Source organism: Anomaloglossus baeobatrachus, chromosome 2 (assembly GCF_048569485.1).
Source record: "Anomaloglossus baeobatrachus isolate aAnoBae1 chromosome 2, aAnoBae1.hap1, whole genome shotgun sequence".
NCBI lineage: Eukaryota > Metazoa > Chordata > Amphibia > Anura > Aromobatidae > Anomaloglossus > Anomaloglossus baeobatrachus.
This window is the reverse complement of record NC_134354.1, coordinates 654,733,278-654,877,456: the sequence shown is the minus strand read 5'-3', so window position 1 is coordinate 654,877,456 and position 144,179 is coordinate 654,733,278. Positions and strand designations below refer to the sequence as shown.

The following is a 144,179-nucleotide window of genomic DNA, read 5'->3' as shown; positions in this document are numbered from 1 at the left end:
ACCAAGGCGGCAGGCATGGGACCATGGGGGACAGGGATCAACAAGGGCGCATGGTAGAAGGCGAAATGTTGAGGAAGGTGCAGGAGAATATGAAGAAATGGAGGACGAACTGTCCATGGACATGGAAGACTCAGCGGATGAGGGAGACCTTGGTCAAATTTCAGTTGAAAGAGGTTGGGGGGAGATGTCACAGGAAGAAAGAACGGTTAGCACCTCTATGCCACAAACACAGCGTGGACTTAATCCGCATGGCTGCGCAAGACACATGAGTGCCTTCTTGCTGCAATACCTCCAACATGACCCTCGTATTGTCAAAATTAGAAGTGATGATGACTACTGGCTTGCCACACAATTAGATCCCCGGTACAAGTCCAAATTTTGTGACATAATTCCTTCCATAGAAAGGGACGCACGTATGCAGGAGTATCAGCAGAAGCTGTTACTCGATCTTTGCTCGGCTTTTCCACCAAACAACCGTGCAGGTGCAGGGAGTGAATCTCCCAGTTGTAACTTGACAAACAAGGGACGGTCTCGTCATCTTCAACAGTCTACCCGTACCAGTAGCACCGTAACTGGTGCTGGTAACAGCAATTTTATTGAATCTTTTCATAATTTTTTAGACCCTCCTTTGCAAGGCCACCAGAGACCACAAGTCTGACACATAGTCAACGGCTGGAGAGGATGATACAGGAGTATCTCCAAATGAACATCGATGCCATGACTTTGCAAATGGAGCCTTGCTCATTTTGGGCTTCAAATCTTGAAAAATGGCCAGAGCTCTTCACTTACGCCTTGGAGATTTTGTCGTGTCCAGCTGCCAGCGTTGTCTCTGAACGTGTCTTCAGTGCTGCTGGGTGTGTGCTGACAGATAAGCGCACACGTCTGTCCAGTGACAATGTGGACAGACTAACGTTCATCAAAATGAACAAGTCATGGATCCACAAGGAATTTACTACCCCTGTGTCATCCTGGGGAGAGTAAATGCTTGTGGATTTGGAATGTGCTTGATGCAAATCAAAACATCCTGTTTGCAACTAGGGCACAAGTGCTGACACTGAAGAGGTGGGTGTGTGTTTGGCCCAATTTTTTTTAAAAAAGGGAGACTCCGCTTGGAGTTACCCTTGCTTGCTGTGTTTTTTAAAAGGAGCCAAGATGAACAAGTCATGGTTCAGCCAATTCTTTGCTACCTACTCCAGATTCATCCTGGGAACGGTTAAGTATGGCCTATTTTTGAATGTGCTTGATGCAAATCTAGCTGTGAAGTGTACAACTGGGGCACAAGTGCTGCCACTGAATGGGTGGGTGTGTGTGGGGCCCAATTTTTTGAAAAAAAAGGGAGACTCCGCTTGGAGTAACCCTTGCTTGCTGTGTTTTTTAAAAGGAGCCAAGATGAACAAGTCATGGTTCAGCAAAGACTTTGCTACCTTACCCGGGGTCATCCTGGGAACGGTTAAGTATGGCGTATTTTTGATTGTGCTTGATGCAAATCTAGCTGTGAAGTGTACAACTGGGGCACAAGTGCTGCCACTGAAGGGGTGGGTGTGTGTGTGGCCCAATTTTTGGAAAAAAAGGAGAACTCCGCTTGGAGTCACCTTGCTGTGTTTTACATGATTTTAGAAGGGTGTGCCATGCCTATATCTGTGTCTCCTCCTCTTTTTCCTTGTCCTGCTCTTTTGTTTTCGCATGAGTTTATGTCCTTGTCACTTTCCCATGTGTTTGTGTTGTGTTGTGAGTTGTTTGTCACCTTTTGGACACCTTTGAGGGTGTTTTCTAGGTGTTTTTATGTGTTTGTGATTGCCTGCCATTGTTTCCTATGCGGTTCGAGTGGTTCGTCGAACGTTCGCCGAACCGAACTCGAACGGGACCTCCGTTCGACGAACCGAACTCGAGCCAAACCACGGCCGGTTCGCTCATCTCTAACCCTGACATAGTAAGATCCCCAACTGTGACCCCTACACAGCCCCCCAAGCAGTATAATGGGCTTACATATAGTATAATGGTCCCTACTATCCCTCCAAACAGTGATCACCAGTAACATTATACACAGGAGCTGTATATATACATACCTCCCAACTATTGAAAAAAGCAAAGAGGGGACAAACTCGGCAGATTTTGACCATGCCCTAAGTCACACCAATTTTGCAGTAAGGGTCATTCAGCAGATGTCCTGGACTGTTCATTCATAGTCATAGCACCTAGAATTTTATTATATTTATATGCGTCCCTATTAGAGTTGAGCGCGGTTCGAGGTTCTCCAGTTTGCGGCTCGAGTGATTTTGGGGGCTGTTCTAGATCGAACTAGAACTCGAGCTTTTTGCTAAAGCTCGATAGTTCTAGATACGTTCGAGAATGGTTCTAGCAGCAAAAAGACAAGCTAATTACTAGCTGGTTTTCCGCTGTAATAGTGTAAGTCACTCTGTGACTCACACTATTATGAAATTTCAGCGTATAGTGTGCGGGAACAGCGCATTCAGATCACTGCTGTTTGGATAATGGCCATTTTTTTTTTTTTTCCTTGTCTTCCTTCCCTAAGCGCGCGCGTGTAGTGGGGCGGGCCAGCATGTCAGCCAATCCCAGACACACACACAGCTAAGTGGACTTTTAGCCAGAGAAGCAATGGCATGTGTGATAGGATGTCCATGTCACATGTCCCTGCATTATAAAAACGGACATTTTCCTCCAGCACGCTATTATCTGCCTTCTGCGTCTTGGTGTCAGTCACCGCTGGCGTAGCTCCTGTCTCCGATACTGCTGTGTACGCTCTATACACAGCGCTATACAGAATAGGGATAGAAGTTTCTATTAGTCCTTTTAAGGGCTAATACCGGCAGGGTCAGAGCCATAGGTGACAGTCAGGTCCGTGAAAACAGATTTTAACAGCTACACAAGATGACAGCGTCTGTGTAGCTAAGGTCAGGGATTTCCTCGCTGCATTTCCCCAATAGGAGGGATAGAAAGGGAGGCTTTATTTCCTCTACCCAGACCCACAAACCTGCCACTGTACCCTCTTGCCCTTTGCACACTCAAACTCATTGTTACTAAGCTATTATACTAGCAAACACTGAGGAAACTTAGTGGCATCCTAAAAGTGGCTGTTGGACTTCCATTAGTGTCCCACTGGTGCAAAGCTATTTGCAGCACCACTGCATTGCACACTCAAACTCATTGTTACTAAGCTATTATACTAGCAAACACTGAGTAAACTTAGTGGCATCCTAAAAGTGGCTGTTGTACTTCCATTAGTGTCCCACTGGTGCAAAGCTATTTGCAGCACTACTGCATTGCACACTCAAACTCATTGTTACTAAGCCATTATACTAGCAAACACTGAGGAAACTTAGTGGCATCCTAAAAGTGGCTGTTGGACTTCATTATTGTCCCACTAGTGCAAATCTATGTACAGCACCTCTGCATTGCACACTCAAACTCATTGTTACTAAGCCATTATACTAGCAAACACTGAGGAAACTTAGTGGCATCCTAAAAGTGGCTGTTGGACTTCATTATTGTCCCACTGGTGCAAATCTATGTGCAGCACCACTGCATTGCACACTCAAACTCACTGTTACTAAGCCATTATACTAGCAAACACTGAGGAAACTTAGTGGCATCCTAAAAGTGGCTGTTGGACTTCATTATTGTCCCACTGGTGCAAAGCTTTTTGCAGCACCACTGCATTGCACACTCAAACTCATTGTTACTAAGCCATTATACTAGCAAACACTGAGGAAACTTAGTGGCATCCTAAAAGTGGCTGTTTAACTTCATTATTGTCCCACTAGTGCAAAGATATTTGCAGCACTACTGCATAGCACACTCAAACTCATTGTTACTAAGCCATTATACTAGCAAACACTGAGGAAACTTAGTGGCATCCTAAAAGTGGCTGTTGGACTTCATTATTGTCCCACTGGTGCAAATCTATGTGCAGCACCACTGCATTGCACACTCAAACTCATTGTTACTAAGCCATTATACTAGCAAACACTGAGGAAACTTAGTGGCATCCTAAAAGTGGCTGTTGGACTTCATTATTGTCCCACTAGTGCAAAGCTTTTTGCAGCACCACTGCATTGCACACTCAAACTCATTGTTACTAAGCCATTATACTAGCAAACACTGAGGAAACTTAGTGGCATCCTAAAAGTGGCTGTTGGACTTCCATTAGTGTCCCACTGGTGCAAATCTATGTGCAGCACCTCTGCATTGCACACTCAAACTCATTGTTACTAAGCCATTATACTAGCAAACACTGAGGAAACTTAGTGGCATCCTAAAAGTGGCTGTTGGACTTCATTATTGTCCCACTGGTGCAAATCTATGTGCAGCACCACTGCATTGCACACTCAAACTCATTGTTACTAAGCCATTATACTAGCAAACACTGAGGAAACTTAGTGGCATCCTAAAAGTGGCTGTTGAACTTCATTATTGTCCCACTAGTGCAAAGATATTTGCAGCACTACTGCATTGCCCACTCAAACTCATTGTTACTAAGCCATTATACTAACAAACACTGAGGATCTTAGTGGCATCCTAAAAGTGGCTGTTGGACTTCATTATTGTCCCACTAGTGCAAAGCTATTTGCAGCACCCCTGCATTGCACACTCAAACTCATTGTTACTAAGCCATTATACTAGCAAACACTGAGGAAACTTAGTGGCATCCTAAAAGTGGCTGTTGGACTTCCATTAGTGTCCCACTGGTGCAAATCTATGTGCAGCACCTCTGCATTGCACACTCAAACTCATTGTTACTAAGCCATTATACTAGCAAACACTGAGGAAACTTAGTGGCATCCTAAAAGTGGCTGTTAGACCTCATTATTGTCCCACTAGTGCAAAGCTATTTGCAGCACCACTGCATTGCACACTCAAACTCATTGTTACTAAGCTATTATACTAGCAAACACTGAGGAAACTTAGTGGCATCCTAAAAGTGGCTGTTGGACTTCATTATTGTCCAACTGGTGCAAAGCTATTTGCAGCACTACTGCATTGCACACTCAAACTCATTGTTACTAAGCCATTATACTAGCAAACACTGAGTAAACTTAGTGGCATCCTAAAAGTGGCTGTTGGACTTCATTATTGTCCCACTAGTGCAAAGCTATTTGCAGCACCACTGCATTGCACACTCAAACTCATTGTTACTAAGCTATTATACTAGCAAACACTGAGGAAACTTAGTGGCATCCTAAAAGTGGCTGTTGGACTTCATTATTGTCCCACTAGTGCAAAGCTATTTGCAGCACCACTGCATTGCACACTCAAACTCATTGTTACTAAGCTATTCTACTAGCAAACACTGAGGAAACTTGGTGGCATCCTAAAAGTGGCTGTTGGACTTCATTATTGTCCCACTGGTGCAAATCTATTTGCAGCACTACTGCATTGCACACTCAAACTCATTGTTACTAAGCCATTATCCTAGCAAACACTGAGGAAACTTAGTGGCATCCTAAAAGTGGCTGTTGGACATCATTATTGTCCCACTAGTGCAAATCTATGTGCAGCACCTCTGCATTGCACACTCAAACTCATTGTTACTAAGCCATTATACTAGCAAACACTGAGGAAACTTAGTGGCATCCTAAAAGTGGCTGTTGGACTTCATTATTGTCCCACTGGTGCAAATCTATGTGCAGCACCTCTGCATTGCACACTCAAACTCATTGTTACTAAGCCAATTTACTAGCAAACACTGAAGAAACTTAGTGGCATCCTAAAAGTGGCTGTTGGACTTCATTATTGTCCCACTAGTGCAAAGCTATTTGCAGCACCACTGCATTGCACACTCAAACTCATTGTTACTAAGCCATTATACTAGCAAACACTGAGGAAACTTAGTGGCATCCTAAAAGTGGCTGTTGAACTTCACTATTGTCCCACTAGTGCAAAGATATTTGCAGCACTACTGCATTGCGCACTCAAACTCATTGTTACTAAGCCATTATACTAGCAAACACTGAAGAAACTTAGTGGCATCCTAAAAGTGGCTGTTGGACTTCATTATTGTCCCACTAGTGCAAAGCTATTTGCAGCACCACTGCATTGCACACTCAAACTCATTGTTACTAAGCCATTATACTAGCAAACACTGAGGAAACTTAGTGGCATCCTAAAAGTGGCTGTTGGACTTCCATTAGTGTCCCACTGGTGCAAATCTATGTGCAGCACCTCTGCATTGCACACTCAAACTCATTGTTACTAAGCCATTATACTAGCAAACACTGAGGAAACTTAGTGGCATCCTAAAAGTGGCTGTTGGACTTCATTATTGTCCCACTAGTGCAAATCTATGTGCAGCACCTCTGCATTGCACACTCAAACTCATAGTTACTAAGCCATTATACTAGCAAACTATGCTGCCAGTTTAAGGGCCGTAGTTGCATTGTCAGGGATAATTATTGTTGTTTATTCTGCTGTTAATAAAGCTAGACCACCGCTGAAATCTACACCACCTCTCAATTTTTTCTACCACATTTTAAGTGCACAATCTTGTCGCAATCAAAATGAGTGGCAAAATGACAGATGCTGGTGAAAAGGGGAAGAGGCGTGTTGGAAAAGGAAAAAAAGGGTTTGTCCGTGGGGAAGGTGGCAAAGCTCCATTAACATCTGCTGAAGATAGACCATCTTCCAGCAAAAGTAAGATGTCTACTACTTACCGTGGACAATCCGATGTGCTCCGTTTTTTACGGACACGAACAACTGGAACAAAGGTAGATGATGTCCAAAAAAGGAAAATGCTTGAATGGATCTCAAGTGGTCCAACAAGTGCCCTCTCCGCCACCTCAACTACCGCATCCAAAAAACACCAGTCCTCTGAGTTGTCAGCCCAATCACACTTGCTTTCTCCCAGCTCTGAAGTCTCCATCCGCCCTGCACAGTATGGTGGAACTGAGATGGCTGAGTCTGCAGAGCTGTTCAGTCACACTATAGCCTGGGAATCAGAGGTCTGCTCCCAAGCTACAGTGAGTACAGACCAGGAAATGGTCTGCAGTGATGCCCAGAACCTTTGTGACTCTGATTCAGGCCGTGAGGACCAAGTTTCTGAGCATAATGTTGATCCTTTTTCACAAACTGTAACACCTGTTGTTATAGACAATGAGGAACATACTGATGACGATGAGACGCAGATACCAGACTGGGATGACAACTTAAATATTTGGTCAGGGCAAGAAGAGGCTCGGTCTGAGGGTGAGGGGAGTGCAAACAATTGATGAGGAAGTTCTAGATCCCACCTACTGTCAACCCACAGTCAGGCACTCGAGGAGGTCAACAGAGGCGGTGGAGGAGGATGCAACCGACAACGAAATTACCTTGCGCCTTCCTGGACAGAGTCGGAGCACTGGTAGCACGTCTACCACTGCATCCTCAGCCACCACTCTGCCTCTGAGCACTAGTCGGGGTGGATCAGCAGGTCGCATGCCCTCTAAGCCTTGCCTAGCCTGGTCCTTTTTTGACACAGCAAAAGATCGCCCAAATTATGTGATCTGTAAAATTTGTCGTGGTTCTGTTAGTAGAGGGCAAAACCTCAGCAGTTTCACAACTTCTTCCATGAATCGTCACATGATTAAATATCATATGTCCCAGTGGGAAGCTCACTGTGCTGCAATGCGGCCTAGCGGAGAGAACCATCCACCGCCTGCCCCTTCCAGTGCATCCGCGCGCTCTTTATCTTCTAGGACTGTGGGGACAGCTGTCACACCTGGTTTTCCACGCATAACTTCCACCACTGTAACCGCAACAGGCAGTTTGCTTGGTAGGTCGTCAGTTGGTTTGGAAGGGGAAACAAGTGCGTGTGTACAGCTCTCTCAGACATCGATAGCACCAACGTTGGATGAAGGCAACATCATGTCTACGCCTGCACTTTCCTCACAAACCTGCATTTTTCCAGGGACACCCTACTCAACACCGTCTACACACAGCAGCCAGATCTCTGTCCCTCAGATGTGGACAAATAAAAGGCCATTTCCTGCGACCCATAACAAAGCTAAGAGGTTGACTTTATCCCTCTGTAAGCTCTTGGCTACCGAAATGCTGCCTTTCCGCCTGGTGGACTCACAGGATTTTAGAGACCTTATGTCTGTCGCTGTGCCCCAGTACCAGATGCCCAGTCGCCACTACTTCTCTAAGAAAGGTGTGCCCGCGCTACACCAGCATGTCGCACACAACATCACCGCTTCCTTGAGAAACTCTGTGTGTGAACGGGTGCATTTCACCCCCGATACTTGGACCAGTAAGCATGGACAGGGACGTTACATGTCGCTGACTGGGCACTGGGTAACTATGGTGATAGATGGTGAAGGGTCTGCTGCACAAGTCTTGCCGTCCCCACGACTTGTGTGTCAATCCTCTGTCTGTCCAAGTTCCGCCACTGCTTCTGCCTCCTCCACCTCATCTGGGTCCTCCACCTCCGCCCCAAGCCTGCCTGGTCAGGCCAACAGCGTTCTTACTGCGCAGAAGGAATCACGTACCCCTCATTACTATGCTGGCAGCAGAGGGCAACGGCATCAGGCGGTCTTTAGCTTGAAATGTCTTGGAAATAAGAGTCACACAGCGGCTGAGTTGTGGGCAGCTCTGGAGACTGAGTTTAATAAATGGTTGTCTCCACTCAACCTGCAGCCTGGTAAGGCCGTGTGCGACAATGCTGCAAACCTGGGTGCGGCCCTTCACCTGGGCAAGGTGACACACGTGCCTTGTATGGCTCACGTGTTGAACCTTGTTGTCCAGCAATTTTTAACACACTATCCCGGCCTAGATGGCCTTCTGAACAGGGCACGAAAACTGTCTGCTCACTTCCGCTGTTCAACCACCGCTGCTGAGCGACTTGCATCGCTCCAGAAGTCTTTCGGCCTGCCGGTTCATCGCCTGAAATGCGATGTGCCGACACACTGGAATTCGACTCTCCACATGTTACAGCGACTGTGGCAGCACCGCCGAGCCCTGGTGCAATACGTCATGACGTATAGCCTGGGCCAACGAGATGCAGAGGTGGGGCAGATCACCCTAATGGAGTGGTCTCAAATCAAGGACCTATGCACCCTTCTGCACAGTTTCGACATGGCGACGAATATGTTTAGCGCTGACAATGCCATTATCAGCATGACAATTCCAGTCATTTACATGCTGAAGCACATGCTAAACACTATTCGGAGTCAGGGGGTGGGACAACAGGAAGGAGAGGAACTACAGGAGGATTCATATGCGCAAGACACAACAACATCACCAAGGTCCAGACGTTCATCATCACCAAGGCGGCAGGCATGGGACCATGGGGGACAGGGATCAACAAGGGCGCATGGTAGCAGGCGAAATGTTGAGGAAGGTGCAGGAGAATATGAAGAAATGGAGGACGAACTGTCCATGGACATGGAAGACTCAGCGGATGAGGGAGACCTTGGTCAAATTTCAGTTGAAAGAGGTTGGGGGGAGATGTCACAGGAAGAAAGAACGGTTAGCACCTCTATGCCACAAACACAGCGTGGACTTAATCCGCATGGCTGCGCAAGACACATGAGTGCCTTCTTGCTGCAATACCTCCAACATGACCCTCGTATTGTCAAAATTAGAAGTGATGATGACTACTGGCTTGCCACACAATTAGATCCCCGGTACAAGTCCAAATTGTGTGACATAATTCCTTCCATAGAAAGGGACGCACGTATGCAGGAGTATCAGCAGAAGCTGTTACTCGATCTTTGCTCGGCTTTTCCACCAAACAACCGTGCAGGTGCAGGGAGTGAATCTCCCAGTTGTAACTTGACAAACATGGGACGGTCTCGTCATCTTCAACAGTCTACCCGTACCAGTAGCACCATAACTGGTGCTGGTAACAGCAATTTTATTGAATCTTTTCATAATTTTTTTAGACCCTCCTTTGCAAGGCCACCAGAGACCACAAGTCTGACACATAGTCAACGGCTGGAGAGGATGATACAGGAGTATCTCCAAATGAACATCGATGCCATGACTTTGCAAATGGAGCCTTGCTCATTTTGGGCTTCAAATCTTGAAAAATGGCCAGAGCTCTTCACTTACGCCTTGGAGATTTTGTCGTGTCCAGCTGCCAGCGTTGTCTCTGAACGTGTCTTCAGTGCTGCTGGGTGTGTGCTGACAGATAAGCGCACGCGTCTGTCCAGTGACAATGTGGAGAGACTAACGTTCATCAAAATGAACAAGTCATGGATCCACAAGGAATTTACTACCCCTGTGTCATCCTGGGGAGAGTAAATGCTTGTGGATTTGGAATGTGCTTGATGCAAATCAAAACATCCTGTTTGCAACTAGGGCACAAGTGCTGACACTGAAGAGGTGGGTGTGTGTGGGGCCCAATTTTTTTTAAAAAAAGGGAGACTCCGCTTGGAGTTACCCTTGCTTGCTGTGTTTTTTAAAAGGAGCCAAGATGAACAAGTCATGGTTCAGCCAATTCTTTGCTACCTACTCCAGGGTCATCCTGGGAACGGTTAAGTATGGCGTATTTTTGAATGTGCTTGATGCAAATCTAGCTGTGAAGTGTACAACTGGGGCACAAGTGCTGCCACTGAATGGGTGGGTGTGTGTGGGGCCCAATTTTTTGAAAAAAAGGGAGACTCCACTTGGAGTAACCCTTGCTTGCTGTGTTTTTTAAAAGGAGCCAAGATGAACAGAGCTGGGATCAGGAAAGACTTAGCTACCTACCCCGGTGTCCTCCTGGGGACGGTTAAGTATGGCGTATTTTTGAATGTGCTTGATGCAAATCTAGCTGTGAAGTGTACAACTGGGGCACAAGTGCTGCCACTGAATGGGTGGGTGTGTGTGGGGCCCAATTTTTTGAAAAAAAAGGGAGACTCCGCTTGGAGTAACCCTTGCTTGCTGTGTTTTTTAAAAGGAGCCAAGATGAACAAGTCATGGTTCAGCAAAGACTTTGCTGCCTTACCCGGGGTCATCCTGGGAACGGTTAAGTATGGCGTATTTTTGATTGTGCTTGATGCAAATCTAGCTGTGAAGTGTACAACTGGGGCACAAGTGCTGCCACTGAAGGGGTGGTTGTGTGTGTGGCCCAATTTTTGGAAAAAAAGGAGAACTCCGCTTGGAGTCACCTTGCGGTGTTTTACATGATTTTAGAAGGGTGTGCCATGCCTATATCTGTGTCTCTTCCTCTTTTTCCTTGTCCTGCTCTTTTGTTTTCGCATGAGTATATGTCCTTGTCACTTTCCCATGTGTTTGTGTTGTGTTGTGAGTTGTTTGTCACCTTTTGGACACCTTTGAGGGTGTTTTCTAGGTGTTTTTATGTGTTTGTGATTGCCTGCCATTGTTTCCTATGCGGTTCGAGTGGTTCGTCGAACGTTCACCGAACCGAACTCGAACGGGACCTCCGTTCGACGAACCGAACTCGAGCCAAACCACAGCCGGTTCGCTCATCTCTAACCCTGACATAGTAAGATCCCCAACTGTGACCCCTACACAGCCCCCCAAGCAGTATAATGGGCTTACATAAAGTATAATGGTTCCTACTATCCCTCCAAACAGTGATCACCAGTAACATTATACACAGGAGCTGTATATATACATACCTCCCAACTATTGAAAAAAGCAAAGAGGGGACAAACTCGGCAGATTTTGACCATGCCCTAAGTCACACCAATTTTGCAGTAAGGGTCATTCAGCAGATGTCCTGGACTGTTCATTCATAGTCATAGCAGCTAGAATTTTATTATATTTATATGCGTCACTATTAGAGTTGAGCGCGGTTCGAGGTTCTCCAGTTTGCGGCTCGAGTGATTTTGGGGGCTGTTCTAGATCGAACTAGAACTCGAGCTTTTTGCTAAAGCTCGATAGTTCTAGATACGTTCGAGAACGGTTCTAGCAGCAAAAAGACAAGCTAATTACTAGCTGGCTTTCCGCTGTAATAGTGTAAGTCACTCTGTGACTCACACTATTATGAAATTTCAGCGTATAGTGTGCGGGAACAGCGCATTCAGATCACTGCTGTTTGGATAATGGCCATTTTTTTTTTTTCCTTGTCTTCCTTCCCTAAGCGCGCACGTGTAGTGGGGCGGGCCAGCATGTCAGCCAATCCTAGACACACACACAGCTAAGTGGACTTTTAACCAGATAAGCAACGGCATGTGTGATAGGATGTCCATGTCACATGTCCATGCATTATAAAAACGGACATTTTCCTCCAGTACGCCATTATCTGCCTTCTGCGTCTTGGTGTCAGTCACCGCTGGCGTAGCTCCTGTCTCCGATACTGCTGTGTACGCTCTATACACAGCGCTATACAGAATAGGGATAGAAGTTTCTATTAGTCCTTTTAAGGGCTAATACCGGCAGGGTCAGAGCCATAGGTGACAGTCAGGGCCGTGAAAACAGATTTTAACAGCTCCACAAGATGACAGCGTCTGTGTAGCTAAGGTCAGGGATTTCCTCGCTGCATTTCCCCATTAGGAGGGACAGAAAGGGAGGCTTCCTTTCCTGTACCCAGACCCACAACCCTGCCACTGTACCCTCCTGCCCTTTGCACACTCAAACTCATTGTTACTAAGCCATTATACCAGCAAACACTGAGGAAACTTAGTAGCATCCTAAAAGTGGCTGTTGGACTTCTATATTGTCCCACTAGTGCAAAGATATTTGCAGCACGTCTGCCTGCATTGCACACTCAAACTCATTGTTACTAAGCCATTATACCAGCAAACACTGAGGAAACTTAGTGGCATCCGAAACGTGGCTGTTGGACTTCTGTATTGTCCCACTAGTGCAAAGATATTTGCAGCACGTCTGCCTGCATTGCACACTCAAACTCATTGTTACTAAGCCATTATACTAGCAAACACTGAGGAAACTTAGTGGCATCCTAAAAGTGGCTGTTGGACTTCCATTAGTGCCCCACTGGTGCCAAGCTATTTCTAGCACCTCTGCATGACACCCTCCTGCTCTGTTTTTAATAAGCTATAATAATAGCAAAAAATGCTGCCATTTAGTGGCATACAAGAACTGGCTGTTGTATTCCATTATTGTCCCACTGGTGCCAAGCTATTTCTAGCACCTCTGCATGACACCCTCCTGCTCTGTTTTTAATAAGCTATAATGATAGCAAAAAAATGCTGCCATTTAGTGGCATACAAGAACTGGCTGTTGTACTCCATTAGTGTCCCACTGGTGCAAATCTATTTGCAGCACCTCTGCATGACACCCTCATGCACATTTTGCTACGCTAATTTTATAGCAAACTCAGGGAATTCCTTGCTGCATTTGATCATTCAGAGGGATAGAAAGTGACGGCTTCCTTTATTGTCCTGGTACCCACAGAACACGGCCACTGTATCCACCTGTCCACTTTTGCCACGCTATTTAATTTGCCCAAAGAGCTGACTCTTTTTCTGACTTCCTAAAATTGTCTGTAATACTAAGTTAGTGTTCCTTTGCTGCCAAGCAAGGTACAACACATGTGCATTCTACACTCCTTTCCATTTCTGGAATGCAATTATTAAATGCAGGTAGTCCAGCCAATCTGTGACGAAGGTGCAGGCGTGGATATAATGTAGCCTGCATCCAAAGTTGGTTTTCTCTATGTCTGACAGCTCAACAATACCATCTGTTTCCACTTCCAAAACAGGTGATGACCTGCCAATCACACTCCCTGTTGCGTGTAAAGGGGTGGAAGTTCAGTGTGAAAAAACATGTGAGACTGCTGTCCCCACAGTCACAGAGGATGAAGAGCACGCAGATGCACTTGATGTGGCAGGCGGTGGTTGCACAGGCACGCTAGGCCGCATTGTAGCACAGTGAAATTCACATTGCGACTTATGCTTCATTTTAAGTCGTGTACAGGGTGGGCTCCCCGGTATGCAGCAAAACCAGGCAACAGGAAAAGGACTCTAGTCAGTTGGGTTGATAAATGATTGTTTAACTTTACTAAAACAAACAATAAGAACCATGCATACAATTTAAATAATTGAACAATCTATTCTGTTGCCTACTACCTGCTAATCCCTCTGCGTAGAAGTAATTGTGTTTGTGCGTGTGTGTGTGTGCGCGAACACGACTTACCAGTGGCGCATCACAAGAGCTTCCCAGTTATCTACCTAAACATAGACAAAACACATTACCCCCCCTGAATACCCTTGTTAGCTGAAGCCTCACAGATAAGGCAGATGATAACAGTGTGAATGCAAACCACACAGCTCTGCAACAAAGTCATGGAAATCTTGAAAATCAACAGTCAATGCAAACATGTGTCGCTTTCCCTCTATGATTTAAACTGTACGTGACAATTTGACAGTGCAGAGGCAGCAAGTCTTATTGTCTATAAATAGTCGGCCTACCCAGAACAGATATGTGTTTTGCTAATAAAACAAAGTGTTGCGTGCCCGCATTATTGTCTGGGCACAGCCTACCGTACCCGGGTACTGTGATGTCCAGTTGCCATAAATACAGACTTTACGCTCCTCTCACGGTAAGCAGTATAGACAGCACCGTAAGAATGTTGGTCTGTGGCACAGGATGCTGCTCACTGGCATTACGGTACTCCTCACCAAACTCCAAAATGACTCCCCTCACAATTGAACGAAGTGTTTCCGCGGTGGCTCCTTGCTGTAGAACACACCTTTAGCTTTTCCTTCTGTTCATAGACAGCATCTCCAAGTCCACACCAGAAGAGCAATTTCTCCTCCACGACTAAGTGTGGAGAGGCAGCTAGTGCGCATGCGTGTGCCGATTTACCCCAGCTGCAGCCTAACTACAGTGTTTCGCCTAGTGAGTATGCTCAGCCTGACTGTGCCATTCCTGAGGCTAAGTCTTCATTTCGGGATACAGCGCATGCTGAGTCTTCCATGCCCATCGCCAGTTCGTCCTCCATTTCTTCATGAGCTCCTGCACCTTCCTCAACACTTTTTGCTGATACTATGCGCCCTTGTTAATCCCTCTCCCCCACCATGACTGCTGCCTAGGTGCCGCTGACCATCTGGACCTCGTAGATCTTGTTATCCCTTCCGCATATGACTCCTCCTGTACTTCCTCCCCTTCCTCTTGTCCCAACACCTGACTCCGAATAATGCTTACAGTGTGCTCCATCATGTAGATGACCAGAATTGTCACGCTGAAAATGGCATTGCCAGTGCTAAACATCTTCGTCGACATTTGTAAACTGTGTAGAAGGGTGCATAGGTCCTTGATCTGACACCACTCCAGCAGCGTGATCTGCACCACCTCTGAATCAAGTTAGGGCAGGCTATATGTCATAACGTATTGCAGCAGGGTTCGGCGGTGCTGCCACAAACGCTGCAACATGTGCAGATTCAAATTCCTGCGTGTCGGCACATCGCATTTCAGGCGTTTAACCACCAGACCTAAAGATTTCTGGAGCGACGAAAGTTGTTGAGCTGCTGTGTGCGAATGATGGAAGTGAGCACATAGCGGGCGTGCTCGCTGCACAAGACCATGTAGGCCGGGATGGTGTTTTAAAAATTGCTGGAGAATTAGATTCAACACGTGAGCCATACAAGGCACGTGTGTCACATTGCCCTGACGATGGCCCGCAGCCAGGTTTGCATAATTGCCGCACACTGCGGTTAAGTCATCAACGGAGTACGCTCCGTCAATTTGTACTCCGGCCGCCAGGTGACAACGTGTTCCTTTCATGCATAGTGCTGATGATGGGAGAGAAGTTGATGCCAGCGGCGCAGGTGGACGCAGGTTATGCTCACCCACTGGGCTGCATTACCTTGACAGATGCAGAATCTCTGGCTGAATGTAGGTGGTGGGTATCTCACAGATGAAGTACCATCATTCAGCTACAACCAATGGGAAGACACCACACCCTTTTTTATGCCCATCCTGTCTGCAGACCACTGCCAGACATAGCTATGAACCTCTGGTTACTTTTACCCCCAGTTCAGTTTTATGATTTTGTGTGCTTGTTACCTGACTACTTTTCCTGCTTGCTGTTTATGTACCTTGTTGGCCGATCCGCATTTCACCTCTGCTTGTTTTCTGATTAAGTCCTGGCCGTCCCATTCTGTTCCTGTTCCTCAATTAATGTTTTTGACCCTGCATGACTACTATTCTCTGGAACTGCAGTCTTCCACAGGTATTGATCACCTTGGGCCCTGTGTAATTCCTAATCCCTGTATAGGGGTTAAAGGGTTTCAGGGTTCTGGAGGTCCTGCTTGGTGACTGGCTTCCCTCTAGCCTATCCTTAACAGCCCATCTGAGTGTGTGGATTAAGGAAGGTGTTACACCGTCCCCTCTGCAGAAGGCCATGTAAGCCAGGATAGTGCTTTAAAAATTGCTGGACAATCAGGTTCAACACGTGAGCCACACAAGGCACGTGTGTCACATTGTCACGGCGAAGGGCCGCACCCATGTTTGCATCATTGTCACACCCGACCTTCCCTGGCTGCTGGTTGAGTGGAGACAACCATTAATGAAATTTGGTCTCCAGAGCTAACCGTCCACAACTTCTCAGCGGTGTGACTCACATTTCCCATACATTTCAAATTAAACATTTGACCGTATGATGGCATTGAGCTCTGCTGCCAGCATAGTAAGGAGGTGTGTGGTATTCCTTGTGCGCAGTTACAAGGAAGGGTGCCCTGACCATACAGGGTTTGGGCCGAGGTGAAGGACCCACACGAGGTTGAGGAGGCAGAAGCAGTGTATTAACTTCTACATACAGAGGATGGATTGATACAACTCGTGGGGACAGCAAGACTTGTACAGCAGACCCTTCTCCATCTCTCCCCATAGTAACCCATTGCCCAGTCAGCGACATGTAACGCCCCTGTCCATGCTTACTGGGCCAAGTATCTGTGGTGAAATGCACCCTGTCACACAGTTTCTCAAAGAAGCGGTGATGTTTGGTGCGACATGCTGGTGTAGCGCGTGCACGCCTTTGTTGGAGAAGGAGTGGCGCCTGGGCATCGGCTCTTGGGGCACTGCGATGGGCATAAGGTCTCGAAAATCCTCAGTTAAAAAGGTTGGAAAGGAAGCATTTTGGTAGCCAACAGTTTGCAGATGCTGAAAGTCAACCTCTAAGCCATGTCATGTCCTTCTAAAAGCATGTAAAACACAGCGAGGGGACTCCAACCACAGTCTCCCTCGTTTCCACTAATTGGGCCACACACACCCCACTTGACTGGCATCAGTTGACCCCCCTTTTCAAAATGAAAAAGATGCTTTACATGAAGCACTCTCAAAAATACACGTGCCTTTCGCCTCCCCTGGCTGACCCAGGGGAAGAAAAGTCCTCTGAGAGCCATGACTTGTTCATCTTGGTTCTTTTACAAACACAGCGAGGGGACTCCAACCACAGTCTCCCTCATTTCCACTAATTGGGCCACACATACCCCACTTGACTGGCATCAGTTGACCCCATTTTCAAGATGAAAAAAGATGCTTTGCATGAAGCACGCTCAAAAATACACGTGCCTTTCCCCTCCCCTGGCTGAGCTAGGGGAAGAAAAGTCCTCTGAGAGCCATGACTTGTTCATCTTGGTTCTTTTACAAACACAGCGAGGGGACTCCAACCACAGTCTCCCTCGTTTCCACTAATTGGGGCACACACACCCCACTTGACTGGCATCAGTTGATCCCCCTTTTAAAAATGAAAAAGATGCTTTGCATGAAGCACTCTCAAAAATACGCATGCCTTTCACCTCCCCTGGATGACCCAGGGGAGGAAAAGTCCTCTGAGAGCCATGACTTGTTCATCTTGGTTCTTTTACAAACACAGCGAGGGGACTTCAACCACAGTCTCCCTCATTTCCACTAATTGGGCCACACACACCCCACTTGACTGGCATCAGTTGACCCCATTTTCAAGATGAAAAAGATGCTTTGCATGAAGCACTCTCAAAAATACACGTGCCTTTCGCCTCCCCTGGCTGAGCCAGAGGAAGAAAAGTCCTCTGAGAGCCATGACTTGTTCATCTTGGTTCTTTTAGAAACACAGCGAGGGGACTCCAACCACAGTCTCCCTCATTTCCACTAATTGGGCCACACACACCCCACTTGACTGGCATCAGTTGACCCCCCTTTTCAAAATGAAAAAGATGCTTTACATGAAGCACTCTCAAAAATACACGTGCCTTTCGCCTCCCCTGGCTGAGCTAGGGGAAGAAAAGTCCTCTGAGAGCCATGACTTGTTCATCTTGGTTCTTTTACAAACACAGCGAGGGGACTCCAACCACAGTCTCCCTCGTTTCCACTAATTGGGGCACACACACCCCACTTGACTGGCATCAGTTGATCCCCCTTTTAAAAATGAAAAAGATGCTTTGCATGAAGCACTCTCAAAAATACGCATGCCTTTCACCTCCCCTGGATGACCCAGGGGAGGAAAAGTCCTCTGAGAGCCATGACTTGTTCATCTTGGTTCTTTTACAAACACAGCGAGGGGACTCCAACCACAGTCTCCCTCATTTCCACTAATTGGGCCACACACACCCCACTTGACTGGCATCAGTTGACCCCATTTTCAAGATGAAAAAGATGCTTTGCATGAAGCACTCTCAAAAATACACGTGCCTTTCGCCTCCCCTGGCTGAGCCAGAGGAAGGAAAGTCCTCTGAGAGCCATGACTTGTTCATCTTGGTTCTTTTAGAAACACAGCGAGGGGACTCCAACCACAGTCTCCCTCATTTCCACTAATTGGGCCACACACACCCCACTTGACTGGCATCAGTTGACCCCCCTTTTCAAAATGAAAAAGATGCTTTACATGAAGCACTCTCAAAAATACACGTGCCTTTCGCCTCCCCTGGCTGAGCTAGGGGAAGAAAAGTCCTCTGAGAGCCATGACTTGTTCATCTTGGTTCTTTTACAAACACAGCGAGGGGACTCCAACCACAGTCTCCCTCGTTTCCACTAATTGGGGCACACACACCCCACTTGACTGGCATCAGTTGATCCCCCTTTTAAAAATGAAAAAGATGCTTTGCATGAAGCACTCTCAAAAATACGCATGCCTTTCACCTCCCCTGGATGACCCAGGGGAGGAAAAGTCCTCTGAGAGCCATGACTTGTTCATCTTGGTTCTTTTACAAACACAGCGAGGGGACTCCAACCACAGTCTCCCTCATTTCCACTAATTGGGCCACACACACCCCACTTGACTGGCATCAGTTGACCCCATTTTCAAGATGAAAAAGATGCTTTGCATGAAGCACTCTCAAAAATACACGTGCCTTTCGCCTCCCCTGGCTGAGCCAGAGGAAGAAAAGTCCTCTGAGAGCCATGACTTGTTCATCTTGGTTCTTTTAGAAACACAGCGAGGGGACTCCAACCACAGTCTCCCTCATTTCCACTAATTGGGCCACACACACCCCACTTGACTGGCATCAGTTGACCCCCCTTTTCAAAATGAAAAAGATGCTTTACATGAAGCACTCTCAAAAATACACGTGCCTTTCACCTCCCCTGGATGACCCAGGGGAAGAAAAGTCCTCTGAGAGCCATGACTTGTTCATCTTGGTTCTTTTAAAAACATAGCGAGGGGACTGCAACCACAGTCTCCCTTGTTTCCACTAATTGGGCCACACACACCCCACTTGACTGGCATCAGTTGACCCCATTTTCAAGATGAAAAAGATGCTTTGCATAAAGCACTCTCAAAAATACACGTGCCTTTCACTTCCCCTGGATGACCCAGAGGAAGAAAAGTCCTCTGAGAGCCATGACTTGTTCATCTTGGTTCTTTTTTCAAAAGCGAGGGGACTCCAACCACAGTCTCCCTCGTTTCCACTAATTCGGCCACACACACCCCACTTGACTGGCATCAGTTGACCCCATTTTCAAGATGAAAAAGATGCTTTGCATGAAGCACGCTCAAAAATACACGTGCCTTTCGCCTCCCCTGGATGACCCAGAGGAAGAAAAGTCCTCTGAGAGCCATGACTTGTTCATCTTGGTTCTTTTACAAACACAGCGAGGGGACTCCAACCACAGTCTCCCTCGTTTCCACTAATTGGGCCACACACACCCCACTTGACTGGCATCAGTTGACCCCCCTTTTCAAAATGAAAAGATGCTTTACATGAAGCACTCTCAAAAATACACGTGCCTTTCACCTCCCCTGGCTGAGCCAGGGGAAGAAAAGTCCTCTGAGAGCCATGACTTGTTCATCTTGGTTCTTTTAAAAACATAGCGAGGGGACTCCAACCACAGTCTCCCTTGTTTCCACTAATTGGGCCACACACACCCCACTTGACTGGCATTAGTTGACCCCATTTTCAAGATGAAAAAGATGCTTTGCATGAAGCACTCTCAAAAATACACGTGCCTTTCACCTCCCCTGGATGACCCAGAGGAAGAAAAGTCCTCTGAGAGCCATGACTTGTTCATCTTGGTTCTTTTTTCAAAAGCGAGGGGACTCCAACCACAGTCTCCCTCGTTTCCACTAATTCGACCACACACACCCCACTTGACTGGCATCAGTTGACCCCCATTTTCAAGATGAAAAAGATGCTTTGCATGAAGCACTCTCAAAAATACGCGTGCCTTTCGCCTCCCCTGGCTGAGCCAGTGAAAGAAAAGTCCTCTGAGAGCCATGACTTGTTCATCTTGGTTCTTTTAGAAACACAGCGAGGGGACTCCAACCACAGTCTCCCTCGTTTCCACTAATTGGGCCACACACACCCCACTTGACTGGCATCAGTTGACCCCCATTTTCAAGATGAAAAAGATGCTTTGCATGAAGCACTCTCAAAAATACGCGTGCTTTTCGCCTCCCCTGGCTGAGCCAGGGGAAGAAAAGTCCTCTGAGAGCCATGACTTGTTCATCTTGGTGAACGTTAGTCTGTCCACATTGTCAGTGGACAGACACGTGTGCTTATCTGCCAGCAGACCCCCAGCAGCACTGAGGACACGTTCCGAGAAAACGCTGGCTGCGGGACACAACAAGATCCCCAAGGCGTATGTGGTGAGCTCAGGCAATTTATCCAGATTGAAAGCCTAAAATGAGCAGGGCTCAAGTTGCACAGTAATGGCATCGACGTTCCCTTGCATATACTCATATCTGTTTCTCCTCCTCTTTTTCCTTGTCCAGCTCCTTTGTTTTCGCATGAGTATATGTCCTTGTCACTTTCCCATGTGTTTGTGTTGTGTTGTGAGTTGTTTGTCACCTTTTGGACACCTTTGAGGGTGTTTTCTAGGTGTTTTTATGTGTTTGTGATTGCCTGCCATTGTTTCCTATGCGGTTCGAGTTCGGTTCGTCGAACGTTCGCCGAACTGAACTCGAACGAGACCTCCGTTCGATGAACCGAACTCGAGCCGAACCGCAGCTGGTTTGATCATCTCTAGTCACTATATGACATATTGCTTACGTGTGCCTATAAGGCCGTGTTCACACGTTGCTTAAATTCTCTCTTTTTTTTATTTCTACCGCTGTCTGCACCAAACTACACAATCCATTTTTGCTGCATTTTTTATGCCTTTCCTCCATTATTTAATACGTTTTTGGTTCAGATGTGAATCTGCGTTTTTAAGTGTTTTTATTGTACAGAGACATTTTTTCCTGCATTTTTTAAGCTCCACATAGAAACCTCTAGAGAAAAAAAAGCACCAAAACCGCAGAATTCAGCTGTGTCTTTTCATGGAATCACATCCACTTTGCTTGGAAAATTAAACACAGCAGAATATATGTGCAATAAACCTGCAGAAAAAAATGCAGCATTTATGCTACATGTGAACATGAACTAATTGTCCAAGCAAAGTGGATGAGACGTCATGAAATCTCCGCCTTCGGAGAAAGACGCTGCTGACCTGTGTGGTTTTTTAAGGTTTTGTTCTTTATAAGCGTCAGGATTCACATCTGCAATAAGCAGGTATCAAATAAGGGGGACAATGCATAAAAAATAGCGCAAACATGCAATAATCAGAGAAGATGGGTATTGCGCTTGTGGTGCAGACACCTGCAGAAAAAAACGCAGCATTTACGCTACTTGTGAACACGGCCACTGCAATACATTTTTATTACATTTTTATTGGTTTAATGAAAAAAAATAATAAATTGCGCAATTTTTTACGCCATTTACCGATCCCCTTAAATAATCTGATCGCTGTGTTCGGGTCGTTACAATTACAGGGACACCAAATATGTCCATGTTATTTGCTGATTTGTGATGTTTATTATTTTATAAAAAAAAGTAATAAAAATGACATTTTCTAATTTTTTTAAGAATTTTATTAGAAGAAAAAAAAACAACTCTTTTCCTCTCCCTCTAAGGCCTCCAACACACATCCGTGAAAAACACGCACGTGTGTTACGTTCCGTTTTTCAGGTCCGTTTTCCGTTTTTTTAGTCCGTTTTTATGGTACGTGTGGCATCTGTATGAATTGCGTATGCTAGCCGTGTGTGCGTGTTCAATGTCTGTGTGTGCGTGAGATACGTAAGTGACATGTCCGTGTGTTGCCCGTGTGAAATGTTCTGTGTGTAATGCACAATGTCATTGATACATACCCGCTGACTGCAGACAGCGACGCGTGATGAGAATGAACTCGGGTGAACTTCACCCGACTTCAGTGTCATACCGCGGCTCTGTCTGTGTTGCGTACTGATTAGCGGTCACCTGTGAAGGACTCACCGGTGACCGCTAATTCCCTGAGTCACTGAAGTGAGCAGCGCGATTAGCGCTGCCATCACTTAGGTTACCCGCGGCTAGCTGGATCCTCCACCCGTGACTGCAACTCACCTGTGACTTCATCGCTGTCACTCGGGCGACTTGCAGTCACAGTTGGAGGATCCAGCGTTGGCCGCGAGTAACCTGAGTGACATCCTCGCTGATCGCGCTTCTCACCTCAGTTGCTGTGTGGAGCTGACAGGGGCGGCGGTGTTCTTCTGCAGCTCCTGTCACCTCCATGTAGCAGATCTGGAAGCGACGCGGGACCTCCGTGGATTACGCCGGATGTGGATGGGTTTTTCGGGCTTAATAAAGTGGTGAACGAGGGTATTTGTTAGTGTTTATTATTCCAACTAAAGGATTTCTTCGGGTGAATGTGTTTATTTACTGTAACTTACAGATTAATCATGGAAGGTATCTCGGTGAGACGCCTGACATGATTAATCTTGGACTTAGTGGCAGCTATGGGCTGCTACCATTAACTCCTTATTACCCTGATTGCCAATGCACCAGGGCAAATTGGGAAGAGGCGGGTAGAGTCCCAGAACTGTCGCATCTAATGGATGCGGCTATTCTGGGCGGCTGCTGGCTGATATTGTTAGGCTGGGGGGCTCCCATAATTTGGGGCTCCCCATCCTGAGAATACCAGCCTTCAGCCATTTGACTTTACCCTGGCCCTTATCAAAATGAGGGGAACCGCACGTCGTTTTTTTTAAATTAATTATTTATTTATTTTACTGCTCGATATTGACACGCCCAACGGCGGCTGTGATTGGTTGCAGTGAAACAGCTGTCACTCAGCGTGGGGGGGTGTCTCACTGTAACCAATCATAGGCGCTGGTGGGCGGGGAAAGCAGGGAATACGAGATTGATTAATGAGCGGCCGGCTTTTTCAAAATAGTAAAAGCCGCCGGAGTTTTTTTAACAGCTGTGCAGCGCCGCGCCGGTGATCGGGGAATGGTGAATATGTGAGAGTGGGGAGACTGACCGACATTGACAGAGAGAGAGGGACAGACAAGACAGAGAGACCGACTGACAGACTGAGGGAGATTGACCGACATACACAGAAAAAGAATGACCGCCATTGCTAGAAAAAAAGCACAAAATGTACACGGAGCATACGGAGATGCATCCGTGTCACGTACGTATGCTCACGGACCCATAGACTTCCATTGGGTCCGTGTGTGCGTGTTCCTTGCAGAAAACGGACATGCTTCTGTGCAAAATGGATGCACATACGTATCATGGACACGGACACACGGACCGTATGGAATAACGCACGTGTGACCTCAAACTTGCATAACCTTGGTGCACGTTTGTCTGTGTCTCCGGTATATACGGAAATGGACCAAACACGCACGTGTTTCACGGATGTGTATTGGAGGCCTAAAATACAGGACACTGAGACGCTGCCCTGTACAATGGATCTCTGTGTCCTATGTAATCTGCTGTGTAATCAGAGGCTGAATTGTAGGTTCATTCATATACTGTATAATCCTCCCTCTGACATCATCATTCCTAGTAGCTCAACAGCTAGAACAGCTAGGAGTGCTGCTGGACGCATGTTTGAAAATTGCTGGTTTGAATCCAAGGTGGTGAAAATAAATAATTTTTTTTATATGTATTTGTATTTTTTTTCATTTCTTTATAGTAATTTTATGGGAACAAATGAATCTGACTCTTTCCTTCACCTACGAAGAGATACAGTATCTATCTATCTGTCTATCTAGCTATCTAGCTATCCATCTATCATGTATCTCTCTATTTATTTATCTATCATGTATCTATTATAAATCTATCCCTCTGTCTATTATCTATCTATTATATAGCTATCTATCATGTATCTGTGGTGTCCCTGAGGCTTCAGTCGCCACAGGGTACTGCACCTCACTTAAGGTCGGTACCAGTTCCACAACACACAAACTCATATATACAGTCAGGTTGCCCTCCCCATTGGGGATCGGGCTAGGGTCAGGTCTTAAGTAGAGATGAGCGAACCGGTCCCGGTTCGGCTCGAGGTCGGTTCGCCGAACGGAGGTCCCGTTCGAGTTCGGCTCATCGAACGTTCGACGAACCGAACTCGAACTGCATAGGAAACTATGGCAGGCAATCACAAACACAGAAAAACACCTAGAAAACACCCTCAAAGGTGTCCAAAAGGTGACAAACAACTCACAACACATGGGAAAGTGACAAGGACATATACTCATGCGAAAACAAAACAGCTGGACAAGGACACACAGATATATGAGTATATGCAAGGAAACATCGATTCCATTAATGTGCAACTTGAGCCCTGCTCATTTTAGGCTTCCAATCTGGATAAATTGCCTGAGCTCGCCACGTACGCCTTGGGGATCTTGTCGTGTCCTGCAGCCAGCGTTCTCTCGGAACCTGTCTTCAGTGCTGCTGGGGGTCTGCTGGCAGATAAGCACACGTGTCTGTCCACTGACAATGTGGACATGGCTCTCAAAGGACTTTTCTTCCCCTGGGTCAGCCAGGGGAGGCAAAAGGCACGCGTATTTTTGAGAGTGCTTCATGCAAAGCATCTTTTTCATCTTGAAAATTGGGTCAACTGATGCCAGTCAAGTGGGGTGTGTGTGGCCCATTTAGTGGCAACGAGGGAGACTGTGGTTGGAGTCCCCTCGCTGTGTCTCTAAAAGAACCAAGATGAACAAGTCATGGCTCTCAGAGGACTTTTCTTCCCCTGGGTCAGCCAGGGGACGGGAAAGGCACGCGTATTTTTGAGAGTGCTTCATGCAAAGCATCTTTTTCTTTTCAAAAGGGGGCTCAACCGATGCCAGTCAAGTGGGGTGTGTGTGGCCCAGTTAGTGGAAACGAGGGAGACTGTGGTTGGAGTCCCCTCGCTGTGTCTCTAAAAGAACCAAGATGAACAAGTCATGGCTCTCAGAGGACTTTTCTTCCCCTGGGTCAGCCAGGGGACGGGAAAGGCACGCGTATTTTTGAGAGTGCTTCATGCAAAGCATCTTTTTCTTTTTCAAAAGGAGGCTCAACCGATGCCAGTCAAGTGGGGTGTGTGTGGCCCATTTAGTGGAAACGAGGGAGACTGTGGTTGGAGTCCCCTCGCTATGTCTCTAAAAGAACCAAGATGAACAAGTCATGGCTCTCAGAGGACTTTTCTTCCCCTGGGTCAGCCAGGGGACAGGAAAGGCACGCGTATTTTTGAGAGTGCTTCATGCAAAGCATCTTTTTCTTTTTCAAAAGGGGGCTCAACCGATGCCAGTCAAGTGGGGTGTGTGTGGCCCAGTTAGTGGAAACGAGGGAGACTGTGGTTGGAGTCCCCTCGCTGTGTCTCTAAAAGAACCAAGATGAACAAGTCATGGCTCTCAGAGGACTTTTCTTCCCCTGGGTCAGCCAGGGGACGGGAAAGGCACGCGTATTTTTGAGAGTGCTTCATGCAAAGCATCTTTTTCTTTTTCAAAAGGAGGCTCAACCGATGCCAGTCAAGTGGGGTGTGTGTGGCCCATTTAGTGGAAACGAGGGAGACTGTGGTTGGAGTCCCCTCGCTATGTCTCTAAAAGAACCAAGATGAACAAGTCATGGCTCTCAGAGGACTTTTCTTCCCCTGGGTCAGCCAGGGGACAGGAAAGGCACGCGTATTTTTGAGAGTGCTTCATGCAAAGCATCTTTTTCTTTTTCAAAAGGGGGCTCAACCGATGCCAGTCAAGTGGGGTGTGTGTGGCCCAGTTAGTGGAAACGAGGGAGACTGTGGTTGGAGTCCCCTCGCTGTGTCTCTAAAAGAACCAAGATGAACAAGTCATGGCTCTCAGCGGACTTTTCTTCCCCTGGGTCAGCCAGGGGACGGGAAAGGCACGCGTATTTTTGAGAGTCCTTCATGCAAAGCATCTTTTTCTGTTTCAAAAGGGGGCTCAACCGATGCCAGTCAAGTGGGGTGTGTGTGGCCCAGTTAGTGGAAACGAGGGAGACTGTGGTTGGAGTCCCCTCGCTGTGTTTGTAAAAGAACCAAGATGAACAAGTCATGGCTCTCAGAGGACTTTTCTTCCCCTGGGTCAGCCAGGGGACGGGAAAGGCACGCGTATTTTTGAGAGTGCTTCATGCAAAGCATCTTTTTCATCTTGAAAATTGGGTCAACTGATGCCAGTCAAGTGGGGTGTGTGTGGCCCATTTAGTGGAAACGAGGGAGACTGTGGTTGGAGTCCCCTCGCTGTGTCTCTAAAAGAACCAAGATGAACAAGTCATGGCTCTCAGAGGACTTTTCTTCCCCTGGGTCAGCCAGGGGACGGGAAAGGCACGCGTATTTTTGAGAGTGCTTCATGCAAAGCATCTTTTTCATCTTGAAAATTGGGTCAACTGATGCCAGTCAAGTGGGGTGTGTGTGGCCCATTTAGTGGAAACGAGGGAGACTGTGGTTGGAGTCCCCTCGCTGTGTCTCTAAAAGAACCAAGATGAACAAGTCATGGCTCTCAGAGGACTTTTCTTCCCCTGGGTCAGCCAGGGGACGGGAAAGGCACGCGTATTTTTGAGAGTGCTTCATGCAAAGCATCTTTTTCATCTTGAAAATTGGGTCAACTGATGCCAGTCAAGTGGGGTGTGTGTGGCCCATTTAGTGGAAACGAGGGAGACTGTGGTTGGAGTCCCCTCGCTGTGTCTCTAAAAGAACCAAGATGAACAAGTCATGGCTCTCAGAGGACTTTTCTTCCCCTGGGTCAGCCAGGGGACGGGAAAGGCACGCGTATTTTTGAGAGTGCTTCATGCAAAGCATCTTTTTCTTTTTCAAAAGGGGGCTCAACCGATCCCAGGCAAGTGGGGTGTGTGTGGCCCAGTTAGTGGAAACGAGGGAGACTGTGGTTGGAGTCCCCTCGCTGTGTTTTACATGCTTTTAGAAGGGCATGACATGGCTTGGAGGTTGACTTTCAGCATCTGCAAACTGTTGGCTACCAAAATGCTGCCTTTCCAACACCTGTGGTTATAGACAATGAGGAACATACTGATGAAGATAAGACGCAGATACCCGATTGGGATGACAACTTAAATATTCGGTCAGGGGAAGAAGAGGCTCGGTCTGAGGGGGAGGGGAGTGCAAACACAACAATTGATGATGAAGTTCTAGATCCCACCTACTGTCAACCCACAGTCAGACACTCGAGGAGGTCAACAGAGGCGGTGGAGGAGGATGCAACCGACGACGAAGTTACCTTGCGCCTTCCTGGACACAGTCGGAGCACTGGTAGCACGTCTACAACTGCATCCTCAGCCACCACTCTGCCTCTGAGCATTATTCGGGGTGGATCAACAGGTCGCATGGCCTCTAAGCCTTGCCTAGCCTGGTCCTTTTTTGACATAGAAAAAGATCGCCCAAATTATGTGATCTGTAAAATTTGTCATGGTTCTCTTAGTAGAGGTCAAAACCTCAGCAGTTTGACAACTTCTTCCATGAATCGTCACATGAATAAATATCATATGGCCTGGTGGGAAGCTCACCGTGCTGCAATGCGGCCTAGCGGAGAGAACCATCCACCGCCTGCCCCTTCCAGTGCATCCGCGCGCTCGTCATCTTCTAGGACTGTGGGGACAGCTGTCACACCTGTTTTTCCACCCACAACTTCCACCACTGTAACCGCAACAGGCAGTTTGCTTGGTAGGTCGTCAGTTGGTTTGGAAGGGGAAACAAGTGATTGTGTACAGCTCTCTCAAACATCGATAGCACCAACGTTGGATGAAGGCAACATCATGTCTCCGCCTGCACTTTCCTCACAAACCTGCATTTTTCCAGGGACACCCTACTCAACACCGTCTACACACAGCAGCCAGATCTCTGTCCCTCAGATGTGGTCAAATAAAAGGCCACTTCCTGCGACCCATGACAAAGCTAAGAGGTTGACTCTATCCCTCTGTAAGCTGTTGGCTACCGAAATGCTGCCTTTCCGCCTAGTGGACACACAGGATTTTAGAGACCTTATGTCTGTCGCTGTGCCCCAGTACCAGATGCCCAATCACCACTGCTTCTCCAAGAAAAGCATGCCCGCGCTACACCAGCATGTCGCACACAACATCACCACTTCCTTGAGAAACTCTGTGTGCGACAGGGTGCATTTCAACACAGATACTTGGACCAGTAAGCATAGACAGGGTCATTACATGTCACTGACTGAGCACTGGCAAACTAGGGTGAGAGATGGAGAAGGGTCTGCTGCACAAGTCTTGCCGTCCCCACGAGTTGTTTCAATTCTTCTTCTGTATGTAGAAGTTAATACACTGCTTCTGCCTCTTCAACCTCGTGTGGGTCCTCCACCTTGGCGCAAACCCTGTGTGGTCAGGCCACCCTTCCTTGTAACTGCGCACAAGGACTACCACACACCTCCTTACTATGCTGGCAGCAGAGCTCAATGCCATCAGGCGGTCAAAGTTTTACTTTGAAATGTATGGGAAATGTGAGTCACACCGCTGAGAAGTTGTGGACGGTTAGCTCTGGAGACCGAGTTTCATCAATGGTTGTCTCCACTCAACCAGCAGCCAGGGAAGGCCGGGTGCGACAATGATGCAAACATGGGTGCGGCCCTTCGCTGTGACAATGTGACACACATGCCTTGTGTGGTTCACGTGTTGAACCTGGTTGTCCAGCAATTTTTAAAGCACTATCCTGGCCCACATGGCCTTCTGCAGAGAGCACGGTGTAACGCCTTCCTTGATCCACACACTCAGATGGGCTGTAAATGATAGGCTAGAGGGAAGCCACTCACCAAGCAGGACCCCTAGAACCCTGAAACCCTTTAACCCCTATACAGGGATTAGGAATTGCACAGGGCCCAAGGTGATTAATACCTGTGGAAGGCTGCAGTTCCAGAGAATAGTAGTCAGGCAGGGTCAAAACATTAAATGAGGAACAGGAACAGAATGAGACGGCCAGGACTTAATCAGAAAACAAGCAGAGGTGAAATGCAAATCGGCCAACAAGGTACATAAACAGCAAGCAGGAAAAGTAGTCAGGTAACAAGCACACAAAATCATAAAACTGAACTGGGGGTAAAATTAACCAGAGGTTCATAGCTATGTCTGGCAGTGGTCTGCATTCAGGATGTGCATAAAAAAGGGTGTGGTGTCTTCCCATTGGTTGTAGCTGAATGATGGTATTTCATCTGTGAGATACCCACCAGCTACATTCAGCCAGAGATTCTGCATCTGTCAAGGTAATGCAGCCCAGTGGGTGAGCATAACCTGCGGCCACCTGCGCCGCTGGCATCGACTCCTCTTCCATCATCAGCACTATTCATGAAAGGAACACGTTGTCACCTAGCGACCGGAGTACAAATTGACGGAGCGTACTCCGTTGGTGACTTAATAGCCGTGTGCGGCAATGATGCAAACCTGGCTGCGGGACATCGTCAGGGCAATGTGACACACGTGCCTTGTATGGCTCACGTGTTGAACCTAATTCTCCAGCAATTTTTAAAACACCATCACGGCCTACATGGCCTTGTGCAGCGTGCACGCTCGCTATGTGCTCACTTCCATCGTGCGCACACAGCAGCTCAACAACTTTCGTCGCTACAGAAGTCTTTAGGTCTGGTGGTTAAACGCCTGAAATGCGATGTGCCCACACGCAGGAATTTGAATCTGCACATGTTGCAGCGTTTGTGGCAGCACCGCCGAACCCTGCTGCAATACGTTATGACATATAGCCTGGGATAACTTGATCCAGAGGTGGTGCAGATCACGCTGCTGGAGTGGTGTCAGATCAAGGACCTATGCACCCTGCTACACAGTTTTGAAATGTCGACGAAGATGTTTAGCACTGGCAATGTCATTCTCAGCGTGACAATTCTGGTCATCTACATGATGGAGCACACTGTAATTATTATTCGGAGTCAGGTGTTGGGACAAGAGGAAGGGGAGGAAGTACAGGAGGAGTCATATGCGGAAGGGATAACAAGATCTACGAGGTCCAGATGGTCAGCGGCACCTATGCGGCAGTCATGGTGAGGGAGAGGGATTAACAAGGGCGCATAGTATCAGCAAAAAGTGTTGAGGAAGGTGCAGGAGCCCATGAAGAAATGGAGGACGAACTGGCGATGGGCATGGAAGACTCAGCAGATGAGTGAGAGCTTGCTCACATTTCGGTTGTGCGAGGTTGTGGGGAGAGGGCAGAGGAAGAAGGCACGATTCTCACCTCCCTGCCACCAACACACCAAGGACTTGGTCCTCCTGGATGCACAAGACACATGAGCGGCTTCTTGCTGCACTACCTACAACATGACCCTCGGATTGTACGAATTCAAAGTAATCCAGAATACTGGGTTGCCACACTGTTACATCCCCGGTACAAGACAAAATTTGGCAAAATAATTCTTGCCATAGAAATGGACGCACGTATACAGGAGTATCTGCAGAATGTGGTACGCAATCTTAGATCTGCTTTTCCACTAAACACCAGTGCTGCACAGAGTGAATCTCAACGCTTTGTCATGGATAGGAGGAAATGGTCTTTTACTTGTCCACATCTGAGGGACCGAGGGCTGGCTGCTGTGCTGAGATGGCGTTGAGTACGGTGTCCCTGCACAGTTGCACTTTTGGTCATATACCAAAATGAGTTGAAAAAGGACAGATGCTGGTGGAAAGGGGAACAGGTGTGTTGGAAAGGGGAAAAAAGTTTTGGTCCATGGATTTGGTGGTTAAGCAACAGTAACATTTGCTGAAGAAACACCATCTGTTACAGTGGGACTGGCAGATTTGGATAAAGTGGTATATACTATGTTACCGCTATATAACGAAAACTAATAAGAAAAGAAAGAGAAAGGTATATATCCCCATCAGCAGTCAGTGTCCACCGTGCTCCCAGTTGGAAAAGGAGAGGTTGGCAACTGGAAGGTTTGGTGGAGGATACAGAGCTGTGTGGCTATGAAACTAATAGTAGCCTGAACCGAGTTAGACGCCATTCGGATCTGGAGACTGGGAGCCCTGTTAGCGTCACAGGGTCCACATACCCACCCAGCCCAGGAACTCTCTGGTAACAACACAGGAGCCATTGAGTACGCTGACCGTGTGCGTAGGGGCCACACCTGTGGACAGCAGGCGCATCAGCAGCAGCAGGCCTGTTAATGCCACTGGGCTGCACAAGCAGGACTGGTAGGACAGGAGCTGGTCTTAACCGTTCTGCGTTACCAACTGTGGTGGTGGCCTGCATCGACACCCTATCCCTGCCTAACTCTGGCCTAAAGCCGCAATGGGTTCAACACATGGATGTGTGCTCTTTCGGAGCATAATAGAAGAATGCGCACCTCCTTGTTGGCTCCAGCCCCTTTTATAACCTGGGTCCGCCCCAAACCAGGGTGAACCACAATGAACCTCCTGGAGACAAAAGTAGAGTGACACGTCATGAGTGGCATAACTAGCGTCCTATTTGGAACCGCAACTTCAATGATGACCTCATGGCTGCCATGACCCAAACACCTCACCAGTCATCGTCTGACCATCAATAATGCGGTGACAAGTCATAGGGGTGGGCCTCTGCAAGCCATTTGGGAGGACACCTGATGCCCTGTGGTCTATATGGGACCCCCACATCAGGGGCAGGGCCAAAGAGTTCATTACCGGACCTAGTCTCTGATGCAGTAAGTGCCTGAGCATGCTCAGTAGCATGAAATACAGTCTCTGAAAAAAGACTATCAGCTTTAGCATGGTGTCTAGGCACAAAACAGGACTTAGACCCGGCACGGAATGCAAGTACCTGTGCAAAGAGGCTTTTCACACTTAGTGTGGGAGCATGCGCTGTATCCCGAAATGAAGACTTAGCGTCAGGAATGGCACAGTCAGGCTGAGCATACTCACTAGGCGAAACACTGTAGTTAGGCTGCAGCTGGGGTAAATCGGCACAAGCATGGGCACTAGCTGCCTCTCCACACTTAGACATGGAAGAGAAATTGCTCTTGGAGATGCTGTCTATGAACAGAAGGAAAAGCTAAAGGAAGCCTCACTTTCTATCCCTCCGAATTATCAAATGCAGCAATGAATTCCCTGAGTTTGCTATAACATTAGCGTAGCAAAATGTGCATGAGGGTGTCATGTAGAGGTGCTAGAAATAGCTTGGCACCAGTGGGGCACTAATGGAATACAACAGCCAGTTCTATGATGCCACTAAATGGCAGAATGTTTTGCTATCATTATAGCTTATTAAAAACAGAGCAGGAGGGTGTCATGCACAGGTGCTAGAAATAGCTTGGCCCCAGTGGGGCACTAATGGAATACAACAGCCAGTTCTATGATGCCACTAAATGGCAGTATTTTTTGCTATCATTATAGCTTATTGAAAACAGAGCAGGAGGGCGTCATGCACAGGTGCTGCAAATATCTTTCCACTAGTGTGACTACACAAAAGTACAATAGCCACGTTTAGGATGCCACTAGGTACACTGACTGTTTGCTAGTATAATGGCTTAGTTAAAAAAAGTTGGAGTGTGCAATGCAGGCAGACGTGCTGCAAATATCTTTACAATACTGTGAATAGACAAAAGTACAATAGCCACGTTTAGGATGCCACTAGGTACACTGACTGTTTGCTAGTATAATGGCTTAGTAACAATGAGTTTGAGTGTGCAATGCAGGCAGACGTGCTGCAAATATCTTTCCACTAGTGTGACTACACAAAAGTACAATAGCCACGTTTAGGATGCCACTAGGTACACTGACTGTTTGCTAGTATAATGGCTTAGTTAAAAAGAGTTTGAGTGTGCAATGCAGGCAGACGTGCTGCAAATATCTTTACAATAGTGTGAATAGACAAAAGTACAATAGCCACGTTTAGGAGGCCACTAGGTACACTGACTGTTTGCTAGTATAATGGCTTAGTTAAAAAAAGTTGGAGTGTGCAATGCAGGCAGACGTGCTGCAAATATCTTTACAATAGTGTGAATAGACAAAAGTACAATAGGCACGTTTAGGATGCCACTAGGTACACTGACTGTTTGCTAGTATAATGGCTTAGTTAAAAAAAGTTTGAGTGTGCAATGCAGGCAGACGTGCTGCAAATATCTTTACAATAGTGTGAATAGACAAAAGTACAATAGCCACGTTTAGGATGCCACTAGGTACACTGACTGTTTGCTAGTATAATGGCTTAGTTAAAAAAAGTTTGAGTGTGCAATGCAGGCAGACGTGCAGCAAATATCTTTACAATACTGTGAATAGACAAAAGTACAATAGCCACGTTTAGGATGCCACTAGGTACACTGACTGTTTGCTAGTATAATGGCTTAGTTAAAAAAAGTTGGAGTGTGCAATGCAGGCAGACGTGCTGCAAATATCTTTACAATACTCTGAATAGACAAAAGTACAATAGCCACGTTTAGGAGGCCACTAGGTACACTGACTCTTTGCTAGTATAATGGCTTAGTTAAAAAAAGTTTGAGTGTGCAATGCAGGCAGACGTGCTGCAAGTATCTTTACAATACTGTGAATAGACAAAAGTACAATAGCCACGTTTAGGATGCCACTAGGTACACTGACTGTTTGCTAGTATAATGGCTTAGTTAAAAAAAGTTGGAGTGTGCAATGCAGGCAGACGTGCAGCAAATATCTTTACAATACTGTGAATAGACAAAAGTACAATAGCCACGTTTAGGATGCCACTAGGTACACTGACTGTTTGCTAGTATAATGGCTTAGTTAAAAAAAGTTGGAGTGTGCAATGCAGGCAGACGTGCTGCAAATATCTTTACAATACTCTGAATAGACAAAAGTACAATAGCCACGTTTAGGATGCCACTAGGTACACTGACTGTTTGCTAGTATAATGGCTTAGTTAAAAAAAGTTTGAGTGTGCAATGCAGGCAGACGTGCTGCAAATATCTTTACAATAGTGTGAATAGACAAAAGTACAATAGCCACGTTTAGGATGCCACTAGGTACACTGACTGTTTGCTAGTATAATGGCTTAGTTAAAAAAAGTTGGAGTGTGCAATGCAGGCAGACGTGCTGCAAATATCTTTACAATACTGTGAATAGACAAAAGTACAATAGGCACGTTTAGGATGCCACTAGGTACACTGACTATTTGCTAGTATAATGGCTTAGTTAAAAAAAGCTGGAGTGTGCAATGCAGGCAGACGTGCTGCAAATATCTTTACAATAGTGTGAATAGACAAAAGTACAATAGCCACGTTTAGGATGCCACTAGGTACACTGACTGTTTGCTAGTATAATGGCTTAGTTAAAAAAAGTTGGAGTGTGCAATGCAGGCAGACGTGCTGCAAATATCTTTACAATACTGTGAATAGACAAAAGTACAATAGCCACGTTTAGGATACAACCAGGTACACTGACTGTTTGCTAGTATAATGGCTTAGTTAAAAAAAGTTTGAGTGTGCAATGCAGGCAGACGTGCTGCAAATATCTTTACAATAGTGTGAATAGACAAAAGTACAATAGCCACGTTTAGGATGCCACTAGGTACACTGACTGTTTGCTAGTATAATGGCTTAGTTAAAAAAAGTTGGAGTGTGCAATGCAGGCAGACGTGCTGCAAATATCTTTACAATACTGTGAATAGACAAAAGTACAATAGCCACGTTTAGGATGCCACTAGGTACACTGACTGTTTGCTAGTATAATGGCTTAGTTAAAAAAAGTTTGAGTGTGCAATGCAGGCAGACGTGCTGCAAATATCTTTACAATAGTGTGAATAGACAAAAGTACAATAGCCACGTTTAGGATGCCACTAGGTACACTGACTGTTTGCTAATATAATGGCTTAGTTAAAAAAAGTTGGAGTGTGCAATGCAGGCAGACGTGCTGCAAATATCTTTACAATAGTGTCAATAGACAAAAGTACAATAGCCACGTTTAGGATGCCACTAGGTACACTGACTGTATGCTAGTATTATGGCTTAGTTAAAAAAAGTTGGAGTGTGCAATGTAGGCAGATGTGCTGCAAATATCTTTACAATACTGTGAATAGACAAAAGTACAAAAGCCACGTTTAGGATGCCACTAGGTACACTGACTGTTTGCTAGTATAATGGCTTAGTTAAAAAAAGTTTGAGTGTGCAATGCAGGCAGACGTGCAGCAAATATCTTTACAATACTGTGAATAGACAAAAGTACAATAGCCACGTTTAGGATGCCACTAGGTACACTGACTGTTTGCTAGTATAATGGCTTAGTTAAAAAAAGTTGGAGTGTGCAATGCAGGCAGACGTGCTGCAAATATCTTTACAATACTGTGAATAGACAAAAGTACAATAGCCACGTTTAGGAGGCCACTAGGTACACTGACTCTTTGCTAGTATAATGGCTTAGTTAAAAAAAGTTTGAGTGTGCAATGCAGGCAGACGTGCTGCAAGTATCTTTACAATACTGTGAATAGACAAAAGTACAATAGCCACGTTTAGGATGCCACTAGGTACACTGACTGTTTGCTAGTATAATGGCTTAGTTAAAAAAAGTTGGAGTGTGCAATGCAGGCAGACGTGCAGCAAATATCTTTACAATACTGTGAATAGACAAAAGTACAATAGCCACGTTTAGGATGCCACTAGGTACACTGACTGTTTGCTAGTATAATGGCTTAGTTAAAAAAAGTTGGAGTGTGCAATGCAGGCAGACGTGCTGCAAATATCTTTACAATACTGTGAATAGACAAAAGTACAATAGCCACGTTTAGGAGGCCACTAGGTAAACTGACTCTTTGCTAGTATAATGGCTTTGTTAAAAAAAGTTGGAGTGTGCAATGCAGGCAGACGTGCTGCAAATATCTTTACAATACTGTGAATAGACAAAAGTACAAAAGCCACGTTTAGGATGCCACTAGGTACACTGACTGTTTGCTAGTATAATGGCTTAGTTAAAAAAAGTTTGAGTGTGCAATGCAGGCAGACGTGCTGCAAATATCTTTACAATACTCTGAATAGACAAAAGTACAATAGCCACGTTTAGGAGGCCACTAGGTACACTGACTCTTTGCTAGTATAATGGCTTAGTTAAAAAAAGTTTGAGTGTGCAATGCAGGCAGACGTGCTGCAAGTATCTTTACAATACTGTGAATAGACAAAAGTACAATAGCCACGTTTAGGATGCCACTAGGTACACTGACTGTTTGCTAGTATAATGGCTTAGTTAAAAAAAGTTGGAGTGTGCAATGCAGGCAGACGTGCTGCAAATATCTTTACAATACTGTGAATAGACAAAAGTACAATAGCCACGTTTAGGAGGCCACTAGGTAAACTGACTCTTTGCTAGTATAATGGCTTAGTTAAAAAAAGTTGGAGTGTGCAATGCAGGCAGACGTGCTGCAAATATCTTTACAATACTGTGAATAGACAAAAGTACAATAGGCACGTTTAGGATGCCACTAGGTACACTGACTGTTTGCTAGTATAATGGCTTAGTTAAAAAAAGTTGGAGTGTGCAATGCAGGCAGACGTGCTGCAAATATCTTTACAATAGTGTCAATAGACAAAAGTACAATAGCCACGTTTAGGATGCCACTAGGTACACTGACTGTTTGCTAGTATTATGGCTTAGTTAAAAAAAGTTGGAGTGTGCAATGTAGGCAGACGTGCTGCAAATATCTTTACAATACTGTGAATAGACAAAAGTACAAAAGCCACGTTTAGGATGCCACTAGGTACACTGACTGTTTGCTAGTATAATGGCTTAGTTAAAAAAAGTTTGAGTGTGCAATGCAGGCAGACGTGCAGCAAATATCTTTACAATACTGTGAATAGACAAAAGTACAATAGCCACGTTTAGGATGCCACTAGGTACACTGACTGTTTGCTAGTATAATGGCTTAGTTAAAAAAAGTTGGAGTGTGCAATGCAGGCAGACGTGCTGCAAATATCTTTACAATACTCTGAATAGACAAAAGTACAATAGCCACGTTTAGGAGGCCACTAGGTACACTGACTCTTTGCTAGTATAATGGCTTAGTTAAAAAAAGTTTGAGTGTGCAATGCAGGCAGACGTGCTGCAAGTATCTTTACAATACTGTGAATAGACAAAAGTACAATAGCCACGTTTAGGATGCCACTAGGTACACTGACTGTTTGCTAGTATAATGGCTTAGTTAAAAAAAGTTGGAGTGTGCAATGCAGGCAGACGTGCTGCAAATATCTTTACAATACTGTGAATAGACAAAAGTACAATAGCCACGTTTAGGAGGCCACTAGGTAAACTGACTCTTTTCTAGTATAATGGCTTTGTTAAAAAAAGTTGGAGTGTGCAATGCAGGCAGACGTGCTGCAAATATCTTTACAATACTGTGAATAGACAAAAGTACAAAAGCCACGTTTAGGATGCCACTAGGTACACTGACTGTTTGCTAGTATAATGGCTTAGTTAAAAAAAGTTGGAGTGTGCAATGCAGGCAGACGTGCAGCAAATATCTTTACAATACTGTGAATAGACAAAAGTACAATAGCCACGTTTAGGATGCCACTAGGTACACTGACTGTTTGCTAGTATAATGGCTTAGTTAAAAAAAGTTGGAGTGTGCAATGCAGGCAGACGTGCTGCAAATATCTTTACAATACTCTGAATAGACAAAAGTACAATAGCCACGTTTAGGAGCCACTAGGTACACTGACTCTTTGCTAGTATAATGGCTTAGTTAAAAAAAGTTTGAGTGTGCAATGCAGGCAGACGTGCTGCAAATATCTTTACAATACTGTGAATAGACAAAAGTACAATAGCCACGTTTAGGATGCCACTAGGTACACTGACTGTTTGCTAGTATAATGGCTTAGTTAAAAAAAGTTTGAGTGTGCAATGCAGGCAGACGTGCTGCAAATATCTTTACAATAGTGTGAATAGACAAAAGTACAATAGCCACGTTTAGGATGCCACTAGGTACACTGACTGTTTGCTAGTATAATGGCTTAGTTAAAAAAAGTTTGAGTGTGCAATGCAAGCAGACGTGCAGCAAATATCTTTACAATACTGTGAATAGACAAAAGTACAATAGCCACGTTTAGGATGCCACTAGGTACACTGACTGTTTGCTAGTATAATGGCTTAGTTAAAAAAAGTTGGAGTGTGCAATGCAGGCAGACGTGCTGCAAATATCTTTACAATAGTGTGAATAGACAAAAGAACAATAGCCACGTTTAGGATGCCACTAGGTACACTGACTGTTTGCTAGTATAATGGCTTAGTTAAAAAAAGTTGGAGTGTGCAATGCAGGCAGACGTGCTGCAAATATCTTTACAATAGTGTGAATAGACAAAAGTACAATAGCCACGTTTAGGATGCCACTAGGTACACTGACTGTTTGCTAGTATAATGGCTTAGTTAAAAAAAGTTGGAGTGTGCAATGTAGGCAGACGTGCTGCAAATATCTTTACAATACTGTGAATAGACAAAAGTACAAAAGCCACGTTTAGGATGCCACTAGGTACACTGACTATTTGCTAGTATAATGGCTTAGTTAAAAAAAAGTTGGAGTGTGCAATGCAGGCAGACGTGCAGCAAATATCTTTACAATAGTGTGAATAGACAAAAGTACAATAGCCACGTTTAGGAGGCCACTAGGTACACTGACTCTTTGCTAGTATAATGGCTTAGTTAAAAAAAGTTGGAGTGTGCAATGCAGGCAGACGTGCTGCAAATATCTTTACAATACTGTGAATAGACAAAAGTACAAAAGCCACGTTTAGGATGCCACTAGGTACACTGACTGTTTACTAGTATAATGGCTTAGTTAAAAAAAGTTGGAGTGTGCAATGCAGGCAGACGTGCAGCAAATATCTTTACAATACTGTGAATAGACAAAAGTACAATAGCCACGTTTAGGATGCCACTAGGTACACTGACTGTTTGCTAGTATAATGGCTTAGTTAAAAAAAGTTGGAGTGTGCAATGCAGGCAGACGTGCTGCAAATATCTTTACAATAGTGTGAATAGACAAAAGTACAATAGCCACGTTTAGGATGCCACTAGGTACACTGACTGTTTGCTAGTATAATGGCTTAGTTAAAAAAAGTTGGAGTGTGCAATGCAGGCAGACGTGCTGCAAATATCTTTACAATACTGTGAATAGACAAAAGTACAATAGCCACGTTTAGGATGCCACTAGGTACACTGACTGTTTGCTAGTATAATGGCTTAGTTAAAAAAAGTTGGAGTGTGCAATGCAGGCAGACGTGCTGCAAATATCTTTACTAGTGATGAGCGAGCATGCTTGTAACTACTCGGTACTCGCACGAGTATCGCTGTACTCGGGCTGCTCGGCGGGGACCGAGTAATCTCGCGATACTCGTGCTGTACTCGTGGTCTTCATCCCTGCATGTTGGCGCTCTTTTGAGAGCCAGCCCTCATGCAGGGATTGGCTGGCAGACCACTGCAATGCCACAGCCCTGATAGTTGTGGAATTGCAGTGATTGGCCGGCCTGCACAGCGTGACCGAGCCTTTATACCGGCCGGCGCACTGTGCTCTGCTCACAGCTATCCAGACAGTGAGTGCAGGGAGAGTGTCGCTGATTCAGGGAAAGCTTTGCGGCCCTTTATAGCTTTTTCAGTTGCAGGGCTGCAAACAGTGTGACCAAAAGTCCTTCTCATGACTATTCTAGTTGTATACAGGCAGGCAGGGTATAGCCAGGTCGGAGTACAGTTGCAGAGTCCTTCTCAGGACTATTGTTGCTATATACAGGCAGGGTATAGCCAGGTCTGAATACAGGCTAGTGACCAGAAGAGTCCTTGTCAGGACTATTGTACCAGTATACAGGCAGGCAGGCAGGCAGGGTATATATAGCCATTCCTAGTGGTGACCGTATACCAGCCTTCATCATATCTGGGGCTGGTGTACACAGTCTAAAACAGTCCAGATAGTGTCTGACTTGTCTGTAATTGTCGCTCCCCAAAAAAACCTGTTAGGTTCTTATTGCGTCCGTGCTTGGTTTTTAAAACCGCACGTGTGTGCCTGTCGGTGGCAGCGTACAGGTGCACTTGTGTGCAATTTCCACAAACTTTGATATAACGCACAAGTAGTGAATATACACGTCAGCACAGCATTGCAAAATGCGCAAGGGCATTGGCAAGGAACAAGGAAGTGGACGTGATGGTGGTGCAGGCAGAGGCCGAGGTCGTGGGCAAGCTCTAATTTCGCCACAACAAAGGGCCACATCTAGTCGCTCACACGTCCTGTCCCAAATTCTTGGGGACCGCAGCAGTACACCGCTCTTGAACCAAGACCAGTGTCAACAGGTTGTTAGTTGGATAGCAGATAATGCTTCCAGTCAGATTGGCACCACCACAAACACTCTGTCTTCCACACGGTCAAGTGTCAATAGCCGTGATACTGCACCGCACATTTCTGAACCTGATCCTCCTTCCTACCACCAGGCTGAGTACACGTCCTCCTCGGACATTAATGATCCCACACTTGGACACTCGGAAGAGCTGTTCACGTTTCCATTCACACGTTCTGGCCTCTCACCAGCTCATATTGAAGTGGGTCATGAGGAGATCGTCTGTACAGATGGCCAAATATTTGAGCAGCCACGTTCTCACGAAGTTAGCAACGTGTCTCAACAAGTGGTGGACGATGATGAGACACAATTGTCAGGAAGTCAGGAGGAGGAGCAGGGTGCGGAAGAGGAAGACGACGTGGTGGATGATCCAGTAACTGACCCAACCTGGCAGGAGGATATGCAGAGCGAGGACAGCAGTGCACAGGGGGAGGGAGGCGTAGCATCACAACAGGCAGTAAGAAGCAGGGTGGTGGCCCCAGGCAGAAGTCAGGCAACCGTTCCCCGGAACAACACGACGACACAAGGTGCCTGTACAAATGTTAGGTCTTCCCGAGTCTGGCAGTTTTTTAAGTTGGATCCAGATGATTCAAAAAAGGCCATTTGCAACACCTGCCGTGCCAGCATCAGCAGGGGTACCAAAACTAGCAGCCTGACCACCACCAGCATGATCAGGCACATGTCAGCCAAGCACCCGACTTTGTGGGAAGTACAACAGAGTCGAGGAGCAGTGCTTGCTGATGTCACTGCTACGTCTTCGCTGGTTGTGCATGCGAGCCAATCCCCTGTCCATGCTGCCTGCGAACAAGCCTCCTCCACTCCTGCACCTGCAGTTGCCTACGCAGAAAGAACACCATCATCAAGCACGTCCTTGTCCCAGCGCAGCGTTCAGTTATCCATTCAGCAAACCTTTGAACGCAGGCGCAAATACACTGCCAACACCCCACATGCCACAGTTCTAAATGCTAACATTTCGCGACTGCTTGCGCTGGAAATGTTGCCTTTTAGGCTGGTGGAGACAGAAGCATTCCGTGACCTGATGGCGGCAGCTGTCCCACGTTACTCGGTCCCCAGCCGCCACTATTTCTCCCGGTGTGCCGTCCCTGCGTTGCATAACCACGTGTCACAAAACATCACACGTGCCCTGAACAACGCTGTTTCACCCAAGGTCCACCTAACCACAGACACGTGGACAAGTGCTTGTGGGCAAGGCCGCTACATCTCGTTGACGGCACACTGGGTTAATATTGTGGAAGCTGGGACCCAGTCTGAGCGAGGGACGGAACATGTCCTTCCCACACCAAGGTTTGCAGGCCCTACCTCAGTCAGTGTTTCACCCACACTCTACAGCTCCGGAATGTCATGCTCTTCAGCCTCCTCCTCCTCCTGCGCATCCTCATCCACTGTACCCTCCACACCAGTCACAAGCTGGAAGCACTGCAGCACTGCCTCGGCGAAGCGGCAACAGGCTGTGCTGAAGCTAATCTGCATAGGTGACAAACCCCACAATGCAGAAGAGCTGTGGACAGCTCTGAAACAGCAAGCAGATCACTGGCTCACACCTCTGAACCTAAAGCCAGGAAAGGTCGTGTGTGACAATGGCCGGAACCTGGTGGCGGCTTTGAGGCGAGGCCAGCTGACACATGTTCCATGCGTGGCCCATGTGCTCAACCTCGTGGTTCAGCGGTTTCTAAAGTCATACCCAGAGCTGTCTGATCTGCTGGTAAAAGTTCGCCGCCTGTCTGCACATTTTCGAAAGTCACCTACTGCTTCAGCCGGCCTTGCCGGCTTTCAGCGCAGTTTGCATCTTCCGGCTCACAGACTGGTGTGTGATGTCCCCACGCGTTGGAATTCAACTCTGCACATGTTGGTCAGGATATGTGAGCAGAAGAGGGCAGTTGTTGAGTACCTGCATCACCTAAGCCGTCGGGAAATGGGTCAAACTCCACACATAACACCTGAGGAGTGGAGATGGATGTCAGACCTATGTACCATCCTCCAAAACTTTGAGGACTCCACCAAGATGGTGAGTGGTGATGACGCCATTATTAGCGTCACCATACCGCTACTCTGCCTTCTAAAACGGTCTCTGCTGAAAAACAAACATGATGCATTGCAGGCGGAGCGCGATGAGTTGCAGCAAGAAACAGTAGTGGGTGTGGGTGATGATAACACACAGCCCAGCCTCGTCTCATCACAACGTGCAGTGGAGGACTATGACGAGGAGGAGGATGAAGACATGGAGCAACTCTCCGGCCAAATTGAGGATATGACATGCACACCAGTCATATCCTCGGTTCAGCGTGGCTGGCCAGAGGACAGGGTAGATGAGGAGGAGGAGGAGGAGGAGGACAGCATGTTCAGTCATCTTGTTGGTCAGGCTACTGAAGTCCTGGCTGTTAAGAGTCTGGCGCACATGGCTGACTTTATGGTAAGCTGCCTGTCTCGTGACCCTCGCGTTAAGAACATCTTGGCCGACAATCATTACTGGTTGGTAACACTGTTAGACCCACGCTACAAGGAGAACTTTTTGTCTCTTATTCCCGTGGAGGAGAGGTCAACCAAAATGCAGCAGTTCCGGAAGGCCATAGTCACGGAAGTAGGCAAAGCATTCCCCTCACAAAACGCTAGCGGCATAGGTCAGGAATCAGTGGACAACCGAGGCGTACAGCCGAGAGAGGCACAAGTCCAATCCGCCAGAGGTAGGGGAACAGTCTTTAAGATGTGGGACAGTTTTCTCAGCCCCTCACGTACCACAGCCCCTGAGGTGCGGGGTAGTGCCACAAGAAATCCTAAGTTTGCCCAGATGCTGAAGGAGTACCTTGCAGATCGAACAACTGTACTCCGACATTCCTCTGTGCCTTACAATTATTGGGTATCCAAGCTGGACACGTGGCATGAATTGGCTCTCTACGCCTTGGAAGTCCTGGCCTGCCCTGCCGCTAGCGTTTTGTCAGAGCGTGTTTTTAGTGCCGCAGGTGGAATCATTACAGATAAACGCACCCGCCTGTCAACTGAAAATGCTGACAGGCTGACTCTGATCAAGATGAACAAGGGTTGGATTGGGCCAGACTTCACCACACCACCAGCAAATGAGAGCGGAATTTAAAGTTTGCCATGTACCTCCACTCACCCATGGGTACACACTTCTGGACTTTGGATAATCACTGGACTGCTCCTCCTTCTCCTCATGCGCCACCATGATGACCGTTACAAATTGCAATACTTAGGCCTTTGTTTCAGGTATACCCCCAGTGGTAAATTTTTTCGCCCATTCTTTGCAGAATGGACATTACAACGACAGGAGACCCGCTCCTTTGCAATGGGAACAATGTTTTGAGGCCCTCATGCACGTCTCTACCCAGGGACAACGTGGAGCCTCCCAATTTTTGGCTGCCCTGCCTAAGGGCTATACTATAATACACCCACTTCCTGACAATGGACACTTAATGTTTTGAGGCCCTCATGCACGTCTCTACCCAGGGACAACATGGAGCCTCCCAATTTTTGGCTGCCCTGCCTAAGGGCTATACTATAATGCACCCACTTCCTGACAATGGACACTTAATGTTTTGAGGCCCTCATGCACGTCTCTACCCAGGGACAACGTGGAGCCTCCCAATTTTTGGCTGCCCTGCCTAAGGGCTGTACTATAATACACCCACTTCCTTCCAATGGGCACTTCAGGTTTACAGGCCCTCATGCACGTCTGTATGCAGGGGCATTGGTGAACCTCACAATTTTGGACTGCCCTGGCAAAGGAAAATACTACAAAGACTCACTTCCTCAAAATGGGCACATTAGACTCAAGAGGCCTTCATGTACGTCTCTTCTCAGGGACATCGGAGTGCCACACAATGTTTTCACGTAAAATCTTTCATGTATTAATCTCAAAAAGTAACATACACCAGCTCTATCTCACTATTGGGTATGTGCCCTTAACATTTCCGCCATGAAAAATCATTTTGGGGTCATTTTGGAAGGTTTTCTGGTGAGTCCGTAAAAATGGCGTAAAACGCGGACAAAATTGTTCACAGCTGTGACTTTTCAGTGATAAATGCTTCAAGGGGTCTTCCCCATGCTGTTGCCATGTCATTTGAGCACTCTTCTGAGACTTTTGTGACATTTTTAGGGTTTCTCCATGCTGCCGGGGGGTCATTTCACAAAAATACTCGGGTCTCCCATAGGATAACATTGGGCTCGTTGCTCGGGCCGAGTACACGAGTATCTTGGGAGGCTCGGCCCGAGCTTCGAGCACCCGAGCTTTTTAGTACTCGCTCATCACTAATCTTTACAATACTCTGAATAGACAAAAGTACAATAGCCACGTTTAGGATGCCACTAGGTACACTGACTGTTTGCTAGTATAATGGCTTAGTTAAAAAAAGTTGGAGTGTGCAATGCAGGCAGACATGCTGCAAATATCTTTACAATACTGTGAATAGACAAAAGTACAATAGCCACGTTTAGGAGGCCACTAGGTACACTGACTGTTTGCTAGTATAATGGCTTAGTTAAAAAAAGTTTGAGTGTGCAATGCAGGCAGACGTGCTGCAAATATCTTTGCACTAGTTTGACTACACAAAAGTACAATAGCCATGTTTAGGATACAACTAGGTACACTGACTGTTTGCTAGTATAATGGCTTAGTTAAAAAAAGTTGGAGTGTGCAATGCAGGCAGACGTGCTGCAAATATCTTTACAATACTGTGAATAGACAAAAGTACAATAGCCACGTTTAGGATGCCACTAGGTACACTGACTGTTTGCTAGTATAATGGCTTAGTTAAAAAAAGTTGGAGTGTGCAATGCAGGCAGACGTGCTGCAAATATCTTTACAATACTGTGAATAGACAAAAGTACAATAGCCACGTTTAGGATGCCACTAGGTACACTGACTGTTTGCTAGTATAATGGCTTAGTTAAAAAAAAGTTGGAGTGTGCAATGCAGGCAGACGTGCTGCAAATATCTTTACAATACTGTGAATAGACAAAAGTACAATAGCCACGTTTAGGAGGCCACTAGGTACACTGACTGTTTGCTAGTATAATGGCTTAGTTAAAAAAAGTTTGAGTGTGCAATGCAGGCAGATGTGCTGCAAATATCTTTACAATACTGTGAATAGACAAAAGTACAATAGCCACGTTTAGGAGGCCACTAGGTACACTGACTGTTTGCTAGTATAATGGCTTAGTTAAAAAAAGTTGGAGTGTGCAATGCAGGCAGACGTGCTGCAAATATCTTTACAATACTGTGAATAGACAAAAGTACAATAGCCACGTTTAGGATGCCACTAGGTACACTGACTGTTTGCTAGTATAATGGCTTAGTTAAAAAAAGTTGGAGTGTGCAATGCAGGCAGACGTGCTGCAAATATCTTTGCACTACTGTGACTACACAAAAGTCCAATAGCCACGTTTAGGATGCCACTAGGTACACTGACTGTTTGCTAGCATAATGGCTTATTTAAAAAGAGTTGGAGTGTGCAGAGCACAGGAGGGTACAGTGCCAGGATTGTGGGGCTCTGGGTAGAGGAATGGAAGCCTGCCTTTCTATTCCCTCCTAATGGGGAAATGCATTGACGAAATCCCTGACCTTGGCTACACAGACGCTGTCTCTGTTTTCAGGACCTGTCACCTATGGCTCTGACCCTGCCGGTTTCAGCCCTTAAAAGGACTGATAGAAAGTGCTATCCCTATGCTGTCTAACGCTGTGTATGGAGCGCATACAGCTGTATCGGCGATAGGACTCAGGAGGACGGAGCTGCGACAGTGATGTCTGACACCAAAGACGCAGAAGAGATAATGGCGTCCTGGAGGAAAATGTCCGATTTTATAATGCAGGGACATGTGACATGGACATCCTATCACACATGCCGTTGCTTCTCTGGCTAAAAGTCCACTTAGCTGTGTGTGTGTCTGGGATTGGCTGACATGCTGGCCCGCCCCACTACACGCGCGCGCTTAGGGAAGGAAGACAAGGAAAAAAAAAAAAAAATGGCGATCGCCATTATAGAAACAGCAGTGATCTGAAGGCGCTGTTCACGCACACTATACACTGAAATGTCATAATAGTGTGATTCACAGAGTGACTTACACTATTACAGCGGAAGCCAAGCTAGGAATTAGCTGTTTTTTTGCTGCTAGAACCGTTCTCGAACGTTTCTAGAACTATCGAGCTTTTGCAAAAAGCTCGAGTTCTAGTTCGATCTAGAACAGGCCCCAAAATCACTCGAGCCTAGAACTGGAGAACCTCGAACCACGAACCGCGCTCAACTCTAGTCTTAAGGTAGTCACCAAACATGGGGGGGCTGCCACTCACTAGTGACAGGGAACCAAGGGAGAAGTGGCCAAGAGGGGGAGTTAGGAGCTGACACAACAGTGAGGTGTTCTCCAGCAGGAGAGGAAAGGAGTGGACAGGTTTTTTGGTAGCTCCTGTTGGACATAGGAGACATTCTGGTCGCCGAGTGGAGGGCTTCATTGTTCCCTCGGGACCGGCGCAGTGCAGGCTGCATAGCCCTAGGGTGGAACAGACTTCACATTGGATCACCAGAAACAACTGGACTGGTTCTGACCTTCAATGGATCTGGGATCTGCTGGGGCCCATCACGGCGGAGACGGTACCCTGAGGCTGCACTTGAAGTGTGAGTAAAAAGACCTGGAACCGCAGCAGCTGACTCAGCCTCTTGTGACCGGGAGCCTTTTGGAGGAGTGTGCTGGTCCCATACACGGTGCAATGAGCAGGAGCCCTCTTTTGTTGCACTGTACCTTGTAGCCTGCTTAGCTCCTCTGGTTGGAACGGGGGAAGTCCACTTCCCTGCACTATTCCGGGTTCCCGATGCCGGCGGGTCACTACCCTGCCCCGGTCCACTTTGGGTCCCCTCCTAGTGCCTGACCTGTTCCCGCAGTCCAGGGGCTCCAACCCCTGACCGCTCTGCAACTTTCTCTGCAGCCCAGGAGACACACTCCTGTCTGCTCTGCTGCTCTCCTCCGACTGCCTGAACTCCTCCCCTGCTGCTCTTTTCAGCTCATAACTGGGGTGAGGAGCGGCTGCTCATATGCACCATGTGGGGTGTGTGTGTGTAATCCCAAGGAAGAAGCGATTCCTGTACCCTTGGTGGGGGGTACAGTCAGCTGTGACTACCTTGTTTTGCCAGGGCGTCACATTAGCTAGTGGAATAAAGCCTGAGTTCCAGAGTGAAACAACTGCCACTTCCACGGCGCTGCATGCTTCACAAATTGCGGTCTAGGAAGCAGGGAATGATGCCTCCTGATCCCAACCTGCTTTTGGCCAGATGCAATCATCATCAACGACATCAGCTTCGATGTCTCAGTGTGGCGTTCATTAGTCCATAAAACAGACATTACTGAATAATTTGAATAGAATTTGAATAGAGGGCCACTGGAGTCGGTGGTGTTGGTGGAGGAGGAGGAGGGCAAGGCCAACACCCAAATGGCCACATTGTAGCTGACCTTGCTGTCAAATATGTCCCAAAAAAGGAGGTGTGAGACAGACATCAATATAATGTATAAGTTTAGATTGTGAGCCTTAATGGGGACAGTGTTGCCAATGTATGTAAAGTGCTGTGGAATTAACAGGGCTATATAAATGAATATTATTAGTATTATTATTATTAATATTATTATAAGTTAGAGCCATTTCTAATCGAAAAAGGGAGAAAAATTTAAAAAACTAAACGTGTGAACATATGCTAAAGTGTTTTTTTGAGGTCGTGGCTTGATTTTACATTTTATTATTATTATTATTATTATTATTATTATTTCAGCCTTTTCCCATCCATTTCAGCCTTTTCCTCAGTTACCGCAGCTCGCCGTTAGGTCCAATGTGAAATTATTCGAGTTTCCCATAGACTTACATTGCGCATCGAGTATTCGCGAATAGTTGAATAGTGGCGACCTATTCGTCGGATATTCGCGAAGTAGCGCGATCGGCTGATCTGTCACTGAGGTTACCCGCGGCCACCGCTGCATCCACCGCTGGATCCAGGTAACCTCAGTGACAGCACAGCTGATCACGCGGCTCTCTTCATTTGCTGCGTGGAGGTGACAGGAGCGGCGGTTTCTTCTGCTGCTCCGGTCACCTTCATGCAGCAGAGCTGGAAGCGACGCTGGACCAGCTTGGAGTACGCCGGACATGGAGGGCTTTTTGGGGCTGATTAAATTGGTGAACCAGGGAATGTGTTTGTGTTTGTTATTTCTAATAAAGGATTTTTCAGTTGTATGTGTTTATTTACTGTAATTTACAGATCAATCATGGATGGTATCTCGGGGAGACGCCTGACATGATTAATCTAGGATTTAGTGGCAGCTATGGGCTGCCAATAACTCCTTATTACCCCGATTTGCCAACGCACCTGGGCAAATCGGGAAGAGCCGGGTACTGTCCCAGAACAGTCGCATCTAATGTATGCGGCCATTCTGGGCGGCTGCTGAGTGATATTGTTAGGCTGGGGGGCTCCCCATAACGTGGAGCTTCCCATCCTGAGAATACCAGCCTTCAGCTGTATGGCTTTATCTGGCTGGTATTAAATTTTTTATTTATTTATTTCTATACTCCATAGTGACACGCCCACCGGCTGCTGTGATTGGGTGCAGTGAGACACCTGTCACTGAGCGTGTGGGCGTGTCTCACTGCAACCAATCATAGGCGCCGATGGGCGGGGAAAGCAGGGAATACGAGATTGATTAATGAGCGGCCGGCTTTTTCAAAAGAGGAAAAGCCGCCGGAGTTTAGAGAACAGCCATGGAGCGCCGCGCTGGAGATCAGGGAACGGTAAGTATGAGAGAGGGGGGAACTAACCGATAGACAGCGAGAGGGACAGATAAGACAGAGAGACTGACCGACAGATATAGAGAGAAACCGACTGACCGACGGACTGAGGGAGAGAACGAAACAGAAAAAGAAAAAAGACCGACATCACATGAAAAAAAGCACAAAACCTACAGGGAGCAAACAGAGATGCGTCCGTGTCACTCGGACGTGCGCACAGACCCATTGACTTTCATTGGGCCCGTGCTGCGTGTTGCGTGCTGAAAACGGACATGCTTCCGTGCAAAACGGAGACACAAACATAGCACGCACACGGACCCACGGACCTTAATGAAAAACGCACATGTGTCCTCAAACATTAAATAACATTGGTGCACGTTTGGCCGTGTCTCCGGTATATACGGAAACGGACCAAACACGCACGTGTATCACGGACGTGTGAAGGGGGCCTAAGATGTTATTAATACAGATGAGCATGAGCACCAGATTTTTCCCATATCTGTGATCTGTTTGTGGGGAAACAAATTGTTATATGTGTTGTGTAATTTTGATGATAAATAAAAATGAACCTGATTTTAAAAAAGAAATGAACAAATCTGTTCAATAAAGGTTCACCAATTTCAAATTTGGTACGAGCCTTAGCTTGTTCGGTAACCCGAGCATTTTTTGCAAAAGTTGGCAATCTTCTGTTTTGTTCGATAACTTATCGCGTTTTCCATGCTTTTGGATATGACTATGGTGCTGTATGATTAACAGGGGGATTTATTTCATGAGTGGAGGGGTGGGTAGCCAGAGGTGCACAGCTCCTTTTTTTTCTTCTTAACTTCATCTGTGTATGTTCCTGCAACCAATCACAGTGCATCAAACATCCACAAGGTTCTGACCCAAGGGCTGGGTCACTGGCTGCCTAAGTCACATGTGCCTCTGCATATAAAATGAGGACATGCGGTGTCAATGCTATTTTGTGAATGTTCATCATTAGGGAAGATGCTGCCGCCGGTGCTGCTGGTGCTAATGTACCGCCCTTGAGACCCTCAGGGCACTACATGGAACTGCATCCTCTTGGAGATGCAGGACCTACCCCATGGGACCTGGAGTACTGTCGCGGGCGGGGAGGACGCCACTGCGCTGTGCTCGCTAACGCTCGGGTCCGGCGCTGCTGCAATGGCTGCTCGGTGGCTCGAGTGGTGGGCCGGATCCGGGGACTCGAGCGGCGCTCATCGCCCGTGAGTTAAAGGGGTGGTCGGTTTGGGGGATTTAGTCCGTGATGCCACCCACGGTTCGTGGTGAAGATGGGCACCACCGCTGCTGGTGACAAGGATCCCGGGAGCGATGGTAGGGAGCAGCTGGGATGTTGTTTTCCCCCTCCGTGGGTAGGGGTCAGTGGTCCCGGGGCCCGGTGATGTGACGGGGAGGCAGGGTCGGTGAGGTGCAGGGTTGTAGGGGCAGCATGGCGCAGTGCCGGATAGCATGGGTGTACTCACTCAGCAAGAGACGCACAAAGTCTCCGGTAAACCAAACGGCTGGATGGACGGGTCCCGCAGCCGGCTGCAGTGTCTCTCCCCGGACAGGTGATGGGGGCTGTCTTTCCCTGCACCTTGGTGTACTGGTGAATGGATGCCGGAGGAGCCCGTTTGCCCGCAGTCGCTGGCCCTTGGGTCTCTCAGCCTTAGGCGGTAGCTGTTACCCTCACGGTGTGGGCGGTTGCCTTCAATCGGGTCTTTGGCTGCTAGGAAACCCCTGGGGTTCCGGTCACACTCGGATTTGACTATTGCCGGCGGCTCCAAGCCCAGTCGGGGTCCGATGGCCCTGCCTGTGTGTGCTGGCTTCACTTCGCTCCCCGGTCGGTACCGGCGGGTCGTCGCCCGTCCCCGGTCCTACGGTTCTGTGTCGATTCACCACTCCTGCAGATGGCCACCACCATCTGCCGACCTTGCTGTCAGTGCCCGAGCCACAAACCCAGACACCCAAGTGTTTACTCCTCTCACTTCCACCTCCTGGACTAAACTGTCACTTTTCCCACCTCCAGGCCTGTGAACTCCTCGGTGGGTGGAGCCAACTGCTTAGCTCCGCCCCACCTGGTGTGGACATCAGACACTGGAGGGAGGCAACAAGGGTTTTGTGTTTGGCTGGTGTCCCTGTCTGATGGGGGTGGGGGTGTTTGAGTGTTATCTGTGACGACCTGGCTAGGCCAGGGCGCCACAGTACCAGTGCCTTTTACCACCAAAACACAATCTAAATCCTAGTTCTCCTCTCCACACTGGGCATAGAGGGTTAACCATGTAAGGGGATGGTCGCCATGGGAACGAGTCCCTGGGTATAGGCATCCTGGTGTGAGTAGTCAGGAGTGAGAGAGGAGTCGATAGTCGGGAGCACACAGGAGAGGTGTGCGGACGTGCCGAAGCTGGGTCCGTGTAACTGTGACCCCTGGGGCACAGGAGAGAGGTCGTCAGGGCGGGTACCGAGATACCACTGGGACCGGAGCACACACGGGGCACATGGCCCTAGATCAAGTGCAAGTTTTAGACTGTTTGGCAAATACCTGCCCGGTGAGGACACCTTCACGGACTTCACCAAACCAAATAATCCAGGGGCATCAGCAGTAAACTAGGATCGGGGTTTGGACACTTACCTCCCCACAGGGTCCGCACTGCCCATGTCAGGGGCGGGGGCCAGCTTCCCTGTCGCGGGGGCTGCTCGGGGAGATCGCGCCCGGATCCGGTGCCTTCTCCTCGGTGGCTCGAGCGGGTCTGGACCCGGAGCTCGAGCAGCGCTCCTCGCACACGAGTGAAAAGGGGATTTGGGATGGATAGTGTTTGTGACGCCACCCATGGGTTGTGGTGATTGTGGGCACCACCGCTGCTGGTGACGGGGTTCCCGGGAGCGATGGCGGGGAGCAGCTAGGTGTTGACCCCTCCGTGGGTAGGGGCTGTTGGTCCCGAGGCCCAGTGGCTGTCTGGATTCCCGTAGGATGGGGACTCGCAGGGTGCAGGGTCGAGGTGCAGCGCGGCGTGGTGCCGGGTGGCACTGGTGTACTCACTCAGACACAGATGGACAGAGTCTTTGGTAAACCAAACGGCTGGATGGACGGGGCCCGCAGCCAGCTACATTGTTTCCCTGGATGAATTGATGGTGGCTGTCGTTCCCCTGCACCTGTGTTTGTATGTTGACTCCAATGCCTGGGCACAGGTAGTCCGCTCCCCGACGATTATGTGCCAGAGGAGCCCCTTTGCCCGCAGACGCTGGCCCTTTGGATCTCTGGCCCTTGACAGTGGCGCTTATCCGAAATGGTTGGGCTGTTGCCTTCAATCGGGACTTGGTTGGGAATGAACCCCTGAGGTCCAGACCGCAATCAGAGAATTTGACAAGAGGTTGGCTTTAAGCCTAGTCGAGATCTGAGTTCCCTGCTTGGTGCTTGGCTCCAATCGGCTCCCCGGTTCGGTGCCAGCGGGCCACCGTCTGACCCCGGTCCTACGGTTCCGCTGACCTTCGCCAACTCCTGCAGATGGCCACCACCGTCTGCTGACCTTGCTGGAAGTGCCTGGGCTCTGAGCCCAGGCACAGACAGTTCTTACTCCTCACTCCTGCCCAGGACTAGACTCTTTGACCACCACTGGACTAACTGACTAAGTTTCTCCCGCCTCCAGGCTGTGAACTCCTCGGTGGGCGGGGCCAACCACCTGGCTCCGCCCCACCTGGTGTGGACATCAACCCTGGAGGGTGGCAGCAAGGATTTAATGTTTGACTGGTGTGACCTGTCCAGGGAAGGGGTGTATGATAGAAACATAAATTTGGCCATAGCTAATACACCGAGTGAATAACAAGGTTATATCCCTCGGGAGTGGTGCCAACTCCAGTATACATGTCAGAAAAGGAGGACAAGGAGATAAAGCACAAGTAAAGTACAAAAAATATGAAATTTTTATTGATGATAAAAGACAATACAAAAAGTGATGTAGAACATACAAGAAAGGAATAGATCAGCGAGGTGTGGGTAAGGAAATAGATTCCTTAATAAATGTTGGGGGGTGAACAAGTTGCCAAACCAAAACCAGACCAAGGAGATGTTATATGTATTATGGTGTACATGTGTAGATCAGAAACCCCACACATGTACCCATAGTTGGTATGGTCAGAAACACCAGGGGAAAAACACAGGTGCAGCGGCTCACTCTATGGGGATACACATGAAAAAATTGATTTATGATAAAGTACATGTGAGACGGAAATTAGGCATATAAATAAACATGTGTCCCCCAGAGAGCATAATATAGATTGAGTGACAAGGTGAGAACCAAAAATCAACCAGCACAGGTCTGCCCAGTGGCTAGGGAGCAGTGCAAAAATTGATGGAAAGTACTGAAGCCACAAGGTAGAAAATTATGTGCATGTGGATGGAAATCACCCCGCACCTAAATTAAAGGAGCCGCTGCATTACCTGGTGGTGAAGAAGGCTGGCTTTGGAGGCAAGAATAAAACCTCCATCCTACGGTTCCGCTGACCTTCGCCAACTCCTGCAGATGGCCACCACCATCTGCCGACCTTGCTGGAAGTGCCTGGACTCTGACCCAGGCACAGACAGTTCTTACTCCTCACTCCTGCCCAGGACTAGACTCTTTGACCACCACTGGACTAACTGACTAAGTTTCTCCCGCCTCCAGGCTGTGAACTCCTCGGTGGGCGGGGCCAACCACCTGGCTCCGCCCCACCTGGTATGGACATCAACCCTGGAGGGTGGCAACAAGGATTTAATGTTTGACTGGTGTCCAGGGAAAGGGTGTATGATGTTGTGTAGTGATCTGTGACCCCTGAGGTCCAGGGCGTCACACCCACTGTACGGAGAAGGAGACTGTACCCCAAGAGATAGTTGGGGTCCCCAAATGCTCAACGCTATGGGGACTCAATCTACAGAGAGTGCCGGGGACAGAGCAACCTGGGTCACTACATTGGCACTGGTACTGGGACCCTGCTGGGTCCTGAACCAGCAACCCCTGGGTCCACAGTGAGTAGAGACTGTTAAAGACAACTTGGTGTGGTCTCCATTATTGCCCCGCTACATCTCCCAGGCACAGCCCTCCCTGCGTAGGGCTTACAATTGCAGCTGCCACTAACCCCAGCCCTAGGAGTACCCACATTAAGCAGCGGCGGTTCTCCATCATTAACCGCAACCCGCAGGTGGCGTCACATGACAAAAACTCATCTCCCCTGTAAATAGCCCCCATTAACAAAAGGGGCCCAGAGCACAGGACCAGGCAACGGCCACCAGAGTGACATTCCCATTTGTTACCGCCCGGGACCGAGTACCCTCGTCTCTGGGCGCTACGCTAATGTTAGACAGTTAGCTTAGCTAGGGTTTTAGATCAATAGTTGAGATAGATAGGTGAGAGAGAATGCAGAATAGGGACGTGCAGTGTAGGGAAAGGTGTGTGCCACAAATCAGCATTTCATTATAGAAATATAGATTCCTACTTGTCAGTGCCTGCTAAAGAGTTGCCAGTGAATGATCTAAATAGGTATGGCTACTTATTACTGCCTGCTCCAAAATCCGCATTCAACCACATTTCTTGATATTGTTAGTTAGTAGTTGTTCTCTGAATCTGCTAGTGAACTAGATAAAAAGGAATGGTTGCTTATTACTGCTTGCTCTAAATTACGTAGCGAAGCACATTTCTAGGTATTGTTAGTTAGTAGTGCCTGCTCTAAATTTGCTAGTCAACAAGTTAAATAAGTCTTGGCACTTTTCAGTGCCTGCTCCAAATTATGCAGTGAACCACATTTCTAGGTATTACAACTTATTAGTACCTGCTCCAAATTACACATTGAACCACACGTCTAGGTATTGGTACTTTTCAGGGTCTTCCCAATATCGCCAACCCAGGCAAGAAATACAGAATATATCTTTTGTGTCAGTTTCTAGCAGGTGTGGGCAGTAAATCTATTTTATTGTCTGTTTTCTAAGTTTTCTTGTAAATCCGTTAAAGGGGCCTAATACTCTGACAATATTGCTTTCAGCAGCAACTCGGGAATCAGAGATGCATTCAGGCATTTTCCCCATGCTTTTTCTATTCCATTTTAGTGATGCTTCCATCCATTTCAGTGATTTCCCCCCCTTCCCGACCTCCTGTGGAGCCTGCTAGAAAAATGCTTCTTTTTTAAAAACATTAATTTTTATTGAAAAATGCTTCTTGAGTTTCCCATTGACCTCCATTATGCTTGCTACTCGAGACAAGCACCCAAACATTAGAAATTGCTCAGCTTGAGTAATGAGCACCCGAGCATTTTACTGCTCACCCATCACTAATTATTACTAATAACACCACTCCAAAGTCTCATTGAGAACTGAATGTTACACTTTATTAGACACATTTCTTGAAGATACGTATTATGAAATACCAGTTAGTGATAATGACTGGAATTACAAACAATTTTATTTTGAATCCACATTTGGTTATGCTTTGCTCGATCTTTCATTGTTGGCTGGTTTGGGTGCAGAGCGACACAGCAAATAGTCAGATAACACTGTAGGGAGGTATGATACAGGGATGTAGTAGAGCTTGGCGTCCCAGCCTGGAGCATATCTTGTCCAAGGATGCACAGCAGTCAAAGCGTGTTCCATACAATTTGGAACCTCATAAATCCTGGGACTTGCTGTTCCAATTAAAGACTTTACACCATTCCCAACTGCAGATAAATGAGTGAAAATGTTATTCTATTATAATATATTTTTCTATTAGTTTACACAAACGACACATGTATTTCTGGATAAGGCTTGTGAAACCTTAAGTTATTGTAAAACTGTAAAGGCAACAGCAAAATGTACTCTAATAGGGCGTTGCCTACAACTAACGTGTTTATGACCTATCCTCAGAATTATGCGGGCGTCCCACGAGACGATCTATAGTGCGATGCATCGTCGGGGGTCACGGTTTTCGTGACGCATATCCAGCATCGTTTGCGACGTCGTTTCGTGTGACACCTCCGAGCGACGCTGAATTGGTCACAAATTGTGAGTCGTGTACACATCGCTTATTTTTAAAAAATCTTTTATGTTTCATGGCGCTGGTTGTTTATCGTACCCGGGGTAGCACACATCGTTCCGTGTGACACCCCGGGAACGATGAACACAGCCCTTACCTGTATCCCGCGGCACCCGCCGGCTATGCGGAAGGAAGAAGGTGGGCGGGATGTTTACGTCCCGCTCATCTCCGCCCCTCCGCTTCTATTGGCCGGCGACTGTGTGACGTCGCTGTGATGCCGAACGTCCCTCCCCCTTCAGGAAGAGGATGTTCGCCGCCCACAGCGAGGTCGCTCAGCAGGTAAGTATGTGTGACGGCGGTTTAGCGAATTTGTGTGACACGGGCAGCGATTTTCCCATGACGCACAAACGACGGGGGCGGGTATGATCACTCGTGCGATCACACGATAGATCGGACCGTGTGACGCCCGCATTAGTCATCAAAATCAGATGAGTGCGGGTTCATCACCTGGCACCCTCGGTGACCAACTAATATCTGTTCTGGCAACAGCTAATGATTACAGAAGGCCGGGCTAGTGCTGGGGCCCTGATAAAACTTTTCTGTTGCTCTTGGGCAGTTTTAAAGGGTCATCATCCGCACTTTGCAGGGTGCCAGCCCTTTAAACCCGCATTTGCAGTGTGAGCACACACACACAGCGTTCACAGCTGAACGCTATGTGCATGTGGATTGTAAGACGGCGTTAATCTGTGGGCAGCATTAGCGTGCAATGTGTTCCCATCCCACAGATGAAGAGGAGTGGAAGTGCCAGCGTTCCCCAGTGCTGTATGCGCCTCCCACACCAATAACGTGTATGCCCCCCAAGAAATGTGCATGCCTCCCCAGTGCTGTATATCCTTCCCAGTGCTGTATGCCCCTCCAGTGCTGTATACTTCCCCATCCCAGTAACATATATGCCCCTCCAGTGCTGTATGCCCTCCATTAATGTGTTTGCCTCCCAGTGCTGTATGCCTCGCCGATGCTGTATGCCCCCACCCCAATAACGAGTATTCACCCCAGTTATTTCTATGCCCCCCTTGTAACATGTAGGTGTGGCACCCCTGAGGCTTCAGGTGCCACAGGGTACTGCACCCATATTAGGGTGTAGTACTTATCCTGCGTACAGGGAAGTTTCCACTCACGCTACATACAGTAATACCGGGTTGCCCTCACCAATGGGGACCGGGCTAGGGTGGGATCACAGTAGGGGGTCACTACGCCACCGCACCAGGGGCTCTCCGGATCCACTGGAACTGGAGACTCAGGGTCAGGAAGAAGCAACCACCAGGGGGAGTCAGGAGCAGACAGTGGGAAGAGCAGGTTGACCTGGTGAGAGGAGTGAACCAGCTGGTGGCAGAGGCTGGGGGCAACAGCTTGGAACACACAACTACAATAGAAGAGATAACAGCTACAGACACAGAGCAGAGCGGACGTGCCGCAGGCGGCTCTGTGGGCCAAGGCGTTCATCACGGTCGCTGAGGAGAATCAGGCGGCTGCTTCTACAGGACCGGCGCTGTCGGAATACAGAATCCTAGGGCAGATATACTTCACGTTATTTACCAACTCTGCAAGGGTCACGGGAAATGGCTAGAACAGTCACCGGACCTGTCCCAACGAGACTGCAGCCCAATAGCATGTAGTATCCGGGGTTGAGGACTGGTCCCATAACGGAACCGCGCTATCAGCATACAGAATGGGACACTTTACTGACACCAGGATCCCCAAGTGCTTCACGCCAGGGGGGTCCAATACTTAGTGCATAAAAGGAGGAAAGGGCTCAATGGCTAACACACACACCGGACTTGACCTTCCACGGATTTGGGATCAGCTGGAGGCCACCGTGGCGGAGAACTATAATCTGGGGCAGCGCCTGAACTACTGTCGCGGGCGGGGGCCAGTCCTCCATCGAGGGGGGCTGCTCGGGGAGATCACGCTCGGGTCCGGTACCTTCTCCTTAGTGGCTTGAGTGGGCTGGACCTGGGGCTCGAGCAGCACTCCTCGCCCACGAGTGAAAATGGGGATTGGATTGGTGATCCGGTGGTTGCGCGGCCGGGGCCGCTATGGGGATTGTTCGTGACGCCACCCACGGGTCGTGGTGATAGTCGGCACCACCGCTGCTGGTGATGGTGGGGGCTCCTGGGAGCGGTGTTGTGGCGCAGCTTTGGTGTTAACCCCTCTATGGGTAGGGGCAGTGTGTCCCGGGGCCCGATGGGGGGGATGCTGCAGGGCGCAGTGCTGCGGTGCGGTGCCTGATGGCACTGTTGTACTCACCATTAAACCACACAGAGTCACTGGTAAACTAGAAACTGCCGGAGTCCACAGCCTTCAGTGCGGAGGGTGTTTGGGTCCCACACACAGTACAGCAGGATCCTGTTCTTGCCCTGCAGCCAGACGCTTCTTTCTCCTTCCTCAGTCGGGAATGGGGAGCCCACTCCCCTGCAGTGATCCGGGTCTTCCCTTGGTACCGGTGGGCCACTACCCTGCCCCGGTTACCTCGGGCCCCTTCCTCACCCTTCCCTTCCTTACAGCAGCCAGGAGCTATCCTCTCCTGGTCTGCTCTCTTCACACTCCTCACACACACTCTGCTGAACTGTACTGAACTGTTGTGTTTTCTCGCCTCCAGGCCTGTGAACTCCTCAGTGGGTGGGGTCAACTGCCTGTCTCCTCCCCATCTGGTGTGGACATCAACCCTGGAAGGTGGCAACCAACAAGGATTTAATGTTTGACTGGTGTGACCTGTCCAGGAAAGGGGGGTGTATGATGTTGTGTCTGTGACTACCTGGCTAGTCCAGGGCGTCACATTCCCCCTTGGATTAATGCAGACCGTCCACGGGCTGCCCGTCCACCACCGGTTTTATTTTTCTGTAAAGATATAAAAACAACGTGAACAAAATATGAGAACATTAAGCATCTTTTTTTATTTCTTCCCTTATGGGAGGCACATTCTTAAACCGTTACAAATGGAAACATCTTTATTAACAACAGGGAACGGGTCCATGTCCTTCCGCTTTCCCACCCAAGCAACCTAGACCTTGATGCTGCCCCTAAGAAATGGGCAGAACCCCTTTTCCCCAGTCCGGAAACAGGAACCTGGTCCAGGCTACCCAAGCGGGAACGGGTACGGTGTTTTGCAGCCGTCAGTCACTCAGGGGCCCCACGTCCAAGGGGACCCCTGACCCGGAGGATGGTCACCTGTCCTGGTGGTGACCGGACCCCAGCCTGCTCTGCTGCGGGTCCTTCCTCCAACCAGCCTCTCCGGAGGCTGGCAGTGGCGGGAAGGGCAATTGAGGCAGAATATTTACAAACTCAATAGCTTTTGGGTGGCCTGCAAGTTCTCGGCCTTGTTATTTGGGAGTGGGGACAACAGGGACAACATCAGTGCCCGTGGGGACGGGTGCTTCAGCAGCCAACGGGCTACCACAAACACTGTTGAAACTCCACTGACGATGCAGCCTCTTCCAGCCACTTTCCCCTGTCCATCACAGGGCAGCACGGGTCACCAATGCCACGCTTGCTTACGATGGCACTGTCCATAAAGACCCCGTCTTCACTGCCTGCGATGCGGGTACGGTCAACTTGGCTCCACTTATAGAACTGTCCTTGCTCCTCTAACTCCCTGCCGTCCTCCACCAGGGGCTCCGACCCTTGATGGCACCCACCGAGGCTCCGGGTTTCTCCCGCCTCCAGGCTGTGAACTCCTCGGTGGGCGGGGCCAACCACCTGGCTCCGCCCCACCTGGTGTGGACATCAACCCTGGAGGGTGGCAGCAAGGATTTAATGTTTGACTGGTGTGACCTGTCCAGGGAAGGGGTGTATGATAGAAACATAAATTTGGCCATAGCTAATACACCGAGTGAATAACAAGGTTATATCCCTCGGGAGTGGTGCCAACTCCAGTATACATGTCAGAAAAGGAGGACAAGGAGATAAAGCACAAGTACAAAAAATATGAAATTTTTATTGATGATAAAAGACAATACAAAAAGTGATGTAGAACATACAAGAAAGGAATAGATCAGCGAGGTGTGGGTAAGGAAATAGATTCCTTAATAAATGTTGGGGGGTGAACAAGTTAATCTACCACCGCAGAGGAAAGGACTGGCCGACAGTCTGATGATCGGTCGGGCTCCCCATCCAGGTGCAGCGGGTTCCGGGGCTGTAGGCCATTAACGGGAACGGTGACGGGGGCAGCACACTTGGGACCTCTTTCTCCATCAGCTGCACCATCTCAGGCCTACCAGCTGCGGCGCGGCCGGGTCCCGACTCCCACACGATCAGGGCCGGTTCGGGAGTCTGCGTGGCCTGATCCCGGTGCTGCACGACTGTGGCGGCCCCCTGCTCACGAGCCCACACCACGGCAACCAGTCTGCGGACCTCTGCCCTCCAATCAAGTAACTGCTGCAGACTCTGCACCCTCGCTTTCACGCAGAACCGACCTAGCTCCCGCTCCAACCAGGCAGCGGTCCCAGCGGGAAATTCAACCGGACCGCAGTCCCCAAAGGCCGGGCCGCTCCCGTCCTAGAACGCCGACATCTTTTCTTTTCTTCTCCTGCAGCATCAGCAGCCGCCAGCTCCGGCAGGTGCGGACATCTTCCTCCCGTCCCCCTTGTTTTATCTACAGCACTTCACCTTCTTGGGGGCGGGGCTTCACCTTTCGCGGATTTACTGCTTGGGAAGACGACTCGAGCGGGAAATCTTCGCGCCCAAAATGGCGGGTCTTCAGATTTTTCAGCGGGACGCCGCTGACGAGGATCACAAGGCACACGTCTACCGGTAAGTAGACTGGTTCAATCCTGTTCGTGACGCCAAGTTGTCGCGAGCGGGGGCCAGTCCTCCGCCGAGGGGGGCTGCTCAGGGAGAGCACGCTCGAGTCCGGTACCTTCTCCTTAGTGGCTCGAGTGGGCAGGGTCAACCGCCTGGCTCCTCCCCACCTGGTGTGGACATCAACCCTGGAGGGTGGCAACAAGGATTTAATGTTTGACTGGTGTGACCTGTCCAGGGAAGGGAGGTGTATGATGTTGTGTCTGTGACTACCTGGCTAGTCCAGAGCATCACACTTCCTGTGAGTAAAAAGACCTGGAACTGCAGCTCCTGTCTCTACCTCTCCTTTACTGGCGTCGTCGACCAGCGCCGCGGCACCAACAGGGACTACCACCACCCCATCCTCAGTCATCCTCCCTGGAGTAATCCCGCTCTGCCTGTGAGGAACGACACCATCCCGGCTGCACCCAACATCTGCCCCGGTGAGAGACCCTGCAGCAGTGGCTGCATACCTAGCCACGTACCACAAGTGGCGTCATGATCTTCCTAAAAAGACTTTCCTAACCTTCACTACCTCCCCCATCCTCCATTCCTTCCTCCCGTCTACCGGCCATCCTTCCCTTCCTGTATGCCTCGGGGCAACGGAACTGGGCCAAGCCACCCCATGACGACGCAGAGGATCTGCACCCCCGGCCCGGTGACAAGTAGGTTAAAACACCTGCCTCGTGGGGCGCTACATATGCTCTCAGTAACCTGTATGCCCACCCAGTGCTGTATGCTGCTCTAGTAATGTGTATGCCTCCCTAGTACTGTTTGACCTCTTCAGAAATGTGCATGTCCCCAGTAATTTCTATGCCCCCAGTAACATGTAGGCCCCCAGTGCTGTATTCCCTCCCAATAATTTGTATGCCCCCTAGTGCTGTATGCCTCCCAATAACGTCTATGCCCCCGTTTAATATGCATGACCCCCCCATTAATGTGTATGCCCCCCAGTACTGTGTATTCCCCCCATTAATTTGTATGCCCCCCAGCAATGTGTATGCCCCCACAGTATGCCCCCCAGTAATATGTGCAGTCTTTGCCCCCAGTGATGTCTACGCCCCAAGCCTACCCTGTGGTGTATTTGCCTTCAGCCCCTCTTGTGATGTTGTAGACTGCACGTCTCCTGTAATGTACATACAACAGTCTCAGTGTGCACTGTGCAGTTGTGTCTGCTAGAAGTGACGCTGCCAGGCTGGCACACAAACAGAATTTAAGGTGCAGTGCCAACCTAGCAGTGTCACTGCTAGCAGACTTCTGCACAATGCGTGGACATATTTGTAAAAGTGACATTAATAAAGCAATGTGGCCTGCACTGCCAGGAGAAGCTGGATGGGAGACAAGTGGGGGAGGTGAGTGAGGTTTGCTGCCAGCTTTCCCATGTTAAAAATATCTCTAAATTGTGTGTGAATGTATGATGTGTATTTCTATGTATCTCAGTATCTATGACTGTGTATATGTCTGTATGTGACACCCCTGGACTATCAGGTCATCACAGGGTACTGCACAAGCTGCCCTTCCATGCAATATTCCGCCTCCCTCTTGGTTCTGGGTCCGTACTTAAGTGGTGTTGCCTCCAACAGCAAATCAAATCCTAGAGACACCCAGCGCCACACCCACCTGACACACAAGTGGACGGCTTGAGTTGAATAGAGTCACCTATCTGGGGGGTCAGGGAGGGGAAGTGAGGAGTGTAGAGAGTCGAGTCTGTCTGTGAGTGGAGAAGGAGTTGGAAGTAGCCCTCGAGCTGAGAGGAGCTCAGAGGAAGTCGGGAGTGGTGACTCCTGAAGTAACTGCCTGGGTTGCAGACGGTGGTCTGGGCCTAGAGGAGTCGGACCCTTGGTCGCAGGGGATTGTAGTGAGGTGCTCGAACCTGTCGATGAGGACGGCCAGCAGCCTAGCCCTATCACCAGTCCGGGACCGATGGCACGATGGGGTACATGGACCCTAGGTCGTCGAGTAGCTTCAGGCAACCCGACAATTCACCTGAGGAGAACAGAGCCTTTATGATCCATTCCCACCCGCTCCAGAATCGGGGCATTAGCGCAATGAGAGGGATAAAACTTTCCAATCAAACTGGTCCAGAAAATCCCAAGCGTGAGCCCTGAGAGCTAGCTCCCATACTTAGCCATAGTAGGGAGCAGGGTCCGGCTAGTTCCATGCTACCGGGCCATCAAGTTGAAGTCAAACTAAGTGCCAGCAGACAGGTCACGGATCACCAGGCAGCACCACTTGGGGACGAGACCCAGACGAGCTCCCTTCAGCCGCAGCAGTACCCAGAGACTTGGTTTACCCGGTTGTCAGTGTCTGCCTATGAACTGAGTGAGTACGAGAGTGACCCCTGCATCCTCACGGCACCGAGTCTCGGGGCACCCCTCCAACCCGTGGAGGGTTACAACACCTTGCTGCCCCCACTCCATCATCCCCGGGTACTCCCAACGGCAGGGATGGTACTCCACATTACCACACACCACGGGTGGCGTCATGAACTATATCACCCCTGTAAATACCCCCCTTTTCATTCGAGTGGCCGCATAACCCCCAGGTCCGGAGACCTTCGAGGCACAGCTAACCCGGATCCGAGCAGCTCGGCTGCTTCCACGGGGGCGGTACACCTCGAAAAACTTGGCGTCATGAACAGGATTCAAGCAGGACCCACTCACCTGGGTGACGTGCGCCTTGAAAATCCAAACCGCGAGTCAAGAGTCCCGTTTCCCGCCATCTTCCGCCATCTTTTGGTGCCAAAACGCCGTCTTCTCTACCCAAAGTGGACGAAGCCGAAGCCCCGCCCTTTGTCCTGAGAGTCAACCCGGAACCGGAAGTTCTCAGAGGGCCACAGCAGAGAAGTGAGTGGAGGGCGAAAACCGAGGGGGCTGACAGAATGTAACAGCGGAAGAAAAGCAGGGACGCCAGGACTCTGCCATAACGTTCCTGGACCCCGCAGAGGAAAGACTGCGACTGCGCGAGACTGGTCACCGGAGCGTGCTGCTCCCGGGACCGCGACCTGGATCAAACAAGAAACGGAGCAGCTCTGCAGGAGAATGCGGATGCAATTTCTCTTCATACTAGACCAGTGCAGGGAAGAGATGAGAAGCCTGGCAGTGGCAGTGCGAGCCCGTGAGATCGAAATCCCACGTGAAGAGCGGGTAAGCGGATACCCAGTCCCAGTTGATTTCACTAATCCGGCTGATGCGGCTGTGGGATCCGGTCCGCTCCCGCTTACGTCAACCACCTTACCACCACCACCCCCGTCCTCGGCGGACACCGAGCTGCCCATTCCAACCCCAGCAGCGGAACCTTCAGCCCCAATCTATGAAGAACCAGCTGTGGAGCTTCCGGTCCCATCACCTGACCAGGTCACGACAGCGGTCACCCAGACACCGGCCCGACCAGATTTGGCCGCATCACCGGGCCCATACATAGAGACAGAGCACCCTGACTCTGCACCCCTGGCTGCGGAGCAGTCGGTCTTCCCTCACGAAGTAGCGATGGAGCATGAAGAGTCACCAGCTCCGCCACCGCGTGGCATCCCAGCAGCTGTTGGGGCCGCAGGAGTACAGTTAAAACCCATGCCAGCCAGGGAGCCAAGGCCGTACGCTGACGTCCCCTACTGGGAACGAAACCAGCAAAAGATATACCAAGAGATGACAACACGAGACCGGCGACGACGAGAGGTTGCCGCCCGTACTCACCAAGAGAAGGATCAGGTGAGGAATGACACTTTCCGAGTCCGGGGGCCGCGGTGCCGCAGCCTGGTCGATCGTTTTGACCCCGACCAGGGATGGGGTTTCATCCGGGAAGCGGGCCTCACAGCTTGGGTGTTTGTGTCCCGGCAGGATGTGGCACAGCACCTCCCCAGGGGACACCCTGGGGCAGAATCTGGAGCCAGAGGATATGGTCACATATACCCGGCATTGTGGAGAGCGGGGCTGGTATGCCCTAGATGTGATCAAGCAAGTCATGATGGAAGAAGAGTTTGTGCCGGCGTCTGTGGTACGTAGCCGCAAGGAAGCATGGATATGGGACCCGGCCATTTAAAATTAAAAAAGTTAGAGTGAGGATCTGTGTTTTTTTTTATTATTTTCAATAGTTTGTTGTTTTTCTTGTACCATAGGAAATAGTAATGTTTTATAAAAAAGAAAAAAAAATACTGAATAATCATACTGCGTTTTAATCAACAGAGAATTTTACCAGATTGAGAAAAGTTAATATAATGTTTGCACAAGGTGCAAGGACTGTGGTTATCTATATATAGTAGTAGTAAAAATGGACCATGGCCATGGGACTGGTTGTGGCCAACACAGACTTGTGTATTGTATATAGTCGCACCTCCTGTGCCTACCAGAGACGCCTTTGCAACACCCGGGACCTTAACCTGGTCACGGACCCACGGATAGGAATGCAGTGGGTCAGGTTGTTTGGGTGGCGGGTTGATGGGATCCAGGACGTTGGGAGTGGACTGTTGCAGGAAGAGGCTGAGCCTCCACTACTAACATAACCGGTAGCGTTCCATAGTTGAAATGATGAACTCTAACTGTTTAGTAACGTTTAAGGAATGTGCCTCCCTAATGTGGGATGAAAATCTTGTAAATAAAATGTTTTCTCTTTTTTACAGTTATACAAATAAATCTCTGGTTGTCCTGTAGATTGGGGATGAGCTACGTTTAACCAAGGGGGAATGTGACGCCCCTGGACTATCAGGTCATCACAGGGTACTGCATAAGCTGCCCTTCCGTGCAGTATTCCACCTCCCTCTTGGTTCTGGGTCTCTACTTAAGTTGTGTTGCCTCCAACAGCACATCAAATCCTAGAGACACCCTGCACCACACCCACCAGACACACCAGTGGACGGCTTGAGTGGAATAGAGTTACCCATCTGGGGTGTCAAGGAGGGGAGGTGAGGAGTGTAGAGTCGAGTCTGTCTGTGAGTGGAGGAGTTGGAAGTAGCCCTCAAGCTGAGAGGAGCTCAGAGGAAGTCGGGAGTGGTGACTCCTGAAGTAACTGCCTGGGTTGCAGACGGTGGTCTGGGCCTAGAGGAGTCAGACCCCCGGTCACAGGGGATTGTAGCGAGGTGCTCGGACCTGTTGAGGAGTATGGCCGGCAGCCTAGCCCTATAACCGGTCCGGGACCGAAGGCACGATGGGGTACATGGACCGAGGGTCTGGGAGTAGCTTCTGGCAACTCGACAATTCACCTGAGGAGAACAGAGCCTCGAGCCACAGCGAACCCGGATCTGTGCAGCTTGGCTGCTTCTACGGGGGCGGTACAGGTACGTTTGTACTTTTGTGACTTTGTATTCAAATATGTACATGTATGTATGTGTGCTGCCCCCACGCCTGTAGCAACCGAGCTGCTCGGGTCCAGACCCGCTGTGTTGCTCGAGGGATCCTCTGGACCCGAGGGTCACGGGGACACGCCAAATGAAAAAGGAGAAAACGTAGTTGTACGGGCTTGGCCGTACTCGGTTCGTGACGCCACCCACGGTGTGTGATGAAGTGTCACACCACTGCAGCTGTTGTGGGATACCCGGGGGAGATGTGATGGCAGCTGGATGTTAAACCCTCCGTGAGTAGAGATGGTTGCCCCGGGGCCCTGTGGTTTGGTGCAATGGATGGCGGTGGCAGGGGCCTGAACGCTCAGACGTACCAGGGGATGTTTGGTTAGTCACAGTCAATAAATCACATGAGTCTTTTGGTAAACCAAAGGTGCTGGTGGCCGGCTGCCATGGCCGGTCATACTTGGGTCCCCCACCCGGGCTGGTGGTTGCCGTCTCTTTCCTCTGCACTGCTTTTGTGTTTGTGTAGACTTCTTGGTGTGGAACCCAAGAGTCCGCTCCCGGTGTTTTGTGTACCTGAGGAGCCGTGCCCGCTGGTGCTGACCTGTGGGATCTACTGGGCCCTGGAGGATGCCCTATCCCTCTCTGTTGGTGGTTGTCTGCTTTTGGGACTTTGGTTGGGACAGGACCTAAAATCCTGCCCTCAATTGGTTAATTAGCTAGGCCGTTGGTTCCGGTCCTGGCTTCAGGGTCCAAGTACCCCCTCTTTGCACGGTTTCCGGGTCGGTTCTCCGGTGTCGGTACCGGCGGGCTCCAACCCTGTCCCGGTCCACCTTGGATCTCCGGCTGACGTCTTCCCGTCACCTGCTGACAGAGACCACCGTCTGCCACCTAGCCAAGGCACCAGGACTCCAACTTCGGCACCTGTCAACTTGAGCTCCTCCTCCTGCTGGAGCTACACCTTGCCCCAGCTTCCACTACTCTCAACTTGAACTCTACAACAGAACTGTGATAACTCAACTCCCCTGTTTTCCCGCTCCGGGCTGTCTAGACCCTTAGGTGGGCGTTTCCCATCCACCTGATCCGGCCCACTGGTGTGCCTGTTTTGCCCTGAGCGGGGTGGCTAGAGTTTCAGGTCGGCTGTATGTAACCCTGTGAGGGACAGTGTTGTGCAGGGACCTACTGTGTGACCACCTGGCCCTGCCAGGGCGTCACATATGCCTGTATGTGTACACGTTTGTGTATGTGTCTATCTGTGTATGTATGGGGAACAAAAATCTTGATCTGGCCCTGGTTTACAGTGTATAAAGCAAGACACCACAGCTCTATAAACTGTTTATTGTCCACTGCTCAGTACTACAATTCATCTAAGGTTTATCCTATGGATAGATAGTCCAGTTTTGTCCTGGTCAACCCCTTTAATTTTAAAGGTTAATGTGACACCCCTGGACTAGTCAGGTCATCACAGGGTACTGCACGCTGTTTATCTCTCAGTGCAGGACTCAACCCCCTATGGTTCTGGGTTCCCAACTTGCAGCACTACCTCCATCAGCATCTAAAAATCCTAATCACACCTCGCACCACACCCTGTTAGGCACACCAATGGGCTGCTAAGCTGGAATAGGGCCACCCACCTAGGGGTCAGGCAGGGAGGTGGGAGGTGACGAGTCAGTTCAGTGGTAGTCCTCGGGCAGTGAGGAGCTCAAGGAAACTGGGAGTTGGAGCTCCCAGAGGAGAAGTAGATTGGGTTGCAGATGGTGGTCTGGACCCGGAGGAGTCGGAGAGCCGGTCGCGGGATATTGGTTTACCACGTTGTCAGCGTCTGCTTTCCTTCTGAGTGAGTACCTGATCAGCCCCTGCTACCAGCGAGCCTTCGCTCCCCATGCAATCCATCCCACCATCCAGAGTCCCGGGGCCTTTTTCCTACCCGTGGAGGGTAACGTCATCTTGCTGCCCCCATTCCATCACCCTGGGTACTCCCAACGGAAGCGGCGGTACTCCCTATTACCGCACACCACGGGTGGCGTCACAAACTCTCTAACTCCCCTGTAAATAACCCCCATCACAATTTAGAGTGACCCTGAGCCCCCGGGTCCAGAGACCCTCGACCACGAGTAGCGACACCCGGAACCGAGCGGTTCGACTGCTGCTGGGGCGGTACATTAAGACAGATATTATAAAAGGTTTTCCTGTATTTTCTTTAACGCTTTGTAACAAACAAGAAAAACATTCCAAATTAAAAAAAACCTCCTCCTAAATTGTTTGGCAGGATTATCACTTTTTCTGCAAAAAAAAATAATATGCTCTCTTCTCCTATAAATGTATTTCATTTACTGTACAGTATGCAGAAATAGCCTGTCAGGTGCATTGCCCAATTCTGGGATCAACTTTTATGTGATATAATCAGTCTCCTACTGTTTTCTAAATCTTGACAGCTGTATTATCCACAAAAGTCAATGTAGACGTGGCCATAACTGCGGAAGACCCACGATGTAGTTTTCTCTCGGTGTTTTGGTGCTTGTGTCGCGGGCAGCGGGGAGCTGCGCTCGCTAACGCTCGGGTCCGGCGCTGCTGCTGCTGCTCGGTGGCTCGAGCGGTGGGCCGGATCCGGGGACTCGAGCGGCGCTCCTCGCCCGTGAGTGAAAAGGGGGTGGTTAGTTTGGGGATTTAGTCCGTGACGCCACCCATGGGTTGTGGTGAAGGTGGGCACCACCGCTGCTGGTGACGGGGATCCCGGGAGCGATGGTAGGGAGCAGCTGGGATGTTGTTTTCCCCCTCCGTGGGTAGGGGTTGATGGTCCCGGGGCCCGGTGGTGTGACAGGGAGGCAGGGTCATTGAGGTGCAGGGTTTCAGGGACAGCGTGGCGCGGTGCCGGATGGCACGGGTGTACTCACTCAGCAAGAGATGCACAAAGTCTCCGGTAAACCAAACGGCTGGATGGACGGGTCCCGCAGCCGGCTGCAGTGTCTCTCCCCGGACAGGTGATGGTGGCTGTCTTTCCCTGCACCTTGGTGTACTGTCTTGACTACGATGGGTTCCCAACGGTAGTCCGCTCCCTGGTGTATGGATGCCGGAGGAGCCCGTTTTGCCTGCAGGCGCTGGCCCTTGGGTCTCTAGCCTGTGGCGGTGGCTGTATACCCTCACGGTGTGGACGGTTGCCTTCTGACGGGACTTGGGTAGTTAGGAAACCCCTGAGGTTCCTGTCACTCTCGGATTTGACTGTTAACAGCAGCTCCAAGCCTAGTCGGGTTCCGATGGCCCTGCCTGTGTGTGCTAGCTTCACTTCGCTCCCCGGTTCGGTACCGGCGGGCCACCGCCCGACCCCGGTCTTACGGTTCCGCGTTGATCCACCACTCCTGCAGACGGCCACCACCGTCTGCCAACCTTTCTGTCCATGCCTGGGCTCCTACCCAGACACCTCAAGTGTTACTCCTCTCACTTCAAACTCCCAAACTCAACTGTCACTTTTCCCACCTCCAGGTCTGTGAACTCTTCGGTGGGTGGGGCCAACCGCCTGGCTCCGTTCCACCTGGTGTGGACATCAGACCCTGGAGGGAGGCAACAAGGGTTTTGTGTCTGACTAATGTAACTGTCCGTGTGTGTGTGTGTGTGTTACCTGTGGCTACCTGGTTAGTCCAGGGCACCACACTTGCACTTTGAAGAGTGTAGTAATGGAGGATGAAAATGGGGATGCCACCATCTCACAAATATTATAAACTATGAACCTCATTTGCAACCTGTGGAACAGTCCAGGATTTTGTCAATACTAAGTAAATATCTGTTTTATACAATATTTTAAGCTGTGTAATATGTTGATTTGTATTATCATATCTCCTTTATCCTCCTGTATGTACAGAATTAGTTCTCTTATCTTGTTTTGTTGGATCTCAAAAGGATTTCCAGACAGACTGCATGCAGAAGGAAGAAGATGGCTGCAAAATGTATAGCAAATAGGGGTGAGAAACACTAGCTAAATAGTATTTATTCCCCAAGACTATATACGACCAAAACAAAACATGAAGAAAGCTCTCATCTTCACTGCAGTCTACCCTAATCTTACAAATAAAAGACTAGAATTACCAATGGCCCTAAAAGTGAAGATTGGTCAAAAGCACAATGGAGCATCGAGGCTTTTTCCCTGATTAGGAGGATAGCCATATAAGAAGGTTATGTCTCTGTTCATTCTGTATTGTAGTGTCAACAACATACTGCTGAATTCATCATATGTTACTAATATTGCGAATGAAATCCATTGGTTTATAACCAGTCCTAATCTGTCTGTTCAATTGATGGGAAAACAGTGCTGCATTCAGTGCTATGGTTTCCATGAAGTGTGACTAAAGGCTACTTTACATGCTGCGACATCGCTAGCGATCTCATTAGCGATGTGAAATTCTAGATCGCAAGTGCGACCTGTCGAGATCGCACATGCGTAAAATGACCTATGTACGATCTCGAAAGATCGCACTTGCGCTCTAGAATTTCACATCGCTAATGAGATCACTAGCGATGTCGCAGCATGTAAAGTAGCCTTAAGCATTTCATAATTTATTTCTGTAAAAAAATATATAGTATGCAAACCCAGTGTCTTTAGTACTCATTTTCTGGTTGTAACTTTACCCGAGATGGAACTCAGAATTTCTGACACACTGATTGAGATCTGTAGACATTAACTCACATTGCTCATAGTATTTCTTGCCGTAGCTATCTTTAATTTCTTCGGGGAGATTTTCCCAAAGGCGCTTTAAGTTATTTATATGAACATCTACTGAAAGAGTCATAGGTGTCTGGAAAGCGCCTGGTTCTATAATGGAGACTTTTACTCCAAACTCACGCAGTTCTCTTCTGTAAATGGAAAAAAACACATTTTTAAAACTGTTTGTAATGGGGCGTCAAAGAAAATGGCAGAAGAATCAATTCAAATTGGAGTAAAATTTTCTGAAATCAATATATAAAATGTGGATTTAATTAGTGGTAATTCCTCAAAAATACCAGTCACAATTTTATACAATGTATCACTGTATCAGTTAGAAAACAACTGCGTGGTCTCCTACAAAATACCACTGGTCTCACGTTCCCTGACAAGCATAATGTATAATAACTGCTCAGAGTGGGCAAATTATATGGATTAACTGCAGTGACTTGACAAAAGGGTTCAAATGTCAATATGGAGCTACATAGCTACCTCTGATTATAATGAACCAGAAGTTTGCCCGTCTCTCTCACATCTCACTTCCAATGTTTAGACACATAATTTCAACACAATTGACTACAAAATCAAATTTGTTGAAAATCTTCTGCCAAATTTGAATTTCAAAATTTTTCTTCAGCTCTATCACTTAGTTATTAAAGGCAATCTATAGTGTAGCACCCAGGGGGCAGGGGTTGCCAGGCACGGGGAATCCCGTACTTGAGTTACCCATCACCGGGATGGTGTGATGATCTGGGTTGTTGCGGTGGCCTGCCCGGCTTTGTGCCCTGAGGTGTACATCAATAAGGAGGGAAGATGGTCGGGGTAGTAGTAGGATAAATGTCGTGACGCCACCTGTGGTACGCAGCCAGGGATTAGCCACCGCTGCTGTCGCTGTTCTCTGGGGTGGATGGTAGTAGCAACAGAGATGGTGTCGCTCCCCACAGGTGGAGCGGGCCTCGGGGATGATGTGGGGAGTAGTGATGACGATGGCTTTTGGTGCCGAGGCGCAGGGCGGCGGCGCCGGTAATAATAGTCTGAGTCAGTGGCTGCGGTTCCAGATGTCTTTACTCACTCTTTGTGCCGCTCACCAGGTAGTACTCGTCACCCGCTGTGATGGGCCCCATCGGCCCCGGATAAGTTAGGAGAAGTCACCGGTGTTTGAAAGAAGAAGAAAGTCCTTTCTCAGAGTTGCCCTTCTTGCTGGGAGGAATCTGGGCTGAGCGCTCCGCTTAAAGCTGGAGACCTCGTGAAGAGAAGAAAGTGGTGCTGGTGTCGTGTCACAGAACTGATGTCCCGGATAGACTGCCTCATGATTGTGTGAGTTTGCTTCTATTTCTACCCCAAGTAGAACCTGCCCCCCAGGTGGTTGTCCTAGTGACGAGGACAGTCCCAACTTCGTGTTGGCCAACCCCCTGCCTACCCTAGTCCAGCTCCCCAGTGAGAAGGCTCCTATGCTTTAAGGAAGGTGTAAATGTGGAACACCGGTAAATAACCCCCTCCTTACCCGAGGCGAATACTGCAGCTTAAATGAACTGCAATACTCTGTAGTGATTGGAGCCTCAGGGGCGCAACAATAGCCAAAACCAGATAATAAATAATAATAAATTGTTACCTATGCAGGGGGGAAGACTGCAGTATTTATTTAATGATATTTTATTGGAATACAACTTTTTTAATATAAATTGTATGAACGATGTTTGCTTTAATTTAAACCATTTGCTGGTATAGCTTTGTTCTCATCTCAGCCTTTTTATCGATGAGACAGGATTAACTTAATTAAGGTTATGAAATGTGGTTGGAGGTTAGAGGGGTTCTCCACTTTTTGAAGACAATTTTTTTTTATCTTTACATTCATGCATTTGGAGCTAACATCATTTTTCCAATTGAGTTTCCTAAAAAAAAATGTGCATCGATGACCTCCTATAGCCTCTGTATTACATAGTTTATTGCTCTGTACAGAGTGAATTAACTGGGTTGGCCACATTACCTTGTGTTTAACAGATGTGTTGTGGATGTAATTTTGTAGCACTTATTCCATAAGAATGGCAGGTCCTCCTCCTGCTCGTTAGTGCAGCTTTTCTCACAGACTGCACAGCTCCCCAGTCCGTAAAATGGCTGCTGATGGAGGAGCGTGTCCATCAGCCTTATCCAATTGAATACATCACATGAAAAACTACTTTTCTATTAAACATGGTTGATGGACAGGTCTGGTCACATGCTCCTCTATAGGTTTTTCAATTGTTTTATAAATCAAAACAAGACAAGTCACAAAAAAATTTTGAATTGGGAGAAGCACAATTCAGATGCACTGTCTGCCCCAATTGCAGTATCAAATTAGTCTAAAGGCCCCGTCACACACAGAGATAAATCTTTGGCAGATCTGTGGTTGCAATGAAATCATGGACATAATGTTCCATTTGTACACAGCAACAAACCTGGCACTGATTGTCCACAATTTTATTGCAACCACAGATCTGCCACAGATCTGCCACAGATCTGCCACAGATTTATCTCTGTGTGTGACAGGGCCTTAAGATCATATACTACACTACAATGATTTATCATTTTACAATAATTAGTTAGGGTAATCAGTTCTGTGAGGTCTTGGAGTTGGTAGAGAATGCAGATATATTTCCGTAAGGAAACCAGTAGAAAAAGAAACACAATTTTGGATGAGAATATGCTATTATTATTATTATTATTATTATTATTACACATGCTGCATCTTGAAGTCAGTGTAGGATAAATGAATGTAGTTACATAGTTGTTCAACTCCAGTAAATTATACTCATAAGACTGCTGTACACCTATAACAGGTGAAATAAGTTTTGAACACGTCACCAATTTTCTAAATAAATACATTTCTAAAGGTGCTATTGACATAAATTTCTCAACAAATGTTAGTAAAAGTCTATCCAATCCACACAACGAAAAAAATCAACCATAGATTTCCATAAACTATGTGTAATAATGAAATGTGACACAGGAATAAAGTATTGAGCACTAGAGATGAGCAAGAAGCAGCAACAATTGGCACACTACAAATAGTCCAAAAAAGCAATATTGATGGTTGGGACTAGCCCTGTATCAAGGCCTGAACCAACATTTTTACCTTCAACAGAGAGATCAAGATGACAGACAGACATAGGCCTCTTGCTTCCAGAACCTGGTACTACAGACAAAAGACAATTTGGAGACCCTACCTGGAGCATCCACATTTCCAAAAATGAAGGTCAAGGAACAGGGAAAGTGTCAACAATTGGCACAGACTACAAATAGTCCAACAAAGCAACATGGATGCTTGGGACCGACCTGTAACAAGGTCTGAACTAGCATTTCTACTGTCACCAGAGACCGCAAGATCACTGACAGGCATAGGCCTCTTGCTTCTTGAACCCTGGAAGTACAGCATCGCTTAGTCTGCACTGGGGTAGCAAAGTCATTGGACATCCACAACTTGTTCATCTTTAAGTTAAAGTTAGGCAATCTATGCTTTCAGTGGACAGCCTGATGCGCTTATCCATCAATAAACCAACAGCAGCACGAAGACACATTCTGAGAGAACGCTAGCTGCCGGGCAGGCCAAAACTTCCAAAGTGTGACTGGTGAGCTCAGGCCACTCTTCCATTTTTGAAGACAAAAATGCAAAAGGGTCCAACCTTCCCCAAATGACATTGATATTGAGCTCTAGATACTCCTGCACCATCCTCTCCAGTCATTCACTATGTGTCAGACTTCTACTCTGTTCTGTTGGTGCATGTGATGGTCTCAAAAATGTGTGCCAAACCTCACAGAAATTGCTTCTGCCACTTGAACAGCTTGGAATTCTAAAACTGTGATGCACGCTGTGTGCCTCACTGCACCAGAGTGACCTGAGTGATGTCACTGCTGATCGCCGTGGTTCATTCTCTGGCTGCAGTTACAGTGGGCGGTCATATTCTTTGGCTGCAAGCTGTAGTTTCAAAAGTTGCTGAGCTGCTATCGTCATATGACCTCATGTGGATTATGTTGGACCTTCAGGGGTGTGCAGGGGTTAATAAATTGGTGAAAGAAGGTGCTTTTTTATCTTTTATTTCAAATAATGGATTTTTTCGGTGTTTGTGTTTATTTACTGTCACTTAGATTAGTAATGGGGGATTCTCATAGACCCTCCCCATTAATAATCTAAGGCTTAGTGACAGCTGTGAGCTGGGATTAACCCCTTATTACCCCGATTGCCACCGCATTAGGGCAATCGGGAAGAGTTGGGTAAAGTGTTGGGATTGTCGCGTCTAATGATGCGGCAACCTTGGACGACTGCTATTTGTAGGTAGGGAGGGGCCCAATAAGCATTGATCCCCTCAGCTTGAGAATACCAGCCCCCAGCTGTCAGGCTTTATCATGGCTGGGTATCGAAATTGGGGTGACGACTGCACGCTATTTTTTTTAAATTATTTAATTTTTTTTAAAGTTGTATGTGGTTTCTCTTATTTTGATTTTGACTTTGATCAATAGCATCTTTGGAAATATATTGATTTAAAAAATTGGTGACATGGTCAATACTTATTTCATCTATTATATAAACAGAAAAACAGGACAAAGGTTAGGAAAAATAAATATTATACAGGCTATTTTTGATAGTGTTTATCCGCCCAATGTTTCCAAAAGTAGACGTTTTTCACAATCAAACACAAACTTACCTTAAACTGTCAGAGAATGCCTGCACACCATACTTTGACATGCAATATCCACCACCAACAGCGGACAGTCTTCCCAAACTACTAGATACGTTAACAATACGCCCTTGGGCTTTTCTTATAAGGGGCAGTAGGTGTAAAGTCACATCCACCATACCAATCAAATTAACATTCAGAACCTTGACGAAATCTTCCTTTGTTTGCCATTCATTGGGAGCAAGAGCAAAGCCATAGCCCGCATTATTAACCAAGCCCCAGAGCCCTGCAATATAGGAGAAACAGTTGATAAGCTGATTAATAAAAAATAACTTGTCTACATAGTGTAATTTATCGTTATCCAAATAGTTGGATGGACTGTCACATCCCCTGAAGACACCAACTGTTTATTGTGTATAATCTCAGTATTTTATATATTTAGTTTCCGTCCAGGCCAGAGTCTTTGTTAGCCAGACATCATAGGGTTAACTCGGGACCGGCCTTTAGTGGGAGGAGAGGTAAAGACCTGTGAGAAGACAGTTCCTAGTTGACTTGGAATTAGTGTTGGGAGAAAGTTGAGGCCATGTGTGATTAACACAGAGGGATCATTGGAGAAGGAAAAACGAAGACAGATGTGAAAATCTAACAGTACAGAGGCGGCAGAACAACTCTAACAGGTGGGTGATACCTGGGGGTAAGAAGACTTTCTAAAGTGAGTCCAGTGTCGGCCATTCATGGGGGACCTTACAGAAGAAAGTATCTGCCCAGCTGTGGACACAAGATGAAAGGCACTCTAGGAGCGGTCCTTGGAAAGGCTCATGATAGAAAGTCCTGGCACAGGGTTTCAAAGTGTAACATATAGACCTGGGTTGCCTCCTGTTTCAGCAAGATGCAGGCGGTACAACTTTCACCATACTTGTTTCTTGGTTCTAAAGCTGAGGACAAATTGCTATCTCTGTATCTCTCAGAAAGGAGCTGGTGTATTGTATCAGAAGGAAGGAAGAGCATGTAATATGTTTCCTCCTGCTCACCAGTATGGCCGTCAGTAAAGAGAAAACCGTTAGCAAAAGTTGGTTTGGCTTCCTTATTGCAACACAATAGACAGTGGAGATCTCTGACTCTGTGATGCCGGAACACCCAAAAACACAAATATCCCTCTTTTATTTAGCATGCCCATGAAGAGAGGAGTTAGGTGGTGGCTGGCAGTATGTCCCCCTACTTCATATAATGTCAATGTCCGTGCTGTGCTCCCGTGGGAGCATGAGTCATTAGTCATCACAGTCATAGACAGGGACATAAAGCACACGTCCGTCTTTGATAGACAATCAGGAACCTTTTATTGCAGCACACTATTCGTCTGTACTTCAATCCCTTAGGACCACTCATGTTGTGTCTGGTCTGCCTTGAGGGAAACTTCTCTGTTTGTGGCACTCGCCCTGGGAACTATCCTCGAGCAGCTAAGTCATATGCAAACTTGCTCCCCTGGTATCATTTCTGTGCGACTGCTGTACCTCACTTGGGCCCCCGGACACCTGTCAGCTCCCGATTAGTTCAGGGTCGCACTGGCGGTCTTTGTACCCCGATGTCCCACTGGTCTCAGGATACTCCACTGCCCATCTGAGGATGAGTTTTTGGTAGGCGGGAGGATTACTCTTTTCCTAGACAGGCCCTAGCGCTGGATCCTGCCTGTATGCTTCAGCTGCAGCCACTTCACTGAATACTCTGTCGCTAAACCTTCTCTGCTAACTCCTGTCTCCATCTCCCTGGTAGAGATGAGCCACCCCCCTAGTGTTTGAGTTCGGTTCGTCGAACGGCGGGTGTGTTCGTCTAACGTTCGACGAACACCTGCGAACCCCATTGAAAACAGTGTCAGGCAAACACAAACACATACAAACACATTATACATATACACATACAGTTAAAAATAAAAATTTCCATTATACTTACAGGTCCCGCGACGCGTCCTGCGGACTCTGTCTCCCTCTGCTTCTCCTTCCGATCATTGCTGTGTCCTCCCGGTGACCAGCACTGATGATAGGACCTTTCCGTGACGTCATACCATGTGACCAGTCACGTGTGTATTATCTCATTGGCTTCAGACTGGTCACATGACTATGATGTCATGCTAGGTCCTGTCAGTGCATCTCACCAGTATGCGGTGCTCGCCCGAGCATCTCCGTACTCAGTATACTCGGCAAGTACCGCTAGATGCTCTGGCACATGGTCAGCTCCCCATTCCTGCATGTCGGCGCTCTTTACAGAGTCAGCCCACATGCAGAAACTGGATGCCACAGCTGGTGAATAGCAGTACCGAGAAACAGGTGATCGGAGATCACCGTTGCTATAGTAACCCGCTTGTAAGGTTACTATTGCAATGGTGGCAGCGGTGACGTCACCGGTTACAACCCGCAGCCTCTGCTCACTCACTGAGTGATTAGACTGCATGGGGGAGGAGGAGCGTTTTCCTCCCGTGAGCTGTCTGATGTAGCAGAGCTGAATGGGTTGAAGGAGACAGAAGACAGAAGACCAGGATCGTGGAGACGTGAGAGGGAGTTATAAACATGGAGTCTCTAAGTGTGTCTGTGTATTTATTTCTATTAAAGTATCTTTCCTCTGCGTGGTGTCTTTTTTTTTAACCCTTTATTGGAGATTCTTAATGGTCGGGTCAAACTTGCCTGACATTAAGAATATCTGGCTTAATACTAGCTAGTAAAACAAAGCTATTATTAACCCCTTATTACCCAGCGAGCCACCTGGCATCAAGGCTGTTGAAAAAGTTGGATACAGCGCCAGATGATGGCGCTTCTATGAAAGCGCCATGTTCTGGGGCGGCTGTGGACTGCAATTTGCAGTGGAGGGGTCCAGAAAGCTTGGGCCAACCTGTGCTGCAGATTCCAATCCCCAGCTGCCTAGTTGTATCTGGCTGGACACAAAAATGGGGCGAAGCCCATGTCAGGTTTTTTTTTCATTATTTCATGAAATTCATGAAATAATTAAAAAAAAGGGCTTCCCTATATTTTTAGTTCCCAGCTGGGTACAAATAGGCAGCTGGGGGTAGGGGGCAGCCGTACCTGCCTGCTGTACCTGGCTAGCGTACAAAAATATGGCAAAGGCGACGTAAATTTTTTGGTTTTTTAAATTCATTAAAAAAAATGCTTGGGCTCTTGCTGCATTTTCTATTGCTAGCTAAGGGTAACCCAAGCAGCTACTGACTGCTAACCCCACTGCTTGGTGTTACCTTCACTGGCAACGGAAAATCCAGGGAAGCCCTTTTTTTTATTTAATTTTTTTGCTTCCCTGGATTTTCCATTGCCAGTGAAGGTAACACCAAGCAGTGGGGATTAGCAGCCAGTAGCTGCTTGGATTACCCTTATCTACCAATACAAAAAATGCAGCGGGAGCCCACGGTTTTTTTTATAATTATTTATTTAAATAACTAAAAAAAATGGGCTTCCCTGTATTTTGATTGCCTGACATCACAGTACTGTAAAAATAATTCATTAAAAAAAATGACGTTGCGCTCCGCGGTATTTTTGATTCTCAGCGCAGATAAAGCAGACAGCTACGGGTTGGCACCCCTATCTGCCTGGCATTACCTTGGCTGGCAATCAAAATACAGGGAAGCCCATTAATTTTTTTTATTTAAAAAAATAGTTAAAAAAAATGCGTGGGCTACCGCCGTATTTTGATCGCCAGTCAGGTAAAGCTAGGCAGCTGGGGGATGAGATTTTTGGCAGCCCACAGCCACCCCTGGAAATGGCGCATTGTTTTTTAGCGCCATTTCCAGGCACTTTATCCAGCTCGTCCAGCTGCCGTGATGACGGTGGCTCGCTGGTTAATAAAGGTGTTAATACTAGCTTTGTATTCTCAGATGGTACTAAGCCCGAAATTCATGGTGTCATGCCAAAATAGACATGGCCACCATGAATTTCTAGTAAAGATAAAAAAAACACACAGAAAAATATTTTTATTAGAAATAAAACACAATACCATTAGTGACTCCATCTTTATTGAACTAAATAACCCCCCCCCCACTCCGCTGTAGTCTTGGGTCGAGGGTCCCGCAATGTCCAATCCGGATCCAATATCATTTGATCGGTTTGCTGAAAGGCAAAGCGATCAAATGATGTGTCAGGTGTTCAAGGACCTGAATCACATGACACATCAGCTGATTGTATAAAAGACGTTTATACAATCAGCTGATGCATCAGTAGAAAAAAAAACTACACACTTCTGTGCAGACTCCCATCCGATCGCTGCAGTCCCCGGTGGTAATCAGCTGATGCGGTCACCTGACAGCATCAGCTGATAGTTTAAACCGGCCGGGCGGTAAAAAGCCGGCCTCACCACTGGACTTATACGATCAGCTGATGCTGTCAGGTGACCACAGCAGCTGATCACCACCAGGTCCTGCAGCCATTGGACGTGTCCCGGGAGTCGGCAGACAGGTAATTATGACATTTTTTTTTCTACTGTTCACTTTTGATTTTGCAGCTGTTTCCACCTCCTGTCTGGACATGGCGCCGGACGGGAGGTGGAAGCAGGGGTGGCGGTACCGGGAGGATCCACTCTTCTATGTTTAACAACACAAGGAATCCTCTTCCTGTACACGTGATTGTACTACCCACCCCTTGCGTTTATAGCTGCGTTTATAGTTATAGAAACGCTTAGAGTAAGTTCACACACTGCGTTTTTTTGACGCCGTGTTTTTGTGCGTTTTTCCCACAAAAACTGCACAAAAATGCAGCATCTTAAAAAATGCATAAAAAATGCATTTTTTTTGCGTTTTTGGCTGCGTTTTGCTGTGTTTTTGGTCACTGCGTTTTTATGCGTTTTTAAAGATTGTTGAAAAAAAAAAGGTCTGATGTCATTTCCTTCTTCAATATGTTCTTCATTCTCCACTAGTGTATGTAGGAGAGCACACAGCTGCAGAACTACAAGGCTCAGCATCCTCCATCCAGGACTGTATGCTGGAGGGAGAGGCAGGGGGCGCAGAGCTACAAGGCTCAGCATACTTCATCCACTAGTGTATGGAGGATAGCAAACAGCAGCTGCAGAACTACAAGGCTCAGCATCCTCCATCCAGGACTGTATGCTGGAGGGAGAGGCAGGGGGAGCAGAACTGCAAGGCTCAGCATACTTCATCCACTAGTGTATGCAGGAGAGCAGACAGCAGCTGCAGAAAAACAAGGCTCAGCATGCTGTATCCAGGAGTGTATGCTGGAGGGAGAGACAGAGGGAGCAGAACTTCAAGGCTCAGCATGCTCCATTCACTAGTGTATGCCGGAGAGCAGACAGCAGCTGTAGAACTACAAAGCTCAGCATACTCCATTTAGGACTGTATGCAGGAGTTTTTTGCCCCCCAAAAAAATGACGTGGGCTTTGCCATATTTTTGTATGCTAGCCAGGTGCAGCAGGCAGCTACGGGCTGCCCCCAACCCCCAGCTGCCTATTTGTACCCGGCTGGGAACCAAAAATATAGGAAAGCCCTTTTTTTTAATTATTTCACAAATTTCATTAAATAATTAAAAAAAAAATGACGTGGGCTTCGCCCAATTTTTGTGTCCAGCCAGGTACAACTAGGCAGCTGGGGATTGGAATCCGCAGCACAGGTTGGCCCAAGCTTTCTGGACCCCCCCCGCTGCGAATTACAGTCCGCAGCCACCTCAGAAAATGGTGCTTTCATAGAAGCGCCATCTTCTGGCACTGTATCCAACTCTTCCAGCTGCCCTGGTGACGGGTGACTCACTGGGTAATAATGGGGTTAGGGATAGCTGTATATTATCAACTGGCCCTAAGCCCGAAATTCATGGCTGCATTTATATTTTTGATGAGTATATATAAAATGAATTTTTTGAAAGTTTTTTCTGCTAAGAATAATTAAAATTAATATTAAGGCATCATATACTCAGTATTTAGAGTTGTTGCATGCTGAGCAATTTAATTATATGCTATACAACTGTGAGCTATTAAAGTCCCAATATGCACGTAACAGGGTATTATATTGCTTAGACAAACTCTATCCAAGGTCCCTTATGTCATATAATTGGATAGATATTATTGATTGTCAGCTATAAAGGTAAGGCAGTGGTTGCTGTATTGAACTTCATTATAAGGCAGCACTGCATATCATGATTATACACCAGGAGTCCTGAGGCTCCGTCTTGTGGCCTGCAGGTACGTTGACCCCTTGACAATCGCGGATCAGTGCAGGGATACGCCACCGTCAGTGCATTATTTCAGTTGCATGTTTTGCTAGTGCCATGCAGAGACAAGCTCTCTGCATCGTTATGCCAATAGCAGCTGTTGGACAATCAGATGCCAGCAGCTGACATTGGCATATGGTGTCACATTCTGGCCTTGGATTGGCTGGCGATTGCCATTGGTATAACTGTGCAGAGAGCTTATCTATGTGCAGTGCCAGCATAACATTAAACTGAAACAATGTGTTGATGGTCGCGGTCCCCTATTCAGGGCCGCGATTGTCAAGGGACCTATGGTGCCTGCAGACTGCATCTGTAGAAGAGGGACACCGATGGAAAGGAAGACAGGTCAGAAGAATAACTTTTTATTCTGTGTATGTGAAGAATGGCACAATAAGGGGACATTATTGCAAGATGAGAACAAGGATGAGGCATTGCTACAAGAAGAGGACAAAGATGGGCACATTACTACAAGAAGGGGACCAAGATTGGGACATTACTATTAGAAGGAGATAAGGATAGCACATTACTACAAGTGGTCAAAGAAGGGGGACATTACTACAAGATGAGAACCAGGATGTGGGGTTACTACAAGAAGGGGACAAAGATGGGCTCATTACTACAAGAAGAGGACCAGGATGGGAACACTACTACAAGAATTGAATCAGGATGAGCGCATTACTGCAAGAAGAGGACCAGGATGGTGGAAATTAATACAAAATGGGGACAAGAATAGCCACATTACTACAAGGGGACAAGGATGGCATGTTACTACAAGAAGGGGACCAGAATGGGGAAATACTGCAAGAAAGGGACAAGGATGACCCCCATTAGTAAAAGAAGGGGACAAGGATGGGCACATTTCTACAAGGGGACCTAATGGGGCATTACTACAATATGAGGACCAGGCTGGGGCACATTGCTAGAAGAAGAGAACCAGGATGGGTACATAACTACAAAAAATGTACCAGTATGATGACATTACTACAAGAAGGGGAACAGGATGGGGGATATTACTACAAGATAAAGACCAGAATGGGCTCATTACTAGAAGATGTCCTGCAAAGAATGCGGCCCCCCAAATTCAATTTTTTTTCTATGTGCATTCCATATACATAGTAGAGTTTGAGACCCCTATTATACAATGAGCTGGCGAAAGTGTATAATACATACTGCAGAGAGACAATAGATTTATTATCTCCCTATTCTACTCTATGATATTAAAAGTAGCGCTAATTACCCCTCCACCTGTTTAGACGCTAGGCAAGTTTTAATCAATAGGAAAAATGTTGTTCCTATTGTCTGCTGTCTCAACTGGGGTGTGTCTTAGGGTAAGGCTCATTATTTTATAGTTCGAAAAATACAGTATGTACTGCTTACCAAACTAAAGGTGTTATTTACTGGGACCTTATTTTAAAAAGTTGAGTGTATGACCAAGTTTAAAAGGTCAAGGGGGTTTCATGAAATTGATAAATAATAGCCAAATACTCATCTCACAACCATTAAAAGAGGTTGTCCAGTCTAAAGTGATAAGTCTGCCGTCACTCTATATGACAGCAGACTTATGAATCCTCCCAGTGCTCTCACTGTGTGCTGTGAGAAATCGACGATTTCTGAGCCAAGAACAGCGGTCTTGTGAACGCAATTGTGCGCTACACATGTTCCTGGCAAGAACCTGACTAGTGGTTTGCTCTATACAAGTTAATGAAGTGGGCACGTCCGATTAGTAGGCACGGCTGTCCACTGGGCATGGCCTCACTCAATACATTTGTATTGAGTGAGGCTGTGCCCACTAGTCAGATTCTGGCTGGGAACATACATATCACACAATTGTGGTCACATGACCACCCTCACCCACTCCGAAACCAGTGAATCCTCACAGCACACAGTGCGTGCGCTGGGAGGATTCATGAGTCTGCAGTTAGATAAAGTGACTGCAGACTTATCACTTTAGAATGGACAAGCCCTTTAAAGCATAGGAAGAAAATGTTACATTAACCCCTTCACCACCCATTTTCCGTTTTCGTCCTTTCATTTTTCCCTCCCCTTCTTTCTAGAAACATAACTTTTATATTTTTCCATAATTATAGCAGTGTGAGAGCTTTTCTTGTGGGACAAGTTGTACGTTTGATTAAAACCACTCCTTTTCCTATATAGTGTACTGGAAAATGGGAAATAAATTGCAAGTGCTGTAAAATTGCAAAAAAAGTGCAATTCCATGATTTTTTGGGGGGGATTTTTCATTTACCATGTTTACTCTTTGGTAAAACTAACCTGGAAATATGATTAAGCAGGTTAGTACGAGTATGTAGATAGCAAACATGTATAGTTTTCTTACAATATAAGTAGTGAAAAAAAAAACAGAAATTTGTAAAAAATAAAAATTGCTTTTGGTGCCATTTCCCAAGACCCATAATGTATTTACTTTTTGAGATCTGGGGCTAAGTGGTGGCTGATTTTTTGAGCCCTAGGCTAATGTTGCGGCGCTCAAAAATACTTTGAGTTTCAAGGTTTTTTTCATCACGCTTTTTAACAAATTGGACTAATTACACCAATTTTTTTTTAATTGTTTTATTTTTAGTGGGACAAAAGGGGGATAATTGAATTTGTGGTGTTTTTTTTTGTTATTCATAAAAACTTTTCTTTTCCACTTTTTATTGTATTTATTAGTCCCATGAGAGAACTTGAAGCTGCAATCATACAATCGTTTGTTCTGTACACAGCAGTGCATCATGATAAATCCCATTGTCAGATATCGACATCTCTGATCCACCCACTACTGTTAGAGGCATATGTCGGCTGATCAGAACAGCCGACATGTGCATGAAAAGATGTGGGCTTGGCGTGTAAGCCTACATCAAAAGTAGGTATACAACATGGCATAAATATACACCATAAGTTGTGAATGGGTTAAGAACCTAGAACGAACAGAGGCCCGTGTTACTGTACTCGGGTAACTACACATATTTACAAATTAAAAATTACAGATTTGCATGTGTAAGGAAGTACTTGATTCCCCACATCAGAAAATGCACAAATGAAGTCTGCGTGAGCGAACATAGCCACCTGTTGGGCAGAGTTTGAAGAATAGGAACTCATAAATTTGGACAGGAACTAAGATAAGGAGAAGTGATTCCTGAGGGAAGAGAGTCAAGAGAGGCCAGAACATGTGACAATCTGTGACACGATTGAAAAAAATAAAACTCTTAGGCCACAGCAGAGCAGGAATCACTGGCCAGACTTGTACCAAATCAAAAGTGCTGAGCAAGCTGAGCTAACTTATAGCTGCACCAAAAGGCACAAGAATGGAACAGCTGAGGAATTGAGGAGACAGAGTTACTGAAGCATCTGGACTTGTGAGTTGAAGAGGCCAGGAGGTCGCGCTACTGAAAAGTACAACCCTGTGAGCTGAAGGAGACCAAGTTACCAAAGACGACAACTGTGAGACCTGAAAGTACTGAGTTACCAAAGAAGACTACCATGTAAGCTGAAGGAGACCGAGTTAACGAAGGGGATGACCGTGTATGAAGTAGACCACGTTAAGAAGGAAGACTTTCATGTCATTTGACGGGATCACTAGGGACAGGAGAGCCTAAATTGGCCCTCAGGCTAGTGTCAACCTAACTGACCCTGATCCCAAAGAAGGTGACGATGTTTGGGCCAGCTTCCTTGCCCTAGCTCAAGAACAACCCTGGTCTAGTGCCCCCCCCCTCCTTCCACCCAGGAGAAGGCCAGGATAGGAGTTATTCATTCCACACAAATAACAGATGGGACAAAAACTAAAACTCAAACTCACAGCAATCACTCACAGAGGTATAGACAATATGTGTTCAGAAGGAAATTATCAGACAACAAGAGTACTTCCATAACACACCACGCAGCACATAAACATTCACCAACAAGTGGATATTAAAACAGAAGGATTGGGGCTGCATAAAGCTATCATCAACATGGGAGACCAGGCTCTAGCATCTTAAAGGAGGCGGAGGAGACTGTGACAGGTCTCCTGCAACATGTGACTCAAGCAGTAATCCACAGACTAGCAGAAATTAATTCTTGTAAGCCTAAGTAGTAAAAAGAGCACAGCTGGTTGACGCCTAAGCCTGTTTGTGCAACTCAAAAGCAGCATCCTGTGGAGTGTCTGACTGCTGTGTGAACAGTGTCAGAAGTGGTCTTGACACTCGGCGAGTTTTGAGCCATACATCGTGTGACAAGGACGACCGTGTGAGGTAAAGGAGACTGGGTTAACAAAGAGGACAACTGTGTGAGCTGACAGAATCCAAGTTACTGAAAAGCACGACTGAGTGAGCTGAAGGTGCCAGGTAGCCTAGTTGAGAGACTTAAGTGTGACGCCCTGGACTAGCCAGGTAGTCACAGATAGACCCCCGCACTACACCTGTCCCCCAATAAGGTAACATCAGCCAAAATTTAAACCCTAGTCACCCCTCTCAGGACTTGATGTTCACACCAGGGGGCGGAGCCAGGTGGTTGGTCACGCCCACCGAGGATTTCAGAGAGCCTGAGGCGGGAAAGCAAGAGAGACGAGTTGTAGAGAGTTGAGAGGAGTGGAGTGAAGGAGTCTGACGGGTGCCTGGGTTGGAACCCTGGTACCTTGGCTAGGAGGCAAACGGTGGCCTTAGCCTGCAGGAGCCGGGAAGACGGCTCGGTAGAACTGTGGTGGACCGGGACAAGGTAGTGGCCCACCGGTACCGACCCGAGGAACTGACTCGGAAACCAGAGCACAAAGGGGGTACTCAGACCCTGAAATGAGGTCCAGAATATACTGGACTGAGTTAATTAACTGATTGTGGTCTGGACCATAGGTCCTTTCCCACCCAAGTCCCAACTGAAGACAACAGCCCACCGAGGGGGATAGAAAGCCACCGCACAGGCAGAGAGATCCCACGGGCCAGCGTCTGCGGGCAAAAGGGCTCTCCCGACATCTACCAAGCCGGGAAGCGGACTCCTGATGCTGAAGCGCAGGCAGCCCAAGTACACAACACGGTGCAGGAGAAAGGCCAAGACCGCCGAACCGGGTGGGGGACCAGATGCAGCCGGCTGCGGGCACCGACCACCATCAACTTGGTTTACCAGAGACTTGCCGGCGTCACCGCGAGACTTATGATCAGCTGATGCGTCAGGTGACCGCATCAGGTGATCCACCGCAGGGTCCTGCAGCCATTGAACGTGCCCGGGGAGACTGCACACAGCCGGAGCGGCGGTACCGGGAGAGGAGCTTGGAGAGAACATGGCACCGGGAGTCTGCAGACAGGTGAGCATGACATTTGTTTTTCTACTGTTCACTTTTGTTTTCGCAGCTGCTTCCACATTCCGCCCGGCCATGGTGCTGCATGGGAGCTGACATGGCGCCGCACGGAAGATTGAAGCAGCGGTGGCAGTACCGGGAGGATTCACGCTTCTGTGTTTTTCTGCATTTTTCATTGCATTTTTGAACATCTCATTGAACTCAATGGGTGGAAAACGCAGTGAAAAACGCAAAAATAATTGACATGCTGCGTTTTTGTGTCCAGCACAAAAACGCAGCTAAAAAAAAACGCTGTGTGCAGACAGCAAAAATGAAAACTCATAGACTTTGCTGGGGAAGCAAAGTCATGCAATTTTCTGAGCAAAAACGCACCCGAAAAACGCGCAAAAACGCTGCGAAAAATGCACTGTGTGAACTTACCCTTACGCAGCTTCATTGATGTAAAAATAAAAGATATAATTCTCTATTGTAACACAAATCACATTTTTTTTTACCCGCAATACAAATAAAATAAATTTTGTATCACTGATTTTACTGATCTAGAGAATGAAATCATAAGGTCAGTTTTACTCGATACCAACCCAAGCAACAATGGCAGAAGTTTTTTTATTTTCCTTTTTTTCTTTTAGCATTTCACAGAACAAAGTACATTATATGGTGAAATACATTGTGCTATTCAGAACTACAGCTTGTCCTGCAAAAATCCAGCCCTATATTGTACCCCACATGGGTATGTCTCTAAAAAAAAAAAAGGTTATGGCTCTTGGATGAAGGGGACAAAAAATACAAAAAATGGACATGGCAGATGGAGGAAGAAGGCTAATTATGCCCCTTTTGTGCTGAGGACATTTTGCTGAGCAAAACTAAATAATTTCCAGTAGTGATCATAAGAAACACTGGTTCAGTCTTTATGCCTTGATGATATTGATTGCTCCTTCTTGCTTCTCGCAGTAGTGCAATGCGAGAAATTCTCACATTGCATTCGGACACATGTTAATCAATGAGGCAGCTCTCATCTGCTATTTTTTTCTCAGTCCAAATCGGACTGAGAAAAAAAAAAATCGCAGCATGCTGCGTTTTGGAGAGTTTCTCGCGCGAGTCTCTCCAATGCAAGTCTATGGGAGCGGGTAAATAAACGGATGTCACACGGACCGACACTCACACCATCCTAGTGACATACGTTTTTGTAAATGCATTTATCGCATGTTTCACAAAACACTGGAAATGAGTGAGGTCTCACAATGTCTGTCAATCTCAATCTCTGTCAGTCGGTCTCTCCCTCTCTGTCTCTATTCTCTCTCTGTCGGTCGGTCTCTCTCTCTGTCGGTCTCTCTCTCTGTCGGTCTCTCTCTCTGTCGGTCTCTCTCTCTGTCGGTCTCTCTCTCTGTCGGTCTCTCTCTCTGTCGGTCTCTCTCTCTGTCGGTCTCTCTCTCTGTCGGTCTCTCTCTCTGTCGGTCTCTCTCTCTGTCTGTACATGTCGATCTATTCCTTCCCCCCTCTCTCATACTCACCGATCCCCGATCACCAGAGCAGCGCTGCACAGCGTTCACACTGCTCCGGCGGCTTCTCCTCTTTTGAAAAAGCCGGCCGCTCATTATTCAATCTCGTATTCCCTGCTTTACCCGCCCACCGGCACCTATGATTGGTTGCAGTCAGACACGCCCCCACCTGAGTGACAGCTGTCTCACTGCAACCAATCACAGCTGCCGGTGGGTGGGTCTATATCATGCAGTAAAATAAATAATTTTAAAAAATCGACGTGCGGTTCCCCCCAATTTTAATACCAGCCAGGGTAAAGCCACACGGCTGAAGGCTAGTATTGTCAGGATGGGGAGCCCCACGTTTTGAGGAGCCAACCACCCAAACAATATCAGCCAGCAGCCGCCCGGAATAGCTGCATCCATTAGATGTGACAGTCCCGGGACTGTACCCGGCCATCCCGAATTGCCCTTGTGCGGTGGCAATCGAGGTAATAAGGAGTTAATGGCAGCAGCCCATAGCTGCCACTAAGTCCTAGATTAATCATGGCAGGCGTCTCCCCGAGATACCTTCCATGATTAACCTGTAAGTTTAAGAAAATGAAGACACACCAAAAAATCCTTTATTTGAAATAAATAACAAAAAAAGCAACCCTCTTTCACCACTTTATTTAAGTCCCCAAATACCCTTCCATGTCCGACGTAATCCACAGAGGTCACTCGATGCTGTCAGCTCTGCTACATTGGAAGCTGACAGAGCAGTCACAGACCACGACCGCTCTCTGTGAGCTCCCCGCAGCGACTGAAGTGAGTCGCGCTATCAGCGATGATGTCACTCAGGTTACCACGGCCACAGATCTCAGCGGGAAGACTGCAGCTGTGGCCGCGGGTAACCTCAGTGACAGCACCGCTGATAGCGCAGCTCACTGCGGTCACTCAGGGGATTTGCGGTCACCGGTGAGACCTTCACCGGTGACCGAAAATCAGGGGCCATGCCACACAGACAGAGCCGCGGGATGAAAATGAAGTCGGGTGAAGTTCATCCGACTTCATTCTGATCGTGCGGCTCTGTCTGTGTCTGCTGTCAGCGGCCATTCAGCTCTGCTACATGGCTCTGTCTGTGTCTGCTGTCAGCGGCCATGTAGCAGAGCTGAATGGCAGATGACATAGTAAAAACGGATCCCATACGCATCAAACACGCATTGCACACGCACTGCAATCATGAGAAAAATCCCAGGATCGCAGTGCAGTTGCATTGTACACTGATCATAAAGTGAACTGAAATCGTCCGACTTTTTTTCCTGCTACTCAAACCGATTTTACACGCATAAATGTGATTCCAGCCTAAGGCCCCTTCTCCACTAGCGTGTAAAAAAATCGCAGCGATACTCGGCTCAAAATGTGAGTCGAGTAAACTGCGTGTGATCTGCGTGTGGTATGTGTTTTTTTTTTCCTCACATAGCATCCGTATGACATGTGAGCGTCATGCGAGTGCTATGTGAGTTTTTAGGTAAGCAGCGTCAGACTGGCTGCAGGAGAAATCTCCTGTAAAACCAGTCCTGGCCGCGGTTACCTGCACTCAGCTCCAGAGCTGTAATCTGAGCTCCAGCGTCTGCCTGATCTGTTTGCAGCTGTGCTGACCTGAACAGCAGTCGCCGGGGAATCCATCACTCGCTGTTCAGGCTGCAGTCTGGAGCTCAGGGGACAGCTCGGGGTTCAGTGCAGGTAACAGCGGTCAGGCCTGGTTTTACTGGAGATTCCTCCGGTAGCCAGTCTGACGCGGTATGCAAGTGTCAGGATCCGTGTGACATGCGCATGCCACCCGGATTCTGACTTGCATGAGGGTGACAGAGCTGAGAATCGCATCAAATCGCAGCATGCTGCGATTTCATGGAGAGCCTGTGTAGAGTCCTTAAAAAACGGGGAAATGGAGACAGCCTCATAGGAAACCATTTGCAAGATTGCAATCCGTTTCTCAAGGCGAGGAAATTTGCAGGACAAAAACGCTAGTGGAGAAGGGGCCTAAGGGATAGTTTGGAACAAGGGGAGGGGATGACATATTGGGAATAGCTACACCGATTAATGCCAAAGGGAGTAAAAAATGGTGTGTTAAAATAACTATCACCAAGAAGATTAAATACTCCTCAAATTCATAAGAAAGGCTATAATATAGATACAAGAAACAACCAATTCATAGAAAATAGCCAACATCAGTTGTAATAAAATAAACATCTCTTTATTGACAATATATTAAAAACATGCAAAACAGATAAGCAAGGAAATGGTGAAAAAAAGGAGGGGCCTAATACACAGTATTAATATAGCAATGATATTGTAATATAACTTCAAAAAAGTGCAAAGAAGTGCAGTTACATATATAAGGCCACCAGATGGCAGGATGGGGAAATAATTACAAATGGGCATAAGCAAAGACCATGACTGCAGTATTGTAGAGGCTTCACCTAGTACCTCAATTTACCTCCCCTTCGGGTTCACAACCACCCCATACCTGGATGCCCTTCCACAAACGACAGACAACCATTTTGGATTAATTATGGCCAAATCGGCCTTTATTATAACAAACATACAATAAATCAACATGAAAAGTGAGGAGATTCTTAGAGCTCCAAAGCCTGGCGGAAGCCATAAATACTTGAAACCATCCAGCATTACCCCCAGCCGCGACCACAGGCTCAGGGGCACCACTATTGCTGGAAAATTACCAACATCACCGACTCCCAGGGACTCCACCCTGAAGAGCCCCCCAATCCGCCAGGCAATAAACCAAGATCTGATCCAAAATGGGAGGTTACATCCACCAGATGTACCACCCCCCATCACCATTTATCCACCAGATCCAAAATGGGAGGTTACATCCACCAGATGTACCACCCCCCAACCACAATTTTTGCCACCAACTCCAAGAACCCCCGCCACATTACCTGACACCTCATAATGCGAGTCTCCCCACCAACCAAAAAAATGCCTGCTCCACACCTTCCTGGATGCCCATCATCCACACATCAATACCCAATGCACTCGGGTGGATCTCGACACACTTCCAAAACATTTTCTTCCCCAGGTTCCACGTCCAGATTTCTTACCACCAATCGCACCGGTTTCTAGAAGCAGAATATCCCATTCTGCTCCGTTCTCCTTTTTTTAAAACTTATTTATTTTTTATTTATTTTTTAATTTTGTTGCCAGTCCAAGCTGCAAGCCACGATTTTCCGGGCACAATGTCCGACCACTCCACCTTCATATTGGAAACTGACGCCCATAAGCGCAGAAAAAACGTGCCAGATATCCTGAATTAAAACCCCAGAACGATTCCCTTGATATGTAAAGCAAACCCATCAGGGGAACGGTCCAACCTTCCAAAACGGTGGAATTCCAACAACACTTGACGCCGTCTCTCAAACCAGACCCCAATCCACCAAACAGTCGCCACACATGTACACAAACCCCACAGTTCCCATTCCCTCACACCCAACGAGCCTCCAATGGCCAACAAACTACACTGCCCAGGTGCTCCATGGGTAATACAATGGGGGAGGGGGTAAACGAGGAAAGAAGGTATGACAGTAACCTCACCACTGTCAAAAGAATCTAAGAATCTTATCTAGGAGTTCCAACCTCTGAGGCTATCCTTATGATACCTTCCTTTGCCCCCCTACTCCGAATGTGGGCGCAAATACATGTTTGTATTCTCACCTACCAATTCTTTTCACCACCTCCCAAAGGAAGCCTGCTCGTACAGTCCCAACTGCAACCCCAATTTGACAAGAATGGAATGAAAAAACCCATTAGCCTACTGCTATAAGGCAGCCAGGCACCAGCCACAAAAATGACACGAGATAGAATCTTCAACAAAAAGGAACCGTCGCTATGCCTTAATAATGGCCCTGGACCCTTGGCCCCTAAACTTAGCCAATGTCTAAAACATTCCACAGGATGCCTCCTGAATCCTCTCAAGCCCCAACCTCACCAGCCTGCCCTTATTGTCTGATTCGATCTTTGGCATCTGGATCCCAACAATCCCGACTGAATGCCAGGAATTCCCCCCGCACTGGCACAAATGTCTGGTCCACTTACCAAAGATGGTGACCAGTTCCCCAATCCTCATGGCCCCAAAAAAGGCCCATGAAAAGCCAATAACCCTTCTCAAAACGTGAAAATACACCAAATGTAGCCCGGAGGTCATGGCCCCAAAAGAGGCCCATGAAAAAGTCAAATCCAACAACCCTTCTCAAACCGTGAAAATACATTAAAATGTAGCCCGGATGTAATCTCCTTTAGGTCCTTGAATGCAACTGGCCTATGTTTATCCATTTAAGTCAGCCCCTCCTGCAACCTTTTAAGGCCTGACCCACCAGATCATCTTTCATGATGTCTGCCGCACCAAACTTATCTCTGAAAACGCCCCCATACCCAACATAATAACTTGATGGACCAACCAGCCCTACTGCGCAACCCCATTTACCAACACAGTGACACTCACACTAAATCCTCTTGGGATATTGACTCCACAAATTGTCGCTGCCAGGCGACCCACCCTTCCCCGCTGCATTATAGGGTGAACTACGGCCCAATCACAAAGGAACCGAACTAAACAATGAGCCCTGTGTTCAGAGCCCAGCTCAACACTCCACTATCCCATGGCAGCCTCGGACTCCGCCCAGGCACCAAAGACCGAAAATTATCCCACTGCTAGTGCGCGAGTGAATCCGTGATGGAGATCTCCAACCCCAGAAACCTGAATACCCCTACCCAGAAAATTAAGTCAAAACACCCGAGATGAGATGTCGCATAAACCGAACCATGGGTGATGAGGCCACCATCAGTTTAATTGATGACCATGACTGCCCACATATTGTTGTCATAGAAATGTATCCCGATTACTAAACTATCACCCCGAATTGTCTGTGCCCCAATTATGGGAAAAACTTGGGCAACCTAACTTTCTTGGTGAATCTCAATTCCCCACAACAATCCAGCCAAACATATGCTCACCAATTGCCCCTAACATACGAGCCAAAGCCAATACGGCTCACCACATCCGTAAAAGCTCGCGGCCAAAACTTTTCAATCACCTCCTTCAATAACAAAGACCGCCCATTGCACATCTCCAGAAAACTTTCCAACACCTGCATACCCACTTTTTTTTTTTTTTAAACCTGCGCTCTAAGCACACAGTATCAATCGTGATCCCTAAGAAGCTAATGCCAGTTGAGCAACCTTCTATTTTTCTTGTGCTCCAAAAGAACCCCCCCATCAACCGGCTACCCACTCCATGGATGCCAGAAATAACTAACGAAACGTGTGGCCCTGGAGGTCCAATGAACACAAGTCGTCAGGGTAATGGATCACCCACAAAATCCACCAGCTGGTTATATACTACCATTCCAAAAAAGACAAGATGCTTCAGACTGAGAGCACAGGACCTGAATATCCCATGGGCAAAAAACCCATCCTAAAATAAACACCGACACCAAAACAACTGAACGACCACAGACTGTCAGGGTGGGCCGGTCCATCCTGGCTAACAAATGGACCCTGTACCGTAGCATTTATCGCAGTCCAAAACACATGTCAACTAATGTATGCACCACAGTGCAAAGAGCAGGGTTAATGCCACCAAAACCAAAACACTCCTTATGAAATGACAAATCATACTGAACCAATTTATTCAAGTTCCTTTCTTTTTTTTTTTTTTTCTTAATTTTACTTTTTGCTCCCCCCCAGCGAATGACCAAATCGCCGAAACAAAGTGTGTGTGTGTGTGGGGGGGGGGGTTTAAAAGAAAGGACCTGCCATGCGTCCTCCGAAAACTGCCTTTTGACTAACCCTACGCCACACCACCAGGGGGCGTTGATAGCCAGACTCCAAATTCTAAATAAAACAGAACTATAAGTGGCGGAGAAGGAATCCTAAACAACCCCAGCAAAAACTGTTCTCTAACAACACCGCATGTTCCTAGTCTAAGCACTTTTCAGGTTGGGGACCATCTCTTGAACCCTCGCCAGGCTCACCCCCTGTAAAGCATCCCCACCTGACTATGACCCCTCTTAACAAAAACCAGGATGCCCTGGCCGACGAATCCACTTACCCAGCACACTGGTGCTGAAACTAACATCTAACCCCGAACTTGCATAGAACTTCCACACTCTCCTGCCTTGAAGCCAGCCCCAGTGCGCCCCCTGCTGGCTACAAGCCTTCTTTATATTAAGTTTTATATACAGTATATTCCCAACACAAACCTCTCCCATGGAAGGAGAGAGAAAAGCTCGACATATTCCGTCCAATACTATCCCTTCCCGTGCCAGGGTACCCCCAGCAGTCCTTCAAAACACACATACGCCACGCCATTTTCACCCTGTCATCCAGAATATGATCCCCCTCATTATCCTCCGCTGTCTGCAACCACACCAAGAGTGCACTACCGTGTGATCCCCCATATTCAGACTGACCAACCCCTTTTGTCAGTCATCCTCGGGTTCCCAAACTGGGACGGGCGACCCCTGTAAACTGCAAAAATTACAGATAGGGACCCCAGGCTGCGAGGCCCAATGGGGATGGCGCCGCCACTACATGCAAAGTGCCATGGAACTAACAGCGCTATAAAAACGAATAAATATTACATATTACTATAAACCCCTATTGGTCTGCTTCAATTTTTCTCATAAATCCCGTACTCCCCCGGCATCCCCCATACTCCGCCCACACGATACATCAACAACTCGACTCACATCCACCCTCAGTAAAAAACTATACTGTATTAGAAAGGAACAAGACACACACAAAGCCCTACTTACCAGGCTGCGCCGGCACGAAGCACCGACCAGCCGCCATTCCAGAATCCAGGTGACCCGTCTCCAACCGACACGGCATCTCATCCTCTGCGTCGCCCACCGGGGAGCCCTGACCCGCTGACACGCTCAGACCCAGCTCGACTAGGGAGCTGACAGCTCGGTGGGCAGCGTCCCGGAATCCGAATCCCAGGAAACCACGGCCAGCGTGTATCCGCTTTGTCTCCCCAGCATCGCAAGGTCCCGCAGGTGATGGGTCTCTCGTAGCCAAGCAGCCCCACCGACTGGAGCATCGCCGGGTGGAACTGCCGCCATCTTATTGTTGCCTTTTTTTCTGGTGCTAGAAGCTGGAAGAGGCCCGGTCCCGTGATCGACTGCTGACCCCGCCCACTTCGCAGGTCCCAGCCGCCTCTATGGATTCCTCCCACATTGAGGCCTGCGAACAGGTGTAGAGGGAACAGGCCATGATGAGGAGGGTCCCCGTAGGGGCTCCTGCGGCACCACCAGGGCCCGGAGCGACGTCAGGGGAGAGGCACTCTGGCAGCCTGGCCCCGCGTGATGGCCGGGCAGGGGTAGAAGCAGCATCCGCTCCTGCCGGCAGTCCTCTCACAATCTCTTGCAGCCGTGCCTGGATCTCTGCTCCATCAGACCTGCTGGCAGCTCCCCTCCCCGTCCCTGAAGATCTTCCAGCGCAGACATCCTCAGATCCAGGTGATGAGAGAAGGTGAGGACGGGCACAGGTACCTTCAGCAGTGGTGGCTACGTGCCGATTGCAGGCCAACACTTTTACCTCACCCTATATTCACTCCTACAAATCTCCTGACCACACCTCCCTAAACTACCTCCCCTTAAAGTATCAAACCCCAGCACAGCCCAGCTTGCTCTGCTTTTAACCTCTTGCTTGCCCTCCAAAGCTGAGTCATGGGTCACTCTGCCCATGACTGTGCTTAGGGCTCCGTTCTTCCTAGATCACCATTAATATCTGAGCAAAATTTGCAAATAGTAAAGTGCATATAATAGACCAAAATAATAGACCAATAATAGGAAATGCACAAAAGTGCTATAAGAATGGTCAATACTAAAGTGCACTAAGAATGTCAGTTCATGGTGATAGGTGTCAGCAAACGCCCACCTGCAAAATTACACCACACATACCACTGGAGGTAAAATCCATCATAAAGTAGTACAATATAGTATTAATATTACCATGCACCAATATGGCAGCAAAATTAAATGGAGATGGATATACCTGAGGCCATCAGCAAGACTGTGTGTAGGCAACCTCCGACCCTACACGTGTTTCGGCGTACCTTCATCAGGGATGAGACATTTTCACAATTTCCTTGCTTATCTATTTTGTATGTTTTTAATATATTGTCAATAAAGAGATGTTTATTTTATTACAACTGATGTTGGCTATTTTCTATGAATGGTTCTCATATTGGGAATAGGTAGAAAGATTGGCGGCAAGGAAGGGAAGACAAAATAGAGTAAGGGTGGCTTTGCATGCTACGATATTAGTACCGATATCGCTAGCATGCGACCTGCCCCCATTGTTTGTGCGAAACGGGCATATTGCTGCCCGTCGCGCACAAAATCGCGCACCCGCGTCACACATACTTACCTGCATAGCGACGTCGCTGTGACTGGCGTACCGGAGGCAGTCCGCTCGGCGTCACAGCGACGTCACTGAGCGGCTGCCCAATGAAAGCGGACGGACGGAGATAAGTGGGACGAACATCCCGCCCACCTCCTTCCTTCCGCATTATGGCCGGCGGCATGTAGGAGATGTTCCTCGTTCCTACGGGGGTCACACACAGCGATGTGCACTTCCGCAGTAACGAGGAACAACAACGGCAAAGCGACAGCAGCGATAATTGTGAGTGGACCCCCATGTCAACGAGGAGCGATTTTGGACGTTTTTGCAACGATCCAAAATCGCTGCTTGGAGTCACACACTACGAGATCGCTACAGCGATTGGATGTGCGTCACAAATTCCGTGACCCCAATGAGATAGCTGTAGCAAAATCGTAGCGTTAAGGTACACAAATGGCCATAATGTCAGAAAGACACATCTTGAATAATTTTTTCTGATCACCTCAGCAGATAAGTAAACTGGGGAATTTTTGTTACATAGGCCTTGTTAGTTTACATCTGTGGGAATAATTATATAACCATATGTACTTATATACGTACTTATATTACCACAGTACATGTGACAGTTTATTTAGCACGGTTTGCAGTTTATGGGTGATGGTTGTTTAGTAGTGGTACTAGATAGTAGTAGGGATAAACCAGAATCAGCCTACGCTGAGCGGGGACACCCAAAACAAAAAAGTAAGGTGTGTTTACCACCGCTGTCAGGCAGGGACATATTTAGGGAACCTTGAGTCCCATGCCTAGAAACATTTTTCATTTACAGCCATTGTTACTGCATGAACAGCATCACTGTGTTATATATACTGTTACTCACTATCTAGCCCAGTATTTATTCACTTTGTGTGATCACCCTTAGATGACATCTGTCTGATACCTGACTTTGTAGCTATTGTTCTATATAGTTTTTTATCGAATATACGCACAAGGGTGGATGAAGAACGTAAGACCCGACTAACATAGTCTCGCCTCGATGCACATGCCAATCAAATGAGCAGTGAATTTCTGGAACGTGGATTAACAATATTTCAGCAATCAAGCATGCAAACTGTAAACTAAAGTCAACATTGCATTCAGCTTCCTAGCGCCAGTGTGGCACTGGCTTTACTTTATATAGTAAAATTCTGCTGGTTGGTTCTCTTTAAGTAGGAAGGAAGAAAGCAGACCACACCTTTATATAAACAGTTCAAATGGTTTACTATATCACAGATCAATTATTCACCGTTTTTTCAGCAATTAGCTGCAACACTGGATTTCCATACAGATTTTGGCTGGATGGCAACTGGACTAATACTGACATGGCAAATCTATAACTGAGGACTGGCCTTACTGCGATGGGCTCTGTAGCTTTAGGGTCTTTAGGTATAAACTCTAGGTCTCTTTGACTATAGCTGGCAGGACACTGAGTGCCAATCGCCAGTGTCCACACCTGTCTGGATTCTGCATTTAGATTCCCTGCATAAGGCAGGAACGTGCCTTTATATTTCACCACAGTGATCAGACTATAGAGCAGGGGTCTCAAACTCGGCTGGGTGTATGGGCCGCACAGACGAAAAAAAAATAATTTGGGGGCCGCATTATGTCAGCATTATTTTGAGTTTTTTTAAAATGTTATCCCTTTCTTGTAACTAATAGTATTACAATTAGCACTATATAAAAAAATTTTTGCCAACATCTTTTAGTAATATTTCCCATCTTGTTGTAATGTGCCCATCCTTGTCCCCTTGTAGTATTGTGCCCCATCCTACTCCCCATCCTGTAGTGATGTCTCCATCCTTGTCCCCATCTTGTAGTAATGTGTCTCATCCTTGTCCCCATCCTATCATAATGTCCCCAGCCTTGTTCCCATCCTGTAGTAATGTCCCATCCAATAGTAATGTGCCTATCTTTGTCCCCATCCTATAGTAAAGTCCCTATCCTATAGTAATGTCCCCAGCCTTATCCCTATCCTATAGTAATGTTTCACACCCATGTCCCTATCCTGTAGTACTGTGCCCATCCTAGTCCCCATCCTACAGTAATGTGCCCACCTTGTCCTCTTCCCATAGTAATGTCCACATCCTACAGTAATGAGCTCAACTTGTCCCCATCCTATAGTCATGTGCCCACCTTGTCCCCATCCTATAGTCATGTGCCCACCTTGTCCCCATCCTATAGTAATGTCCCCATCCTATAGTAATGTTCCCAGCCTTGTCCCCATTCTATAGTAATGTCCCCATCCAATAGTATTGTGCGCATCCTTGTAATGTCCCCATCCCATAGTAATATGCCAACCTTGTCCCCATCCTATAGTAATGTCCCCAGCCTTGTCCCCATTCTATAGTAATGTCCCCATTCTATACTAATGTCCCCATCCTATAGTAATGTGCCCATCCTTGCAATGTCCCCATCCTTTAGTAATGTCCCCATCCTATAGTAATGTCCCCATCCTATAGTAATGTCCCCATCCTATAGTAATGTCCCCAGCCTTGTCGGCAGCCTATAGTAATGTCCCCAGCCTTGTCCCCATCCTATAGTAATATCCCCAGCCTTGTCCCCATCCTATAGTGATGTCCCCAGCCTTGTCCCCATCCTATAGTAATGTCCCCAGCCTTGTCCCCATCATATAGTAATGTCCCCAGCCTTGTCCCCATCATATAGTAATGCAAAGAAGAGGGGAGCCAGCACTGCTCATGAATGGCATGCAACAATGAAAAAATAAAAAGTGTAAAATTCACAAATTCATTCCTACTGTAACAATTCAATGAGATTTTTTGCAAATTATTGATCAATGATTTGAGCCCCCCTGCCCCGTCACGGCAAATCTCTATAGGGGGGTCCCTACACTATGTCATAAATTAATATCGTACCATAAGGTCTCATATAATGACTTGAACAGGACATATAAGAACACCACTTACCCAGGGAATGTCAGAACCGCTCCCATGCTGCAAGGACTGACAACTGCGAATAAAGGCAGCCCAGGTGCCAGTGTGTGTGGCAGAACCACACACCCCAGCACAATGTCAGAACTGGCCCTCACAGTGCCAGACCAGCAAGCATGGATGAAGGGCGGAACAGCCTCAGGCAGGTGGTGCTTAAATAATGATGCCTATGGACCAGGGGGCGGTGGCTGTGTGTGAACAGGCACCAACATGAATTTTGATGGCAACAGAAGGAATTTGCAAACCACACTGGGCGTGCACGGCATGGTGGCAGTCAACCACCTGACCAGTAACGCAAAGAAGAGGGGAGCCAGCACTGCTCATGAATGGCATGCAACAATGAAAAAATAAAAAGTGTAAAATTCACAAATTCATTCCTACTGTAACAATTCAATGAGATTTTTTGCAAATTATTGATCAATGATTTGAGCCCCCCTGCCCCGTCACGTCACTTTTTATTTTTTCATTGTTGCATGCCATTCATGAGCAGTGCTGGCTCCCCTCTTCTTTGCGTTACTGGTCAGGTGGTTGACTGCCACCATGCCGTGCACGCCCAGTGTGGTTTGCAAATTCCTTCTGTTGCCATCAAAATTCATGTTGGTGCCTGTTCACACACAGCCACCGCCCCCTGGTCCATAGGCATCATTATTTAAGCACCACCTGCCTGAGGCTGTTCCGCCCTTCATCCATGCTTGCTGGTCTGGCACTGTGAGGGCCAGTTCTGACATTGTGCTGGGGTGTGTGGTTCTGCCACACACACTGGCACCTGGGCTGCCTTTATTCGCAGTTGTCAGTCCTTGCAGCATGGGAGCGGTTCTGACATTCCCTGGGTAAGTGGTGTTCTTATATGTCCTGTTCAAGTCATTATATGAGACCTTATGGTACGATATTAATTTATGACATAGTGTAGGGACCCCCCTATAGAGATTTGCCGTGACGGGGCAGGGGGGCTCAAATCATTGATCAATAATTTGCAAAAAATCTCATTGAATTGTTACAGTAGGAATGAATTTGTGAATTTTACACTTTTTATTTTTTCATTGTTGCATGCCATTCATGAGCAGTGCTGGCTCCCCTCTTCTTTGCGTTACTGGTCAGGTGGTTGACTGCCACCATGCCGTGCACGCCCAGTGTGGTTTGCAAATTCCTTCTGTTGCCATCAAAATTCATGTTGGTGCCTGTTCACACACAGCCACCGCCCCCTGGTCCATAGGCATCATTATTTAAGCACCACCTGCCTGAGGCTGTTCCGCCCTTCATCCATGCTTGCTGGTCTGGCACTGTGAGGGCCAGTTCTGACATTGTGCTGGGGTGTGTGGTTCTGCCACACACACTGGCACCTGGGCTGCCTTTATTCGCAGTTGTCAGTCCTTGCAGCATGGGAGCGGTTCTGACATTCCCTGGGTAAGTGGTGTTCTTATATGTCCTGTTCAAGTCATTATATGAGACCTTATGGTACGATATTAATTTATGACATAGTGTAGGGACCCCCCTATAGAGATTTGCCGTGACGGGGCAGGGGGGCTCAAATCATTGATCAATAATTTGCAAAAAATCTCATTGAATTGTTAGAGTAGGAATGAATTTGTGAATTTTACACTTTTTATTTTTTCATTGTTGCATGCCATTCATGAGCAGTGCTGGCTCCCCTCTTCTTTGCATCATATAGTAATGTCCCCAGCCTTGTCCCGATCCTATAGTAATATCCCCAGCCTTGTCCCCATCCTATAATAATGTCCCCAGCCTTGTCCCCATTCTATAGTAATGTGCCCACCTTGTCCCCATCCTGTAGTAATGGGTGGGGGCAGCGGTGGCTGAAAGGGGGCAGTGGCTATAACTGACTGATCGCTCTCCAATCCTCAGCTTCCACAGACACCAGAGTGAAGCTGAGGGGAGCGGTCTCCGGACCCAGATCCACAGTGATTGGAGAAATCGCTCATAAGGCCGGTCTCTCCAGAACTGGGGGCAGGTGAAACAGAGGTCACCCAGCTCCAGCCAATGATCAGTGCTATAGCTGCACTGATCATGGCTGGATTTCAATGTTTCAACCATTTTCAATGGCTGAAACTTTACAGTGGCTGTGATTGGCTAAGCGGCGTTCATCAGCCAATCAGAGCCTCCGTAGGTCCAGGGAGGAGACACCACCCCTCTTGAGGTCCCCTCCTCCCCGAATCTAAGGTATTTGCAAAGCGATCACAGCCACCGGGGCTTCGGGGCCGCGATTTCGCCATGACGTACTGGATACGTCAAGGGTCCTTAAGTACCAGGTCACCAAGACGTACCCAGTACGTCATAAGTCGCTAAGGGGTTAATGTGCCGTCCTTCACATACACATACAACAAAAAACACCATTCTTCTCACCTGTCCCGCGTTCCCTCGGCTGCCTCATCTCTGCTTCTTGCTGTCTGCAGGCCGTGCCCCCGGTGACTATCGCGGCAGGTGCAGGGGCCGCAGCCCTTGTCAGTGATTTCTGTCAGGTGATTGTTTTGCCTGCGCTGTGCGTGCAGAGTCAGGCTCTCTGTACACAACATTTCCAATGCAGCTTTGGAGAAATAGTTGTGCACAGAGTGCTGGAGTCTCTGCGCAGAGCCTGCAAAACAATCATCTTGCATAAATAGCTGACAGTGGCTGCAGCCCCTGCGCGATAGTGAATAGGAGCCCGGGCATGGGGGCCGCACAAAGCAGCCTGAGGGGCTGCGTGCGGCCCGCGGGCCGCGTGTTTGAGACCTCTGCTATAGAGGGTGTTAATCGACATCCTCCAATATAGTCTCTTGCCAACCCTTATACCACCACATCTTGGTCTCCAGTGGTATTACAGAGCAATAACTTACATTTAGGGTTCTTTTACACTGGTGTATATAATGGAAGAGTGTAATATAAGAAAAAAAAATCACATTGCACTCAGACCAATGTTAATTAATGAGACAGAGCAGATCTGCAAATTTTTCCTCAGCTCAAATCGGACTGAGGAAAAAAATAGCAGCATGTTGTGATTACACTCGTTAATCGAACATAACTGTTCAATGCAAGTCAATGGTTGTGGAAAAAAATTGGGCACCACATGCATGTCCATGTGGCATCCGTGTGGCATCCGTTTTTCACAGATACATTACCATTCTGTAGCTTAGAACACTTTACATGGTGCTGTAAATGACTATAGAGCGTTTCCATACAGATGACATATGGATGCTAGGTGAGAAAAAATAAATAAAAAAATTGCACTTACATACCACTCGCATACCATACAGAATACTTTTTTTTTTTTTTATACGCCAGTGTGAGAGAACCCTTATGACGGCGTCACACAGGACGATCTATCGTGCGATCGCACGAGCGATCGTACCCGCCCCCGTCGTTTGTGCGTCACGGGCAATTAGTTGCCCGTGGCGCACAAAGTCGGTAACCCCTATCACACATACTTATCTCCCGAACGACCTCGCTGTGGGCGGCGAACATCCTCTTCCTGAAGGGGGAGGGACGTTCGGTGTCACAGCGACATCACACAGCGGCCGGCCAATAGAAGCGGAGGGACGGAGATAAGCGCCCACCTCTTTCCTTCCGCATTGCCGGTAAGCTGTGTTCGTCGTTCACGGGGTGTCACACGGAGTGATGTGTGCTGCCTCGGGAACAATGAACAATTGGAGCACAGAAGGAGGACCGACTTTTTCAAAATGAACGACGTGTGAATGAGCAACGATAAGGTGAGTATTTCTGCTCGTTCACAGTCATTCCTAGGTGTCACACGGTACGATATGTCTAACGATGCCGGATGTGCGTCACTAACGACGTGACCCTGACGACATATCCCCCGATATATCGTACCGTGTGACGCCGGCATTAATCTGACAGGATGACAGCGGGAAATATGTCAAAGCAGGAATTATTTCACAGGCTCCTATGAATGCTGAAACATTTGTACTTTCTCCTTCTGGGTCATTACAGGTGTGGCAGTGGTGTTTTTTTTCTTTCAGAAAATCATATACTACTGATAGTGTACAGTAATGTAGGTAGGTAAGGGAACACAAAAGATTACCTGAACTTCCAACTGTGGCTGCCACCCTTTCAGACGCAGAGCTCACACTTTTACTGTCGGTAACATCCAGTATTATTGTTTGCAGTCTACTGGACGTCTCTTTCTTTAGATTCTCGGCCCCCTGATCGGTCAGACAAGCAGCCAGAACCTTCATTCCACGTTTGTCTAGCTTTTTCGCCAGTAGGTTTCCGAATCCAGAGTCACATCCAGTGATAAAGACGTATTTGTCTGTGAGATTTTCCAGGATTAGACTTTGTCTGTACCATCTGTACAAGATCAGGCCAAGCACCACCAACAGAAGGAGCCACATGTTGGGAGATGGAATTTATTCTGTAATATAATTGAGTAATCGAAGTTAAAAAGGAGTAAATGTAAGATGGTGGTGGTCGAGTTCCTATGCCTGAAGACACCAACTATTTATATATACTAGCTGTAGTACCCGGGCGTTGCCCGGGATAGTAACTGTCTCTCTGTCTCTCTCCCAGTCTCTGTCTGTGTGTCGCTGTCTGTCTGTCTCTCTGTCTGTCTCTTTCCTTGTCTGTCTGTGTCTATGTCTCTGTCTGACTATTTCTATCTCTGTCTGTATTTGTATCAGTCTGTCGGTCTCCATTTCTGTGTCTGTCTGTCTCTATCTATGTGTCTGTCTCTATGTGTGTGTTTGTCTGTCTCTTTCCCCATCTGTCGCTTTTCCATCTGTCTTGGTCTGTCTCTTTCCAGGTCTGTCTCTTTCCCAGTCTGTCTCTTTGCCCGGCTGACTCTTTCCAGGACTGTCTCTTTTCAGGGCTGTGTCTTTCCCTGTCTGTCTCTTTCCCCAACTGTCTCTTTCCCTGGCTGTCTCTTTCCCCAGCTGTCTCTTTCCCCGGCTGTCTCTTTCCTCGGCTGTCTCTTTCCCCGGCTGTCTCTTTCCCCGGCTGTCTCTTTCCCCGGCTGTCTCTTTCCCTGGCTGTCTCTTTGCCCAGCTGACTCTTTCCAGGTGTGTCTCTCTCTGTCTGTCTCTTTCCCCGTCTGTCTCTTTCCCCGTCTGTCTCTTTCCCCGTCTGTCTCTTTCCCCGTCTGTCTCTTTCCCCGTCTGTCTCTTTCCCCGTCTGTCTCTTTCCCCATCTGTCTCTCTCCAGGGCTGTCTCTCTCCAGGGCTGTCTCTTTCCCTGTCTGTCTCTTTCCAGGTCTGTCTCTTTGCCGAATGACTCTTTATAGGACTGTCTCTTTTCAGGGCTGTCTTTTTCCTCGTCTGTCTCTTTGACCGTCTGTCTCTTTCCCCGTCTGTCTCTTTCCCCGTCTGTCTCTTTCCCCGTCTGTCTCTTTCCCCGTCTGTCTCTTTCCCCGTCTGTCTCTTTCCCCGTCTGTCTCTTTCCCCGGCTGTCTCTTTCCCCGGCTGTCTCTTTCCCCGGCTGTCTCTTTCCCCGGCTGTCTCTTTGCCTGGCTGTCTCTTTGCCCGGCTGTCTCTTTCCAGGGCTGTCTCTGTCTATCTGTCTTTTTTTGTCTCTATCCATCTCTCCACCGACATCTTATTACCTCATGCATAAGCTTCAACTTAGGCTATGTGCGCATGTTGCGTCGGAGTACCTGCAGTTTATTCTGCACGTTTTCCTTCCCTTGGTTTTTGACCAAATGGCTTTTGACCATTTTTTAGCGCTAAAAACGCATGCGTATTTACCTCGTTTTTTAGTGCGTTTTCAGCGCTTTTTACCTGCGTTTTCACCTGCGTTTCTGCAGATGCGTTTTGTAGATCAAGACACTGAGAAATAAAGTTGGAATAGTCAAAAAGAATGAAAAAAGAGAAAAAAAGGATAAAATTAACTTTTAACAAAAATATATGGAACATTATCAATTTTAATGAAATAATAGCGGTTATGCACATTTTAACAGAAAAATAGGTAAAGTTTAATATTTTTTATCATTTAAATTTTCGGTTCTTGTGTGTGTGTAAAGGAACATTATAACCATTTAATTTTATGTTAGAAAAGCATGCGTTTTTGAAGCCAAAAACGCAGTGGAAAAGCAGGTAAAAAGCATGAAAAACGCAGCAAAGTTGATTTTGGTTGCGTTTTGCCATTTCTCATTGACGCCAATGTTAAGGAAACGCTGCAGAAATGGCAAAAACAACTGACATGCTGCTTCTTTTTCTGCATGTTTTTTGACCACAAATATGCAAATTAAACGCTGCAGAAAAAAAAGCAAAGTGCAGACAGGATTTCATCTTTTCCCATAGACTTTGCTGGAAAACAAAAACGCATGCGTTTTAGCGCAAAAACGCTGCAGCTAAAAACGCTGCGGAAACGCGGGTAAAAACGCAACGTGCGCACATAGCCTAACAGTTTTTGTTCCTATAGCAACCACTGACAGTTGTTATTAATAACCTATAGCTCCCACCTCCATTCAGTTTAATGGCGGCAGGATATTAGAGACTAACTGTAAAGCACAGGGTTAAATTTTTCTGTCAAAACATAGTCTACGACGCTCCCTGGGTCACATGAGGCATCTGTCCAAAGTTTCATGATTGTAAATGCGACGGTGCGGATTCCTTTAGCGGACATACATACACACACACACACATACACTCAGCTTTATATATTAGATATATGTGATAAGTTATAAAGTTATATAGGAATGTATAGTGTTAGGCATTGTAATGTATAAGATTTAGCAGAGATCAGAGTTGAGAATGTTACTATATAGAGATGTAGCAGTACTAATGGTGTAACATATGTGCATTGGTATATAATGTAAGATGCTTAATGTGGGAATTATAGGTCTGCAGCTAAGGGTACTTTCACACTTGCGTTGTTTTCCTTCCGTTACAATCCGCCCTTTTGGAAAACAGCGGAATCCGTTAACGGATTCCGCTGTTTCCCATAGACTTGTATGGTTGACGAATTGTACCAAAAGGACCTGCGTTGCTTCCGCTGGGCGACGCTCCATTGCTTCCGCCCAGCGGGAGGAACGCAGCATGTAACGATGTTTTGAGCAGCGGAATCCTCTAGATTTCACTGCGCATGCTCTTTTTTTTTTTTTAAATCAAACTTTATTTTGGCTCGCGGTGGCCGAACGTTCAGCTGAGCGCCCGGCCGTCGGCAAGCGACAGCGCTCAGCTGAGCGCCCGCCGGCATGCCTGGGCGCCAGCGGCAAGTGACAGCGCTCAGTTGAGCGCCCACCCGCCGGCAAGTGACAGCGCTCAGCTGATCACCCAGCGGTCGGCTGCAGGGAGCGATCAGCTGATCACCCGGCGGCCGGCAAGTGACAGCGCTCAGCTGATCACCGGCGGTCGGCTGCAGGGAGCGATCAGCTGATCATTCACAATAGTCTGCCGCTGGTAAAACTGTAAAAAAAATCAAAACGAATTGCGTTGTTTTGCAGCATCCGTTGCATCCATTGTGCCACTATATGCAACACATTCGCTGCATCCGTTACACAACACAATGCAACGGATACCGTTCAACACAAGTGTGAAACTAGCCTAAGGCTATGTCCGCACGTTGCTTTTTACCTGCTTTTTACCTGCTTTTTTGCTGCTTTTTCAACTGCAGCGTTTAATGCCAAAATGGTTGTGTTCTGCTTTTCAAGCAAAGTCTATGGGAATTTGGGTTTCTTGTCCGCACTATGCAGTTCAAACTGCAGCCTTTTTGTGGCAGAACTTTGGTCAAAAACTCAGCTTTGCAGTGCAAAACCCAAATGGCAAAAACAACTGACATGTCAGTTGTTTTTGCCATTTGGGTTTTGCACTTCAAAGCTGAGTTTTTGACCAAAGTTCTGCAACAAAAAGGCAGCAGTTTGAACTGCATAGTGCGGACAAGAAACCCAAATTCCCATAGACTTTGCTTGAAAAGCAGAACACAACCATTTTGGCATTAAACGCTGCAGTTGAAAAAGCAGCAAAAAAGCAGGTAAAAAGCAGGTAAAAAGCAACGTGCGGACATAGCCTTAGAGACCTGGCAACAGACAGTTTGAATATGCCTATAGGGGAGGAGCTAGTGCTGAGGGAGTGAAACGCTTTATGTGAGAGCGTCAGTTAGGGCCCAGCCTGTGACAGAAACAGACCTCAAGTCTGAGGCGCAGCAGAGCCGCATAGTATGAGTGATTTGTGAATAGCAAGAAAACCAAAAATCACAGAAGCAAGAATATAATAAGAAAATAGCCACCTGCAAAGCAGATAGTGACTGGAGCAAGATCCCTATCCACTGAGCAAGTGAGTGAATAAGAAGTTCACACATTTGTTTTTTACAATCAGGCACAATCCGGTTTGTGCCTGATGCAACGGATCCATCTCAGATTGTGTAAAAACTGATGTGACGGATCCTTTTTTTTTTTAATGCTGAGAGAGAGAGACCTCATCATCACCGCACAAACACCGGCACTAGCGCATGCATCATCACCGCACAAACACCGGCACTAGCGCACGCATCATCACCGCACACACCCCGACACTAGCGCACGCATCATCATCGCACACGCCCCGGCACTACCGCACGCATTATCACTGCACACACCCCGGCACTACCGCACGCATTATCACTGCACACACCCCGGCACTAGCGCATGCATCATCACCGCACATGCCCCGGCACAAGCGCACGCATCATCATCGCACACACCCCGGCACTAGCACACGCATCATCACCGCACACGCCCCGGTACTAGCGCGTGCATCATCACCACACACACCCCGGTACTAGCACACGCATCATCACCGGACATACACCGGAACTAGTGCACGCATCATCACCGCACATGTCCCGGCACTAGCGCAGGCATCATCACCGCACACACCCCGGCACTACCTCAGTGACGTCACCGCTGACAGCGCGATTCACTTCAGTTGCTGCGTGGATAGAGAGCTGCGATGTTCTACTGCCGCTCCTGTCAGCTTCATGTAACAGAGCTTAAAGTGTCGTGGGACCTCTGTGGATTACGTCGGACCTGGAGGGGTATTTGGGGATTTTAATAAAATGGTGAAAGAGGGTGTTTTTTGTCTTTTATTCCAAATAAAGTATTTTTTTGGGTGTATGTGTTTATTTACTTTCACTTACAGGTTAATCATTAAGGGTGTCTCGTAGACACCTGCCATGAGTAACCCCTTATTACCCCGATTGCCACCGCACCAGGGCAATTCGGGATGAGGCGGGTAGAGACCCAGGACTGTCGCATCTAATGGATGCGGCAATTCCGGGCTGCTGTTGGCTGATATTTTTAGGCTGGGGGGCTCCCCATAACATGGAGCTCCCCATCCTGAGAATACCAGCCTTCAGCCATGTGGCTTTATCTTGGCTGGTATCAAAATTGGGGGGGACCACACGGCTTTTTTTTAAAATTGTTTATTTATTTTACTGCAAGATATAGACCCGCCCAGCAGCGGCTGTGATTGGTTGAAGTGTGACAGCTGTCACTCAGCGTGGGGGTGTGTCTGAGTGCAACCAATCATAGGCGTCGGTGGGGGAAGCAGTGAATACGAGATTGAATAATGGGTGGCCGGCATTTTCAAATCAGGAGAAGCCGCCGGAGCTTAGTGACAGCCGTGCAGTGCCGCGCCGGTGATCGGTGAGTGGGTGAGAGTGAGTGAATGAGTAAGTGAATGAGAGAGTTTGAGAGAGAGTGAGTGATTGATTTTCTGACAAGCAATGAATTTATATCACTTCTGGGCATGCTCAGAAGTAACAACCCGATATGGTACATGCTTCCACCGTATCCGGTGCGCATAGACTTTCATTATGCACCATGCCGCACGCAGCGCTATGCAGTTTTTTGCCTCTGGCAAAAAACATTCCTCTTTGCATCCTATGTGGCCATCGGAGTGACGATTTTTGCCGTATCTGGCAAAAAACGGATCAAACGCAAGTATATGCGGCACAATCCGGCACTAATAAAAGTCAATGAGGAAAAACCGCACCCGGTGGAAAAAAAAACGGATGCGTTTTTCCCGCAAAGCGCCGGATTGTGCTGCACAGCAAAAATCTGATGTGTGAACATACCCTAAGGGAGATGCCCAGCAGTACGTCCCTTAATAACTTATAGCTCAAGAAGACGAAGGCCTGAAAGGAAGAGGGAGCCGGCGAATAGAAAGAGAAGAGGGAAGCAGTTCCAGAAGCATCAGGAGGCTAATAGCCTCATCCGGCCATATTGGCACAATCCTAAAGGGAGAAAAATATGAAGCAGAGCAGCAGTAAAGACAGAGTGACTTTAGAGCGCTTGGATATCAGGTCATGCTGGATGGTGGGGAGCGGGTCAGGATTATGGGGATGAATAAGAACATTTAAGATGGAACATGCTGCAAGACTATGTCTGAAGTTACCCCTTAATGTGTTTGAAATGTCTGAAAAGCAATGTGCCCACTTCCGTGTGTGTGCAGTTATCAGTAATCAACTGTCCAGTAAAGACTTTATGTTCGAAGAAGTTGTGGTTTCCTCGCTGGAGCGAAATACTATCTGGTCCTGGCCAGCCGAAACCATCGGCAATATGCGGCCTGCGAGGGGATATCGCTACTGAAATGCACCACACACCCAGCAAGGACCCCCATTTTCATGTAGCATGCCAGGCGCACCAGACGATTACCTCGCTCATAACTACCACCCTGCACCATGTTACATAACCCTACTAAGCCATCTATATGTTAATGTGTGCACAGAGCCTTAGTCAATGAGTTGGAGAAGATGGTCAGTTTTTTTCTCATTCAGATTCTGAATGAGAAAAAAGTTGCAGCAAGCTGCGAGTAGATGCCCAAATTGTGCGAGAATCGCCAATACAAGTCAATGGGTGTGAGAAAAAAGTGGACGCCACACATGCATCACACGGACCATCCTAGTGACATCCGTTTTTATGGATACATAACTATCATGTAATAGAAGTTAGAACAAACAACATTCACGGGTTATCAAGCCGTGCCATAATGTGTACATGGATAGAGCCATATACAGAACATAAATGCAGAAAAAAGGAAGAAAAACTGTACAACGGCAATTTTGTGAAATTAGAAAATGAGTTTATTGAGTATTTAATATAAACAGGAAAATTGCATAAAAGGATTAAAAGGGACTTTGGTGAGAGGACCAGCAGGTGGCGTACTCACTCCACAGAAACCAGGAAACCCCTGGATCCTCACTCCACGACTCAGGTATATGTTATATTATTACTGAATTTGAGGTTTTTTTTGCTTTTCTCAATTGCATCTGCTTGATGTCCTCCAAATACCACAATTTTTTACCTTGGATACTTAGTCTCTATGGTATGTGGCAGTGGCCTTTTACATTTAACTTTGTAAGTGGTGGCTGGTGGACATTTTTGTGTGGTGCTTTTGTCTAGCTGCAATTTTATGTCTCTTTCACTCTATTTCTTCTTACAATACCACTGAGCTGTGGAGTGCGTACGCCACCTGCTGGTCCTCTCACCAAAGTCCCTTTTAATCATTTTATGCAATTTTCCTGTTTATATTAAATACTCAATAAACTCATTTTCTAATTTCACAAAATTGCCGTTGTACAGTTTTTCTTCCTTTTTTCTATAACTATCATGTAGCATAAAACACTGTAAATGGTCCTGTAGATGACTGTAAATTAGTAATAGTTGCTGAGAAAAAAAACGGATAGCACACTGACAGTACACAGATGGAAAGTGAGAAAAAAAATCACCCACTTGCACAGCACACATATGACAAATGGACTACCACACGGATACCACTCTTCCAACTTTTCAGGAGGGGCATTGGACCGATTTTTCATATGCTCGTGTGACTCAAGCCATAGTAGGGCTCTAGATGGGGGTGGACCCTGGAGTCGTTGGTGTGGTTAATCTACCACTTACAGTGGTGATGTGGTTCCCTCGAGCTGGGTCTGACAGTTAAGGGGAAAAATATTTGAAAAATTTGGTTTATGTGAGTGTCGGATCTTGTAGCTCCAGTGACCTCCCCCATTCAGTAATTATAATTGTTATTTCCACTGTGGCCAATTTATTCCAAATTAAGTCTCCTGTATGTTTTATTACAGATTAAAGGGAGCTGAACGGTGAGGATAATAAATGAGGGGAAGCTGGAATGAAATTAATCAGCCATACCCGGTCATGTGTATGACCAATACATTTGACCTCACATTTTCTGCTGCTTTGTACTATGTCCACTTTTTTGCTTCATACCACTCAACAAGCAACAATATGAGCAAATGGAACCACTACAAATTTCGGAGGAGTGAGTGCATTAAGTCACAAAATGTATATGTTGTTTTTATCTTTATGTCATTAGATGGTATAATGAAGAACAATGTTTTCTGCTTATAGAAATAGTATTTCACAAAAAAATAGGTGTTGTGAATAAATTACAAAAAATGAAAAAAAAATTCTTCAAATCCCCATCAAAACCAATAACATCTATATTTCTCTAGATTTTTCTTGAAAGCCAACTCAGATTTTAAAACTCTATGTGAATATACGCTTTAAGTTTGGGGTAGTTTTCCAAATCTCATTGGCATAAGCTAACAGTACAAGCAATAATGTGGCTTTCCCATTAAAATTAGTAGGAAACATATTGGCAGGATATTTGAAGCATTTTTAATGTGAATTTGAGAGTAAATCCACTTAAAAAATTCACTGAAAATGTTTTTGTCTGAAAAGATCCAGTGGGTCTGCTCACATGAAGATTTTCTGAGTTAGAAAAATCTAATGTGGGTTTTTAGACAAATTCACATCTCCATGTGAATTTTGTGGTGTTTATATAGAACTTTTTCATTATCTTTTTAAAGAGTAGAAAAGAAGCATCAATGTCAATTCTTGAGGCATTTCTGCTTAAGAAATCCCTCGAAATTTGACAAGTTAAGCAACTAATTTACAAAAAACAATACTATACCAAAAACGTAAATTGTTAAAAGTTTCCTGGATGGATTTTTCAGTCTGAAAAATCTATGTAAAAAACCTCAATGAGAGTCTACCTCATAGAGGAATGCAATCAAAGAAGTGACATTTTAATTCCTTTCTTAGTTATGGTTCATTTAAGCCTATTTCACGATATGCATACAAGCCACAATGCCCGGCATGACCACATGTATCGTGGCCTCACATACAGTGGGTATGGAAAGTATTCAGACCTCTTTAAAATTTTCACTCTTTGTTTCATTGCAGCCATTTGGTAAATTCAAAAAAGTTCATTTTTTTCCCATTAATATATACTCTGCTCCCCACCCTGACAGAACAGGAAACAGAAATATAGACATTTTTGCAAATTTATTAAACAAGAAAAACTAATATAGCACATTGTCATAAGTATTCAGACCCTTTGCTCAGTATTGAGTTGAAGCACCCTTTTGAGCTAGTACAGCCATGAGTCTTCTTGGGAATAATGAAATCAGTTTTTCACACCTGGTATTGGGGATCCTTTGCCATTCTGTGTTGCAGATCCTCTCCAGTTTCATTAGGTTGGATGGTGAACGTTGGTGAAAAGCCATTTTCAGGACTCTCTAGAAATGCTCAATTGGGATTAGGTCAGGGCCCTGGCTGGGCCAGTCAAGAATGGTCTCAGAGTTGTTCTGAAGCCACTCTTTTTTTATTTTAGCTGTGTGCGTAGGGTCATTGTCTTGTTGGAAGGTAAACCTTCGACCAAGTCTGAGGTCCAGAGCACTCTGGAAGAGGTTTCTTCCAGGATATCTCTGTATTTGGCCGAAACCAGTCGTCCTGTCCCTGCAGCTGAAAAACACCCCCATAGCATGATGCTGCCACCGCCATGTTTCACTGTTGAGATTGTATTGGGCAGGTAATGAGCAGTGCCTGGTTTTAACCACACATACTGCTTAGAATTATCACCAAAAAGTTCTATCTTCATCTCATCAGACCAGAGAATCTTATTTCTCATAGTCTGGGAGTCCTTCCTGTGTTTTTTTGCAAACTGTATGCAAGCTTTCATTATGTTTTGCACTGAGGAGAGGCTTCCGTCCAGCCACTCTGCCATAAAAGCCCAACTGGTGGAGGGCTGCAGTGATAGCTGACTTTGTGGAACTTTCTCCCATCTCCCCTACTGCATCTCTAGAGCTCAGACACAGTGATCTTGGGGTTCTTCTTTACCTCTCTTACCAAGGCTTTTCTCCCACGATTGCTCAGTTTGGCTGGACAGACAAGTCTAGAAAGAGTTCTGGTGGTCCCAAACTTCTTCAATGTAAGGATTATGGAGGCCACTGTGCTCTAAGGAAACTTGAGTACTGCAGACATTCTTTTGTAACCTTGGCCAGATCTGTGCCTTGCCACAATTCTGAGCTCCTTGGGCAGTTCCTTTGACCTCTATAATTTTCATTTAGTCTGACATGCACTGTGAGCTGTGAGGTATAGACAGGTTTGTGCCTTTCCAAATGAAGTCCTATCAGTTTAATTAAACCCAGCTGGACTCAAATGAAGGAGTAGAACCATCTCAAGGAGGATCACAAGGAAATGGACATTATGTGACTTAAATATGAGTGTCTGAAAAAGGGTCTGAATACTTCTGAGTCTGTGATATTTCAGTTTTTCTCGTGTAATAAATTAGCAAAAATTTCTACATAACTGCTTTTTTTCTGTCAAGATGGGGTGCAGAGAGTACATTAATGAGGAAAAAATGAACTTTTTTTAATTTACCAAATGGCTGGAATGAAACAGAGTGAAAAATTTAACGGGGTCTGAATACTTTCCATACCCACTGTATACTTATGAGTCTGTAAGTTTGATTTGAGAGTCCCTCGGCTAGTCCAGGCAATGCAGTCCATATACGGACTATAAAAAATATGTCTGTCTAAACCCGGCCCTACTGAGGAGCATTTTATAGCCCTTTTCTGGACTGTCAGAGACTTCCTTACGGAGCTTCAAAGACTGCATTGCTAAATCACATTAAACTGTGAGGTTTTCAAAAGACTTTTCTTAAAGGCTTCATTTCATATTTTCTCTGTGTGTTTATGGACTTGATTGGTTTTCCTCTGCACTTGTTTGCTAATCACCATGTGTCACAATACAAACTTTATCACCTATAAACTGGGTTCAGTTGTGTCTTTGCTCCACGCAAATAGATTCCTGAGTTATCCATTATAATTATTACACAATTGATGCCACTGTCCTGTTGTCTGCCCATAATTTTTGGAAATATGGAGACTCAAAGAGGGCTCTCCAAGTTGTATCTTGTCTGTAGTGGCAGGGTTCTCAGAGGAACAGGCCTACGCCTGTCATTCATCCAATGTTTCATATGTTAATAGTCTAGTACGTTAATGGCAACTACTCTCCTGGGTACCAGGTCACTGTCAACCCGAGTCAGGACATCATTTAGCTTCCACCTTGATGAACACTCCCTCCTTCAAGCCGGGCTCTGCAATGAAACCCCATCCCCTCTTGATGCTAAAATGTTCCACAACACCCTGGTACATCAGGCCTCAGGCGCGGTAGGTGGCGAGCCGCAGGCGCTGCTTCTCCTGGAAGTCTCTGACCTCTGCCTGTGCCCGCCGTACCTCCCGCTGCTCCCACTCCCGGGCCAGCTGGGTGATGATGGCCTGGCAGCCTCCATGGGTGTCCTCCTCAATCCGTACCCACTCTCAGGTGACGACTGCTGACTTCCTGCTACCTGGTTCAGCGTAGCTCAATGCCGGGTCCCCGACAGCGACTGGGTACAGTACCTCAGTCATCAGCACTGATGTTGACCTCCTCCGCGGCTCTCGATGATGTCATCGCCTAGGCTGCCATCACTGGATCAGAGAGTGCTTACTCCTTCTCCAGCGGAGAAAGTGATGTTACCGCTTCTGGTCTCTCTGGCTCTGGGGGTGACACAGCCTGGTCGAGGACGGACCCTGATAGCTGGGTTGGTGTGTACCACCCCGTGCTCGGACGCAGCCGAGCCAATCGGATCCGTGCTCGTTGGTGGGTGACTCGAGCACCTCCGGACCCGGGATCACTTCGCTCTGAAAGGATGCTGGCACTACGTAGGGGGTTAGGTTTACGGCCGGGGCCGTGGATTTTAGTTAAGTTCGTGACGCCACCCACGGGCTGTGGTTAATGTGGACACCACCGCTGCTGTTTACTGGGCACCCCAGGGGAGATGTTGCGCAGCAAAAGTGTTAACCCCTCCGTGGGCAGGGGTGATGGCCCCGGGACCCGATTGGGATGGTATGTTGGTACTTGGCGGTGCAGGGCGGTGCGGGGCCCGAGGGCACAGTTGTACTCACTATGATTGATGCACAAGAGTCTCTGGTAAACAAAGATGATGGTGGTCGGTGCCCGCAACCGGCTGCTTCTGGTCCCCCTACTCGGGTTGGTGGTCTTTGCCTTTCTCCTGCACCGTGTAGTGTGTATGAAGACTGCCTTCGCTTCAGCGACGGGAGTCTGCTCCCCGGCGGTATGTGTGTCGGGAAAGCCTGTTTGCCCGCAGACGCTGGCCCGTGGGATCTCTCTGCCTGTGCGGTGGCTTTCTATCCCCCTCGGTGGGCTGTTGTCTTCAGTCGGGACTTGGGTGGGAAAGGACCTATAGTCCAGACTTCAATCAGTGAATTAACTCAGTCCAGTGGCTTCTGGACCTCGTTTCAGGGTCTGAGTACCCCCCTCTGTACTCCGGTTTCCAGTCGGTTCCCCGGTTCGGTACCGGCGGGCCACTACCCTGTCCCGGTCCCTTACGGTTCCACCTGGCCGTCTTGCCGCCTCCTGCAGGCTAAGGCCACCGTCTGCCTCCTAGGCAGAAGTGAATGGGCTCCGACCTAGACACCTGTTGTCAGTCTGCGGCAGACCTGGGCACAGTTCTGCTGCACTTGAACTTCCCCACTCAGCTCTCTGTGTTTCCTGCCTCAGGCCCTCTGAACTCCTCAGTGGGCGTGTCCAACCACCTGGGCATGCCCCCCTGGTGTGTCTATTAAGCACTGAGGGAGGGTGACTAGGGTTTTAAGGGTGGCTGATGACACCTTTTTAGGGGACGGGTGTTATGCAAGGGCCTACCTGTGGCTACCTGGCTAGTCCAGGGCGTCACAGGTGCAGCCTGGTCAAGCGGTCTCCTCTCTCTTGGGCTCGCATGGCTGCCACCATCTCCATCATCTCCGCCTTCCACTCCTCAACTCGCTCCAGCACAGCCGCTGGACCTCCGCTTCTAGCCTCTCCGTGGTCCAGGTGCCTGGTTGACCAGGGCACTGGTACGATCCCCTGGAGCAGACATGTTGCCTGTAACAGTCCTGGAGGCATTCTGGTGCAGGGCCTCCGGGCTCCCTGCTTCCGGCTTTCTTTTCACGCCTTTTGTTCTGCTGTGGCGCAGTTATTTTTCACAGCAAAATGGCGGCAGTTTTTCAGACAATAAAGTACAGTCCACAAAACACAGTCTTTTAAGGTACACTTCACCTGGTTTGACCGAGTCCAGTTCAATCCTGATCGTGACGCCAGGAAAAAGGGTTGTCGCGCCCAGGGATATGGGGTACTCTGTTCCGTGCGGTGTACGTCTGGGAAATGTCACTGGGGTGGCCATTGTCCGGTTCCATGCTCTGGGCCCTTTATGTAATGGGGTGAATTTTCAGCCAGGGGATTTATGTTAATGTTCATACGTGATGCCACTTGCGGTGTTGTGGCTATATGTGTGGAGCCACCACTGCAGAATGTCACTACTGGGGCTGGTGGTAATTACAGCCTGGATAGTAGGCCCCAGAGGATGGGTGTTCTGATGGACGTCGGAAGAAGGTAGTCCACACAGAGGTATAGTGCAACTGGTTTTTACTCACTGCTGGTAGGTGGTAACAGGTTACTCGATCCTGGCTGGTTTCACCTTCGGGTCCCCTTCATCCCAGTGCCAGTGTAGTAATCTGGTACCTTATTCCCCTGCACCTGTCTCTGGTAAATGGGTCCCCATGGTGTAAGGCAACTGGGGGTCCCCATCCGGTGGTTTGTCCACTTCTGTCTGCCTGACGGTAGCGTGAACCCTGTAGGGTTGGAGTCTCTGGTCTTGTCCCCAGTTCTCCCTTTGCTACTGAGTCTTCGGATTTTTAGGGGCAGCGAGGTCCTTGATGGTCCCCTCGCTGTGTAGGTGTTAACAGGTCGGCTTGAAGCTTTTTCCTGTCCTAGGGTCCTGTACCTGGTTGGTGCGTAGTTCTGGGAGTACTTCACCGTACTCCACCGGCAACTACTCTCCTGGGTACCAACTTTCTGTCAACCTGAGTCAGGACGTCACTTTGTTTCCACCTTCACTCCTTGCCTGTCTGGCACTTACTCTGACTGACTACTCTCCACAGTCTGCCCCTCCCACCTGGTCAACTAGTGGACTGGACTGGCTCCACCTCTAGGTGGCCATCCATTGGTCCGACACTAGCTAAGTACCATTGTATGGGGGATTGTTGGGGAAAACTGGGATTACCTGGGTTTTTGGTATTACCGGCACTGGTCTCGCGGGGCCCTAGGGGGTAGACCCTACATCCTTGTGGGGATGCAGAAAATTGTAGCACCCTGAAGGGCTCAGGGGCACTACATACTGGAAAATCAGGAAAAAAACTGAGTGTGTGGCAAAATAGAAAAAAAAGTGCAATTCTGCGTATATATATTTTTTTATTTAGAGAAGTGTGAAGACAGACACAGGGGGCTCCAGCCAACCCTTGGCTGTCATGACAACTCATCGGCGCCCCGCAATCACATTGTGGGAAAGATGAGGGGATAGAATTGTACACCCCCCTAAACACACACACTAAATGCTGCTGCCACAGATTGACAGGTTAATAGCTGCTGGTGGAGCTTAGTTCCACCTCCTACTGTTAGAGGTAATGATGGCTGAATTATTCATCAAATAATATTCGGCAAACATGCAGGCTCTGTATCGTTAGTAGATCATAAGTAGCTAAGGCATTAATGGTCTGAATCATATTGCTTTTTATTTGGCTATACTTTTTATTTTAATGTAGTGTGGGGCCTCACAAGACATCGGGACCCTTGATGTTGGGTTGCAAGCTTGTGCATTTTGCCCAAAATATAAGCAAATACCTCCTATTTACTTTTTCTGCCCTATTTATAATTTTTACAGGGGCAGCCAGACCCATCAATAGTGAGTCCTGTACCTCTTTAGTGTACTGAGAGGGTGCGGGGTAGTCTGCCTAATCGAATAGTAGAGGTGTATAATAGGCTGTTGGCTAGACACTGTGCTTCACATGTGTGTGACTTGCACCCTTCATCTTTGTGCAATTCTCATACTGGGCAATTGTACCGCTCTGCGGCCTCAGCTGCGACCGCCGAGCCGCTCGGATCCGTGCTCGCACTGCGGGCGATGGCTCAAGCCTCTCATGGACCCGGAGGTCATGTCACTCTGCAAGGGGGTTTGGCGCTACGCACGGGGGAATGCGGGTGTTTGGTTTTGGGATGATTGTTCGTGACGCCACCCACGGGTTGTGGTGATGGTGGACACCACCGCTGCGGTGAAGGTACGGCGACTCCCGGGAGCGGTGTAATGGCGCAGCTAGGTGTTGACCCCTCCGTGGGTAGGGGATGTTGGTCCCGGAGCCCGGTTGTGCGAGGGCTGGGGTGCAGGGCGCAGGGCTGCGGTGCGGCGCGGTGCAGTGCCGGATGGCACTGGTGTACTCATGATTAAACCACACAGAGTCACTGGTAAACCAAACGGAGGTATCAACGGGGCCCGCAGCCGGCTGCAGCTTCCTAGTCGGGTTGGCAATGTCCGCCTTTCTCCTGCACCTGTGTTTGTAGTGTGACCACTGTGCCTGGGCACTGGTAGTCCGCTCCCTGGCGTGTATGTGTCGTAGGAGCCCCTTTTGCCAACAGATGCTGGCCCTTGGATCTCTGGCCTCTGGCGGTGGCTCTTATCTGGACGGGTTGGGCTGTTGCCTTCAATCGGGACTTTGGTGGGAATGAACCCCTGAGGTCCAGACCGCAATCAGTTAATCTGACTATGGTGGTGGCGTATAGCCTAGTTCGGGGTCTGAGTACCCTGCCTGGTGCTCCGGTATCCTGTTGGCTCCCCGGTTCGGTTCCGGCGGGCCACAATTCTGTCCTGGTCCCTCACGGTTCCACCGGTCGTATTCCTGGTCTCTTGCAGGCGGCCACTGCTGTCTGCCTGCCTGACTGCTCTGGGGTCCTAGGCTCCAGCCCAGGCCCCAAGCAGAACTGTACTCCACTACTCTCCACTCCACTGTACTGAACTGAACTGTCTACGGTTTTCCTGCCTCAGGCCAGCAGACTCGTCGGGGGCGTGTCTTTCCACCTGACTCCGCCCACCTGGTGTGCCTGTCTGACTCTGAGGGAGGCAATCAGGTCTTTGTGGTTGACTGATGGTACCTTTCTAGTGTGGGGGTGTATGTGGTGAGTGAACTGACCTGTGACCCCTGGGGTCCAGGGCGTCACATTCCCCCTTGGTTTAATGCAGACCGTCTGCGGGCTGCCCGTCCACACCGGTTTTTATTTATTTTTATTTTTTCTGAAAGATAAATAACAAGAAAAACATTCAAAAGCATTTTTTTTTTCATTTCTTCCCTTGCGGGAGGCACAGTACTTGAACCGTTGCAAACGGGAAAACATTCTTAATAACATTAACGGGAATGGGTCCATCCGCTTTCCCACCCAAGCAACCTGAACCTTGATGCTGCCTATAAGTAACAGGCAGCACCCCTTTTCCCCAGTCCGGAAAACGGGAACTGGCTCAGGCCACCCAAGCGAGAACGGGTACGGTGATACGCACCCGGCAGTCATTCATATTCCCCACGTCCAAGGGGACCCCTGACCCGGAGGATGGTCGCCGGTCCTGATGTTGACCGGACCCCAGCCTGCTCTGCTGCGGGTCCTTCCTCCAACCAGCCTCTCCGGGGACTGGCAATTGCGGGAAGGGGCAGTTTTTCCAATATGAGCTAATGCCACCATCTTACTTAGCGTCTGTGCTGCATTCTAATATGTTGTATATTATGTCCTGACCTCCTGCATATCTCCCATAAAATCTTTTCAATAGATCCCGTGCTGAATGGAAACCTGACTGGACTGGTCCAGTCCAATGGGCATCATTGCAGCGGCTCCTGTCCCTCATCTCAGCAGCTACTTGTCATCCTCCCAATGTGACTGATGTGGATGATAGCCAACAAAATCTCGCGCCTTTGCAGGGACATCATCTCGTTTTTCACTTCACTTCGAATGGTTACAATAAGCAGAAGCCAAAAATACGTGTGCTGACCCATAGGCAGTTAAGTTTCAGACACTGCCCATAGCAGGGAAGAGCAAAATGCGCCTACGCAAACTGGAAGGGGAGTTGGAAGTTTCGCCCCCAGCAGTTCACCCCCAGCATTTTGCCCCCAGCATTTTGCCCCCAGCAGTTCGCCCCCAGCAATTCGCCCCCAGCATTTTGCCCCCAGCAGTTCGCCCCCAGGTACACTTCGCCCCCGAACATTTCGCCCACAGCATTTCGCCCCAGGATGTTTCGCCCCCCGCACATTTCGCCCCCACACATTTCGCCCCCAGCAGTTCGCCCCCGCATGTTTCGCCCCCCGCAGTTCGCCCACGGATGTTTCGCCCCCAGCAGGTTGCCCCCGGATGTTTCGCCCCCAGCAGTTCGCCCCCGGATGTTTTGCCCCCAGCAGTTTGCCCCCGGATGTTTCGCCCCCAGCAGTTCGCCCCCGGATGTTTCGCCCCCAGCAGTTCGCCCTCGGATGTTTTTGCCCCCAGCAGTTCGCCCCCGGACGTTTCGCCCCAAGCAGTTCGCCCCCGGACGTTTCGTCCCCAGCAGTTTGCCCCCAGACACTTCGCCCCCGGATGTTTCGCCCCCAGCAGTTCGCCCCCGGATGTTTCGCCCCCAGCAGTTCGCCCCCGGATGTTTTGCCCCCAGCAGTTCGCCCCTGGACGTTTCGCCCCCAGCAGTTCGCCCCCGGATGTTTTGCCCCCAGCAGTTCGCCCCTGGACGTTTCGCCCCCAGCAGTTCGCCCCCGGATTTTTTGCCCCCAGCAGTTTGCCCCCGGACATTTCTCCCCGCACATTTCGGCAACAGCAGTTCGCCCACGGATATTCGCCCCCAGATGTTTCGGCCCCAAATTAGGCAGGGAATTTTGGCCTGGTGTTTTAGCCTTAAGACCTCTTTCACAGTAGGCACTTACCCAAGTGCTAAGCACTGGAAAATCGCTAAGAAGATGTTTCGGCCCCAGCAGTTCGCCCCCGGATGTTTCGCCCCCGGATGTTTGGCCCCCAGCAGTTCGCCCCCGGACATTTTGCCCCCGGATGTTTTGCCCCCAGCAGTTCGCCCCCGGACGTTTTGCCCGCGGATGTTTTGCCCCCAGCTGTTCGCCCCCGGACATTTCGCCCCCGGATGTTTCGCCCCCAGCATTTCGCCCCCGGATGTTTCGGCCCCAAATTAGGCAGGGAATTTTGGCCTGGTGTTTTAGCCTTAAGACCTCTTTCACAGTAGGCACTTACCCAAGTGCTAAGCACTGGAAAATCGCTAAGAAGATGTTTCGCCCCCAGCAGTTTGCCCCCAGATGTTTCGCCCCCATCAGTTCGCCTCCGGATGTTTCGCCCCCAGCAGTTCGCCCCCGGACGTTTTGCCCCCGGATGTTTCCCCACCAGCAGTTCGCCCACGGATGTTTCGCCCATGGATGTTTCACCCCCAGCAGTTCGCCCCCGGACGTTTCACCCCCAGCAGTTCACCCCCCGACATTTTCCCCTGGATGTTTCGCCCCCAGCAGTTCGCCCCCAGATGTTTCGCACCCAGCAGTTTGCCCCCGGACGTTTCACCCCCAGCAGTTCACCCCGGACATTTTCCCCCGGACGTTTCGCCCCCAGCAGTTCGCCCCCGGATGTTTCGCCCCCCAGCAGTTCGCCCCCAGGATGTTTTGCCCATTTCTCCCCCGCACATTTCGCCAACAGCAGTTCGCCCACAGATATTTTGCCCCCAGCTTTTTGCCCCCAGATGTTTCAGCCCCAAATTAGGCAGGGAATTTTGGCCTTGTGTTTTAGCCCTAAGGCTGCGACCGCACTTTGCATTCTCCTACTTGCAGTTCAGAACGCACATTTTGGGCTTAATTGATTTGACCAAAGTTGCCTTTTTCTGAATTTTAGCACTGAAAAGGCATGCGTATTTTACCGCGTTTTTAGATGCGTTTTCAGCGCTTTTTACCTGCTTTTTCACATGCGTTTTGAACATCAAGACACTGCTAAATAAAGATTAAACAGTCAAACCCAATGAAAAAAGGAAAAAAAAAGGAACAGATATAGAATTTTAGAAATAATTTAAGAAATAGAAATATTTAAGGAAATTATAGCGGTAATATACTATTTATTAGAAAAATAGCTAAAAATTAGTAATTTTCATAAATTTAATTGTCGGACTATGTGTGTGTGTAAAGGGACATATGAAATCATTATTATAATGTTCAAAAAGCATGCGTTTTGGCAGTTCAATACGCTTGTTTTCTGCACATAAAAAGCAGGTAAACGCAGGAAATTTGAAGTTTCTTGGTTTTTGCCATTTCTCATTGACTTCAATGTTAGCAAAACGCACCTAAAATGGCAAAAACAATTGACATGCTGCTTCTTTGAACGCTATGGTTTTTGTCACAAACTATGCAAAGTGCTTTATAATGGAATCCGCCGCTGGATTCCGCTAATTTCTACTGAGCATGCCCAGAATAAAAAAAAAAAAAAGAGCCGACGCATTCTGTTAGACGGACGCCTAACGGACGCCAAACGGATGCAACGGGTCCGTTATTTCACAGGATTCAACGGATTCCTGTGAAATAACGGACCTGTTGCATCTGTTGACAACACAAAAATAACGGATGCGTGAGCAACGGACCCAGCGGATTCAAGCCAACGCAAGTGTGAAACTAGCCTTACCTTACTCAGCACTGACCTGCTTTGTTGCACGTTTTGTTGCAGATGTAACAAGTAGCAGGTCAGATGTCCTGCAAGTTACATTAGACTAGCTTTTATTCCATCTGTATATAGAATCTCTGAAATCTCCACAAAGAGAGAGGTGTACTGCCACAAAAAATCAGCCAGCTTCCACAGCAATTCACTTTCTACAATTATGAAATCAGTTCTGTCCAGACGTGGATGGAGGAAGTTGGTCCATGAGAATCACATTTTACTACTTTTCCAAAAGAACCGCTGATGATGTCCATTCCATCTGTTATGTGAAAAATGGTGGGTACCAGGACAGGAAAGGAGCACTAAGGCCCCTTTCACACGTCAGTGATTCTGGTACGTTTGTGCTTTTTTTTAAACGTACCAGAATCACTGACCTACGCAGACCCATTATAATGAATGGGTCTGCTCACACATCAGTGATTTTTCACTGCACGTGTCTCAATGCGGCGTATCAGGTTTAAATATTACCTCTAAGGGTCCAGGGGATATTACTCTGATTTAGTCATAGAAAAATCCCCAATTGTGAAAATATTAAATTTTATTCAAATAGAAAATTACCACCAATATGTGCACTTAGATATACAACTCAATTGTCTTACGCCAATTAGATGGCAACCCCTGATCTTGAATATCAAGACCAGGGTTTACAAATAACCAAAAAAGACAAATTGATACAATTTAAAATGCATAACCATGATGTTGGTTCACAGCAGGACACATTGCAATAACCAAACTTAACTTGGTGTCTCCTAATGGAACTATGTTGGCACAGCGTGCTTATCTGTAGTCCCAATCAAAGATTTTCATCCAGGAGTATCCATATGACGTTTGGAAAGTTAGTCCTTAAGCAGGTATAATGAACCGCCAGCTATATAATAATCAAGACGTCTCCACCTCGACGCGTTTCCCCACGCTAGGACACGTGGTTCATCAGGAGGTTGTCAGATAATATAGTTTCAGGTATGCAGGTCCATGGCGCCAGATAGCAGATCAGCAGCATAGCAGTAAACACTGTCTTGATAGCATGCTCCCGTCCTCCAGGCGTCATTGACATTGACATCATGACGCCTGGAGGACGGGAGCATGCTATCAAGACAGTGTTTACTGCTATGCTGCTGATCTGCTATCTGGCGCCATGGACCTGCATACCTGAAACTATATTATCTGACAACCTCCTGATGAACCACGTGTCCTAGCGTGGGGAAACGCGTCGAGGTGGAGACGTCTTGATTATTATATAGCTGGCGGTTCATTATACCTGCTTAAGGACTAACTTTCCAAACGTCATATGGATACTCCTGGATGAAAATCTTTGATTGGGACTACAGATAAGCACGCTGTGCCAACATAGTTCCATTAGGAGACACCAAGTTAAGTTTGGTTATTGCAATGTGTCCTGCTGTGAACCAACATCATGGTTATGCATTTTAAATTGTATCAATTTGTCTTTTTTGGTTATTTGTAAACCCTGGTCTTGATATTCAAGATCAGGGGTTGCCATCTAATTGGCGTAAGACAATTGAGTTGTATATCTAAGTGCACATATTGGTGGTAATTTTCTATTTGAATAAAATTTAATATTTTCACAATTGGGGATTTTTCTATGACTAAATCAATGCGGCGTACCCGCGTGTCCGTGATTGCCGCACGGAGACATGTCCATTTTTTTCTGGCATCACTGATGTCCCACGGACCACGCAGTGGTGTGATCCGTGAGACACGTGCCAGAAAAAAACGTGCTTCTAAAATAAAAAGCATTTTAACTCACCCGGTTCCAGCGACGCTCTCTGCAGCCTGTTCTCCCTGCTGCTTCTGAGCCGGCTCATTACTGTCGCGCATATTCATGATGCACGACACAGCCGACCCGGAAGCAGCTGCTGCGGGGGTCAGTGCCGGCCAGATGTTGCACCGCGGGAGCGATCAGCACCATGGAGAGCGGGAGCGCACACAGGTGAGTTAATCTCTAAGTGCAATCACGGGCCACGGAGAACGGAGCCCGGATTGCACTTAGACAACCCACGTGTGCCGTAATTCACGGCACACGGAGGGACATGTGCGTGTTTTACACGCCAGTGAAAAAGGTTAGTGTTTTTCACTGACGTGTGAAACGGGCCTTACTTAGTATTCCAGACACTTTTAGGATGGCAGAAAAAGTGTCAGTTCTTTGTGCAAATAAAATAGCGTGGCAAAAAATGACCAGGTGGGTAGAGTGCCTGGGTTCTGTGGCTACCAGGACAGTAAAGGAAGCCTCACTTTCTATCCCTCCTAATGAAAAAATGCAGCAAGGAATTCCCTGAGCTGAGGTACACAGACGCTGTTATCTAAAGCTGTATACAGCGTTTGCATGGACCTGCCTAGCAGGTATGGCTATGTACGCCTGGAAATCAGCCCTGAAAAGAGCTGAAATAGCCTGCAGTCCCTCCCTAATCCCTACAGCACTGTGTAGCTTGCACTATGTCTATTTGTGCACACAACAGGATCAGCGGCGGCAGCAGCAGCGTGAGCCGTGACTGTCACCCACACGCAGAAGGCAGATAATGGCGGCGTGAGGGAAAATGGCCATATTTATAAGGCAAGGACATGTGACATTCACAGCCTATCACACATGCCGTTGCTTGTCTGGCAAAAATCCACTTAGCTGTGTGTGTGTCTGGGATTGGCTGACATTCTGGCCCGCCCCACTACACGTGCGCTTAGGAAAAAGAAAAAAGAAAATGGCGATTGGCATTCTCTCAGCAGCACAGATCTAAACCGCGTCCCCCCCGCACACTATACGCTGACATTTGATAATAGTGTGAATCACAGTGACTCACACTATTACAGTGAAAAGCCAGCTAGTAACTAGATAGGCTTTTTGCTGATCGAACCGTTCTCGAACGTAACTCGAGCTGTCGAGCTTTTAGCAAAAAGCTCGCATTCGAGTTCGATCTCGAGCACCCCCAAAATCACTCGAACATGAAATTGGCGAACCTCGAACATCGCTCAACTCTACTGAGGACTCAGTGTGCTGCTAGAGCAGGGTTTGGCTTCCGCCCGTACTTAACATGCATCCATGAAGAAAGAGCTCCGCGCTGCTGAAGTCCTATACAAATCCTTTATTGCATTACAAAGTTCCAAAAGTGCCAGACCACCATCACCCACCCACATATATATATACACACACACTGTTCGGGCGTACAGTGAGCATATATATATCTAGCTCTGGAGATTGGATCAGAATTAATTCCAATCTTTCGGTATGATCGGCCCGATCTGATCCTATCTTTCCAGTGATCGGCCAACACTAGTTGGAATCAGTAGGCCTCACTACACTATATTACCCTCAAAGCTTTCCTTGAAGGCAAAAATCACATAGTATTTTATTTCAGCACCTTATAGTGTAGCATTTTTCACATTTGTGCAAAAGAAAGTTTGCAATAATTATGCATAATGGATATGTTTTAATACAATGTTAAATGGTTAAGTAGCTTACCAGAGTCCTGCAGAAGGAACTGCTGCTGGACACCATCAATACTGATCTCCTGCAACTCCAGGAGGATAACAAGTTGATCAAGGGTTTGAGGTAACCTTGGGATATTGCCAAGTTGCCTTGCTAATCGTATTGTTCTCTTCAGTGATGCTTTCCTTGGGAGAAGTGCTACTACATTAGAATGGGCTCCTGAAATGACGTCTGTGAGAATTTGTTGTGGTGTCTGCTGTGTTGTCCTTGCCATGGTGACTGCCTCATTAACAAGTCGGATTGATTCAGGTCTTGCAGCTTGTGCTGCGTGACTGTGAAGATTGACTACTTTCACAACTTCGCCAGATTCTTCATTGGTTCAAACACGTCCCTTGCAAGTCGACCGTTTTTCACATAACAGATGGAATGGACATCATCAGCAGTTCTTTTGGAAAAGTAGTAAAATGTGATTCTCATGGACCAACGTCCTCCTTCCACGTCTGGACAGAACTGAATTCATAGTTGTAGAAAGTGAATTGCTGTGGAAGCTGGCTGATTTTTTGTGGCAGTACACCTTTCTCTTTGTGGAGATTCAGACACTGCTATATTTTGATGTACAGATGGAATAAAAGCTAGTCTAATGTAACTTGCAGGACATCTGACCTGCTACATGTTACATCTGCAACAAAACGTGCAATAATGCAGGTCAGTGCTGAGTCAGGTAAAAGTTCACGATTGTTTTGATTTTAGGCCTCTTGCACACTGTAATTTTAGAGTGGTTTCACACTTGTGTTTGGGGCCGCCAGAGGTCAATCCGCTCTGGATGTGACATCCAGCTGACCTCGGGGCAATGCTGGTGGAATGCTTGCATTCCGCTTGCATTGCCTATAGAAGTGAACGGCTGGGTTCCGCAATCTGCAGCCGCCCGTTCGCTTTCTTAATGCCGCATTCCGCCAGCAGTGTCAGAACAAAAAGAAGAGCATTTTCTTCTTTTCGTTCCGCTGCAGGTTAGTGGAACGGCAGCATTACAAAAGCGAACAGGCGGCCTGTAGTGCATATGTAGCGGAAGTGTGAAAGCACCCTTATGCTGCCACTGTTTTAGAACGCCAAAGCAGGTGCTTTACTGGCATTTTTGAGAGCGCTTTTGTGAGCGCTCTCAGTAATGACCCATAAGATACAGGCTATTGATGAACGCTAAGTGCTCAAAAATAGCTCCTGTAATAAAATAAAAAGAGCCGGCCGAAACAACACCTCGCTTTTCCAGCCATTGACTTATATATTCAAAATTGGCAATCTTCTTAGCGATTTTCCAGTGCTTAGCACTTGGGTAAGTGCCTACTGTGAAAAAGGTCTTAGGGCTAAAATATAAGGCTAAAATTCCCTGCCTAATTTGGGGCCGAAACATCTGGGGGCAAAAAGATGGGGGCGAAATATCCGTGGGCGAACTGCTGTTGGCGAAATGTGCGGGGGCGAAATGGGAAAAACATCCTGAGGGCGAACTGCTGGGGGCGAAACATCCGGGGGCGAACTGCTGGGGGCGAAACATCCGGGGGCAAAACCTCCGGGGGCGAACTGCTGGGGGTGAAACATCTGGGGGTGAAACGTCCGGGGGCGAACTGCTGGGGGCGAAACATCCGGGGGCGAACTGCTGGGAGCGAAATGTCCGGGGGCGAACTGCTGGGGGCGAAACATCCGCGGGCAAAACATCCGGGGGCGAACTGCTGGGGGCGAAATGTGCGGGGGCGAAATGTGCGGGGGCGAAACATCCTGGGGGCGAAATGCTGGGGGCGAAATGTTCGGGGCAAAGTGTACCTGGGGGCGAAATGCTGGGGGCGAAATGCTGGGGGCAAAATGCTGGGAGCAAAATGCTGGGGGCGAACTGCTGGGGGCGAAACTTCCTAGAACCAACTGCGTCATCCACATCAATCAGATTGAGAGGATGGCAATTAGCTATGGAGAGGAGGGACAGGAGCTGCTGCAATGACGTCCAGCTGACTGGACCGGTTGGATTTGTGACGCGTCCACGGGGTCTCTGTGGTTTTTGGGTTACTCCTCACTGAGCCGGTTTGGGGTGTCACAGCGGCTTGGCTCGGTTCCATGACCGCATCGGTTACAGTAAAAATGGGGATGGGGTTATTTACAGGGGAGTAGGATAAAGTTTATCTTCATGACACCACCCTTGTGGTGTGCAGCTATGATGGGAGCCACCGCTGCGAGATATCTGTTTCTCTCTCTGGGGCAGATCATAATGCAGCTCAAATTGTCCAGTTCTCCACAGGCAGAGCTCAGGCCCCAGGGGGGATGATGGGGGTAGTAGACCACTCCAATATGGGAGCGCGGGGCGCGGAAAGGATTAGACGAAACAGCAGTTGCTGTTTAGGTTGTTTATGTGACGACCTGGCGCCGCCAGGTGGTCACACACAAATTAGACCCCCACACAACACTGTTCCTCATAAGGTTACACCGAGCCAGGATTAGAGGTCCTGTCCCACCCAAAGTCCCAAAAGAGCAGACCAGCAGCCCACCGCGGGGGATAGGGCATCCGCCAGGGCCCCTTTAGATCCCACGGGTCAGCGTCTGTGGGCAAGGCTCCCACCCAAAGTTCTGGGAGCGGACTCCTGTGTTCCACACCGGGAAGTCCAAAGAGAACTAAACCGTGCAGAGGAAAGTGACACAGACCATCACCCCGGGTGAGGGACCAGAATACACCCGGCCGCGGCAGCCGGCCACTGGCACCTTGTTTTACCGCTGGACTTGTGTGATTTCTTTGACTGTGAGTACACTAACATCCCCCGGTCCAACCGGGCGAGCCGGCCCCTGCAGCTACCATCCTCAGCACAGTGACACTGGGCCCCGGAGCATCCAACCCTACCCCCAGAGGGTTAAAAACAACTAGCTTCCATACCAACGCCCTCGGGTGCTCCCTAATAGCAGCGGTGGTACTGCATCTTACCACACGCCGTGGGTGGCGTCACGAACTATATAGAAAATCCCACATACAAATAATCCCCCTTTTTATTTGAAGTGTCCGCGACACCCCCGGGTCCAGAGACCCCTCGAGCCACACTGCGGATCCAGATCCAAGCAGCCCGGCTGCTGGCACACCTCGAAACCTGGCGTCACGATCAGGATAGTAACCCATCCACCTACCTGATGGAAGTGCGCCTTGTTCTGGACTGTCAGCAGTGCTCCGCTGTAAAAATATTGAAAATCCGCCATTTTGCCGCCATCTTTGGGCATGAAAAACGACAATGCAGCGTCTTCTTCCCCGAGAAAGAGCGCAAAGTTGAAGCCCCGCCCCCGGGGAACGCGGGCGGAAGGAAGTGTCTCCCGAGACCAGAAGAGAATAGAAACTAGTGAGGCGCGCTAAGAGACTGCTCCTGAAAAACCAAGGGGGAGGGCGGAAACTGCGGCATGTGACCCAAGGAGATAAGAGGCAGGGACATCAAGACTCTGCCATCTTCCATTCCTTGACACCATCAAGAGAGGATGTCTCACCGGTCCGGCAGCCCGAACATGAAGGAGCCTGTTCCCGGGACTGCTGACTGGGTGGAAGCCCAGACCACACGGATGTGCCGCAAAATCCAGGCCCAAGCCAACTACATGCTGGCAAGATGGCCGGCTGAGATGAGGGACCTGGCTGCAGCCGTTTGGGCACGCAAAGAGGAGATGGCCTCGGAGGAGCGGGTAAGCAACCCACGACCCTATGTTCCACCGGAACCAGCCCAACCAGCTGAGGAGCTCGGTCTGCCCCCGTCCGCCATGTCACCTCCCTCGCCGCCTGTACCTGCAGCTAGTGCCCCAATCAGTCCGCTGCCCCAAGCCATGGCAGCGGAACCCGTTGCATCTACCCGCGAGGACCCGGCAACAGGGACCTTGGGCCACGAGCACGCCACCGCTCCGGCACCCGTACCAGCCCCACGCCAGACCAAAGCCCGGAAGACATCCCTTCCGGCCCCGAGTCTTGCCGAGCTGAAGATGATGTCACCCCCAGCCCTGAGAATTGCCGCGCATATGACGACACCGACCCCGGCAGCCTGCCAGGCCGTGTCAGAGGCAGAGCCGGCCCGGAAGTCAGCTGCAGCAGCAACCCAGACTGCCGACCCATACCCAGTCCCGGCTGTGGGGCAGCCGGGATATACCTGCAGGGGAGCAGAGCAGGCTAATGTGCAGCGGAGCCCTCAGCCGAGAATGGAGCCGGTTGGAGCGAGCCGGCAGTGAGGGCATTCGTGTGAGCCGAGCTCCCGAGCAGGGGGAGGAGCCCGAAGACCGCGTTCCATACTGGGAGCGACAGCAGAGGCAGCTCAAGAAGGAGATAGCTGCCCAGGAGAAAAGAAAGGCAGAGGTGTTGTCCCAGACATATCAGGAGAAGGACCAACTCCGGCAAGCTACATTCCGGGTGCGGAGCCCGACTTACCGTGGGCAGGTCCACCATTTTAACCCCAAAAAGGGGTTGGGGTTCATTTATGAGCCGGGCATGGATGCAGAGATCTTCGTGTCCCGGAGGGATATAGCCCCTCACCTGCCCACAGGTCACCCAGATCGAGACCTGGAGCCCGGAGATATGGTTTCATATACCCGGCACTGTGGAGAGAGGAGGGGGGTTCGCCCTCGATGTGAAGAAGTGGGTGAAGGTTGATGTGCAGCAGTGCCTCCACCCCCCCACCATCTCCAGCTGTAGAGAAAGAGTAAGATAGCGGTTCCCGGCTACCCCCGTTGAAAAATACTACTGTTTTAAAATGGACCAAGGCTGAGAACTGGCAGGCCAACCCAAAAACTATTGGGCCTTGTAAATAAACCCACAACCACTTTCTTGTTATGCACCGTCACAGCCTCTGGAGAGTTTGATTGGAGGAAGGGCCTGCGGTGGAGTAGGCCAAGGCCCAGTCACTGCCAAGACCTGTAGAACAAGTTTTCTTGGGTGGCGGGTGCAATGGGAAAGTGGTCTGGTTGTTGGAAACGTTTAAGAAATGTGCCTCCTGAAAGGGAAGAAATGTTTAATATTTTATGTTTTTACATGTTATCCGTTTTTTTTTCCATTTACAGTTGCCATAAAAATAAATGTCAGTGGTCAGACAGCCCGCGGACGGTCTGTATTAAACCAAAGGGGAAAGTGACGCCCTGGGGCCGCAAGGTGGTCACACACAAATTAGACCCCCACACAATACCGTCCCTCATAGGGTTACACTGAGCCAACAAAACCCTAGTCACCCCCCCAGGGTAGGAAAGTCACACCAGTGGGAGGGACCAGGCAGAAGAAAAATGCCCACCTAGGGGTCTAGAGGATCCAGGGGAGGGAATCAAGGGGAGAAGAGAGAGTGTGAGAGTCCTTGGAGTAAGAGAGAGGAGAGGAGAGGAGAAAGTCCAAGTGGAAGTTCAAGTGGAAGGCAGAGAGGAAAGGCGTCGGGGTTGGAGCCCCGGCGTACTGGCTAGGTGGCAGACGGGGGTCCGTGTCTGTCAGGAGATGGGAAGACGGCTGCTGGAGATCCGAGGTGGACCGGGACAGGGTAGGAGCCCGCCGGTACCGACACTGGAGAACCGACCCGGAAACCGTGCACAGAGGGGGTACCTGGACCCTGAAGCAAGGACCGGAACCACTGGCTTTGTTAATTCACCAGTTGAGGACAGGATTAGAGGTCCTGTCCCACCCAAAGTCCCAAAAGAGCAGACCAGCAGCCTACTGCGGGGAATAGGGCATCCGCCAGGGCCCCTTTAGATCCCATGGGTCAGCGTCTGCGGGCAAGGCTCCCACCCAAAGTTCTGGGAGCGGACTCCCGTGTTCCACACTGGGAAGTCCAAAGAGAACAAAACCGTGCAGAGGAAAGTGATACAGACCATCACCCTGGGTGAGGGACCAGAATACAGAATACACCCGGCCGTGGCGGCCAGCCACTGGCACCTTGGTTTACCGCTGGACTTGTGTGATTTCTTTGACTGTAAGTACACTAACATCCCCCGGTCCGACAGGGCGCGCCGGCCCTTTCAGCCACCATCTTCAGCACAGTGACACTGGGTCCCGGGGCATCCACCCCTACCCACAGAGGGTTAAAAACAACTAGCTGCTGTCCCAACGCCCCCGGGTGCTCCCTAATAGCAGCGGTGGTACCGCATCTTACCACACGTCGTGGGTGGCGTCACGAACTATATAGAAAATCCCACATACTACCAATCCCCCTTTTTATTTGAACTGTCCGCGAGACCCCCGGGTCCGGAGACCCCTCAAGCCACACTGCGGATCCGGATACAAGCAGCCCGGCTGCAGGCATGGGGGTGGCACATTTTCTCACTGAATTGCTCCCGCCGTTGGACTGCCGACTCCGCTGTGATGTGCTGCAGCCGATCCCAGATAGTTCGGAGGTCAAAACTAGTGGGTTTTCCCTGTGAGTCCTTCCTCCCTGCGCTGTGTTGTGCAAGTCCCTGCGGCTTGAAGCTACGCTGGGACCTGAGTCCTTGGGGTTTGTTCAGTCCCCCATCCCGTATAGCAGGAAGCGCACGTTCATAGATGGAGACCCTATGGTCACAAATCCTGGATCTATGTGACTTGCAGTGCCCACCAGCCTAGGGATCCACACCCTGAAGTCTGTGCTGGTCCTGAGGGAGTTATGAGCTCTCCCCTCAGCGACCGTGTTCTCCTGCTTCTCACTTGGTTCCCGGTGATTTCTCAATCGACTGTGTGTGTGTGTGTCGCCTTGCTCCCCTGGACAGTTGTTGCACCCCCGGGGTTCCTGAGCTAGTAGGTGGGAGACCCCAGACAATATGGTGACCAACCTAAATGACCCTACCCTAACCCAGTCCCGGTGAGAGGGCAACTAGATATGTGTATGTTGATGAATTGTGGTTTACCGGCAATGACCTCCTCTGTATCCAAGATGAATACAGCACCTCTGGTGAGGTGCAGTACCCTGTGGCAACTGCATCCTCAGGGGTGCCACATTTGCATAGCGCAGGAGCTATTCAAAAGGTTTTTGAGAGCTATACAGGGAGGTTAGTACACAATATACAACATTTTAGAATGCCACACAGGCACAGAGTAAGGTGGTGGTATTAGCTTATATAAGAAAAAACTGTTGACAGGTTCCCTTTAAATGCAGTGAACAGAAAATGCTGATAGTAAGCAGAAGCAGAGACCTTGCAGCTCAGCATGGAAAGTGTTTTGATTTTTTTCTTAGTGAAACAAATCATCTTTATGATGGAATGACACATGAAATTGCCATAATAAGCACGAACATGTTGGTGTGTGCAAACAAGTTTATACAACAGTACAGAATCAGTGAAATAGCCAGCAATGTAACTGTGCACTACTGATTGCTAATGAAAATGTTCTAAATTATCACGTACGAAGCAATGTTCTTGCTTGCCGGTTTCATTAGCGTTGGACAATGACAGACACTATTCTTGACATAAGAAATTACAGAAATTCATTAAATTACTTGTTCACATGTTGCATTTTTGCCACAAAAAAAATGCGGTGTTGTACAGTGCAAGCAAAGTGAGAAAGATGTCTAAAATAATGCTTATTTTTTCCTTGAAGATTTGAATCTTTAGGCTATGTTCCCTCCCTGATGAAGGCAAAACCTCAGCGAAACGTACATTGGAGGTCTCTGGATGTTTTGGGATTATTGTGACCAGCTCGAATCTCCTCTGGACATTACCCTGCACTGGGCACTTTAGGTAAAAACATTTATACAGTACCTCTGCCTCACATAATTACTGTTCAGTGCTGCCTTGATAATATCTGTCACTTGACCCCTCTATCTACCTACCCATTCACTATTCCCTGACTTTTGGCACTGTTAGTGGTACCACAATGTAACCTTTTGCACTTTATATCCTGTGCCTTATCTGGGTCATTGAAGGGTAGTTACTTATGCGTATATGCACCCATTATACTGCAATTGTGCATATACCCTTTTCTCCTCCTGTCAATCAAGTTATGTGTATGGGTCATTTTTACTTCTGCTTTCCTACCCGGTCACATCTTCCTACAAGCTTGGTTTTACACCGAGGTTTTATTGCACGGCTGTTTGTGATCCTTTTTTACTTAATTAAATAAAATTTGTCTATTTTTGCACATAGTACTCTTGTATTCTTGTGTTTATGTTCACACCTTGCATTTTTGCTGCATTTTTACATGTTTTTTTCCCATTGGTTTTTAGGCAAATATAAAGCTGCTTTTTTACAGTAGCTGCAAAACCTATGAGAGTCAAGAAATCTTATGCACACATTCTAGATTGCTGTATATAAGTGCCAAAGCCGATCTGTATAACATAAAAAAACATCTTTTATTATATTACGGTAATCTGCAGGGCAGTCAGGCCTGATGGGTGTCCTGGTCTCGGTCCAGCGCCTCTTATCTTCTTGCGATCATTCTACGTCATCCACACAGTGTCTTCCATTGCACTCCTGTGCACACGCATTTCTCTCTGCTCAACTAAGGGCAGATCAAAGTATTGTAGTGCACATGTGCGGGGATTCTTTGACCTTTCCCGGGCCTCGGCATTACAGTACTTTGCTTTGCCCTCAGCAGGGCAGAGAGAAGTGCGCATGTGCAGGAGCACAATGGAGGACTCTGTGTGGATGATGTAGGATGCATCATGCACACGAAGCAAGAAGGAGGATGGCGATCAGAAGAAGATAGGAGGTGCTGGACCGAGACCAGGACACCCAATAGGCCTAACCTTCTCGCAGGTGAGTATATTAATAAAAGATTTTTTTTTACATTATACAAGGCAGCCTGGACACACATACTGCATTCTAGAATACTGTAAAAGGGTTCACTGGTGGTGGTCGCAGTTTATAGAGGACAAATCTGGTGACGTTCGCTTTTAAGGTACTCACAATAGAAATTGGCATGTTGTGTATAAATCCCATCCACGTTTCTACAATTATAAGTCGCCATATTTTTTACGTAGTGAAATACACAACTTTAAAAAAACATACCAAAAACTCATCTTGGGAAGTTAACCTCAAAGTGTTTTTTTTTTAAATTTGCAGCATGTCAATTCTTCCAACTCTTTTGCGGTGTTTAAAACTAAAGCAGACACACATCAAAACACATGGACTTTTCACAGTGTGAGTCCAATAGAAAAATCTGCTGCAAATCCTAAATGTGCGCACACACCCAAACTCATTGAGGTCTGATGAAGGTCGCAATATGAACAAAACTTAAATTGATTGTAGAAAGTGAAATCTGATCTAAAAGTAACCATTGCAGAAGTTGAATATTTGTTTAAAAAAATATAAGAATTATATTCTAATACAATTATTCTGAAGAACATTCTAGTTTCAAAAGACAATAATTTTAGCTTCAATTTGAATTACTATACAGTATACGGACCCCTGTGTTGTCTGCGGTGTTGTGGACTAATATCCAACGCAGTTTGGAAGATAAAGTCTCCTGATTTTTTAGTCCCAACAAGTCGTTTCAGATTTTTCACGTCTTTACCAGCGCCACAGAATCTATTCAATCAAGAAAAGTCATTTATCCATCAGCTCTGCGTTTTCGAAGCACAAACATTAAATGAACACAAAACAAAGTCCAGCACCGCAGAAGGATCTTATTTGTACAATAACATTTCTTTCTCTCATCAATTCAGCAGCATATACAAGTCACTGGCATATACCTCTTAATTGATAAGTACATAATAAAAAGTTATAATCTGTCTCACCTATAATCCTAGGCTCGGATAAAACCCACTCCCACAAGGTGGTAATAATAATGTGAAAACATGGGGGGAATCCAACCATTTTTCAGATAAAGAGAATGCAAAAAACTTTACTTTTAATATAAATAAAAATTTGAGTAAGGACTATGTATTAGTTTGATACGCATATGGAAAGATCACATTTTTTTTAGCTGGGAATATCCCGTTTTTATCTATGCTTTCAATATTTTTTTACATACTTTTTATCCTAAAATTGACTGGATGCTCCCCATTTTACACCCCTTAATTAATACCTTAAAGGAATTTTATCGTGCAGGTAAGATCCTTGTGCGTGCTGGACTTTTTCTTCCTTCGTTTACATGTTCTGTGCAGAATATGAAGCTTTGGAGTGAAGATCCTCACCTGTTTGCCCATCAGTTACAGAATGAATTGTTAGTTGTCTGTGTAATGAAGGATTGGGTCAGGTTGCTTTAGGGCTATGGGTGTAACTCCTATCCAGCCTTCAGGCCAATACAATTAAATAGGGGGGTTTGGCCCAGCATTTGTTTGGAAAAACACCAGAGTTATGCAGGTTTATTTCTTTATCCAAAGCAGAAAGGGGATTAAAAAAGAAATGGCACATATAGAAGAATTAGAGCATAGAGACAAATATTCCAGGTAGATATAGATGCATCTCAATAAATTAGAATATCATCAAAAAGTTAATTTATTTCAGTAATTCAATACAAAAAGGCAAACACATATTATATAGAGTCATTACACACAGAGTGATCTATTTCAAGTGTTTATTTTTGTTGATGTTGATGATTATGGCTTACACAATGAAAACCCAAAAGTCATTATTTCGGAAATTAGAAAATTATTATAAGACTATTTAGAAAAAATTATTTTAAACCCAGAAATGTTGGCGCTTACTGAAAAGTCTGTACAGTAAATGCCCTGAATACTTGGTCAGGGCTCCTTTTGCATGAATTACTGCATCAATGCGGTGTGGCATGGAGGCGATCAGCCTGTGGCACTGCTGAGGTGTTATGGAAACCCAGGTTGCTTTGATAGAAGCCTTCAGCTCGTCTGCTTTGTTGCATCTGGTGTCTAATCATCCTCTTGATGATACCTCATAGATTCTCTACGGGAGTTTAGGTCATGCAAGTTTGTTGGCCAATTAAGCACAGTGCTACTGTGGTTACTAAACCAGGTATTGGTACTTTTAGCAGTGTGGACAGGTGCCAAGTCCTGCTGGAAAATGAAATTTACATCATACAGAAAACTTGTTGGCAAAGGGAAACATGAAGTGCTCTAAAATTTCCTGGGAGATGGCTGCGCTGACTTTGGTCTTAATAAAACACAGTGGATTTACACCAGCAGATAACATGGCTCCCCAAACCATCACTGATTGTGGAAACTGCACTCTATAATTCAAGCAGCTTGGATTGTGGCCTCTCCACTCTTCCTCCAGACTCTGGGACTTTGATTTCCAAATGAAATGCGAAATTTACTTTCATCTGCAACAACAGCTTGTACCACTGAGCAACAGTCCAGTTCTTTTTCTTCTTGGCCCAGGTAAGACACTTCTAGCCTTGTCTAATTGTCATGACTAGATTGACACAAGGAATGTGACAGTTGTAGCCCGTGTCCTGGATACATCTGTGTGTGGTGGCTCTTGAAGCACTCACTCCAGCAGCAGTCCACTCCTTGTGAATCTCTCCCAAATTTTTGAATGGCCTTTTCTTAAGAATCCTATCAAGGCTGCGGTTATCCTGGTTGCTTGTGCACCATTTTCTACCAAACCTTTTCCTTCCACTCAAGCTTCTATTAATATACTTGGATACAGCACTCTGAAGAGCCAGCTTCTTTAGCAATGACCTTTTGTGGCTTACTTTCCTTGTGGAGTGTGTCAATGACTGCCTTCTGGACATCTATCAAGTCAGCAGTCTTCCCCATGATTGCGTAGCCTACTGAACCAGACTAAGGAACCATTTTAAATGCTTAGTAAGCCTTTGCAGGTGTTTTGTGCCAATTATTCTAATTTTCTGAGATAATGACTTTTGGGTTTTCATTGGCTGTAGGCCATAATCATCAACATTAATAGAAATAAACACTTGAAATAGATAACTATGTTTGTAATGACTCTATATAATATATGTGTTTCCCTTTTTGTATTGAATTACTGAATTTAGCTTTTTGATGATATTCTAATTTATTGATAAGCACCTGTATATTTAAAATTATAACTTTTGATATAATTAAAATCTCCAAAAGTACAAAATGGAATATACAAGATATATGCAAGATAAAATGTGTTCATTTATGGATAGTTGCAGCATTAGCAAGGTCCGTGTGTGAGTCTCCTATTCTCCGGAGTGAACATTTCCTGGAGGGTGAGCTGATCAATTTGTTTTTCCATTTATATAGAGGAATTAATTATATTACTTCCTCTTGTAACTACCTTTGGCTATAACTCAGAAAAACTCTATGGCATTCAAAAAATATACCCTAATTATGTTCACTCATAAAAAGTATTTTGTGACCTTATGATTTAAATTCTATGCCTTACTTTTTACAATACACTGTCCTCGAGCAATGTATAAAGGAGAAAAATATATTATTTTTTTTTCAGGGGGTGTTTATATACACTTTTTTATATTTACTAAAATTGCATTACTTTTTGCATCAAAAAGAGAGTCTGCTTATATAAACAGGCAATTAAACAATCAACTATTAGCAAACAAGTTGTCATTTAGTGCTACATATCGGCTGGTATAAATGGACTATTAAGGTCAGAACACACGACGAGTAATACGGAGCGAGTGGAATGAGATCCTGTTTCACTTGCACCCATTCAAGGCTATGGGGACGACTGAAATATCACATTGCACTCGCAATACACCGATGTAATGTGACTGGAGTGCAATTCTCGAATCAGCCGGCAACAGAGGAGATAGGGAGATAAATCCCTCCCTCTACTCCGCAGCGCTGGCCCTCCCCTACGCAGCACTAGCCCTCCCCTCTGCAGCTGTGGTCTGATCGCAGGATCGGACCACAGTCGCATGACACTCGCATGACACTTGGCTCCCGCTGTGCTGCAAGTGTGAGCCGAGTGTCATGCGAGGACTCACAGAAATCCCCATGCGGCCTCAGCCTTAGATGCTAATTCTATCTACAAAATCTCAAAGTAAATCTGTCATGTCTGATAGAGTTTTTAACCTACGAGTATGGGGTTTTTCTGCAGGTTATTAGCTCTATAAAAGTGCTTGTCCTCTGTACTGAATTCTGGGAGAAAATGAACTATATTTCTCTGAGGAGCTATTGGCTTTCAATTGTGCAGGTGTCCTGGAGGAATGAGGCCCCGTGCACACATTGAGCATTTGGTGAGTTTTTTACCTCAGTATTTGTAGCCAAAACCAGGAGTGGAACAATCAGAGGAAAAGTATAATAGAAACATGTACGTACACCTCTTCTGTATTTTTTACCCACTCCTGTTTTTGGCTTACAAATACTGACATAAAAAAACTCACCAAAAACTCAACGTGTTCACGGAGCCTGACAGTCACCACTCGCAACATTGAGAATGGTGGCTGTAACCATTTTGCGGGGATGGCGCATGGCTGTAGTCTCAGGTGAGAGGTGATTCTGCTTCTCGGCAACAGTCCTCCTTCAGTAGTCCACACCCAAGCCACCTCCACAAAGCAAGGGGAAAGGGATTTGTCATGGAGTGCCTGCCCTCTTGAAGACCAGGATTTTTCCTCAGGGGATTCACAGACACAGATTCTGGGTTCTTTTTCAACAGTCTTTTAGTAACAGTTATGCACAATATTTCTGTCCCATTACTGCGGGCACAACACTTGAACGTTTTTGGTATGGTACATTCCATTATACTCTTTTACTGCAGGCTGCTCTATAGTTCTCTGTACTATTACTGTTGTTTGCACATCCTCTTCACTTCCTGACACAATGGTTTCACTCAAGTCATAAAGTCCAGCAAGCATTCCGATCTTGTCCCACACATAACGGTGATCACCAGCCATCAGACTAGGCTCATCTAATGATGATTCTGTTGATGGCCCAAACCAAGCAAACTTTGACCCCAAAAATATTGTGGAGAAAGTACAAGTGAGTACATTATACCAAGCTGCACAAAATGGTAGAGTCCTGCTTTGTATTTGCAAAAGCCACTAGCAACGTATTAATGTGGCTGATCTGGACGCCAGAAGGCAGGCTGTGAACCCCTAAATATTGTGGAAACAGGTCCCAATTCCCTACCTAATCCACAATCTCTTCCTCCCTGCTTGACTTTGTTCAGTGATATCAGCTCTTAAAAGAGCTATTGTATTCTGGTTTCTGGATGATACTCTGGAGCTAGTGACACATACCACTTTAAACACTATCCTTGCTAGGAAATCTGTCCCGCTTTACACTACACTGACCTACACTGCAGGTAGCCCTGAAAAGGGGCTTTTTGTGTTATTAAGAGGCATCCACTCTCCCTAGCAGCTGCTCGCTCTATCCCTATGCTGATACAACGCAGATTCCAGACGCAATGTGCGCAAAATGGCGACGGAAGGTCTTTTATAGACCCTATGATGCTGAGTGGCCAGCCAATCACAGTAATGCCACAACCAAGATGGCTGCGGCAATACTGTAATTGGTTCAGAAGCCCAGCATGTTTATAGGCTGCAAATCAGGCGCCAAAATGGCTGGGCGGGACATCCGACTATAGCGAGACGAATATACCATTACTATACAATATATTGAATAGCCTGAATACTGTACTATTCTGCAATTAGTGACTAATACATTCACTCCACACTAATCATCCTGAATATCCTTCATGGACTTTCCTTGTAGAAACAAGAATTTCATCAACCTCTGCTCTCAGTTGCTGTGAATATTGCATTAGACTCTGCTATTTTGTTGTCCTGTGTGTAGAACACTGTTGCTATAAGCAAACAAACACAAAATTTTTAAAAAATTTATTAGACACATAAGCCTTTCATGTGATGTAACATTTGTTACCATAGAAATAAAAAAAGATCACAATGCCAAAGACTTATCAGCAGCTCCTTGTATAGATTTTTTTTATTTTTATTTAAAGGGAACCTGCCACCAGATTTGGCGCACTACAATACTTTGATCTGCCCTGCGCAGGACCTCATTTCCGGCCTGTCTGAATGATGCAGTATGTGTTATGCACCCAGGCTTCAGAAGAAAGATGACAATGATGGCCGAAAGAGGAGGCGCCGCACCCGGAAAATGGAGACCCGCATCTGACCATTCTGCACCGAACCGAACATTTAGGTGAGTATTATAAAGTCATGTTTATGTTCTACACAGCGGCCTGGGCTCTTATATATACAACCCCTGGCAAAACATTATGGAATCACCTGGTTCTGAGGATGTTCATTCAGTTGTTTACTTTTGTTTAAGAAAAGTAGATCACAGACATGGCACAAAACTAAAGTCATTTCAAATGGCAACTTTCTGGCTTTAAAAAGGACTAAAAAAAATCATGAAAACATAATGTGCTAGCCAGTAACAGTTAGCTTTCAAGACCAAACAGGGGGAAAATAATTATGGAATCATCCCCCATCATCCCCTATACCGGTCACCTTGCACCTTTTTATTGACACCGACGGGGCCATGGAGTCGAGTGAGGCCATTCACAACAACTCCAAACACCACTAGCCCGGTGACGAAATAGCCCTGAGGCCCCGTTGGCGCCTCATATTCTGTCCTTTAACACCAAGAAAAGCTCAAAATTAATAATGTGATGTTAATTGTGGCAATTAAAAGGGTTATCTGACAGTTTTGTGTTTTGTTTGTTTGTTTTTCTTAAGGGGCTAAGAATTCACAGGCAAATAACCTGCCTGTTCTGCCTGTCACTGACCTGTGCTGGCTCAGAGTGGTCACGTACTGCTTCTGCCAGTTATTCTGTGGCTTCATTTGACCTCACTGTTAATAGCCATGAGGGGAATGGTTTTCCTGATTTCAGCAGACATGCACAACAATGAGTCGACTATTCTCTAATTACTCCTATAAACCAAAAGCACAATATTTTTAAAAGATTCAGTGACAAGCTAAAGGGGAACAAACTGTTACCAACAATGGTTTGAAGTTTTGACTCTCAGGCGCCATATCTCACCATCCACTACAGCTTTGAACATGAGACTACCTTCTTTTTTTAGACAATGATATTGGCTATCTCATACATAAATTTGACTTGCAGCCATTTAGCATGTGACTAGTTATGCTGATTCTTGCCATGTCTTGTCATGTACAATTATAATCTTCACCATCTCATAAAAAACACTATACCCATCCACGTCCCAATACACACAAACACACATATTCAGACACAAAAAATAAAATTATACAGTAGCTAGATAGAGGATGGAAATATATTATAGATAGCTAACTTGCGTCTATATAATGTCACAACCCCCCTACATATTATATACCTTCACCCTTTAATGCCTTTCATGTGCCATTAAAGGGTGTTTTAGCTTGGTTTAACCTAATAAATAAAAAAGAATTTAAAAAAAATTGTGGGGTTCCCCCTATTTTTGATAACTAGCCAAGGTAAAGCAGATAGCTGTGGGCTAATTTTAACAGTCTAACAAGCTCCATGGTTATTGGATCTTTCACAGCCTCAAATTAGCAGCTCACAGACACCCAAGAATTGGCACGTCACATTAAATGCACCAATTCTGGCAGCTCGCCTCAGCTCTTCCCAGTTCCCCTGGTGCAGTAGCAATCAGGATAATGGTAGTTGGGCTTGATGACAGCTGTGTAAGGTCATCAGATCCTGCTGAGACTCCCATGGTTACGGGCACACGAACCATCGGTCAGCTGGAGTACAGGTGAAATTACCCGATGGGGC

General features: G+C 47.5%; 1 protein-coding gene across 4 annotated transcripts; it reads right to left on the bottom strand.

Annotated features, from left to right (window-relative positions):
* Nucleotides 1-55,956: 55,956 nt before the first annotated feature.
* On the bottom strand, nt 55,957-137,733 carry LOC142290493 (retinol dehydrogenase 7-like). Of its 4 annotated transcripts, XM_075334455.1 has the most exons (6): nt 137,596-137,696; nt 136,975-137,096; nt 104,420-104,749; nt 76,077-76,335; nt 71,383-71,549; nt 55,957-56,297 (listed from the first exon to the last, which is right to left on the bottom strand). In XM_075334455.1, the coding sequence occupies exons 3-6, from the start codon at nt 104,727-104,729 to the stop codon at nt 56,065-56,067; spliced, it is 969 nt and encodes a 322-aa protein (XP_075190570.1). In that variant the 5' UTR covers nt 104,730-104,749; nt 136,975-137,096; nt 137,596-137,696; the 3' UTR covers nt 55,957-56,064. The 4 variants fall into 4 exon arrangements, with proteins under 4 accessions (XP_075190570.1, XP_075190573.1, XP_075190572.1 ...); XM_075334458.1 differs by lacking the exons at nt 136,975-137,096; nt 137,596-137,696 and adding an exon at nt 137,705-137,733; XM_075334457.1 differs by lacking the exon at nt 136,975-137,096.
* Nucleotides 137,734-144,179: the final 6,446 nt, after the last annotated feature.

Bases quoted from the DNA above. Each gene is read 5' to 3' on its own strand.
- LOC142290493 (XM_075334458.1), bottom strand. From the start codon at position 104,729: ATGTGGCTCCTTCTGTTGGTGGTGCTTGGCCTGATCTTGTACAGATGG. The intron at 76,336-104,419 runs GTAATCTTTTGT...CCTATATTGCAG, and splicing joins AGCCACAGTTGGAAGTTCAG to GGCTCTGGGGCTTGGTTAAT. The intron at 71,550-76,076 runs GTAAGTTTGTGT...TTCCATTTACAG, and splicing joins GCATTCTCTGACAGTTTAAG to AAGAGAACTGCGTGAGTTTG.